Source organism: Elaeis guineensis, chromosome 16 (assembly GCF_000442705.2).
Source record: "Elaeis guineensis isolate ETL-2024a chromosome 16, EG11, whole genome shotgun sequence".
Classification (NCBI taxonomy): Eukaryota; Viridiplantae; Streptophyta; class Magnoliopsida; order Arecales; family Arecaceae; genus Elaeis; species Elaeis guineensis.
Window position 1 is genome coordinate 21,084,393 of NC_026008.2, and position 144,179 is coordinate 21,228,571.

Here is a 144,179-nt window from a genome sequence, read left to right on the forward strand (position 1 = left end):
GAGGCATTGGCTGAGGTGATATAACTCCACAACACTTGCCCTCCACTTCTGAGTCTGAAAAGATTGCTTGAGACGAAAGTAGTCAATGAGAAAAGTTGACAGCTTGTCTGAGGTGGCAAACTCGTGCTATTTGGTTCTTCAAGTGAACCACTCGAATCCTTTTCGATGTCATCATGGGTAGATCGAGTTTCGCATCCATCAAAAGTTCCATCTTCAGATATTTCATCTTCTTTCTATTTCAAGGGCATTTCACTTGAAATTCCAAGCAAAAGTTTGTCTTTTTGAGATTTGCAAGGTCCAATCTAGAGATCAAATTTTTGTGAGGTCTAATTCGAAGATTGAATGTCTTACTTCAATTCTGTATAAAGTCCAATCGAGATTTAAGATCTTTTTTGAGATCTAGTCGGGACTTAAGATTTTTGTGAGGTCCAATCCAGAGATTAGATATCTCAGTTTTGATCTTGATCTTTTCAGAACTTAAGATATTCTTGAGGTCCAATCAGGACTTCAGATTTTTGTGAGGTCCAATCTAGAGATTAGATATCTCACTTTCGATCTTGATCCTTTCAGGACTTAAAATATTCTTGAGGTCCAATCGGGACTTCGAATTTTTTGTGAGGTCTAATCCAAAGATTGGATATCTCACTTTTAATATTGATCCTTTCAAGACTTAAAATATTCTTGAGGTCTAATCAGGATTTTGGATTTTTTGTGAGGTCCAATCTAGAGATTGGATATCTCACTTTTGATCTTAGACCTTTCAGGACTTAAGATATTCTTGAGGTCCAATTGGGACTTTGAATTTTTTGTGAAGTCCAATCCAAAGATTGGATATCTCACTTTTAATCTTGATCTTTTCGGGACTTAAGCTCGATCCAGAGATTAGCTTTTCATCTTGATCTTTTCGAGACTTAAACTCAATCCAGAGATCGACTTTTGAAATTGATCCTTTCAGGACTTAAGTTTGATCTGAAGATCAGCTTTTGATCTTGATCTTTTCGAAACTTAGCTCGATCCGAAGGTCGACGTTTGATCTTGATCCTTTTGAGACTTAATTCGATCCAGAGATTGATTTTTCATCTTGATTCTTTCAGAACTTAAGCTATTTTTGAGGTCCAATTAGAATTTTGGATTTTTGTGAGATCCAATCCAGAGATTGGATATCTCACTTTTAATCTTCAGAATTTAAGCTCGATCCAGAAATTGACTTTTCATCTTGATCCTTTTGGGACTTAAGCTCGATCTGAAAATTAACTTTTCATCTTGATCCTTTTGAGATTAAGCTTGATCCACAGATCGATTTTTGATCTTGATCCTTTTGAGACTTAACTCGATCTGAAGATCGACTTTTGATCTTGATCATTTCGAAACTTAGCTCGATCCAGAGATCGATTTTTCATCTTGGTCCTTTCGAGATTTAAGCTCCATCCAGAGATCGGCTTTTAATCTTGGTCCTTTCGAGACTTAAGCTCGATCTAGAGATCAACTTTTGATCTTGGTTCTTTCGAAACTTAAGCTCGACCCAGAGATTGATTTTTGATTGTGATCCTTTCAGGACTTAGCTTGATCCAAAGATCAACTTTTGATCTTGATCCTTTCTGGACTTAGCTCGATCCAGAGATCAGCTTTTTGTGAGGTCTAATCTGGAGATCGAATATCTCACCTTAAATATTTTGTGATTCAATCAGAACTCTGATCCAATCGAGACTTCAAATTTTGGTGAGGTCCAAGCTTCGATGAGCCTCGAGCTTCATCAATATGGTGTTCATCTTGGTGAATTGGTTGATGGCTATATTGAGATAGAGCACTTAGGGGGGTTACTTCTTTTTGTTGCTGTTTCATATTTTTGATCCTCCTGATGAGATCAATCCCCTTCTGATGAACCCTTTTGATGAGGTCAGCCTCCTAATAAGATCAATTTTTTGATGAGCTCGACTTTCTCATGAGGTTGATTTTCTAATGATCTGGACCTCCTGATGCGGTTAGCTTCCTGATGAGATTAGCTTTCTGATAAGATAAACCTCCTCATGATCTCGACCTCCTGATGAGGTTAGTTTTTTTATGAGCTCGATCTTCTGATAATGTCAGTTTTCTGATGATCTCGATCTCCTGATGAGATCGACTTCTTGATGAGGTCAATTTTTTGATGAGCTCGATCTTCTGATGAGCTCAATTTTTTGTTGAGCTTATTTTTTTGATGAGCTCGACCTCCTCATGATCTCGACCTCCTAATGAGGTTGATTTTTTTATGATTTCAACCTCCTGATAAGGACAACAATTTGATGAGCTCAACTTTCTTATGAGCCCTTCTGATGAGCTCTACTTTTTGATGAGGTCTGCCTTCTGATAAGGTCAATATTTTTGATGATCTCAATCTCCTGTTGAGGTCAGCTTTCTGATGAAATCAAATTTCTAATGAGCTCGACCTCCTGATGAGCTCGACCTTCGGATGAGCTCGGCCTCCTCATGATCTCAACCTCCTGATGAGGTAGGTTTTCTGATGATTTTAACTGATGAGGATAGTTTTTTGATAAGCTCGACTTTCTTATGAACTTTTCTGATGAACTTTGCTTTTTGATGAGGTCGATCTTTTATTCTGCTTAGTTCTTCAGATGAATTACTATATCCCTTCGGATAAATTTTTAATATAGATTACTAATATGTATTTATCGATGACTTCTACCTTGAATCCTATTGAGGGTTTTTAGGTGACCATGGATAGTGTCAAGCTCAGCTTCCTCCACTTCAGATCTTGCCAGGGATGGCTTCAGATCTCGTAAATAATTTTTGGATGACCTTAGATCCTATCGAGATCAATTTTTTTCACCTTGCATCTTATCGAGGCGACCTCAGATCTTGTTGAAGATTTTTTTTATTTTTTTTATTTTTTTTTTAAAAATATGAACACACACACATATATATATACATGTGTGTGTGTATTGGTCTGTCCGACCTCATATAGCCCGATCTAGATTTAACTGTCCTATATAAGACTTAGATAATTATATTTATAATGAACTATTGCGGTCAAGGGGTTAAATGGCTCGAATGATTGGGTTAACTCTACTCTTATGTACATGAGATATTGTCCGTTTTGGCTCATGACCATTTTTGGACTTCAATGAACTTTAGGCTTCAGTGAGCCTTGATCATTTGGAACTTCACGATTTTATCCTTTATAAAAAAAAAGAAAGTTTCAATCTATCTTAGCTATACTTTCTCTTAACTCACAATTGATGTGAGACTAAAGATGTCATCTCTCTTATAACATGAACATTATTTGATCTTGATTGGGTCAATCATGAAGCCAATGTAACTTAATATAATAAGTAAATTTTAAAATATTAAAATGATATGACTTTAAGAATTAAATCGATTAATTAAAAACAAATCAATCTTAATAAATTGAATATAATAGAGGTTTAAGAAATACCTCTGATCGATGTCATCATGGGCGGATTAGGTCTCTTATATATCAAATGAGTTTCATCTTGAGATGTTTCATCTCCTTTCTTTTCAAGGATATATTGTCTTAAAATCCTAAGTCAAAACTTGAGTTTTCTCAAATAGATATCTCGTTAGGACAGACTTTCTTATCTTTATTTGATCAGACTTTATGACTAAAGGCTCATTGTTAGTGCACTGTCTTTTTAGAGAAAAACTTTCATCTATCCCCCGATCTCCACCAAGATTTGACATTACATTGATAATCCTAGTAGTAGGCAGATTGTGATAGATTTGTTGCTGATTGTATTGAGATAGAGTTTCTTGAGGAATTACCTCTAGTTGCAACTCTATGGTACTTTGAAGTGGAGGTGAAACTGCTTCTAACACGCCTTCAGGAGAAGATGGTGAAGGCATAAAATTATTTTGTGCTATCTGATTCATCATTTTTTTATAAAATTTTTGGATAAAATCTCTTTCTCTAGCACCAATCTATTGTTGTGAGGCTCAAAATCTGAGACGAAAAGATTGAATGAAGTCAAGTTGGAGGTCCATCGTAGTTTGGTCTAGAATACTCTCAAGAAAACTTGCAAAATAAGTCAAAAATCAATGGAGATCCTCCAGTTTAAGATCCTCCGATGCTTAAGTCAATTTGAGCCCGAGAACAGGAGATGGAAAAAGCATAATAGAATAGGAGAGTTAAGTAGGACTAGAGAGATTGGACTTTGTAGAAACTGGAGCTTCTTTTAGGAACTGACAAAGTTCCTACTAGCAAAGTCTCACTCTACTTTTGGCTTAGAGCTTACCGCTGGAGGATTCCTAACCCTCTATTTATAGATGGACTGATGAGATCGTTACAAAATTTATTAGACCGTTAGAAAAATTTGTTAAGCAGTTAAAGCCAACTATAAGTGAGCTAGAGTATAGCTGTACGTATATTAACTAAAAATGAAATCATACTTAGCTATATCTGCCAGCTGTGTATGAGATCATGGTCATCTGTGGTTTAGTTATAGAGACCGTAGATGAACTCCATAAGATGATTGCTATAGATAGTTTAGAAATTAGCATCGGCTATTAATCGATGTGTGTCAATATAGATCGACAATTTGTTTTCCTGAAGTCTCTTTGATTATGCCAATTATTTAGATTGATATATAACCAAAGTGTCTAATTGCAGATCGGTATTTGATGGAAGTGAAATCCAGAGATACTATCATATATTCAAAGGTCGGTTAGGTTTATATGAATTGTACCCTTTGATCTGTAGATTGGTAACACGCTGATCTCAACTGATGTTGTTGACTAAAATTGATGTCCCACTAATATAAATTAAGTATGTCGACCTTTTGATGACCTCGACCTTTTGATGACCTCGATCTTCTGATGACTTTGGTTTAGGTTGGCTTTCCGATGACCTCAGCCTTTCGATAACCTCGGCCTAGGTCGGCCTTCCGATGATCTCGGTCTAGGTCAATCTTCCGATGACCTCGGCCTTCCGATGACCTTGGCCTAGGTCAGCTTTTTGATGATGTCCACAGTCAAAGTTCAGATCGATATTCTTGTCGATCCAACAGCTCTTGAGTCCCAAGGATATTGACTGAGGTGGTATAACTCCACAATAGGAAACATATTAGATGTGATTGAATAATAACACTATTAATTCCCACCACCCCATTTGGAAGCATGGCTCAGTACATTGATGGATGTTTCCTATCCCTCTCTCCATCACTTGTTACTACCCCTTTAGGATACATGTGGATTCCATTGTCCTATTTTATAAGTAGGAGATGTTCTCTGGCTAATATCAACCATATCCAAACAATTTGCTTAGCAATTTACATGGGTGCTCTAAGGAGTTGCTAACCATAGATGCTGTACTCTTGCATTCGATTGCAAGTGCGAGCGGCGCATGGTTCGAGCAGTGATTTATTAGGGAAGAAATAAGAGCAAGAAATCTTGATATAGATTCAGTATGATATTTAATCAATCAATTTATTGCCAAGGTGCAAGCTTTGCTTTCATTTTAAAAGAAAAGAAAACACATTAATTTTAAGTTGTTAATAAATTTCAGTAAAAGAAAGGAGGTCTATCTATCCTCACCAAGGAAAAATGAAACTAGTCAACATTCAAAGTTCTCTTACAGTTTATATCTTTTTCGTTTCTAATAAAAAAAGGGAAATAAAGGCAGCTTCAAGCAAATGCAATGGTTTTGGAGGTGAGTGAGTCAGTGATGTAGAGAAGAAAGGGAAGCATTTGAGGAGAAGGTAACAAGATAAATTTTCTTTTGGCTTACTTTCACTTACCATACGGCCTTTTCCATACTTAATCCATGGGTCATAAACCTGTCTTCATGGTTTAGGCTTTTGAGCAATTATTGCTGCTTTTATTCCGATTGATGCTTTTATGCCTCCACTTTGCACAGCAATTGCAAAACCCCGAGTTTCTCGTTATGCGAGAAGATTATTTGCCACTCTATGACCATCTCTTACAGTTGCGAATGAGTAAACTTTATGAACCTGCTCCTCACCACAGCCAAAGCAACACCCTCACAGTGATGGGTGGCACCATAAGAAGTAGGCTAAATGCAAGTAAAAAAGACTAGGAGTTAGCTCGCTGCTAAATTAATGGACAGCTCTTAATAGATCTAGGCATTTAATTGGTCGTACTTTGGGTACAAGGCCATATTTAATCTCTGGAGCACCTTTAAAGACATAAACCCTACGGCTGTTTTGTGTGGGTTAATTAAGTTTAAAAAGTTTATAACCATGAGAAGGAGTGTAGAGTGCTTTTCTTAATGTTTTAGGCCTTGCTCAGATCCCTAATAATCCTGTGTTAAATATTTGCTAAACTAGTAATGTTACCAATTTGGATAATCTTTTAGTTAGCTCGTTTATTAAAATGATTCTTTTATGATTCCTCACACTTAAAATTTCGAAAGCATTTTCGCAAAACTTTATATTATTTATATTTTTATTATTAATTTTTTTTCCTCCAAGAAATCTTGATTTTGTTTAGAAGGTTTCATATTATCTATTCTTATTATTCTGTTCTGTTTATCTCTTCGGTGCTCAAGTCAAGTTTTTTTCATTTGTAGTCATCATACCGACGAGTGAATTGGCATGCTTGAGTTGCCAATCCACTTGGATTGTAGAGTTTTCTTTCAGACATAAATCTTATTTTGTTCAAAATTGAGCTTTCATTTGATCATCAAGTTCAATTGCTAGGATTGACCGGCTGAATACAATGTATATAAAGAGTTTATACCCTTACTACCAAATTCCATCTGGACAATTTTTTTAACAAAGAGAATTAAGTAGTCAACCTTGTTCGAGATTTAGTAATAGAGGTGGCTCATTTTATATCGAAAGAAAGTGTTACTTTGCATCAAAAGATATAACTCTATCTCATTGTAACTCATTTTATGTCACAAATTACAAATAAACCTAGCTCACATATATCTCAGAACTAACAAAGTTAAAAAAAAAAAAAAGAAAAAAAAAAAGAAAGAGGAGGTAGAAAGAAAGGACAATAGATGAAATAATAGTAAAGCAACAATGCAACATAGTCTCAATCTTCGATAAGAAGGAAATCAAAGCTTCACTTCTTTTCTTCTTGAGGCAGAAACGAATGATGATAAAAGGGGTCCTTTCAGATGTTAAAGGCACATCTACTGAAAGCAGCAACCCAAGAGACCTCTTTTCCTCTTTATCATCCTTTTCTTTTTACCTTTGCTGACACTGACCTCAGAGAAAGGTACAACTTTATCCCCCTTCTGCCCTTCCCTTCTTGAAAACCAAACTATCGGAGGGGTTCTCAAATTATAAAAGAATGATTACCCCATGATGGTATTTATTTATATAAGGTCTCAAAATCCTCCCTCCCTCTCTCTCTCTATTTCTTTCGCTTGGGTTCTTTTTTATGGTAGAAAAGACAGAGGGGGTCAGAAGGCCTGACACAGTGAGGTGACGCTTCTTTGACGCCTTGTTTTCACCGTCTCGCCTCCAGCCCTTTGCCTCTTCCCTAGGTTGTGCATGGAGAGCCGTGCCTATTTATTTTTGTTACCTTTTAAGGCCTTTCTCTCTTCTACTAATGGTGGGGCCGGGTCAACCTAGGCTCATTGGTCAGCACTCGGCAGTCAGCCTACGGGATGTGGCTTGGTTTGTCCTTGTCAACCGAGCCACGGTTCCGTGAGTCAATGGATCACTTTGGTGATCAAAATAACACCTTTTGTATGGACTCTCTTGGAACTTGTGAGCTAGTGTTAAATTGAATATATATATATATATATTTAAAAAAATAAATTGATTATATAATTATATATATATAAATAAATTTATATAAAATTGATCGAATTTAGATTCATATCCGATCAGATCAAAATAGAACAATGGGATCCTACATCAATGATCCAAACTATTGGATGTGATCTAGTATTTCAAAAATACTTACACACCAAAATTATATGATTCGAATACTTCTATCCTATGCATCAAATAATCAAAAAATACATCTAATTTAATTTTATTTAAACTATCCAATTTTTGACTACTTGATGCATAGATTAAAAATTTTCAAATCATATGATTTTTTGTGTGCAAGTAGTTTTAAAATATTAAATCACATTTAATAGTTTGGATCATCGATATAAGACTCCTATCATAGAGTTTTGATTTGACCGAATCTAAATCCGAATCTCATCGATCCGATTCTAGTTTGGCTCTCTATATATATTGTGGGTCATCAATATATATATATATATATATATTTAATATGCTAGTTATATTTAATGAAAAAATTAATCATGAGCAATAGAACTTGTCTTTATAAAATTTTTATTTAATTACAACATTTCTCAGTGTATTGCCTTCTATCGGTATGGTTAATTAGATACCACATTGGAGCTTGGGTCATGAAGCTTATAAGAGTTGATCACCGACAAATCCAAGGTGGTATCATTCACATGAAAGAATAATTGATCCTCTTTCACAACCATAATTATAGGATTACGCTTTGCATAGATTTCAAATTAAAGTATGATGTCGGCTTTCTGATCTAAATTATAAATGGAAGTGGTTCGTCATACTTTAAAATCTTGCAAAGCTTGATCTGATAATTGAGATTATGAAATAAGATTAATCATTCTTTCATGTGAAAGATACGATACGAACCCATAGATGTTTAGTGACGTCATCTTGGAAATACTTCAAATCATAATGAATATTTAATAAGTCATGTCTTTTCCTAAAAAAGTGGTATGATGGCAAACAACTTAATTATGGCTAACAAACATTAGACTATAATTATTGCTTTAATGGTGGGTTGAGGCATAACTTTCATTAGAGTTAAGATCAGACCAAGAATTTCTCAACTTGCACATGTGACATCATTTTTAAAAAATAGTTTAGAAGATCCTTGGAAATAAAGTAAGCAAAAATATGTCACCATCAAAATTTGTGCAGTCTGATTGTTAGCGGGTCAACAATGAGAGCAACATATTTTGCACAATTTGATCATTAAAGAGATGAGATTGGTTCCAATAATAGAAGGTGATATTCATGTAGGTGAATCTATGATCCATTTATATATGTTCGGATTTCTGGAAGGGAAGAGAAGCAAATAAACAAAGGAGGTTCAAATCTAGTAAAGTAGGATAATCATCTAAATAAAGGTTTGTTTAATCTCACTTTTATATGTTTTCTTTCTTCTTTTTTTTTTCTATTTCTTAATATTTAAGGAGAGCATGGGAAAAGGTTATGGAAGTATGATTCAAATTAGTTCAATGATCATATCGAGAAGATTCATGTAGAAATATAACATAGAATAATCATCTCTCAAGATAGATATATTCAATCTCATTTTCATATTATCTTTTATTTACCTTCCTTCTCCTGATGTTTAAAGAGAGCCCAAGAAAGAGTCGATTATAGTGTGATTGATATCGAGAAGGTTCATGTTCACATTTAGAAATTGAAGTCGACATCAACATGGTAACATGATGGATCAAGAGGTGTTTACATTAGATGATGCTCAATTGATGTAGCGCACAAAATTTTTATCAAGTTTGGCTTTGAGAATATAGTGGTATGCAACAAGGGTAAAGAGACTCCAATGTTAATGGGTAAATGGACAATTTATATTGCAGATGGCACAATGGTCTAATAATGGGTCAACATAATTTGTTTTGAAACCAAGGCAACCAATTGTAGTACAAGTATAATAGACGTGGAGTCCCTACATCAGGAATAGTGAAGGTTATTGGAAAGTGTCTTTCCAACTTCTAAACTCAAGCTCTTCCACAATGCTTTCCGCCACCTTGTCCCTAACGATCAATCCGATCATACTCAAGAAAAGTGGCTCAAAAGATTAAATCATGCCAAATGTGAACCAATCTGAAATGACTAACCATGAGTTGGTCCATCATGCAAGATTATTGCACTTGGATTATAGAATGAATATTCAATATTAACAATATGATGAGCCACCAACTTGAGTCAATGGACTATGCTCGAGTCCACATGCTAGACCAAAACCATTTGGTATCAAGATTTTTAAAAAAAAAAAAAAAAACTCTTTAACATATCTAAATGTAATTCTCTAATTATATTGTAATCCATGAAACTACAATCAGACCATCCAAGATGAAACAAAAACAGCCTTGGGATGTTCCATGTAACTCATAAAATCTAGACCTGATCGGAACGCATTATCCAGTGAACAAATGCAAAATAGTTTCAAGTGCTTCAATTATTACAGAATTGCAAGAGAATATTCCACCCCCATGTTTGGAATGAAAGATGAAGAGGGGGAGAATATTGAGGACTGGGGGGTGGGGATCACAGGATCATGAGCCATACATCCATCATGTTCGTTCCACGTGTCCCCACTCCTTGTCATGTACTGCCAAACAGTACAGTGGAAACGGACCCATCACCCAATAGAGAGAGCCTCCCGGTCAGCACGGGCAGGGAGAGGATCGTGGAGGTAAATGATTTGGCACTCCATTCTACATGATTGGGCGCTGCCCGTCCTGCCCCGTCCTTTCCCATCACCGGGCAGCTCGGGCCCTCCCTTCCCCACCTTGGATGGTGACCACTCTCCCCCGCCCTGCCCGTCGCTATCTGCCCGTCCTCCCGCACGCGTTGTCTCTTTTATTCTTTCAATGCTTTATTTCTGATAAAGAAAGAAAAAAAAAATGTTTTACGTACTTTTATGGTGGTTTTGAATTTTTAGTGACCGTTGATAAATGCAGTACGTGTTTAGATGATGCATCGAAGATCAGTTATATTTTTTAAACCTCAACAAAATAAAAGACAATGAGTTCTTTTTTTTTTTTCCCCTTAATTTTTAGTAAAATATATGAAAGAAAAGTGATTTATTTTTATATTTTATTTATAGACAATTACTTAAATTTGGGGAACCATGGAGTATGGGCAGTTCACAAGTGAAAAATGACATGATGATTTACGAGTTTTTCATGTCTCAAGACATTGATAAAGTGAAAATTTTATATAGAATACATTGTAAGATGGTGTAATTTATTATTATTTTTTTTTTGGGTAACATCTGGGTGGATTTTCTCTAAATTTCAACATCTGGATGGATTTTCTCTAAATTTTTTCTCCTTTATCTCCTTACAAGATTGTTGATGATTTTAAAAATGAGGGGACCTAAGATCATTTTCTACTTTTTCTCTGATGCTGATTCGCATAGTGGTGGCTAATTTCAGAGAAATTCGGACAATATTATTGATTTAGACATGAATGCGAATTCTGATGCTCATGTTCTTGTAAGATAGTCATCGAGTTGCTTGCTTGCAGAATGAGAAGTGGGGGAATAGAAAATCACCATCCAGGGACCGTTCATGGTATAGGATTTGTTTAGCGGGATAGTGATGCTATGCTTTTGGTTGAGGAATAGGTTTGCAGGGACATCCTGTGATGAGATTGTTTGGTTGGTGGAATAAGTTATATAGATGGTGGAATTTTAATATGAAAATATTATTTCGAAACAAATACACACGTATGCATGGATTGTCTTATGACAATATGTTGTTATTGGGAATGCCACACCCTTTAAATCACTTTACCCTCCCTCATCTTCCTTGTCCACAAAATCAAACCCCACCCCCACACCTTAATTACCCCATGTAGATTCTTTTCTTAGCTCGAAAATAGCCTTTCTCCCATTAATTATTGTGAAATGGCTAGGTATAGAAGCTCAACGTCATCATCTAACGCATAGGTAGAGCCGTCCCCTCTCCTATACATGCACCACTACTAGTACTAGTCTTGATCAAATTAATTTGCGTACATGCTAACGGTGTGATTATCGTTACCTTAGATATATGAATGTGACATATGATGCAAGAAACACCATCTGAACTGGCCACGCAGAGAACCACCACCATAGATTTAGAAGAAAGTAAGTCATAGGAGTGAATCCACATTGAGATTCGTGGTGCGAACCTAGAAAGTTGAACATAGCACAAGAACAAATCATCCAAACGCCCAAGAGAGTTTAAGGATCAAACATAGCAGGAGGATGTAGGCTGCAAGATGGACGATGCGATGAGAAACCAAAGGGACAACCGGATGTAGGTCACTGAATGTGATATGCATATGATCGGCTCCTTCACACATGCAGTCGCTGCGTTGGTGATGAATGTCTGATAAGCTCGGTGACCTACTTGAGTGTTGGGTACGTACTTCTCATAGATTGCATGTGAATAGCTCATAAGCTGCCCCATGACACTTCGGCCCAGGTGTCATATTTACTTGGAACCCAATCGACAGAGACCACACAATATCCTCTATGCACCATAGTCAGTGGGCTCACTCGGACCTTGCCACATATAGATGATGCAACTAACTTTGTAATAATTAAAGACTAGCAATAATGTAGCAAAACAAAACCAAGGTAACGATAATGAGTCCCTTGTTATTTTTGCTCAAAAGGCTGACCCTTTCTTCCGACATCGACGGCAAGGATCTCAACCTCATCAATATCAGCACCATCATCCCCAGGGAGAGGCTGGTTCGAACATCATATCAAAGTACCGGTCATTGCCTTGGTGCCGTTGAATGAAGTTGTATATGCATGACACAATAGGCCATGAAAATATCACCCTAAATTCCTCAACATATATGGTGCAGCCGCCACGAGTATCTAAAACTAGCTCTTCAAGATGGCAAATGACTTCCCGACCAGATTTCAGAGTTGTGCATGCCAATGGTTGAATTTTCCTCTAGATTCCTGCATTGATGGTTCCCCAACTCCATGGTATTCACTAATGTGGTACTGAATGTTGCAATACAGAGCTAGGAATTTGTTTGTATTCACGTAAGTCATGTCTACCAGTTTGTACATTCCTGCATGCATAAGTAAATTAACATGTTCGAAGAGGGATTTGCAATTATAGTATTTGATATAGCCTGGATTCAATGCTCGCTAAAATCATACATGCTCGTTTGGCTAACCAATGGCTGGGTGACATATGGTGCATGAAATTAATAGAGTGGAGTGAACCTCCGAGCAAGTAGAATAGAAGGTTACAACTCAACACAATTTCAGCACACTAAATACAGAGGGATGTAACCACCTAGGGCAGCAGAAAAGTAAAAGAGTATAACAACTTGTTCAAAGATCATGTGACTAGACCGCAACGGACTCTAACCCTCCTCTATATATAAACTAGGCTAGGAGACCCCAAGTAAAAAAAATATCATCTCGCTCTTAGCATATAGCTCGTATTCTCATATTGCTTGTTTCACCAAAGCTCTATTTGACTTGAGCGTCGGAGGACATGTTCTAGCAACCCCTAATTGCTTCTCTATTTGCAAGTTGATCTCGCATTAAGTAGCTCGACTCTAGCTGAGTTGACCAATGCTCATTCACTAGATCAGGAAACTTTGTTAGATCGAATTTTGTATGGCAATAGATTGGTGCTAGAAAAAGAGCTTGAGACTTACTGAAAATCTGAGATCATGAATTCCAAGAGGAATAACAACCAATCCACTATCAACCAAGCTCAACCAAAGTCTAATGGTTCCCAGCACTGCCCCCAAAGATTAAGCCCCTCAACCGACCTTTGGGCTTTTCACTGCTGAGTAGTTCAATTTGCTAATACAACAAGTGCAAGACTTTATCACAATCGCCAACCCATCGACTAGCCAACTGAGCTGCTTGGACACCCTAGTGTGGAATAGCAATCATTGTCCTAAGAACTCCGGACAATACCGAGAGATAGCTACCCTTGCTTCCATTCTAAGATGGACTCTAGTTCGAATGGCTCTTTCCCACTCTAGCTAGAAAGGCTCTTCAAGGAGGCTGACCTAGATCGCAAGATCATAAAGATAAACAATAAGATTGAAATCTTGAGAGAGATAAATGTAGAAGTCGGAGATCTTGCCATGGTGATGTACTTGCAAAAGGTGAAGGAGATTTTCTCGACCTTTGATGGCTTTGGGATCCAGTAGATTCTTAGGTTGGAGAATGCAAAGGAAGACACCCTATTCAAATTGGCTACCACAAAATGCTCCAACCTAAGCAAAATAGTTTACTTCGAGGTACTTGAGAAGCTCAGCATCGGTGAAAATTCAAACCATGCACTTCAAATGGAGTATGAGCTGAGTTGGATGAATCTTATCATCAAATACCTTAAAAAGGGAGAGCTCCCTAATGACAAGAAGGAGGCTCAAAGGCTCCAATACCGAGCAACATGCTATGCACCGATGGATAGCAGATTATATAAAAGGTCATTCACTCTATACTATCTCAGGTACCTCGAACCTACTGAGACTGAATACACCCTTTGAGAAGTCTGCATATACTCTAATCAACTTGGGGAAGAACCATAGCCTACAAAGTGCTAAGGCAGGGCTACTACTGGTCAACATTGCGAAGGATGCAACTCAGTTCATAAGGAGGTGTGATTAGTGCTAGAGACATGCCAACATCTAATACCGACTTATGGTATAGTTGACATCAATCAGTGTGTTAGATGTATGTTCTAGAAGCCAATCAGATCGACACATGTATTTATAATGAGATATAATTTTATATTTAAATTTTTTATTATTAATAAAATTTAATTTTTATTTCATTCATGCTGTGTATGTGTCCATGAATCGTCCAAAAAATTAATAAGATGATGACATATATTTTCAAGAATTGAGAATTAGAGACATGTGTCATTGATGATTAATTTCTAAATACTTTCGATCAATATATCATCACAAGGATAGTGATTGATTTGATAAGATTGGTACATGGATCACTTTTTTTTGAGGATAGAATGAGTTTCGAGTCTACAGTGTGGGGATAGTGAAGCAAAAATATAGGTGGTTGTTAGTGAATAAAAATATCGAGCGTGATCAATAGGAGAAGTCATTTGGATATCTACTTACTCGTCAGTGACTTACTTGATACTGCAGTAGTATGACTAATCCTTTGATCTATGATACTTCAATTATTCACAATGGGATTGCTGTAATTTGACTGTACATATACTTGATTTCTAGCCATATGGGTCTTTGTAGTGCATATTGGCTACTGTAAATTTATTATAGAAGTAGAATGCGCACTTATATGGAATCTATCATCTTTGGTAGATAAGAAAGATGATCCTATGTGATTTATGAGACTGAGTTTAGAAGATCTTGGTGAGAGCAGTGTCAATAGTAGAAAAAGATTTCCAGCATGTTCACATCAGAAACTCAAGTCGATAAATTAGACATATGACAGATGATAGGCTTCGACGAGTCTCAAAACCTCTTTCTAGTCAAGACTCATGATAGAAGGACTATATCACGTGATAACTGCACTTAGAGGTTCATCCATTTTATTTTGCTAGAATGCTACTACATGTTGTTAGGCATCACTGATAGATTGTGGGACTCATGAGAATTATCTTGATGGTCGATAATTCTTATTGGGATGAGTTGAAATTATTCTAATCCATTGAAAATTTTTTTAATGATATTACTAATAGAGATAATAATATATCTCATTATCAGATAGAATAGAACTTGTAGATTCACACACATAAAAGGTTGTGTCTGATCAGATAGTTAGATTTAAGTTGACATGTCAAAGATTGATAAATCAAAGATTTGACAATATCAAAGAGTTGATACAATCAAACCTCAAAAGCAGTATGACTCCTAACAAACTTTGAATTATCAAAAGTTGATCCGTCAAAATTTGATCCGTCAATATAGTTGACATATAAAAGGACTCCTCACCAAGAGTTAGCGCCACCTAATGTTCCACATACTGCATTTTTTTCTCATGTCCTAAAGAGAGAGCGGGCATCCAATAGCTGCTGCTTAGCACTAGTGAGTCTCGAGGCCTGATTCAAGCTCTTCTCTAATATACGCCCCAAAAGGTGTTAAACCGCTAGGCTGCTTGCAAAATATAAAAAAGTAGTCATGCTTCAAGCTGTGCACTGAGGAAGGACCACCTTGAATTAAATGATAGCCCTTCCAAGTAGAAAAATACCACCAACCCCACTCAGAAAGATGCTCTTTTAAAATATAGAGAGCACAAAATAGCTCGCCAATGGGTTGGATACTATGCAGAGCTAATAAGAACAGAAACTTATAATTATCCATCACCAGTCGAGAACCAACTAGAAGGGGATAAGATGAAAATGGTCGAAAAGAAGAACTACAAAAGGGTGTAAAGAAAATCTCAATTGAGCTTTCAAAGTTTTCCCATAAAGTTTGAATTAAGCTGGGAGATAATCCTTGGCCACCTCCTCAAGCCCAGGTAATCTAAAGGAGAAGCCTTTCAAAATATAAAAACTCCTCCAGAATCTATTCAATTCTCCTTAATTCAAGATACACTCAGTGCTCGAAACCAAAGAGAACCTCTGGCTTAGCAGTCTCCAAACTATTGAAAAACTAGCTAAAGAAAGAAAGTGGGCTAGATGACCAGCTTCAAGGCAAGTCACTTTCTGCTGTGCCATGTGTCATGACCATCCAATTGAAGACAAGAAAAAGAAAAGGAAGGTGGAGGAAGAAATAAGAAAAGGGACCGAAGAAATAAGGAGGAGGAATGCCAACCTTAAAGATGCGAAAAATCCTTAGAGTTGAGGAAAATCAAAAAATGAAAGAACTTGAAAGTTGATAAACCTTTTTCATGTAGATGCGACCTAAGCAAAGGACTTGAATATCTCTGAATAGAAGAGAAATAGCTAAACATACCTACTATATAATGCCCTGAATGGCTCATATCCAAAAGTGTGATCAAACTACCCGATTTAATGAGCTGCCATGCATCCACTATATTTGCACAAATAAAACAAAATTAGAAAACTCATTAGTAATAGGTTAGATAATAAAAAATAGTGGAGAGGTCCTTATCCTAGGGCCGAATAGGACTCATGCTAGTGTTGACCAAGGTCTGCTCGGATAGAAACTCCCAAATAGATAGAGTTTTGATACTATACCAGGCTTCCAATATCTACTACTTGGCACAAGTGAGGCTTAGGGTCTGATTCAAGCTCTTCTTTGATATATGCCCTGAAAGGTATTAAATCCCTAGACTGCTTGCAAAACATAAAAAAGAAGTGGTCCTTCTGATTATGCATTGAGGAAGGACCTCCTTGAATTAGATTATAGCACTTTCAAGTGGAAAAATACCATCAAAGCCACTCAAAAAGATGCTCTTTTAAAATATAAAAAGCACAAAAAAGCTCCATAGTGGGTTGGATACCGTGCAGAGTTAACAAGGACAAAAACCTATAATTATCCACCACAAGTGGAGAACCAACTGGAAGGGGATAAGATGGAAATGGTCGAGAAGGAGAACTATAAAAGGGTGCAAAGAAAATCTCAATCAGTTCTTCAAAGTTTCTCCATAAAATTTGAATTGAGTTGGGAGATAATCATCAGCCCCCTCTACGAGCTCGGGTAACCTAAAGGAGAAGTCTTTTGAAATATAAAAGCTCCTCTAGACTCTATTCAAATCTCCTTAATCCAAGATACACTCAGTGCTCAAACCAAAGAATACCTCTAACTTAGCAGCCTCCAAACTACTGGAAGAATGGCCAAAGGAGAGGAAGGTGGGCTAGATGACCAACTCCAAGACAAATCACTTTCTGTTGTGCCATGCATCATGACCCACCCAACTAAAGATCAGGAAAAAGAAAAGAAAGCGAAGGAAGAAAGAAGAAAAGGGACTAAAGAAAGAAGAATGCCAACTTTAAGGATGCAGAAAACTCTTGGAGTTGAGGAAAATCAAAAAATGGAAGAACTTGAAAGCTGAAAAATCTTCTTCATGCAGAAAACGATCTAAGCAGAGGGCCTGAATATCTCCGAATAAAGGAGAAATAGCTAAAGATACCCGCTATATAATATCCTGAATGGCTCAGATCCAAGAGTTTGATCAAACTATCCAACCTGATGAGCTGCCATGCATCAGCCCGCATTAGGCATTCAGAGCTCATGTGGATTCTGTGATAATCCGGCCCAATTGGGCCCAAAACCAGCCTACAAAGCCCACCATAAAAAAAAAAAAAAAAAAACAGAGCAGGGAGGAAGACTCCCGATCGGAGTCTTCCTCTTCCCCGTCTCCGATCAAAAATCGGAGTCCTAGGGCCATTAAAAGACCCTAGGACGAGATCTATAAGAACCCCCTCTTCTCCTCTAAGTGTAGATCCTTCGGCCACCGATGATTGCCGGAGATTTTTCTCCAATTTTCTGTTTGAAGCCGCAACTCCTCGACCTGTGTTCGCCGCAATTTCACGCCGGTAGGGGTCACCGGAGGTTGTGGTAAGGTCCCCTTCCTCTTCCTCTCTTCTCTCCCTTCTTTCTCGTGCCTGTAAGCACGATGGCTGGCGACGGGTGTCGCCAGATTTAATTGAAAAAGAAAACCCCCCTGTTCACGCCGCCTCTTTCCTCTGATTTTCCGATGCCGACGGTCACGCCGACCGCCGGCTCTGGCCTCTCCGAATCCGGGAGAGTCGCCCGTTGCCGCCGGCCACTGCCGGGCATGATATGGCCGTGATCGATCGGTCAAGGCACGGGGACCTCTAGGTCCCCTGTTTCGGCCCAATGAAAGCTCGGGAAGAAGAAGAAAAGAAAAGAAAAGAAAAGAAAAAGGAAAAAGAAAAAGAAAAGAAAAAGGAAAAAGAAAAAGAAAAATAAAGAAAATACAAAATAGAAAAAAAAATAATAAATAAATAATAAGAAAAGAGAAAATTTTCTTCTCTCCCCTCTTTTTCCCTCTTTCTCTCTATTGTCTCTCTCTAAAAAGAAAAAGAAAAAGAAAAAGAAAATATATATATATATAATAAAAAATATATATATATATGAGAGAAAGTTTTTCTCATCTCTCTCTTAAGTTTTTCTCTCTCTAGAATTAGACTTTCTCTCTCTACCTTCTCTCTACATTTTCTCTCTCTAAATTTTCTTCCTATTTTCTCTCTCTAGATCTTTCTCTCTCATTATGAATTTCGTCTCTCTAGGGTCATTCTCTCTCTCTGATTACATCAAAGATCCTAGGATAAACTTGAGATGAAAATATGATGATCTGGGACTGCTCCGAAATTCGTGCAGTAGATCGGATCTCGATCCGATTCTTTTTCGAAATTGATAATATCAATCATGGTTAATCTATATTAAGTCACCTTGATATGATCTCTGATGATCTCAATCATGATTGCCACTTTTAAAGGATACGAAGATTTTCTCTCCACTTTCTCTCTCTACTTTCTTTCTCATGACCGACTTTCTCTCTCTAAAAAAAAAAGATCTATGAATCCTGTATCAAGTCATGCCTTCATCTTTTAGAAGCTTATATTGACTCTAACAAGATGATCTGAAGTTGCTTTGATATCCGTGCTGTATGTCAACCTCATCTGATTATATCAAAGATCTTTCAAATTTATTATTAAAGAACCCTATTGATTGACCTTGACTTTAATTCGATCTGTGCCTCACGATTTCTTAATCAAGTCACTTGAATCTGACTGTCAGATAAAAGATCCTAAATTGCCCTGGTATCTGGATGGTCCGACACATCCGGTCAACAGTCCTCTTTCCTTATGATTTAATCTTATTATTTTTATGGAATAGAATTTGATAATGATTTGATATTTTAAATAGGATTAGCTGATTCTTCTAACGAAGTCTGAAGATCTAAGATGAACGAGGTAAGTAGATCTTATGCTCCTTATTTATTTTAAATGATCATATTTTTATGCAAAGAATTGATATTGATGAAATCATAAATTCTCATAAAATAAGGATCGGCATATGTGATATGAAAAAGCATGTTTTATTACGATCATTGATTTCATGAATATGTCTTATGAAAATAGCATGATTATGAAGTATGAATTTCATTGTTTTTCCATCTATGTATATGTATGCTTTAAGAAAAAGATATAATGATTTCAAAGGCTCTCAGATGGCTATGAACGAATCCCTATGGGAAGGTCGACATCCGGAGCTAGCATCTACACGAAACATGGCCCTGCCAGTGGGTATAAAGTTGGCACATGAATTAAGAACTCTGTCGATTAAGAAACATGGCCTTGTCACGGGTATAATAGTGACCTTAGCACGAATATCTGTGAGCAATGTTTTGAAACATGACATGAATGCATGATGAAAATGATTTACGATTCATGATTGTGAAATATACATGATTTATACATGCATGATGAATTTATAACTTGTTTTGTTATATGCTCTATGAAATGCTTTATTTTGTATTATCTGTTATTTTCTAAATATTACATTATCATGAAAAACTTATGCTTGATCCGATAAGGAAGTGCAAGTTCTACTTACTGGGCTAGTGTAGCTCATATTCTTTTTGTTTTCTTTTTGTTTGAACAGAGAAATAAGGTTAGGATCGGCAAAAGAAATCCAAGCTTGAAGATCGGCATAGCAAGCTGAAAAATTTGACAACAGAAGTTTAATTTATTTTATAATCATGAATTTATAGTTATTTATGAATGTTGAGATTCGGGTTAGTACTTGCTTTTGGATTTAGATGCTCTGAACCCATATTGGTTCGATTATTTGATGAATAATAGAATTGAATCTTTTTATTTGATGGATTTTAGATGATTATGATGAATTGGCTTCGTGTTATCGTGGGCTCCATCCCTCGGTAGCATGGCCGTGTTATGTCCCGGATTTGGGGCGTGACATTTTATGGTATCAGAGCTTAGGTTATAATCATTGGGGATTATGATATAAATGATATAAATGATTAGGATATGATAGAATAATATCAGAGCTTAGGTTTAAGATCATTGAGATTATAAAGTGATATCAAAACTTTATGTATGATCAATAGGATATGACCGAGTGAAGTATAATGGATAACATCAGAGCTTAAGATTATGATCATTAAGGACGTGATAGAATGATATAAAGTTTAGATCATGATCACTAGAAAATATGACTTAAGTGGTATTTGAGCTTAAGATTAGCATTATTCGAGATTGTGACTTTAATGATATTTGAACTTGAGGCTAAGATCATGAGGAACATGATAGATATAAAAGAAATGATTCAATAATTTGATTTCGAATCAATAGGTATTATGATGAAATTTATGCATAAGTGGCATATGAGGTATATAATAGAATTGACGAGTTATATCATAGATTTCAATTAGCAAGGTTGACCTGAGTACGAGAAGTATTGACCCTAAAATGAAGTGGGAGGTATTGATATATTATGTTAGGTATATTTGATGACATTGGAATGCTAAACCTATACGGATAAAGGACATGATAATTTTGCTGATTTCGATGTTATTTTCTTTGCAAAAAAAAAAAAAAGGAGGGGGGGTTGGTTTGGAAGTTGTCTAAATGATTGTAAGGTTAATCGAAAGTTAACTCAAATTAATTTTAGACATATTGGATTCTTGAGAAGCGGTGAAGCTTATGTAATAAGTTCAAACATAGAAGGTGGATGAAAATTTAATTTTGATGTGCTATACCTAAGAGATAGTAATGACAAGAAAATCTTAAATTTTACCCTAAATTGTATATGGAATATGAAAGTTGGATCTATCTTTGATTGATTTAATATACAAAGATATTTTTATTTTTTTATAGATTTAGATAATTTGGTAAGTTGAGATCAGAGTGCGCAGCAAAAGCGTGGTGGTCTGAATTGATTAGAAATATTAGTCCTTTAAATCAAAAGATATTATAAAATACATTAGTTGTAAATAAGGAAAGATTTTACTGATAATAAATGGATGATAGAGAGAAAATCTATCTGATCAAGGAAAGACTTGAAGCAGTACAGGATAGACAGAAGAGTTGGACAGATAGAAAAAGAAGAGAATTAAAATTTCGCTTTGGTGATTATAATTTTCTAAAAGTATCACTTACAAAAAGTGTCATGAGGTTTGGGAGACATAGCAAGCTGAGTCCGCGATTTATTAGACCTTTTAAAATTTTGAGCCGAGTAGGAGATGTTGCTTACGAACTAGCTTTACCACCAGAATTATCTAAAGTGCACAATATCTTTCATATTTCACCACTAAGAAAATTTGTACCTGATCCAAACAGTGTGATAAAGTATGAGCCATTGTAAGTTCATGAAGATCTAACCTATGAAGAATTTTTCTTCTGAATTATTGATCGAAAAGAGCAAGTTCTAAGACGGCACATCATTCCGTATGTAAAGATTCATTAGAGTAATCATGAAGAGAGAGAGGCCACTTGGGAGCTTGAAGATGATATGAAGACGAGATATCCATACTTATTTGAAAATGAAGGTATGTCAAATTTTGAGGATGAAATTTTTTTTTAAGGGGGTAGAATGTGATAATCCGGCCCAATTGGGCCCAAAACCAGCCCATAAAGCCCACCAGAAAAAAAAAAAAAACAGAGCAGGGAGGAAGACTCCCGATCGGAGTCTTCCTCTTCCCAGTCTCTGATCAAAAATCGGAGTCCTAGGGCCATTAAAAGACCCTAGGACAAGCTCTATAAGAACCCCCTCTTCTCCTCTAAGTGTAGATCCTTCGGCCACCGATGATTGCCGGAGATTTTTCTCTGATTTTTCCGTTTGAAGCCGCAACTCCTCGACCTGTGTTCGCCGCAATTTCACGCCGGTGGGGGTCACCGGAGGTTGTGGTAAGGTCCCCTTCCTCTTCCTCTCTTCTCTTCCTTCTTTCTCGTGCCTGTGAGCACGATGGCCGGCGACGGGTGTCGCCGGATTTAATTGGAAAAGAAAATCCCCCTGTTCACGCCGCCTCTTTCCTCTGATTTTCCGACGCCGACGGTCACGCCGACCGCCGGCTCTGGCCCCTCCGAACCAGAGAAAGTCACCCGTTGCTGCCGGCCACCGCCGGGCATGATATGGCCGTGATCGGCCGGTCAAGGCATGGGGACCTCTAGGTCCCCTGTTTCGGCCCAATGAAAGCTCGGGAAGAAGAAGAAAAGAAAAGAAAAGAAAAGAAAAAGGAAAAAGAAAAAGAAAAGAAAAAGGAAAAGAAAAACAAAGAAAATACAAAATAGAAAAAAAAATAATAAATAAATAATAAGAAAAAAGAAAATTTTTTTCTCTCCTCTCTTTTTCCCTCTTTCTCTCTCTTTCTCTCTCTATTGTCTCTCTCTAAAAAGAAAAAGAAAAAGAAAAAGAAAAAATATATATATATAATAAAAAATATATATATATATGAGAGAAAGTTTTTCTCATCTCTCTCTTAAGTTTTTCTCTCTCTAGAATTAGACTTTCTCTCTCTACCTTCTCTTTATATTTTCTCTCTCTAAATTTTCTTCCTATTTTCTCTCTCTAGACCTTTCTCTCTCATTATGGATTTCGTCTCTCTAGGGTCATTCTCTCTCTCTGATTACATCACAGACCCTAGGATAAACTTGAGATGAAAATATGATGATCTGGGACTGCTCCGAAATTCATGCAGTAGATCGGATCCCGATCCGATTCTTTTTCGAAATTGATAATATCAGTCATGGTTAATCTATATTAAGTCATCTTGATATGATCTCTGATGATCTCAATCATGATTGCCACTTTTAAGGGATACGAAGATTCTCTCTCCACTTTCTCTCTCTACTTTCTCTCTCATGACCGACTTTCTCTCTCTAAAAAAAAGATCTATGGATCCTGTATCGAGTCATGCCTTCATCTTTTAGAAGCTTATATTGACTCTAACAAGATGATCTGAAGTTGCTTTGATATCCGTGCTGTATGTCAACCTCATCTGATCGTATCAAAGATCTTTCAAATTTATTATTAAAGAATCCTATTGATTGATCTTGACTTTAATTCGATCTGTGCCTCACGATTTCTTGATCAAGTCACTTGAATCTGACTCTCAGATAAAAGATCCTAAATTGCCCTGGTATCTGGATGGTCCGACACATCCGGTCAACAGTCCTTTTTCCTTATGATTTAATCTTATTATATTTATGGAATAGAATTTGATAATGATTTGATATTTTAAATAGGATTAGCTGATTCTTCTAACGAAGTCTGAAGATCTAAGATGAACGAGGTAAGTAGATCTTATGCTCCTTATTTATTTTAAATGATCATATTTTTATGCAAAGAATTGATATTGATGAAATCATAAATTCTTATAAAATAAGGATCGGCATATGTGATATGAAAAAGCATGTTTTATTATGATCATTGATTTCATGAATATGTCTTATGAAAATAGCATGATTATGAAGTATGAATTTCATTGTTTTTCCATCTATGTATATGTATGCTTTAAGAAAAAGATATAATGATTTCAAAGGCTCTCAGATGGCTATGAACGAATCCCTACGGAAAGGTCGACATCCGGAGCTAGCATCCACACGAAACATGGCCCTGCCAGCGGGTATAAAGTTGGCACATGAATTAAGAACTCTGTCGATTAAGAAACATGACCCTGTCACGGGTATAATAGTGACCTTAGCACGAATATCTGTGAGCAATGTTTTGAAACATGACATGAATGCATGATGAAAATGATTTACGATTCATGATTGTGAAATATATATGATTTATACATGCATGATGAATTTATAACTTATTTTGTTATATGCTCTATGAAATACTTTATTTTGTATTATCTGTTATTTTTTAAATATTACATTATCATGAAAAACTTATGCTTGATCCGATAAGGAAGTGCAAGTTCTACTTACTGGGCTAGTGTAGCTCATATTCTTTTTGTTTTCTTTTTGTTTGAACAGAGAAATAAGGTTAGGATCGGCAAAAGGAATCCAAGCTTAAAGATCGGCATAGCAAGCTGAAAAATTTGACAACAGAAGTTTAATTTATTTTATAATCATGAATTTATAGTTATTTATGAATGTTGAGATTCGGGTTAGTACTTGCTTTTGGATTTAGATGCTCTGAACCCATATTGGTTCGATTATTTGATGAATAATAGAATTGAATCTTTTTATTTGACGGATTTTAGATGATTATGATGAATTGGCTTCGTGTTATCGTGGGCTCCATCCCTCGGTAGCATGGCCGTGTTATGTCCCGGATTTAGGGTGTGACAGATTCACCCTTCACATCATCTTAGGAAAGCGATGTGGCATTGTTGACTTCCTGTCTGATTTAGCGTCGCTTCAGGAAGGTGAATCAATGCTATGAAAACTACACCAAGTATTTAATGCTACTTCTAGAGGCTTCTAAACCGAGCCAGATAGTCTGATGCAAATCCAACCTGTTTATCCTTTGGACAATTCAGCTACTTTCTTCACTCGAGCCAAGCAAAATAGCTTGGGCTTGAAAGTAAAGGATAATTAATATGGCCCAGATTCGATGCCCATTAAAATGATGCCTATTAGCTTGGCCGACCAATGGCTTGTTAGGATTTGATGCCTCAAGATTTAGTCCATATTAAGCCCACAGCGAGGTTCGCGGTGAAATACAGAGTCCAACGAGACCAAGATCACCTGAAACGGAGCTCGGATGGAGGAGATACGAGCTTTTGAAGTTGGCACGAGACCCGAGGCGACGGAGGGCCGCCGGCGACCGGCGGCGGGCGGCTGCGGTGCGGCCGCAGGCAGCGGCGCGCGGGACGCGCGACCCACGCGGGCGGCCCAGGCGGGCGCGCGGCCCAGCCTGGCGCACGGCCCAGGAGCGTGCGGGCCCGCACGCGAGAGCGAGCCGACCCAGGCCAAGCGGCCTGCTGGCCCTTTGCATCGGTCCACCATGGACCGGGAGGTCCACGACTGGGCCTGTGGACTGCGTGGGCATTTCTCATGCGTTTCTCACGGTCCACGGCACTATTCCGTGGATTGGAGCGTGACCTGAGGGCGTGGGTGGCTCCCGGTCTTGATCCGACTGTCCAGGGGTTATCTGGTTTTGTTTAGGACTCCTGATCCTTCTCTAATCAAGTTTTAAGCCCTTTAAATAGGGCTGATCGGTAACAGAGAGGGTGTGTGGTTCGGATTTTTGCACCATACGAAGCCCGTACGGAACCCAAGAGAAGAGAGAGGCGGAAGCGCTGAGAGAGAAGGAGCAGGAGGCTCCTGGGCAGTGGTCGCCAGGCACTTCAGGGGTTCAGGGGGGTCTTCAAGAGAGAGAGAGCTTTTGTGAGGGAAACTTCAAGTGAGAGAGAATTAGGTGTACAAGGGTTGAGGGTGAGGTCTCCTCTTGTAAATTTTTTTTTTCATAGTGAAGTTTACATGCCCCGTGGAGGCAAGTCCTTTTGTGGCTGATCCACGTATTTTGATTGTTTTTCTTTTGTTTTGTTTCTTCTTTCTTTCTGCTGCATCGTGTGGTACTGAAAAGATCTTGGGAGGTGGTGTCCTGGCCAGACATCCACCCAACAAGTGGTATCAGAGCAAGGCGGTACAAGGACGCAGATTGCAGCGGTGGTGAGCAAGACTGAAGATGGAGAAGACAGGAACAATCAAGATGGAGATCAACAAGTTCGATGGTAAGAGCAATTTCTCCTTGTGGCAGGCAAGGGTGAAGGACATGCTCATCCAACAGAGGTTGATCGATGCTCTCTTGTGCGATGAGAAGCCGACCATCATGGAGGTGCGGGATTGGAAACGGCTACAGATGCAGGCGGTGAGTACCATCCGCATGTACCTGACGAATGAGATGGTGATCCATGTGCTGAGCGAGACTTCCCCGACGGTGCTGTGGTCGAAGCTCGAGGAGTTGTACATAGCGAAGTCTCTCACCAACACACTTTTTCTCTGGAGGTAGTTTTACCAACTGCGGATGACTGAGGGACAGAGCGTGCAGGAGCATTTGAGCCACTTCCAGAAGATCCTCACCGACCTCCCCAGCGTTGGCGAGAATGTTGAGGAGAAGACCAGGACGTTGGTTTTGCTGGCATCGCTTCTCCCTTCGTACGAATCCTTGGTGACTGCTCTTCTAGTGGGGAAGAGCACTATCAAGATGGACGAGGTCACCGCGGCGATACTCCAGAATGAAGTTCTCAGGATGGAGAACCCAGCTTCGAGCTCAGGTGGCGGTAGCTCAGCTTTGGTGGCTTCTGGAGGAGCAGGAGGTGGTAGACGGAGCGACAGGAGATCGCAACGAGGGCGGTCTAAGTCCAGGAGGGACTTGAGCAAAATCAGGTGTTACCAGTGTGAGGAGTTGGGGCATCTAGCTAGAGATTATCCTCAACTCAAAAATCGGACGGTGGCTACTGTAGCGACGGCCGGCAGCGATTTAGATGGAGATGTCCTGGAGATATCTGACGAGGTATCTACTTCTTCCCAGCAGTGGATATTAAATTCTGCATGCCCCTATCATGTGTGTTGCAGAGAGGAGCAGTTTGACTCCCTAGAGAACAGTGAGGGCACTGTATATCTGCCGGATGGATCGAGCTGTGCGATCAGAGGCATTGGGACGGTCAGCTGGAGGACACATGACGGTGCAGTGAGGAGATTGGGGGAGGTCCGATACATACCCGATTTCAAGCGAAATCTTATCTCACTTAGCAGACTGGATTCAAGAGGCTACAAGACGGTAGCTGGTGGAGGAATCCTAAGGGTGTTATGCAGCGATAGGATTGTACTGGGGGGGAAGAAGGGGAGCAGAGGACATTATTACCTGACAGGGAGCCCAGTGCGAGGTGGAGCTTCGAGAGCCAGGTGGAGCTCCAGGAGGCGGATCGGGTACGAGACAGGAGACTCGGAAGGACGAGAGGCGATGTCGCAAGGTAAGATTCCTATTGCCACAGGATGATGCCCCGAGCAGGTCTCAGGTCAGGAGGAGCACAGCATACGACGGAGATGGGATCGAGTAGCCTGGCTCGACTCTCATGTTTGCCAATCCATGATCAGCAGGCGATTGCCCCAGGGCATGGGGGCGAGGAGATCCAGAAGCTCTCGAAGTTTGGAGGAGGCCGAATATCGAGTCGAGATGGAGATTGTTAGGATTTGATGCCTCGAGATTCAAGCCACATTAAGCCCACAGCAAGGTTCGCGGTGAAAAATGGAGTCCAACGAGATCAAGATCACCTAAAACGGAGCTCGGATGGAGGAGATACGAGCTTTTGAAGTCGGCACGAGACCCGAGGTGATGGAGGGCCGCCGGCAACCTGCGGCGGGCGGCAGCAGCGTGGCCGCAGGTGGCGGCGCATGGGACGCACGACCCAGGCCCGCACGGGACGCGCGACCCACGCGGGCGGGCAGCCCAGGCAGGCACGCGGCCCAACCGGGCGTGCGGCCCAGGCGCGTGCGGGCCCGCACGCGGGAGCGAGCCGGCCCAGGCCCAGCAGCCTGCTGGCCCTTTGCACCGGTCTACCGTGGATCGGGCGGTCCACGGCTGGGTCTGTGGACCGCGTGGGTGTTTCCCACGCATTTCTCGCGGTCCACGGCACTATTCCGTAGATCGGAGCGCGATCTGAGGGCGTGGGTGGCTCCCAGTCTTGATCCGACTGTCCAGGAGTTATCTGGCTTTGTTTAGGACTCCTAATCCTTCTCTAATCAAGTTTTAAGCCCTTTAAATAGGACTGATCGGTAACAAAGAGGGTGTGTGGTTCAAATTTTTGCACCATATGAAGCCCGTACGGAACCCAAGAGAAGAGAGAGACGGAAGCGCTGAAAGAGAAGGTGCAGGAGGCTCCTAGACAGCGGTCGTCAGGCACTTCAGGGGTTCAGGGGGGTCTTCAAGAGAGAGAGCTTTTGTGAGAAAAACTTCAAGTGAGAGAGAATTGGGTGTACAAGGGTTGAGGGTGAGGTCTCCTCTTGTAAAATTTCTTTTTCATAGTGAAGTTTGCATGCCCCGTGGAGGCAAGCCCTTTTGTGGCTGATCCACGTATTTTGATTGTTTTTCTTTTGTTTTGTTTCTTCTTTCTTCCTACTGCATCGCGTGGTATGAAAAGATCTTGGGAGGTGGTGTCCTGGCCAGACATCCACCCAACATGGCTGGGAGAGACATGGTGCATAGAATTAACAGTTTAGTGAACCTCCAAACAAATAGCATGAGTAGGTATAACTCGACATGATCTCGATACACTAAATAAGAAAAGATCTAACTATCGAGGATAGCAGATAAAGAAAGAGTATAACAACTCGTCCAAAAATCATATGACCAAATTACGATGGACTCTCACCCCCCCTCTTTATATAAACTAGGTTAAGGGACCCAAGTAAAAAATAAAAAAAATTCACTTTGCTCTAAACTCATTGCTCATATTCTCATATCTCCTCTTCTCTGTTTCAACCAAAACTTTGCATGACCCAAGCATAAGAGGGTGCCTGCTGGATACATTCTAGCAACCCTAACTGCTTTTCTCCATTTGCAAAGCAAATCTTGCATTGCGCAGCCCAACTCTAACTGAGCTAATCAATCTCCGTTCATCAGATCGTCTAGCTCCATCAGGTCAGGTTTTAGATGGCAACAATGATAAATCAAGTGTGGGAAATTAGAAAGTGGCTTATCTTTAGGTACCATGAAACCTCAATCCATGAAGGGCCCAACATAAGACTTGCATGTCAGCAACTAATCCCTCCCACCCGATAGTATAAGACCCGCATCTCAGGCACTTCTTCCCCATATCTAAATAAGGTTTTTAGTTGAAATTATCATAAATAAAAATTGGAAGAGTTACAATACTTACAATAAACCAAAACCATAATCTATTATATATAAAAAAATGGAGGCATCGCAACGATGCCTCCGTCCACCACATTACTAATTCGTTAGCATGCCACGTGTTAAAAAAAAAACAAGGAAGCTCCAATGTGCATCCTCTCATGCGATATCCCATGATGCCATCACCTGCGAGTCCTCCGACTTTGCCGCCATCATCTGCGAGCGCAACTGCTTCATCCTTGCCATCCTCCGCCACTCACATTGGGAGAGGCGGGGTTGCTCCAGCCGCAGTCAACACCACGATGCCGCCGCTGTTGGCAATGGGGAGGCAGACGTCAGTCAAAAGAAGGCCGTCTCTGTCATCTTCGCTATCATGCTGGAGAAGATGATCCTAAGGAGGAATCCGACAAGATCTAGATTTGTGAATCTGGCATGTTAGAAAGTGGATAGGTTGCATGTATGTATTTCAAAAATAATTTTGAAACACAGTGAAAATAGATCAAGGTTAAATCCTTTAACCCCATATGCAATAGATCAGATCTATATCTACCCGTGTCCAGATCTATGACATGCATATAATCTGAAAATAAAACTAGATAATTGAGATCAGATCTCAATATCTTGTGCGGGTCAAACTACACCACAACCAATGATTATGGATCTGAATGGCTCCTTTAGCCGCGCATATTTTCGACCTCTATAGGTATCTACATGAGGACTTATTTCGATCAGAGGCAGAGTGATCTCCCTGAGGTGTTAGCTCTCTTGCAAAGATCTCCTTTTTTATGACTAAAGTAGCTTCTTCTATGGATCTCACAGACACTCTAGAGATGGAGAAGAATAGGAGAAAGAGGGAAGAGGAGGAGGCTAGGCATCAAGAGGAATTGATCTCTCTCTTATGGGTGTCCAACTATTGGACCCCTTTTTATAGAGATGTTGGAATTAGGGTTAAGAGGAGGCGCCACACCTTTCTCACGCCATAAAAAATGGGCATCCAATATTTTCCATGCTAATAAGAGGTGTGGCGTGAGAAAGAAATCAGATCTGATTCTTTCTCATGCCCACTTCATTCTTAACGCATGCAAGAAAGATTTGGTGCCACCAAACATTCTAAAAATTTCTTGATTAGTTTCCATCTTATCCTCTATTGAATTTAAATCCAATTTAAATTTGTTAAGAGATAAGAAGGATGAGTTATCACATGTACCACCTACCCTCTTCTTGCACCCACTTTCTTTCACGCTAAATATTTCTCACGCCAAACTCTTTAGCGTGAGATATCTTGGCGTGGTTCCTAGGGCGTGCGCAAGGGAGAGAGTCCCAGGGAATTGGGACTCTAGGGTTTCCAATTTGGTTTAATCCAAATCTGACTTTGTTTGACCCAAGGAGAGGATAGAACCTAATTCAATTAGGAACCCAATCTCCTCATAAATTTCTAATCTAATTAGGAATTAACTGGACCTAAGTCCGGATGAAATCAAAAATTAGTCTTCCTTATATTCAGGATTGATCCAATCAAACCCAATCCAAGTCAAACTGAATCCAATTCAATTAGACTTGATCCAAATCTCATTGCTCAATCAAATTGAATTAATTAGCAATCTAATTGCTAATTAATCATTTTATAATTCACTAACACTTAGCGAATTACTTAATTATAACTTTTACATAAGATTAATCATCAATCATATTAATGATTATATCCTTCAACAATTCATAATAATTGATCAATCATCTGATCGAACAAGAACTTCTTTTGTGTGTGATCTCATAGGTTCCATTATATCTGGTAGTGAGATATATTATGATCTCCATCACAAATATCATCAAAACTTCTTTCGATGGACTGAAATAATTTCAACTCTATTCTTCGAGGATCATCGATCATCAAGACGATGCTCGATGAGTCCCACAATCCATCAGTGATATCTAGCAATATGTTGTAGCAACTCAGCAGAATAAAAGTAATGAACCCTTAGGTGTAATTATCATTTGATTCAGTCTTTCTATCGTGAGTCCTGACTTGATGGAGGTCATGAAGAACTCATCAAATTCCAACATCAGTCATATGTCAGATTGGCTCGATTCGAGTTCATTCGTGAATTCTGTAAAAATAATTTTTCACTATTCACACTTGCTTTGGTCAAAGAATTTCTGAACTCAATCTCATAAATCGCATAGGACTTCTTCTTTTCTATCAAGATCGATAGATTCCATCTAAGTGCATCATACTTCAAATAGCGAATCTGAACTCACCATAACCAACATACATAGGAAGGATCTGAATGGCTAGGAACCAAGTAAACGTGTGGTCAAACTACAATAGCCTCACTGCGAATAGTCAATGCACTATAGGTCAAAAGATCACTCACACTACTGCAGTATCGAAAAAATCACTGACAAGTGAGTAGACATCCAAGTAGTTTCTCGTGTTGATCATACTCAGTACAAATTATTCTCTAACAACTACATACACTCTCATCCCAATATCCCTATACTGCAAACTTGAGACTCATCTACTCAGAAGGGAGGTGATCTATACATCGATCTTAAATAGATTGATCACTATCCTCCGTGACGATCTTTTGATCGAAAGTATTTAAAAATTAACTACTAATAATATATATCTCAAATTCTCAACACCTTGAGAATACACAAAATTATCTTTGTTAATTTCTAGGATAAATTATGGACACAAACATGATTAGAATAAAATTATTTTTTTTAATAATAAATATATTACAAGTATAAAATTATGCCCTACAATTACATAATGTATCAGTCAACAATTGACTTCTAGGGTACACATCTAACAAACTCCCACTTGATCTAAAGTCAATTGGCCATATACCTAAGATCCATCTTCTCAAGATGAGTTTTGATCTTCTGCTGGCTGAGTGATTTGCTCAGTGGGTCTGTCATGTTCTACGCAGAGTCGACTCTCTGCACCTCGATGAACTTTTGCTCGAGGTATTCACATATGATGTAGAATCACCGCTTTATATGCTTGGACTTCTGGTGAGATCTGGATTTCTTAGCGAGGGTTATGGTGCTATTATTATCACAGTACAGTACAATGACATCTGATGACATCACACCCTACTCCGCAACGAACTTTTTGAAACAGAATACTTCCTTAGCAGCTTCAGAGGTGGTGATATACTCAGTTTTTATGATCAAATCCGCAATGACCGACTGCTTGGAACTCTTTCAGCTAATCGATTATAGAAAAATATACCCTGATATAGATATTTTATTATTGACGTCAGACATAAAGTTCGAATTAGTGTATCTTACCACTTTCAGCTTCGATCCACCATCAAAGATCAAGAATAAATCTTTAGTCCTTCTCAAGTACTTAAGGATGTTCTTCACAGCAATCTAGTGTTGTTCTCTAGGATTCACCTGATATCTACTCGTGACACTCACAGCAAGGGTTATATCAGGTTGTGTACATAGCATGGTATACACGAGACTCCCTATTGCTGAAGCATAAGGGATCTTACTCATGCGTTGGATTTTCTCAGGTGTGTCAGGATATATCTTCTTGGAGAGATGAATGCTATATCTAAGGGGCAATAGATCTCTCTTGAAGTTTTTCATGCTGAACCTCTTCAGTACATCTTCTATGTACATTCACTGTGAGAGTACTATCATTCTCTTAGATCTATCTATATAGATCTTTATATCAAGAATGTAGAAAGCTTCTTCTAGATCTTTCATCGCAAATTCTTTTGACAACCATATTTTGACTGATGTCAGTATGAAAATATCATTTCCAATCAGAAAGATGTCATTTACGTACAATATGAAGAATGTGACAGTACTCTTACTGATGTTTTTGTACACACACGGTTCTTCCTCATTTATGATGAAATCAAACATTTTGATTATATCATTAAAGCGAGTGTTCCAACTCTGAGACACTTGCTTGAGTTCATATATAAATTTTTACAGCTTACAGATCTTGTGATCACTATCACTGGATGTAAAACCCATAGGTTGCTTTATATAAATATCTTTCTCAAGATATCTATTTAGGAAGATAGTTTTTACATCTATCTATCAGATTTCAAAATCATGATAAGCCGCAACCGCAAGCAGAGTCCGAATGGATTTCAGCATGGTCATGGATGAAAAAATTTTCTGATAGTCAATCCTTCATATTAACTATAACCTTTTGTAACCAGCCTTACCTTATAGGTCTCTACCTGACCATTCGAACTAATTTTTTTTTTTATAGATCCATTTACACCTAATAAGTATAATACCTTCAGATAGATCTACTAAGGTCCAAACTTGATTAAAATGCATAGAGTCAATTTCTGACTTCATCATTTATTTTTATTTCTCAGAGTCAACATCTAACATCGCCTCATCGTAGGTCTTGAGATCATTCCTAATGTCTCTATCTCCCACAAAGAATGCCTCCTCTAGATCCTCTATAAGAATACCTAAGTACTTTTTAGAAAGATGGGAGATCCTACTTGATCTACGAGATGGAAGAGATACCACATCTACTGGCTCACTATAGGGTTCAGATTTTTGGACTCGATACTCTTTAGAGACTTTCTCTTCGAGCTCAATCTTTTTTCCACTGCCTCTATCTTGGATAAACTTCTTTTTCAAAAAAACAGTATGATGGCTCACAATCACATTATGATCCTCAGGAAGATAGAAATAATATCTCATGAATTTCTTAAGATATCCTATAAAATGAATCCTAAAAGATTTAGCCTTTAACTTATCCACCTGTTGTCGCTTGACATGGGCTGGACATTTCCAAATTTTGAGATAACCAAGAGTTGGATTCCTGCCATGTCATAACTCGTATGGTGTAATAGGAAAGAATTTAGAGAGAATTCTATTTAAAAGATGAATAGCAGAAAGCAATGCATGTCCCCAGAGAAAGATAAGAAGGTCTATGAAGTTCATCATGGATCGAACCATATCCAATAAAGTTCAATTCCTCCTTTCGGATACCCCATTGAGTTGAGGCATCTTTGAAGGTGTCCACTATAAGACTATGCCACTATTTTTTAGATAGGCCTGAAACTCTCCACTAAGATATTTTTCTCATCGATCAGAACAAAAAATCTTTATAAATTTTTCGGTCTGCTTCTCTACTTCATGCCTGAACTCTTTGAACTTTTCAAAAGCCTCAAACTTATGTCACATCAAGTATACAAAATCATACCATGAGAAATCATCGATAAAGGTTATGAAGTAGATGTAGCCACTCCTGACCTGTACATCGAATGAACCACACACATCAGTGTGCACTAGGACTAATATCTCAGTGATCCTTTCTCCGTATCCCATAAAGGGTAGCTTGACCATCTTTTCTTGAAAACAGGACTCACAAACCAGATAAGACTCGAAAGTCAATGGCCCGAAAAGATCATCTTTCTCTAATTTGTTGTCTATCTTCTCCTATATGATCTAGCCTAAGATGTCACAGAAATTTTTGGTTAATCCTATCTCTAAATCTTTTAGACCCTACGGTATTCATAATTTGCTCGTTAATATTAACACTCGCATCCACATGCAAATGATAAAGACCATTAATCAAGAAAGCACATGCAATAACTTTATTTTCAAAATAAATTATACAAATATCTTTATTGAAATAAAAATTATAGTTATCTCGTGCCAGCATAGATATAGAAATCAAATTTTTACTGACTATAGGTACAAAATAACAGTCTTTCAGAATTAAACTAAGTCCTAGTGGTAGTCACAAAGGATAGATTTCGATGGCCACAGCAGCAACTCTTACTTCATTGTCGATCCGGAGAGTGATCTTGCATTCCCTCAGCCCTCTAACTTCTTTCAGATCCTGCATAGAAGTGCATAAGTGAGCCCTTGAACTAGAGTCTAGAATCCAATTAGAAGAAGAAGAAATTGTTAGATTAGTTTCAATTACGAACAAATCAAATATACCTTCAGAAGATGCATCCTTCTTCCTGTTCTTCACACTCGCCAGGTATGCAGGACTGTTCTTCACACTCACTAGGTATGCAAGACACTTTCTCTTATCGCCGGCCTTCTTTGGAATCTCCTTCTTGAGCCTGCTCACAGTCTTTTGCTTCCTCGCAGGCTTCTTCTTCTTCTTTCAAGTAGACTTTCTCTCAGAGAAAGCCTGCTCCATAATCAGAACCGTATCCTTTGAACCTTTCAAAGTGCCATCAGCTATCATCAATATGTTCAGTAATTCGGGTAAGGTGCTATCAATTTTATTCATATGATAGTTCATGATGAACTGCCTAAATAAATCAGAAAGAAATTACAGGATCAGATCCACCTGCAACTCCTTGTCCATCAACATCCCAAGCTTCTGAAGCTTTTTGATGTCCTTGATCATTATCAAACAATGATCATTGATGGACTGTCCATCATGCATCTTCGCTCTGAAAAGCCTATGGGAGACATCAAAGCGAGCCATGTGACTCTGCTCATCTTATAACTCTTGCAGGTGAGTCAGCATGTCTCTGGCAGTCCTCATATCTTCATGCTGATGTTGAAGATTATTGAACATAGATGCAAGAATATAGCATTTTGTCTTATTGTCTTCATCCATCCACTTCTCAAGTGTAGCCCATTGATCAAGGGATGGACGAGCTAGCAGCATAGGTGCATTCTGATCTAAGACATGGGTCAACTTTTCAGAACTGAGAACAATTCTTAAGTTTCGGAGCCAGTCTTTGTAGTTTGTCCCAGTCAACCTATTGGTGTTAAGGATTCGGGCTAATAGGTTGGAACTCGATATGGTTATCTGCAAAGAGAAAAATTTTTAATTAGATATTTATACTTATTAAATATTTATTCTAAGGACTTTAAAAATAAATAAAGTTCTCATTATTTTCTCGAATCTCCTACACTCCTCGGATAGAGAAACGAAAACCTATACACAATCGATTTCTAGTAGATTCTGAAGTCCCATTGATCTATACACACCTCACCTAATAGTTATTGGTGAGCACAGATGAATGAGTGGATAACTCTTTATCCATTGCTTCACTAAGCAAAATACAGCGGATTCGGTTTCTAAGTCTTGTGGCCTCACCTAACAGTTATTTTCATATTTCTTAATTAAGTCAGACCCATCGTTCACCAGCAGACGCAAAGCCGTCATTGGGTCCCTCACCTAATAGTTATTGGGTCCAACCCTATCTTTACCCCGATGCATTGAATGTCAATAGAGTGATTGTACTTTTTCGATGTAACTGAACCACTGTAATTAGTCGAGAACGATCAATATTAGGAAGACACCCATGTCTTTACAACGATGGAAGACCGCTAGACTTAATATTTAGTAAGAAGATTTAGATTCAGATCTCATCTAAGTCAACACATCTGATGTCTGACTGATAAAGTTCATATCAACACAATCTCATGTCTGACTAATCTAATTGGCATTGGTGAACATGAATGACCAAGCAACCTTATTCAATCCTTAATTGATCAAATTAGTCAGATAAGTGAGATCGATAGAAAGGTATGCCAATACTTGCCTTAGATACCATCGAAATGGCTAGGTAAGCATACTCCCAATTAAAAACTAATGGTCGAACTACCAACTTATCTTAGATACCAACTGATCAATTAAAATCGAACAGGCTAGTCTAGTGACTCGAGCTCAACCATTGAGCTAAATTTGATCTTAAGTCAATCAATTCACATCAAAATGTGAATCGATGTGACCAACTACAACTAAACTCGATTTTGAGTCTCTTTGACCTAATCCTAACCAACCATTGATTAGGTTTGATCAACTACTCAAAATCGATAATAGATTCTAACCTGATCTAATCAATTGACTCTAATTGTAGTCTAATCACAAGACCTAGTTTGCTCAACCCATACCCACATGCAATAATATAAAATTTAGATTTTAAAAATATTTTTTAGATTATATTTCACTGCACACATTAATGACTTATGATCTTGAAATATTTTCAGATCTAAACCTAAAGTCATATATCACATATATGCAGTTTCAGATCTAAACTATAAATATATATCATGTGTATATTAATTTTCAGATCTAAAACTAAAAGTACATATATCAAATACATATATAATCAGATATAAAATAATGATTAAAATAGTTTGAAAATATTTTTCAAAAATCAATTTGCATCGAACTAGGATAACCTTTCAATATAGGGTGTTGGTGCAAAAATCCGCCTGCGCCGGAGAAGCTGGAGTTGAGGAAGCCGCGGTCGCCGCCGGGACCTGCAAGGGAAGTCTAAACCGAAGGTGGGGTTGCTCCGGCAAGACCCTCCGACGCTCAAGTCAGTTCTCTGCCTCAACAAGAATGGAGTGCTCGAACGGAGAATTTAGCAGAGTTTTGAGATAAGAAAAATGGGCTTAAAAAATAACGTATCTGAGTCCCCCCTTTTATAGGCGGGGGAGGCAACGGACTGATGGCGACGTGTGTAACTGCCTGGTAGTGGGCCGCCCATGGTCAGGGGAATTGATTGCGAAAGATAATGGAGCAGACACGTGGGTATCACCTCGACTTGCCACGTGGAATCCGTTATGAGGGGTGGAGCAGCGTCCGTCGTCAGGAGAATCGCATGGTATCCGTCGCAGGAGGTGGAGCAGGTTCGTGGCCGTTACTGTGGCCTGCCAGGGGGATAATGGAGCTGTGCGGAGTCCGCCACAGGAAGTGGAGCAGGGCGGCTATGGCTGCTGCGGCTTGTCAGGGAATGATGATACTACGTGGAATCTGCCACAGGAGGTGGAGCAGGGTCGCGGTCGTTTTGAGGGCCTGTCAGGGGGCGTGGATCTGTCGATTGAAGCTCGGCAATGGTCGGAGCCGTCGTGAGCGGAGCCCGGCTCCCGTAGGAGTCCGGGCGGAGCTGTTCTGATGTCGGCGGCGGAGTCCGGCTCCCGTAGGAGTCCGGGCGGAGCTGTGATGATGGCGGCAGAGCCCGGCTCCCGTAGGAGTCCGGGCGGAGCTGCGCTGCAAACAAAGTCAAGGGTGAAGTCCGACTCTGATAGGAGTCTGGATTGAGCTTACCAGCGATTGATATTGAGAGCGGAGCCCGGCTCCCGTAGGAGGCGGAGCTGTGCTGATGTCGGTGGTGGAGCCCGGCTCCCGTAGGAACCATTCTGATGTCGGTGGTGGAGCCCGGCTCCCGTAGGAGTCCGGGCGGAACCATTCTGATGTCGGTGGTGGAGCCCGGCTCCCGTAGGAGTCCGGGCGGAACCATCCTGATGTCGGTTCTGCTGAGGGTTTCAGCCGTGGGTATTTTATACCCAACACCAGTCCCCCTACTTCCGAGTTTGAATTTCAAACGAAGGAAGTACAGAGAGGGAGAGAGACATAGCTGAAACCGTCCCTTCGAATCCTGCGCACTGCCGCCTCCAGATATTTTGGCATTAAATGAGCGCGTGCCGGGGTCTTTTCGAGTTGGGGCGATACGAGGGGGGCGCTTCGAGAATCCCGCAGGTACACTGGCCTAGGTACGGCGTAATTATGGCCCTGCCAACCGCCAGCCGCCTTTAGTCGTCCGCCGCGGGGAGTGGGACACGTGTCGAGCGCAGACTGGCCTGGAGGATTCGAGATCATTATGGCGCCGGATCCCAGGATCTATTTAAACCCGTCCTCCCTCCTTCAGGCGTCCTACTCCATTTTTGATTTTCGCCGGCGTCTGACATCTCCCCGAGAGTCTGCTCTCGCGAACGCCCTTTCGAGCCGTAGGCGCCTTCCGTCTCTCGCCCCCCGGGTCCTCAGAGCAAGATAGGTTAGTGCCCACCTTCTTTTCACCGCCTAGGGATCTTTCGTCTTTTCATTCTCTTCGTGTCTTCCTCCGGGTTGACCTTTGGCGTTTCGTTCCCCTCTCGATTTCCCTTTCTAGGGCCCTTTAGGTTTTCCCCCAAGAAAAAATGTCTTCTGAATCTTCTGTCTCCGTAAGTTCTGGGAGTTCTTCTGCTTCGAACCCCCAGGCCCCCGTTTCTGCGGATAAACCCGCGCTCGGGGCAGGGCCTCGCCCGGTTTTCACGCCGAGCGCCATTTCGTGTTCGTCGACTCCGGACGAACTTCTCCTGATAAGGGCTCGATACGGGGTCCCTGCGGAGTACGACCTGGAGCTTCCTGGCCCCTCTGATAGGGCCAGCGCTCCCCCTCCCGGCCGCTTTTGCCTGTACCAGGAGGCCTTTCGTGCCGGGCTTCGGCTTCCGCTCCCAAACTTCGTCGCCGCCTTCTTTCGCTTTTTAGATATTTCACTTGCTTCTGTTGCCCCGAATTTCTTTAGGTTTTTGATAGGATTTCTCTCTCTCTGCCATATAGCCGAGGTCCAGCCATCCCTCTCCTTATTCAGACATTTCTACACCTTCAAACGTCATCCTTCAGCGAAGGACTGGTGGTACTTCTCCTCCCAGTTCGGCAAGAAGGGGTTGCTGAAGGGCGCCCCTTCTTCGATTCACAACTGGAAGGGGAAATTCCTCTTTGTCTACTGCCCGACCTTAGAACTAGGTCTGTCCCGTTGGGGGGCTCTGAGGGATTCCATCCGCCGGGCTCCCAGCCTGGGAGAGGACGACCTCCAGGCCGCCCAGAAGCTTCTGAGTTACCCCGCTCCTTCCCTTCCTAACCTTCTGAGGGAGCAGCTTCTTTTCAACATCGGCCTGAGCCCCCAGGATCCAGCAAGTATTTATCTTTTCTCGCCTTCTTTTCGTTTATTTTTTCTCCCCTCTTCCTTTTCATTTGTCTTCAAGATCAATTAATAAAGCCGAATTTCTTTTTGTGGATGATTTTTTCCTCCCTCTGCTCCTTCTTTCCGGCCTTCCCTCTTGTAACGAATCGGCCTTTGACGCTTGCCTCTTCCGATGGCAGTGTCTCGCTGAAGCACTCCCCTTGCCCCTGGGGGTCCCGCTGAAGTCCACTATCCGACGGTTGAAAAAGAAGGTCCTCCACTTGACGAGGAAGCTGAAGAAGTCGGAAGGCGAGCTCCGTCAGGCAAAAAAATGCTACTCCGAGGCCGCTGCCGAGGCCGCCCACTTCAGGAGTATTCAAGTGAAGGCGATCATGGACTACAGTCGGAGGAAGGCGAGCTTCACAAAAGAGCTTGAGGAATGTAAGAAGAGCGCCAGTGACCGAACTTGGGCTCAAGAAGCCAGGATCAGCGCCCTTAAGATGGAGCTTTCAGCTGCGCAGAGGAGGATTGGCCAGCTGGAAGGAAACTCATCCCGGACCCTAGTGCGGGCTGACGATGCCCAAAAATGGTCGCAGAGGGTCTCCGACCTCCAGAAGCAGCTTCAAGATGCCGAAATGAGCCACGACGTGCAGCGGGCTAGCTGGCGCCGGCAAGTGGAAGAGCACAAGAGGAGATTTCGGCAGGCGGCGGACGAGGTCGTTCGTCTTCAGAAGCAGCTGGTTACCAGGGCGCAGCTTACGAACGCCCAAGACACCGAAGAGCTTCGAGCCTTGAGAGGCACCGTCGAGGGGATCTCTGTCTCACTTGGGGAGAAGACGGCCGAGCTTCAACAAGTAAAAATTCAACTGGGACTTGAGCGGAAGGCCGTCGCGGACGCAGAGGCGGAGTCCGAAGTTTTGCGAAAGTGGCATCGGGAAGCGGAGGCTGAGAGCCGGCGACTTCGTCAGGCGCTCCAGGATATGCTGCAAAAGAAGGAAGAACTAGAGGAAATGGTGGAGACCCTGAGGCAGTCCTGGTCGGGGGATGGAGGTGATCACCCTATGTTAGAGGGAGCAGGACCTCCTTAGAGTTCTTTAGTAGTCACCCCCCTTTTGTAGCTGCCCCCCTTTTCTTTTCTTGTCGTTTTGTCCCTCTTTTTCTGGCCGTCCTGGCCCTGTAGCACATATATCGAAAATGAGAAAAAGGCATTTTGTGTTACCTTGTCCGCGCGTAGCACTAATATTGTCGTTCGTTGACCCTTTCTCGTTGTTTGGCCTGTTTGGCTTAGAGGTCGCCGTGGGAAAGGGCTCTTCCCTTCCATCCGATCTCGTCATGTGGCCGAGCCTCGCCACCGTTTTTAACCCTTGCTGGCGAAGTGGCGGATGGAGCCCGGCTTTCTTAGGAGCCCGGGCGAAGTCTTTCTTGGGGGCGGAACCCGGCTCCCGTAGGAGTCCGGGTGAAGCTTTACCTGGCGGCGGAGCCCGGTCCGGTAGGAGTCCGGGTGAAGCTTTACCTGACGGCGGAACCCGGCTCCCGTAGGAGTCCGGGTGAAGCTTTACCTTGGCGGCGGAACCCGGCTCCCGTAGGAGTCCGGGTGAAGCTTTATCTTGGCGGCGGAACCCGGCTCCCGTAGGAGTCCGGGTGAAGCTTTACCTTGGCGGCGGAACCCGGCTCCCGTAGGAGTCCGGGTGAAGCTTTACCTTGGCGGCGGAACCCGGCTCCCGTAGGAGTCCGGGTGAAGCTTTACCTTGGCGGCGGAACCCGGCTCCCGTAGGAGTCCGGGTGAAGCTTTATCTTGGCGGCGGAACCCGGCTCCCGTAGGAGTCCGGGTGAAGCTTTACCTTGGCGGCGGAACCCGACTCCCGTAGGAGTCCGGGTGAAGCTTTACCTTGGCGGCGGAACCCGGCTCCCGTAGGAGTCCGGGTGAAGCTTTATCTTGGCGGCGGAACCCGGCTCCCGTAGGAGTCCGGGTCTTCCATTTTGCTTGAGCCGGTGGCGAGGTTCTCGTCATCAGCCTGGCTTGTGGGGGCGTGTTAGGGTGCTGTAAGGCCTCTCCCCCCTTCGGTCTAAAAGAACCGGGCCTTCAACTTTGCTCATGTCAGGACGAGGTTCTCCTCCTGTTCCTGACATGGCTATGGGGGCACATTAGGGCGTTGCAAGGCCTCTCCCCCCATCCGGTCTAAAAGAACCGGGCCTTCGACTTTGCTCAAGTTAGGACGAGGTTTTTCTCCTGTCCCTAACAGGGCTGTGGGGGCACATTAGGGCGTTGTAAGGCCTCTCCCCCCATCCAGTCTAAAAGAACCGGGCCTTTGACTTTGCTCAAGTTAGGGCGAGGTTTTCCTCCTGTCCCTAACAGGGCTGTGGGGGCACATTAGGGCGTTGTAAGGCCTCTCCCCCCATCCGGTCTAAAAGAACCGGGCCTTTGACTTTGCTCATGTCAGGACGAGGTTCTCCTCCTGTTCCTGACACGACCGTTGTTTTTTGAAGAGGTCATATCCAGTCATAATACATCCGCGTTAAGCAGGAGAAGTGCGTTAGCTAGAAAGAAAAGTAGATTCAAAACGAAACAGTAGGCAATACATTTACGGTTCTCCCGCTCCTCCTCGAGGCCCTCCGGCGATGGAGTCGATGGTCCCGATAGGAGGCCGGTCCCCGGGCTGCTCCTCCCTCTTCTGCGGTTCGGGCGGTGGGAGGGCTCTTGGCCGGTCTCCTCTACCCTCAGGCCTGCGGCGGATGAATCTGTCGAGCCGACCTCACTGGATGAGCTCCTCGATCTCGTCCTGGAGCTGGATGCACTCTTCGGTGTCATGGCCGTGGTCGCGGTGGTAGAGGCAGAACTTGTTGGGGTTGCGCTTCCCGGGGTGCGTGCGCATCCTCTCTGGCCTAGGGATCAGCTCCCTGACCTCCATCAGTACCTGAGCCTTCGAGGCGTTGAGGGGGGCGTAGCTGCGGAACTTCCCTGGCGGGGAACCCCGCCGAAACCTGTTGTCCAGGCTTCTCTGCCTGCGTGCCCGGGGTGGAGTATGGGCGCGCTTGTGCCCAGGAGGGGATCGGGAGCGAGGCCGGGCTTCCCTTGGCCTCTTCTCAACTGCGGGCTTGCCAGAATCTCCCACCTGGCGCTCCCTTGCAGTCTCTTCATCCTTCATTTTGAAGGCTTCTTCCGCTCGGGCGTATCCTTCAGCCCGAGCCAGCAGATCAGCGAAATCCCTGGGGTACTTCTTCTCCAGGGAGTACAAGAGATCATTCTTCTGAAGGCCACCTTTCAGGGCGGCCATGGCCACTGACTGGTCCAAGTTTCAGACCTCCAGCGCCGCGATGTTGAAGCGGTTGATGTAGGCCCGTATGGACTCCCCTTCCCTCTGCTTGATGTTGATGAGGGACTCCGAACCTTTCCGGGGACGTCGGCTGCTGACAAAATGGGCCACGAATTGGTGGCTCATTTGGTCGAAGGAGAAGATGGTACCCGGCTTCAGTGCCGAGTACCAGTTTCTTGCTGCTCCCTTCAAAGTAGACGGAAAAGCCCGGCACAAGATGGCGTCGGGGGCACCATGAAGCAGCATCATCGTTCGGAAGGCTTCCAGGTGGTCCACCGGGTCCGAGGTCCCGTCGTAGCTTTCAAACTGGGGGAGCTTGAAATTCGGCGGGATCGATTCCTGCATAATCATTTGGGAGAAGGGAGGGTCAGTGCAGATATTCTCACCGTAAGCGGGAGGCGCATGGCGGAGTTCTTCGATCCGCCGGTTCATCTCCTGGAGCCTCCGGTCCAGGAAATCCTCTCGACTTCGAGTCTCGAGGGGCTGTTGGCAGAACGGGGGCAGGGATCTCCCAGGGGTGGAGTCGTGGTCCGACTGAGGGCTCTCCACCCTCGGATTCGCCTTCTCGGGAAGGACGGGGCGGCTAGCCCAGGTGGCCCGCCCCACCGCCGGGTTCTGGCATTCCGGAGATGCCCCTTCCGGATGCACTGACGCCTGCGGCGGCTGCTGCTGCATCGCCTGTACGGCCTCGACGAGGCCCTTGACCTGCTGCGCCAGCAAGTCAAACTGCTCCGCGCCGACCGCCGTCGCCGGAGGGGGAGGAGGGGCTGGCTGAGACACGGGAGGGGAGGCCGGAGCCTGAGATCTGGCCGCGGAGGCCGTGGACCGTCGGGTGGACGCCCTGCGCGGAGGCATCGGGTGTCGATCTCGCGGGGGAGGATTAGGAGTAAATGACGGAGAGATGGCCGGAGGTGGCTCCGTTGAGCGCTCCTTCAAGAACAAGGGTGCTGCGAAGACACAGGCCCTTCCTCTAGCGCCAATCCTGTTGGTGCAAAAATCCGCCTGCGCCGGAGAAGCTGGAGTTGAGGAAGCCGCGGTCGCCGCCGGGACCTGCAAGGGAAGTCTAAACCGGAGGTGGGGTTGCTCCGGCAAGACCCTCCGACGCTCAAGTCAGTTCTCTGCCTCAACAAGAATGGAGTGCTCGAACGGAGAATTTAGCAGAGTTTTGAGATAAGAAAAATGGGCTTAAAAAATAACGTATCTGAGTCCCCCTTTTATAGGCGGGGGAGGCAACGGACTGATGGCGACGTGTGTAACTGCCTGGTAGTGGGCCGCCCATGGTCAGGGGAATTGATTGCGAAAGATAATGGAGCAGACACGTGGGTATCACCTCGACTTGCCACGTGGAATCCGTTATGAGGGGTGGAGCAGCGTCCGTCGTCAGGAGAATCGCATGGTATCCATCGTAGGAGGTGGAGCAGGTTCGTGGCCGTTACTGTGGCCTGCCAGGGGGATAATGGAGCTGTGCGGAGTCCGCCACAGGAAGTGGAGCAGGGCGGCTATGGCTGCTGCGGCTTGTCAGGGAATGATGATACTGCGTGGAGTCCGCCACAGGAGGTGGAGCAGGGTCGCGACCGTTTTGAGGGCCTGTCAGGGGGCGTGGATCTGTCGATTGAAGCTCGGCAATGGTCGGAGCCGTCGTGAGCGGAGCCCGGCTCCCGTAGGAGTCCGGGCGGAGCTGTTCTGATGTCGGCGGCGGAGTCCGGCTCCCGTAGGAGTCCGGGCGGAGCTGTGATGATGGCGGCAGAGCCCGGCTCCCGTAGGAGTCCGGGCGGAGCTGCGCTGCAAACAAAGTCAAGGGTGAAGTCCGGCTCTGATAGGAGTCCGGATTGAGCTTACCAGCGATTGATATTGAGAGCGGAGCCCGGCTCCCGTAGGAGGCGGAGCTGTGCTGATGTCGGTGGTGGAGCCCGGCTCCCGTAGGAACCATTCTGATGTCGGTGGTGGAGCCCGGCTCCCGTAGGAGTCCGGGCGGAACCATTCTGATGTCGGTGGTGGAGCCCGGCTCCCGTAGGAATTCGGGCGGAACCATTCTGATGTCGGTGGTGGAGCCCGGCTCCCGTAGGAGTCCGGGCGGAACCATCCTGATGTCGGTTCTGCTGAGGGTTTCAGCCGTGGGTATTTTATACCCAACATAGGGGGTTAACCCTATATCAGGACAACCTTATATCAGTTTAATATGAAGTTTTAATCATTCTAATTTCAGATCTAACATAAATAAATACATCTGATTTCATATCTAAAAGATTGATTTTATGTTTTGAAAATAATTTTTAAAAACTATCAATCTCATGCTAGGACAACCTTTACAATATAGAAGGTTAATCCTATATCAAGACAACCTTATTTCAGTACAAAATTGATTTAAATCTACTCAAATTTTTAGATCTAAATTAAAAATCAGATTATATATATCAAAAAAAAAAATTAGTGGCTCTGATACCACTGTTAGAATGTAGGTAGGTTGCATGTATGCATTTCAAAATTGATTTTGAAATACAGCAAAAATAGATCTAGGTTAAACCCTTTAACCCCATATGCAATAGATCATATCTATATCTATCCGTACCCAGATCTATGACATGCATATGATCTAAAAATAAAACTAAATAATTGAGATCAGATCTTAATACCTTGCACGGGTTAAACTATATCGCAGTCGATGATCACGGATCTGAACGATTCTTTTAGCCGCGCATGTGTCTGGCCTCCACAGGTATCCATACGAGGACTCGTTCTGATCAGAGATAGAGTGATCTTCCGGGGTGCTAGCTCTTTTGTAGAGATCTCTTCTTTGATGACTGAAATAACTTTTTCTCCAGATCTCACAGACACTTTAGAGATGGAGAAGAACTGGTGGAAGAGAGAAGCGGAGGAGGCTAGGCATCAAGAGGAATTGATCTCTCTCTCTCTTATGGGCATCCAACTATTGGACCCCTTTTTGTAGAGATATTGGAATTAGGGTTAAGAGGAGGTGCCACACCTTTCTCACGCCATAAAAAATGGGCATCCAATATTTTCCACATTAATAAGAGGTGTGGCATAAGAAAGAAATCAGATCTGATTCTTTCTCATGCCCACTTCATTTTTAACACATGCAAGAAAGATTTGATGCCACCAAACATTCCAAAAATCTCTTGATTAGTTTCCATCTTATCCTCTCTTAAATTTGAATCAAATTCAAATTTGTTAGGAGATAAGAAGGATGAGTCATCACATGTACCACCTATCTTTTTCTTGTGCCCACTTTCTTTCATGCAAAATATTTCTCATGCCAAACTCTTTAGCATGAGATATCTTGGCATGGGTCCTAGGGCGTGTGCAAGGGAGAGAGTCCCAGAGAGTTGGGACTCTAGGGTTTGCAATTTGGTTCAATACAAATCTAATTTGGTTTGACCCAAGAAGAGGATGGAACCTAATCCAAGTAGGAACCCAATCTCCTCAATAAATTTCTAATCTAATTAGAAATTAACTAAATTCGAGTCCTAATGAAATCAAGAATTAGTCTTCCTTGTATTCAGGCTTAATCCAATCAAATCCAATCCAAGTCAAACTGAATCTAATTCAATTAGACTTGGTCCAAACCTTATTGTTTAATCAAATTGAGCCACTTAGTAATTTAATTGCTAATTAATCCTCTTATAATTCACTAACACTTAGCGAATTACTTAATTGCAACTTTTGCATAAGGTTAATCATCAATCATATTGATGATTATATCCTTCAATAATTCACAATCGTTAATCAACCATCTGATCAGACAAGAATCTCTTTTGTGTGTGACTCCATAAGTTCCATTCTGTCTGGTAATGAGATATATTGTGATCTCCATCATAATATCATCGAAACTTCTTTCAATAGATTGGAACAATTATAACTCTGCCCTTTGGGGGTCATCGATCATTAAGATGATACTCGATGAGTCCCACAATCCATCTGTGATACCTAGCAATATGTAGTGACAATCCAGCCGAATGAAAGTAATGAACCCTTAAGTGCAGTTACCGTATGATTCAATCTTTCTATCGTGAGTCCTGACTTAACAGAGGTCATGAAGAACTCGTCAAACCCCAATGTCAGTCATATGCCAGATTGGCTCGACTCGAGTTCATTCGTGAATTCCGTAGAAACTCCTTTTCAGTATTCAAACTTGCTTTGATCAAAGACTTTCTGAACTCAGTCTCGCAAATCGTATAAAATTTCTCTTTTTCTACCAAAATTGATAGATTTCATCTAGGTGCATCCTACTCCAAATAGCGAACCTGAATCTACCATAGACAATATACACAATAAAAACCTGAATGGCTAGGGATCAAGTGAATGTGCAGTCAAACTATAGTAGCCTCACTACGAATAGTCGATGTATCGCAGGTCAAAGAACCACTCACACTACTGCAGCATCAAAAAAATCACTGACAAGTGATTAGACATCCAAGTGGTTTCTCGTGTTGGTCATGCTCAGTGCAAGTTATTCTCTAACAACTATTTGCATTCTCACCTCAGTATCTCTACACTGCAGACTCGAGACTCATCTATCCAGAAAGAAAGTGATTCATGCATCGATCTTAAATGGATTGATCATTGTCCTCCGTGATGATCCTTTGATCGGAAGTATTTAGAAACTAGCCACTAATAATGTATGTCTCAAATTCTCAATATCTTGAGAATATATAAAATCATCTTTGTTAATTTCTAGAACAAATCATGAACACATAAACATGATTGAAATAAAATTATCCTTTATTAATAATAAATATATTACAAGTACAAAGTTATATTCTGAAATTACATAATGTGTCGGCCAACAATTGACTTATAGGACATACATCTAACACGATGCTCGAGGAACTGATGTCGGATGCTTTCGGATTGAAGCCCTATGAATGGGACTACAAGAGCCAACTGAGGAAACTCCAACGACAGAGGGAGAAGTATCTCTTTTCCATGGCGGCTTACTACCCGTACGTAGCAACAGAGGGGGGTATGTGTTGGACATCGGAAAGATGAGCGTGCTCACTACGGGTGCGGCGATGGTGCGGCCAGCGGTGTGCAAGGGGGCAAAGGAAGAAGAAAAAGAAAAATAATAAAAAATATAATATATATATAATAAATAAATAAATACAATGAGGTTATAAACTAGTTGGATTGAAAAAAAATAGTAGCCTCATTGCAGAACCTATATTATCATGGGGTCCACGTAGGAAACATGCCATGCCAAGCACCAACTAACGAAGAAATGACAACACTGGCTGAATGACATACCTAGCAAACCATCAAACCCCAACATGTCATCATCACCTTGAGTGTTAGGAAGCAGGGGTCACCATTTGGCCATCCAATCACATCCTACAGAACAGTAACAAGTCGAAATCAAAGAAAAGGAAACTATTCAATGGTCGTAATCAACTTAGATATAAGTTATAAAATCACATGGCAAAGAGTCAAGATATTTGTAAAGTTTGTAAACCGAGTTCCAGAATGACATCAAACTTGCAAACCACACTGGCCTGTCCTCCCCACAGATATAAACACACGAGGATCCCAACAAAAATTGTTTACTCCCCTTTCCCCCAAATGTCCTTCAAGTTATGTACAATGGACATGGCAGAAATCGGCACATATCTAAGTATCTTCTATCCTGTGAAGAGACTTATACCTCATGTCAACTACTGACATGATAGCAAGCCATTGTCATTAGACAAATTGCTCTTTTACTGCCACTGCTGCTTCTACCTATACCACATGGCGTCCGCCCCATGCTCAGCCTTCTCTGCACACAAGTTTGTGATACATATGAAACTCAAGGGTGTAAGGTGTGTCCCACTCCTCAACCAGATAAATTCAGACTTCCCTATTCCCATGGCCAATGAGAGTTTGTCCTAACATGTACTCCATAGGCAGCAGTCACACAAGGATAGCATCCTTCCTACAACCAGATGATTGCATGTGGAATTCATGTGGCGTGTCAATATTGCAAATATAATATGCTGAAATAATGAGGTGCCACCAAGGTGCTAGAGTGTCATATATATAAAAAAAAAAAAAAAAAGTTTAAATTGTTGAGGCAATCAAAAATTTTGATCACGCAGCATTAACCATCCAGAATGTCCAGGCAGAGTTTAAAGAATGTATGTGTCCATCATATGCAGTTGCATCAATCAAAACAAATTTTAACCTTGAATTTGTAGCAATCAAGTGCTACAGATTTTAACCTTGAGTAACAACAAGTTTTGTTGTTGTATTTAAATCAATCGCAAATTGAACTTATAATTTCTAATTGCCAATATACCGGGATGAAGAATAAAAACATGAAAAATACTTCCCAAACATACAGAAACAGCCGCCTTAAACTATTCCGTTTTCTGTCCACTTGCATCAGTCATGCTGATTCCATCTCCTTGTACCACTATTTGTCCCCTAGTATCTTGGATTCTCTTACATGGCTGTCCTATTGTTCGATGTGATTATTTTGTTGCTTATGGTTTGTTGAGCATGATTGTTTGTGTATATAAGGGAATCCTTGTGGGGAATTGTTAAGATTCCATCTAGTGAGAGATTTGTTATGTAAAAGTTTTTTTTTTTTAATAATAAATTACTTTCAGATTCTATGATTTGTCAAGTTTTTTCAAATGAGGTTTATGAAAAGGAACCAAACATATAGATTTCATAAATCACCTCTTCTAACAAATCCTTTTTAGCAAAGCTTGTTTTGAAGTCAATTTCTGTGCCATACCATCATCTAGGCTATATTCAAAATGCTCAGTTAAAAATCCCCTTTCACTTATCATGTTTTGTGGGCTTACAAGCAATAAATGAGGGATCAAGTAAGAATTGAGTATAATCAAAGGTTGAGAGGTAATAAAACTTAATATATAAGGTAGTTTGGACAAGTACAACCAATAATTGAATAAGGGACTTCTATAGAAACAAAAGGATGCAGCCCAGTGGCAGATCTGATTCCCTATTATTTGAATATATCCGACCACTTGTCTTATTCTTGATTTAACAGAGATAGTGTGTTATGTCCAGTTCCTGACAATTGTGACTTTGGACTGATTTGAAAAATTATTAGCTCTAGTCTGAGGGAAACCAAAGGAAAAAACAGAGAGGACAGGTTCACAACTAAAACACTAAATCTTTACTTCCTTGCAGCTAACTCAAGTGCAAAGAATCAAAGCTACATCTTCTGCTATGATCTTTTGAACAAGGACACGGCAAGACATGGTAGGCAATCACCAAATTTAATCCTGTGAGAAAATTTCATATTTAAGTTCAGATGACATATATGCTTTATTAGTTCACATCAAAAATTTTTATTAAAAGGAACAAGAAAAGAAAAACGGAGAATAGAAATTTTTCCAAAGAAAAAAAAAAAAAAAGAGAAATCTCACTCGTGAAAATGTCCAAAATTTATCTTACAAACTAATAGATCTTTGAAATTTAAGCACCGCTAATCTAGACCTATATGATATTAGGTCTAAAGAGCTCAATGATGCTCTCAAGAATGGAGATCAGAAGGAGAGGGAGGACGAGGAGTACGAAAGATGGGAGGAGAGTGGTGAAGAGAAAGGGTAGATAAAGAAAGAGAAAGAAAATGCTAGAGAAGTCTTTATTCCGCCAAGTGTAGAATGGTTGGTTGAAATAATATTCCACCAGATTCCACTATAGATATCAATTCCACTCGAGTAGGGACGACAGTCGGTGGATTTTTTCATGTATCCAACTTAATAGGACCCCTTTAGCAAAATCTTATAGGATTTAGAACAAGTTTGGGATTTAAGATTAAAAGTCCTTAGAATTTGACATAAGTTTGGAATTTGCTTTTAGAATGCCCACTATGCAAACCCCATTTTATATAATCATTATATTTTTATAAAATTTTATAAAAATATATATATCGTGATGGGACTTGAACTCTAAATCAATCTAACCTCTACCTTTGCTACTAAGTTACAAAACTCATTTATATTTAAATTATTTATCATTTTATTTATACCTATTTTTACTTGATATTATTCCCCCATTTTAAATTTTGTTGTGATTGGGTACCTGACTCCAATAACCCAATTCGAATAGTGATTAATTTGAAGGGTTAGAGTGCCCGACGTATTTATCTTTTTTGATGGGATGGGTTTGGGATTTTTAAACAAAATTTTAATTAGGTTTGAGATTTTGGATAATAGAATTTTAAATGGGTTTGGATATGGCAAGGGCAAATTTTTCTGGCACTCTACCTGCTGCCCAAGGATACAAATAGGTTGGGTTAGACCGGATCATAAGTGATCCAATCTAGTTATTTGATCGGATTTTAATATTGGATCCAAACCTAACCTAATAGAAAATTAGATCAACGATCAAAATTTTTGACCTAGTTGATCATTCGGTTCGAATTAGGTCTATGTATAATCTAACGTCAATTCGAAGGATTTGGATCTAGATCGGATTTAGATCAAATATAGCCAACTACTTTTTAATTATCAGATAACTAGCTACCATAAACCACACAAAATAGATAATAAATAATATTCCTTTTAAAATAAATTAAAATATAAAAATAATTTCAGACCAATATTTATATTAAAATATTGCCCACACAAGTCTTATATCACAGTTGAGAGGTTCCAATGGATACAAGTCCCAATAGGGAGTCATAAAGTAGACGATCTAAAATTGACCCAAAAGTCAAACAGAGCGGATCCGATCGGATATGGTTTGAATTTAGTAAACCTAGATCCATCCCTGAAAATAGGACAGTTCTAATGTTAGAACCCAATCCAGCCCCACAAGTCCTTTAAAATAGGACGGATCTGATCTAAATGGGTTAGATCGAATTAAGTCATGTGTCAACCGGACCCTTTTGCAGCCTTACCATTGCCTTTCCTATACCTTGATGCATTGGTTTATCCATAGGATAAACCCATTCCTCAGGAAGCAAAGGAATTGTGGGAATATCCCCCACTTATTCTGCAACCAAATACCATATTAGGCCGGTGCAGTGAGAGTTTGTGACTGACACAGGGTATGGCTTATGGTGGCGTCTGGGTTGACGAGACCTTGGCTGATCCAAGTAACTATGACAGAAGTGAAGGAATCAATAAACATATTAAAGATCACGCATGGTTTTAATTTATAAAAATGAAAGATTACAACATATCATATTTATCATAATGACATCTTCATTTTAAAATTATACTTACCGTACACAGAGAACACCTGGATCCAGTTCTTTCTACAAGGGCTCAAAATTTATCATAGAAATCTGGACAACCAGAGAGACTTGTTACAGTTTTCAAGGACTAGTTTATGAGAGTTCATCTGGACTAATCCAAAGGCCGTGCAGAAGGTCGTTGGCTGGTTCCAACTGAGTTCAGTTAAAGTGCTTTGAGATTGAGTCAGGATAATAAAAAAGCTTGGATTTCTTAAGATCAAGACCAATCATACGATAGAAAAACTCACTAACTATGCAATTTAATAGTTGGAACTTTGATATCAGAAAGCAGCCTTCCAAGGATTTCTCTCAGTTGACAAGAGTCTGCAAAACAAGGAAAGAAGACAAAGCCTGATACAGCAACAGAATTCATCTTCAATACAGCATAATCTGATATAAATATGTTTTTCATTTCATAATCAGACAATTACATTGTTTTTATTTCATGCTATGATACACCACAATCTGAACTCTCACTATGTCACTGGTCAAGGTACAAATATATTTCCTTGTGTGTTATCAAAATCCAAGAGTGTATACCAATGAGAATGGGGTCCGCTAGTTGGCACTCTCCCCAGAAAATGCTAGGGAGGTAAGTTTCCTGGCTCAATACCAGAAGGCAGCATTCACACACTATTTTTTCCCAGAAAAGGGAAATCCAGCAATATAATACCATACAGGAAATTGACAAAGGAAAGCTCACCAACATATCATATGAGAAGTGCTGATGGGGAGGTAGGTTAGAGCTAGGCCGTGCAGGAAAAGGGTGTAATATGCTCACAACAATGTTTCTTCTCTTTTCGCTCAGAAGAATGCAGTCCACACAACATGGTTACATGGAGGATTGGAATATTTGAAATCTCATCATGACAGTATAGATTGATCTCACACCTAAGATCTCAAATTGGTAGTTTGGAGGCAAGCTGAGCTTTTGGCTGATGCATTACCAAAGTTCCATTGCATGAAAATTTTGATGTGAACAATCACTATGGGTGAGTGCACCAAATTCAAATCTGCACTTTTGCTGCAGATTACTTGGACCGCTTGATTGTGAAAATGCCAAAGAAGTGATTATCCGTGACTGCATTGATCACAGCATGTGCAATATCATCAACACTCAAAGGTGCTGCCAAGAGGAGATCAGAAGCAGGCGGCAAGTTCAGGGGCTTTATAAAATTTTCAGCAGCAAGCAGTAGCCTCTGTAATGATTCACCTATAATATCAAGTGGATTTCAAAGCCATCAACCTGTCTCTTACCATAAATAAAACTTGGTCTAAAACCAACACCTCTTTAATCATGTGGAAATTACAAAAATATTGGGGAGGCCAACATTTATGAAATAGTACCCAGTGGTAACTGCTTGAAGGAGATGCAAAACTTATACCTGAGTTTGCATATTTAACGGAGACCTCTGATTCAGCTTTTCTCTTGCCAGTGAAGTACCCCAAGATGAGTAGAAATATGGGAGACTGTAATCATGTACAGAAATCATCATGGACTTTGGAACTCTACATGGGGGAGAACTTGAAGGATAGTTGAACATGCATCACTTTTGTTGCAGGCAAAATAATTTAAACAGTTCTAATTTGTGTTGAACGTCAAAGCAGAACAAAACAGCATCCTTCTCTCTCTCTTACCAGCAAAATGTGTTACAAGGAACAAACTACTCTTCTCATGTATGCGTCCACACACAAAATCTATATGTTGAGTAATTAAACCTTTTATGTACTAGTCATATCCAAGATGAATTGATGGATATAGGCTTGTCATTTTTTCCTATGCCTATTTTCATATTCTTCCCCTTCATCTATCCATTTTTCCCCTCCTTTCTCTCTATTTTCTCCAACCAACACCCCCCCCGCACCTTCCAGGCAAAAAAAAAGAACTAAAAGAGATGGAAGAAGGGAATGTGAGGGCCTGCAAAGTCTTTGGGAGAAGAAACTAAAAGAGATAGAAGAAGGGAGAATAGCAAGAAAAGACAGTTAACAGGACATGAGAAATCCACCACAAGAAAATTAATGACAATTCTCAAAATAGCCAAAAGCCATGCTTACAACCCTTTACAAGCTATATAAACAGACTTAATAGTTAGAGAAACTTTAATCCAGATCCTACATCTAATTGAAGGATTGAACATATGACTAAAATTTTAAAATCAGAAGAAGGTCTTCACTAATTATAGGCGAGTTTTGATACTACATTTTGACTAGAAAACACTAGAATTTGGCCAAGGACTTTCCAATATCAAGTGTAGATCTCAAATAGACCTAACCAACAACTCCACTATCCTGGGAATATGATACATGCGACAAAAGTTGCACCTTATGGATGTTTGCTGATTCCATGTCAACTACAACAGGATTGAACTCTTTAATTAACAGCCTTTGAAAATATGAGACATTATAATCCCCTCTGATGAGATTAACTTGGCTCGAGTTCCAAGATGCTTTCTTTGGTATTCTTTCCATTCTTCATAGTTTGTGGTAGGCTTAAAATGGGCCACACTGAAATGAATGGCTCAAGACCCAACCTGGGAAAAACCAAGCTCGAGCTAAGGTTTTAGAGTCCCAGGCTAGGCTGGAGTGTGGAACACAAGCCTAAGTAATACTTGAGTCAATCCTAGGGTAAGAAATGAGTAGTGTTAGGCTGAAATTGGATCATATACTAGTATATCCATATCCATATTTGTTTTGTTTAATGAATACAAATGCAAATTCGGATATTCATCAAATTGAATAATTCATATTCATATTTGTTTTAAATGGATACGGATACAAATTGGATACTAGAAATATGGATATAAATGTTAAATGTATGACCTGGAAAGTCAATTGTTGGCTAACATATTATACTTTTCAGGACATATTTTTGTACTTAATTTATTGAAATTAAGAAAATAGGCAATTATTTTCATTCTAGAGTAATGTGTCCTAGAATCGTCCAAGGAGTTAATGGTCAATGACACATATTTTCAAGAGTTGAGAATTTAAAACATGTCATTATAGATTAATTCCTAAATTGCTCCTCGTCGATGATCATCACAGAGAAGATGATTGATCCGATAAGATTGGTGCACAGATCGCTTCTCTTTGGATAGACAGATCTTGAGTCTACAATGTGGGGACACTGGAACGAGAGTGCAGATAGTTGTTAGACAACGATACTGAATGTGATCAAAAACGAGAAGTCACATAGATGTCTACTCACTCGTCAGTGACTATCTCGATGCTGTAGTTGTGTAAGTAGTTCTTTAACCTGCGGTACCTCAACTGCTCAAAATGAAGTTGCTGTAGTTTGACAACATATAAACATGATCCCTAACCATTCGAGATCTTGCGGTATTCGTTGGCTACAGTACATTCGCTGTACAAGTAGGATGTGCACTTGTAGGAGATCTATCGATCTTAATAGTTGAGGAGTAGTCCTATGCGATCTAAGAGGTAAAATCCTCAAATCTGTGACCACAGTAGCGTGATTATGCAAAGAAGTTTTCATGGGATTCACGATTAAACTCAAGCTAATTAAGTCTAGCATATGACAAATGCTTAAAGTTTGACGAGGTTTCATAATCTGCATCCTATCGAGACTCTCGATAGAAGAACTTGATCACACGATAACTATACCTAGGGATTCATCTTTCTGTTCTGCTGGATTGCCACTACATGCTGCTAGGTGTCACTGGTGAATTGTAAAAACTCACTAAAATCATTTTCGAATCAACGATCCTTGTTGGGTTAAGTTAGAATCGTTCCGACCCATCGAAAAAGTTTCAATGATATTGTGATGGAAATCACGGTATGTCTCACTATTAGACATAATAGAACCTGAGGGATCACATACAAAAGGAGTATGACCTGATCAACGGCTTGGATCCTTATCAAATTATCAATTAGGTTGATGGTTTAAATTAAGAAACTGCTAATTTATAAGTGTTACAAATTTAGTAACTGCTAATTGTTAGCAGAGAGATTTAATTGCAAATGTTGTAATACAATTGGACCTAATTAAATTATGAATCAAGTCCTAATTAATTTAAATCAGATTTAATTTAATTGGGCTTGATTTAATTTAAGGCTAATTGGGTTTAATTATCCAAGTAGGACTTGGATATCAATCTTGATTAGATCAGGTTTGATAGTCTTTTCGAATTTGATTCCAATCAGATTCGAATCGAATTCGAATCGAACCCAATTTGAAATCCAATCAAACCAGATGCCTTAAGCCCCTTTTACTGGGCTTCTCTCTCTTATTTGGACATCCAATTGAGTGGGGCATGAGATTTCATGTTGCTTCTCCCCTTGCGCGGACTCTTCCTGATAAAAGCCTATTTGATTTCAAATTTGATTTAGATCAGGACTTATCAGATAAGGGCGTGAGAATTGATTTTGTGCGATAAAAATTAAAGGAAACGGGTAGGGCGTGCGTGGGGTTTCAAGGGTGTCTTTCTTTCTTGCCGCAGGCTATAACCTCCATACCCTATCCTTTCTTTCTTACATCCCCACACCCCATATTCTCCTCATATAAGATCAGGGAGAGAGAGATTAGAGAGAAGAAGAGAAGAAAAAAGTATTTTTCTTCTCTTCTAGGCATCCAATACAGATTCCGACAAATCAGCGCGAAGAGTTTGTGCTGCAACCCTATTCTTCGAGATCTAGAAGAAAAGATTCAAGATCCAAGCTAAAGAGCGAGGCCTGCAAGGCACTAGCACCTCGATGGCCTCGGTGTTTCGATCAGATCGTCTCCACGTGGATACCAGCAGAGGCTGGACATGTGCGTGGCTCCAACAAAAATTTCGAATATCCGCAGGATCCGATCCGATAAGATGGAAAAGCGATTAAGGTAATCTATCTTCCTTCACTGTTTTGATTTTAGATCTATTTATAAAATTTATTTATGCATGTTAATCGATCCTTAGGTGATTTTATGATTAGATCTTAACATGTCTCAGATTAAAATAGTTTTAATCTTCTTTTTCCGCTACAAATGTTCATGAGATAAAATTTTGCATGCCTATCACCTGAAATCCAACAGTGGTATCAGAGCCACGTCGATCTAACATGCATGAAATAAATTTTTGATCTGATTTCTGATTTAGATCTGAAAGTTAGGATTAATTAAAATCAATCTTGGGCTGATATAAGGTTGTCCTGGTATAGGTTAACCCTTTATATTGAAAGGGTTGTCCTAGCACAAGATTGATCGGCTTTGAAAACTATTTTCGAAATGAAAAAATTTATAACTTTAGATCTAAAAATTGATATATGAGATATGTCATGTTTAATGTTAGATATGAAATTAAAAGATTAAGGTTTGCATCAGACTGATATAAGGTTGTCCTGATATAGGTAAATCTCCTATATTGAAAAGGTTATCCTAGTACGATACGAACCGATTTTTGAAAAGCATTTTCAAGGTATTTTAATTTCAATTTTAGATTTGATATGCATGTATGTGATATGTGCTTAGTTTTAAATTTGAAAATTATATTTGTGATATTTATTTTTTATAAATTTTAGATCTAAAACTGGATATATATGATATATAACATTAGGTTTAGATCTAAAATTGTTTCGAGATCATAAGCCATTAATTCATGCACTTAAACCTAATCTAAAAATTATTTTTAAAATCTATATTTTAGGTGGTGCATGAAGGTATGGGTTGAACAATTAGGTCTAGCGATTGGACTATAATTAGAATTTTTTATTAGATCAGGTTAGAACCCTTGTCGATTTTGAGCAGTTGAACGATCCTAATCAATAGTCGATTAGAATTAGATCAAAGGGGCTCAACATCGAGTTTAGTTGTAGTTGGTCGCATCGATTCACATTTGATGTAAGTTGATTAACTCAAGACCTAATTTGGCTCAGTGGGTCGAGTCCAAATAGCTAGGCTGACCAATTCAATTCTAATTGATCAATTGATATCTAAAGCAAGTCTCGACCGGTGATTTTAATTGAGAGCATGCTTATCTGACCATTCCGATGGTATCTAAGGCAAGCATCGGCTGTTCTCTAACCGATCTCACTTATCTGACCAACTTGGTTGATTAAGTTTTGAATAAGATTGCTTAGTCATTCGTATTCACCCATACCGATTAGGTTGGTCAAACATGAGATTGTGCTGACCTAATCTAGATTAATCAGATATGAGATGTGCTGAACTAAATCAAATTAATTAGACATGAGATGTGCTAACATAAACTAGATTAGTCAGACATCAGATGTGCTGATCTAAACCAGACCAGTCATTTACATGAGATATATGTGACTATGTAGAAGAGAACTAAGTCAAACCTTTCCATAAATATTAAGTCCTAGATCTTCCACCGTTGTAGGAGTGTGGGCGTCCTACTGGTGTTGATTGTTCTCAGCTGGTTATAGTAGTTCAGTTGCACCGAAAAGACGCAACCACCCTATTAGCATGAGATATTGCTCGATAATGATGGGGTTAGGCCCAATATTCCGGGCACGGTAAGGGACTTAATGACGGCTTTACCTATGCGTTGAATGGTGGGTCTGACTTAACTAAGGATTGGACCAATATTACAGGCACGTTGAGGCTTTATGACTTAGAGACCAATTGCTGCATCATGCTTGAGAAGCATTGGACAATAGTTGTCCACTCATCGGTATAGCGTAGCCCAATATTCCAAGCACGGTGAGATACGCGCATATCGATGGGACCACAGTACCCACTAGGAACCCTAGTCGCGTAAGGATTTTTGTATCTCCATGGGAGAGTGTGAGAGATCCATGAGAATAGTAGGAGTCTAATTTGTTTCTTAAAATCCCTAGAACAAATAGTAATTAAGTACAAACATTTAATTAGAATCTTCTTCTCTTTTTAGTTCATAACTCAGCTTCAAACCCCTTAGCCCGATTTGTAGGGTTCAACCGATTGACCGGGATAAACTACAAACGACTAACTTAGAAACTTCAGAATAGTTCTGAACTCAGAAAAAGTTAAGGTATGTTCTAGACCAGAACTCCCCTTGTGTTACCAAACCATCCAACCGCTGAAATATTCAGTGCTTGATAAATGGACGCATGATAGCAATTAGGTTAGATGCTATATCTTGGGCTCAAGGCCCAGCATGAGGACATCAAGACTTTAGGGCTATGATAACTCATCCGCAAGAGTTGTATGGTGAGCAGAGCCAAACTGCACTTGGGCAATCCATCCATGATCATTGTTTGTCAATGATTAAGGACCTAAAAGAGCTTGAAAAATTCGAAATGACCATGTATAAGAAGCTGCATGTGTATTTGATGCAGCAGTCCCTTAGCAATTTATTTGGTCAGTTTATTGTAAACTATTATATGAACAAAATTAATAGCATATTACAGAAATTACTAAACATATTGGTGATCACTTAAGGGATCTTGAAAAGTTCAAAGGGCTTGTATTCTTGGTGTAGAATGGCATCCGGTTCCAAGAGAGAGTTTGTTGGAACAAGGGGTCTACGAGAGAATGAGCCAAAAAAAGATCTTCTCAAGGAGAAGGCGTCTGACAAGGAAAAATGTTTTCACTGTAGTACTGACAGCCACTTGGAGAGGAATTGTCCTTCTACCTGCATAGCCTAAAGAAAAAGATGTGACACACCTTATGAAGATATGTCAAATCTGTTTGTTTGCATACTGATGTATTCAAGTAAATAGTGAGTGGCGTAGGATCTGAGAGATCTAGGGATAAGATAAACCATAAGAATAGGTGATACCTCAAATTAGATTATTTTGAAGAAGACAGGATATACAAACTGAAAAAGAAAGTCTCCTAAGCCCAGTGAATTCTGAGTCATACTCAGTGTGGATCTTGTCTTCAAAGAAAAATGACCAAACTATCCTTTGTGGGATATAGGAGTGGACCACTGACATACTTGTCCTGGAACACACTGATGTGTGTGGCTCATTTGATGTGCCGGCCAAGGATGGTAATTTCTACTCTATTAGTATGGGACACAAGTCTGAAACCTTTGAAGAGTTCAAAAAATTTAAACATGAAGTAGAAAAATTCAAAAATTTCTTAAGATTCTTCGATTGGATCGAGGAGGTGAATACCTTAATGAAAATTTTAAAATTATCTCATGCAAATAACAGTCTCACATTGGACTCCTCCAGGTACTAATTGGGAATGAGTATAGGAAGAATTGGACCCTATTAGATATGGTCCGATCCATGATGAGGTTCGCTCACTCACTAACCCTTATTTCTTTAGGGACATACTTTAATCCATTGAATGGGTCTCTCTAAATCCGTTCCTACCACACCATATGAGATGTGGCATGGTAAGAAATTGAATTTTGATCATCTCAAGATTTAAGGTTGTCAGCCCATGTCGAAAGACAACAGACAGACAAATCAAAGGCTAGATCTATAAAGGCTTGCTTTATAAGGTATCCTAAAGAGTTGTTAGGATACTAATTATACTTTCCAGCAGATCACAATGTGATTGTGACCCGTCATACCATGTTCTTGAAAAATAGTTTATCCAAGATGGGAGTAGTGAAAGAAAATTGAGCTCGAAGAGAGAGTCTCTGAAGAGCAACGAGCTGAAGATCTGACTGAACCCATTCAATCTGAGTTAATGTAGGACCTCTTCCACCTTATAGATCGAATAGGATTTTTTATCCTCTTGAAAGATACTTAAGATATTCTGACAAAGGAAATAGAAAAAATTTCCTCATGAAAAATAGAAAATATGGAGATGATCCCAAATCTACAATGAGACAATGTTAGACATCGATTTCAAAAAATGGATGGAAGCAATAAAGTCAAAAGTTGACTTGATGCATTTCAGCCAAGTCTGACCTTAGAAGATCCACCAAAAGATATAGTACCTATTGAATACTTAAGGATCTACAAAAGAAAGATAGATACGGATGGATAGGTAGAGACCTATAAGCGAGGCTTATGGCAAAAAATTATAGTCAACGCGAAAGCATTGACAGAGAATTTTTGCCTATAGCCATGCTAAAATTCATCCGGACACTGCTTGATTTTGCGACATACCATGATTATGAATCTGATAATGGATGTGAAAATTGCCTCCCTGAATAGATATCTTGAGAAAGATATCTATATGGGGTAACCTTTTGGATTTCACTTCCAGTGATGGAGATCACAAGATAAGCAAAGCTTCAATAGACTGAAACAAGCATCTCGGAGTTGGAATATTCCATGTGATCAAATTATTTGATTTCATCAAGAACGAGGAGCTATGTGTTTATAAGAGGGTCAATGAGAGGATGAGATTCTCCCGATTGGAAAAAATGTTTCCATACTGACTTTGGTTAAAATACGGTTGTCTAAAAAATTCTCCATAAAAAACTTGGAAAGCATCCTGTATCTTTGAGATAAAGGTCTGTAGAGACAAATCTGAAAAGATGCTAGGCCTTTCACAGAAAATATACATAAAGAAGATACTAAAGAGCTTCAGTATGAAAACTTCAAAAAGGGGATTATTACCCCTTAGGCAAGGCATATATCTCTCCAAGAAGATGTGCCCAAACACATCTGAGAAGATTTAGCTCATGAGCTGGATCCCTTATGCTTCGACTAAAAAGAGCCTCTGAATGCCATGCTATGTACTTGACTTGAAATAATCTTATTGTGTCACGAGCAAATATCAGTCGAATCCAGGTGTATGACACTGGATCGTTATGAAGAACATCCTTAAATACTTGAAAAGCACTGAGGATTTGTTTTTGATTTTTGGAGGGTTTGAGATGCGGGGTTTAGGATACACAAACCCAAATTTTGCATTTGACACTAATGGTAGAGAGTCTACATCAGGATGTGTGCAATATGAGAATTGGTAGATTAGAAGAGTTCCAAATAACTAATCATTACGGATCCTATGCAAGCTGAGTTAGTCATTGTTTTCAAAAATGCTAGGTAAGATCTTCTGGTCCAAGTAACTTTGTTGTAATTTGATGTCATGAGATGTTATCATAGTGACAATATCGACACCATAGCCCTTAGCTAATGGAGCTTGGGTCTCACCAGAATACCAAGCACATGGAAAGGTGATACGCGACTACCTTAACATGAAAGATGTCAAGATGAAAAGAGTAGACCCCATGAAAAATGTGGTGGACCCACTAACTAAGCCATTTAGCCAGCTGAAGACTGAAATCCATCTTGAGAAGATGGGACTTAGATTTACAGCCAATTGACTTTAGGTCAAGTGGGAGATTGTTAAGATGTATGATCTGGAAAGTCAATTGTTGGCTGACACATTATATTTTTCAGGACATGTTTTTGTACTTAATTTATTGAAATTAAGAAAATAGATAATTATTTTCATTCTAGAGTAATGTGTCCTAGAATCGTCCAAGTTAATGGTTAATGACACATTCTTAAGAATTGAGAATTTAAGATGTGACATTATAGATTAATTCCTAAACTGCTCCCAATCAATGATCATCACAGAGACGATGATTGATCCGATAAGATTGGTGTACGGATCGCTTTTCTTTGGGTAGATAGATCTTGAGTCTACAGTGTGGAGACCATGGAATGCCGTACCGCCCCGTACTGCCTGTATCGTACCGTACCGATCTCGTATCGGTATGCCATATCGAAGTGTACCGACATTACCGTATCGTACCGAACCGCGTACCGACATTAAACAGAATTTCACCGGTATGGGATCCGGTATCGGTACAGCGAACCTTGGTGGGGACACTGAAGCGAAAGTGCAGATAGTTGTTAGAGAACCACGATACTGAGCGTGATCAAGAACGAGAAATCACATGGATGTCTACTCACTCATCGATGACTATCTCAATGCTGTAGTTGTGTGGATAGTTCTTTGATCTGCAGTGCCTCGACTACTCACAGTGGGATTGCTATAGTTTGATAACACATAAACATGGTCCTTAGCCATTCGGAGCCTTGCGGTGTTTGTTGGCTACAGTAGGTTCACTGTAGGAGTAGGATGTGCACTTATAGGGGATCTATCGGTCTTAGTAGTTGAGTAGTCCTATGCGATCTAAGAGGCTGAGTTCTTAAATCTGTGGCCACAGTAGCATGATTATGGAAAGGAGTTTTCATGAGATTCACGATTAGACTCGAGCTAATTAAGTCTAGTATGTGACGAATGCTTAGGGTTTAACAAGATTCCATGACCTACATCCTATCGGAACTCTCGAAGAAGATTTGATCACACAGTAACTACACTTAGGGGTTCATCTTTCTGTTCTGCTGGATTGCTACTACATACTACTAGACGTCAATGGTGGATTGTGAGAACTCACAAGGATAGTTTTCGGATCAACGATCCTCATTGGGTTAAGTTGGAATCGTTTCGATCCATCGAAAGGAGTTTCGATGATAGTGATGGAGATCACGGTATATCTCACTACTAGACAGAATAAAATCTAAGGGATCACATATAAAAGAAGTATGACCTGATCAACGGTTTGGATCATTATCAAATTATCAATTGGATTAATGGTTTGAATTAAGAAACTGCTAATTTATAAGTGTTACAGATTTAGTAACTGCTAATTGTTAGCAGAGGGACTTCATTGCAAATATTGCAATACAATTGGATCCGATTAAATTATGGATCAAGTTCTAATTAATTTTAATCAGATTTAATTTAATTAGGCTTGATTTAATTTAAGACTAATTGGATTTAATTATCCAAGTAGGACTTGGATATCAATCCTGATTAAATCAAGTTTGACAGCCTTTTCGAATCGGATTCGAATCGGGCTCGAATCGGATTCGAATTGAACCCAATTTGAAACCCAATCAAACCATCTGCCTTAGGACCCTTTTACTGGGCTTCTCTTTCTTATTTGGACGTCCAATTGAGTGGGGCATGAGATTTCATGTTGCTTCTCCCTTTGTGTGCGTGATAGGAAAGGGGGCACTAACCACCTCCCTGGGAGTCTCTCTAATCTAGGCCTCTTCCTGATAAGATCCTATTTGATTTCAAATTTGATTTGGATCAGGACTTATCAGATGAGGGCATGGGAATTGATTTTGTGCAACAAAAATTAGAGAGGGGTAAGGCATGCATGGGGTTTCAAGGGTGTCTTTCTTTCTTGCCGCAATCTATAACCTCCATGTCTTATCCTTTCTTTCTTACATCCCCACACCCTATATTCTCCTCAGATAAGATCAAGGAGAGAGATTAGAGAGAGAGGAAGAGAAGAAAACAATATTTTTCTTCTCTTCTAGGCATCCAGTACATATCCCAACAAATCAGTGCGAAGAGTTCATGCTGCAACCCTGTTCTTCAAGATCTAGAAGAAAAGATTCGAGATCCAAGCTGAGCGAGGCCTGCAAGGTGCCTTGATGCTTCGATCAGATCGTCTCCGTATGGATACCAGCAGAGGCCGGGTACGTGCACGGCTCTGACAAAAATCTCGAGCATCCGCAGGATCCGATCCAACAAGAAAATGGAAAAACAATTAAGGTAACCGATCTTCCTTCACTATTTTGATTTCAGATCTATTTATAAAATTTAGTTATGCATGTTAATCAATCCTTAGGTGATTTTATAATTAGATCCTAGCATGTCTTAGATTAAAATAGTTTTAATCTTCTTTTTCCGCTGCGAATGTTCATGAGATGAAATTTTGCATGCCTATCACCTGAAATCCAACAATAAATACAAATATAAGTTGGATAATTGAACTTTATGACCATAGGATCAAAGATGTCACTAAGTGAATGGTGAATTAAATTAATAGCATGTTAATGTGGTTGTATATTTTCCTTAAAAGTTAATGAGTGCTATATAAAATTAAGTAGAGTTACAAATAGACTTAGATGTTTGGAATCGGCTTCAAAAGTTGTCTATGTGTATCCATTTTTCTTTGATAGACATGGATACGGATATAGATATTCGGATGCTAAAATTTCTATCGATATCCTAATAGATTTGGATATAAAAATGGGTCAAAACGGATATTATCCAGTCCACTTTCATCCCTAAGTAGTGCTCATTTTGAGCCCACCTTGGTTTGACTCGGGTCTATTTGGGCTTGGGCTTGATAACTGGTCCAAGCTCAAGCCCAATGTTTAAACTTCGGGCTTGCATTGGGCATTGGCCTGACCCGACTCATTGATAGGCCTAGTTCCAAGATATTTTATTATGGGTTTCCTTCTATGCTTCATAAGAACAAAGGATTCCTTGAACATTGATTCTTGCATGAAAGTCTTCTTCGTAATGCCTTAAATTTTTGAAGTTTCCTAGCAAAATAACTTCCTTTCTATGCAAGGTAATTTTTTTCTTTCATGTTCAAAAAGGAAAAAACGCCGAGCATCATGGACTGCATTCCTATCAAATAACCATGGTCATCCTAAAACAATTAGAGTGACAATCATCAAGATGACATCACACATTATTTGATCTTTGTAACTATTGCCAATAGAAATGTAGATAATATATTGATGTTCAATGGTGATAACATATTGATGTTCAATAGCGATTTTCCATGATCATTCATCCAAGCCATTAACTTGTTTTGGGACTATCATTAAATTGTTTTTTCCACTATAAGTGATTGTCTCATATATATTTCCACCACAGGTACTAAAAATCCAATGGTGCTTTAAATCATTAATAGATTTTTCCTCTGGTCCATTTTTTTTCTTTTAAAATAGCAGACTTAAAATCTTTTGAAAAAGAAGGATTTTCATCTTTAGAAAACATACTTGCATCTATAATAACAAATCCACTCTTAAAGATGAATCAAGAACTTTTGAAGAAAGAACACTAAACTTTAGAAAATGATCTAGATGCCTTTCCATATTTAAAAGTAAAAGAAATAGGAATACAGGACGTAGGGTTGACCTTTGGTTTAGAGGAATTTGTTGAAAAACCAATATGCAACGTCTCATGGCATTCAGCTATAGAAAGGGGAAGTGGAGAAGAAGGAATCAATTCTTTAGAAGAAAGTTGACTCTCTAATATTAACATCACCCGTAAAATATTCCGCCAATGCTCTAAATTTTGCATTCATTGCCATCATTAGATCCTCCACTTCTGAATCCATTATCGTGAGAAATCCTCTCACTCTGATAGCAAAGAGAGAACGTAAGGGCCCACATATTCTCTGGAAGAAGAGATAGAAGGGAGAAGAAAAGTTAGAATAGTGTTTGAAGAGAAGGAAAAACAGCGCAATCCACCCATAAGAAAATCAGTAACTCATAATTCTCAAATACCAGAAAACATTATCCACAACCCCTTCCAAGCTATATAAACAGGGTCTTAATAATATTAACCTTAGACAACTTTTGATCCAAATCCTACATCTAACTAAGGGACTCAAAATATGATGAAAATTATAAACATAGGAAGAAAACAACCATCATTTACAGCTGAACACTACAACCATTTTTTGACCAAGGAAGCACAAAAATTTGGCATTGCCATAAAATATCAATTGCAGATCTCAAAGAAGCCTTTCAAACCACTCCACTCACTAAAATCCGATATTTATGCAAAAAGTTATGCACATGAGGAAGCTTTCTGGTTCCACTGCACAGGCTTTGATATTCTCTTTTGCTCCCTTTTCTTTTAAAACCTAAGATACAAGGCAGCTGCTCAGTCTGCCAAGGCAATAATGAGTCAGCATCTATCAAGGAGCACTTTTTTGTCTAAAACATTGATCAGTAGTAGAGAGCTTGACTGTAATGTGCCAGATGCAGCAACTATGCTACCAGAACTTGAATTTGAATTGTAAGAATAGATACCACAAAATTAATGCAATCCAAGATTTTCGATATTCACATTGCTTTTTGTTCATTGACTGCCTGGATAATCATGGAAATCCATTTGAATCAATAATACTTATATGACGAAGTTGCTTGCATCAGCAATGCATGCTTCCATCCAATTATATCTCCAGCCTTGCCTTAATTACAAACCTTCTCCCATTTTAATGGATGAAATCATGATTTATTGAATCCTAAGAATTCACAACCAGGTCTTAGTTGATAATTATTTTATATGAATGTGGTGCAAAATTTGTTGCTTGAGGTAACTATGGGAGAGAGATCTACCACCAAGAGACCAATTAACCAGTAAGGCATCCAACCAAGGTTCGCCATCTCGGTACCGGGCCCTGTACCAATGCCAACCTGTTATTGTGTCGGTATGAGGCCGATTTGGAGTACCGAGTGTCCATATGCTTCTGTACTATATATTGGTACCGAACTGATACGGTGCAATATGCCCTGTACCGCTGGATTCGGTACAATACAACAAACCTTGCATCCAACATTGTGGTAACAACATTTAAGTTTATCCAAGACAATGCCTTTAAAGATCCCCTAGACATGAAAGGAGCCTAAGAGAGGGGGAAGAGGGCAAAGTGTAATATAGACTGCATTCATCTTTTAGGCACAAATATTAACTAAAAAAAAAAGGAACACAATGTAAAGGTGCATCATCGGCCACACTTAGAGATGGTTTATCATACAATTCGTAATCATATTACATGGCTAGTTATCAGAAATAAGAATTTTATATCACCATGAAACATTCTAACCTCACTAGAAAAACAAAAAGCAGAAACTATTATCAAACATCCTACAAAGGAACCAAAATATAGCAATGAGTCATATTCAACTTTTTTATTAAAATGTATTTCCATGACACTTAAACCTTCCTTTTAATGGCAATGATCACCTAATAGTGAATATACAGCATTCTTCAATGAAGAGAAAAAAATGGGTATTTAAGATACTCTTTCATTAGAGATTATCTAACATTTAGTTAAATTTCAAAGACAATATACGATGAAGGAAGCACAAAAACTCCACATGTAATTTTGTAATTTACCTCTTTCATGATGGGAACAAAAGGAAGCATTACTTTGTATTTCAATATAAATTACATGGTAATACATTTTTTTCTGGAACTGCAGCTCCATCTATTATGCCCAAAGAGAATTAGAAAAGAAAATCAGTTAAATTCCACACCCATAGAGAGCTGCATAATCAATGTCATTGTCAATCTATTGCATGATTGTCTTTGCAGTCAAGTTGTCCAAGGGAAATTCAGCTTATTCCAATGGTCAAATCGAAGGTTATGAACAGCAAGGTTTTAAATCCTGTGGGATAGGTTTTAAGTCCTTCCATGGATAATCATAGATAAAGAGATGCCAATACAAGTTCTGAGAAGAAAAATAAAAGAATATAGATATGGAAATATATGATTGAAAATAGGCATGGAATGCCGTACCGGGCCAAACCACCCAGTACAGGACATGTCGAACCGCCCAGTACGGGGCATACCAAACCAGATCGACGGCCAGCCGATCCAGTTCGGGCCTATTTTTCGAAAAATCCACTGAACCGCATCGAAACGGACGGTTCGGCACGGTTTGGAGCCATACCATCCAAATTCGAGTGGTATGGCTCGGTTCGACATGGTTCGACGTCGAATCGAACCGTATCGACAGCACATAGGGGGTGGGGGGGTGTGGGTGTTGTGGTAGGACCTAGGCTGTCAATTATTAGCAGCCGGGCTTCCTTTTCTTAGTGAAAGCCGAGAGGCTCTCTCAAAACTCCCGAGAGATGCGTTCTCAAGCTTTCGATGACATGAAGGATCGAAAGCTTCTGAAAAAATTTTTTAAAAAAAAAGAAAAAATTCTGTCAAATTGCAGCACTTCTTCAAGGAGACAACGATTTTCGATCGGAAGTAAGATAATGTATTATTCTTTTAGTAAATATTTTATTTTTATATTTTTGTGGCTAAAAAAAGAATAAAAATGAAGAAATAAGAAAATAAGAGAAAATCATGCCAAAATTTTGTGATTTTGGTATGATTTGATCATATGTGATAGATCTTTGGAAGATCTACACGATGACATTAAAATCGTTGATTTTTATTAATTATATATTTTTTAAATATATATATATATATTCGTAAAAAATTATTAAAAACTAAATTCAAAAAATTGTAAAATCAGAATCGTGTTTAGAATGATTCAAGCTACTTGAATCTAACCTCGAATTTTTTCTGAAATTTTTGAAATTAAAAAATATTTTTTAAATTATTTAAATAATAAAAAATATGTAATCAAATAAAAAATATGTAAAATTAGTACTATATTTTAGCTAATTCAGAAATAGTATTTGAAGCATATAACATATTTTTTTTTGAATTTATAAATTTTAAAATTATTATTGAAAAATTAAAAATTTATATATAATATTTTTTTAATAATTATTAAACTACCATGTTTTGTTATACTTACAGAAATGAGTAAGAAGAAAGATTCAAAGCGTGACATTGATTGGAATCATGACGAGATGTTTTTGACTCGGCATTATTGGAAATGCAAATGGTGCAACACAGAGTTTAAGGAAGGAGGGATGACTAGGTTGAAGCAGCACCTGACTGATGGTTATCCTGATGTGTTCATGTATCAGAAATGCCCACAGGAGGTCCGACAACTAATGAAGAAGTACTTCGCTGATTCGAAAGCAGTGAAGGAAAAGACAAAGCAGAAGATGATGGAGGTGGACCGTCGAGCTGCAGAGCCACCTTCCTATCACTTTAGAGAGTCAAAAGAGACTTCCGCTCTAGATGATGAGAAAACACAGATTGAAGCTGCCATTCAGATGAGCTTGGATAATCAGTACTGATATAAGGAGATGGCCAGGTATAGAGAACGATTTAGACCATCATGCTACGAATCGGAATTTGGATCAACGACCGATGGGGGAGAATCTGAATTCAGGAAGACTATCTCAATCAGAGAGCCCGATGGTAGAGGGAGCAGACAGTATTTCATCTTTGTTGGAAACTTTTGACAGTAGGAGGAGGTTCTCCAGAGATATTCCAGCAGGAGCCACCATCCATGATCTGAATCCACATGCTTTTCCCAACATAGATTCAAAACAGCAGAGGATTGACACTATAGTGAAAAAGGATAAGAAGAATATGTGGCGAGCTATTGGATCATGATTTCATTTCAACCATATTCCAACAAATGCAGCAGGCAATCCTTACTATCGATCTGCCATTTCAGCTATAGAGACTATCGATCATGGTGTAGATCTCTTAGGATCTAAAAACATTTATGGTCAGCTTCTTGACAGTAACAAAGAGAATCTGTAGAGATCGATTGCTTCTTACAATAATAAATGGCCCATATACAGACTGACAGTGATGTGTGATGGTTGGACCGATCCTACTAGATAGAGCATCATCAATTTTTTGACATACTATGATGAAAAAATATTTTTTCACAAATCAATTGATGCTTCAGATAAGATGTATGACATCGTAATATCTTTGATCTGATAGAGGTGATTGATTCAGTGGGTGAGCAATATGTCGTACAAGTCATCATAGATAATGGGCCACAATATAAAGCTGCCGGAGAGTTGCTGATGGAGCAGCGACCTTAAATATATTGGACCCCATATGCTGCATATTGCATTGATCTTATGTTGACGGATACTAGAAAGATTCGTAGAGTGCAGTAGGTAGTGGAGATTGCCCAGACTATTACTAGATTCATCTACAATTACATAAGTCCTTTCAATGATGCGGACGTATACTGGGAGGAGATCTTGAGATCAGATGTCACACGGTTTGCTACCAACTACATTGCACTTGATAGTCTTCTTCAGAAGAAAGCAGCGTTACGTCAGATATTTGTCAGTGCCGAGTGGCAAAAGAGCAGATATGCGAGGGCCCACACCGATGAAAGTCATGTGGAGAACTTGATGACGAGTCAATCATTCTGGCAGCGGACTGAGAAGATAGTGAAGGCTATTAATCATTATACGAGGTGCTTCACACCGTGGATAGTGAAAGATACCCCCCAGATGAGCTTCTTATATTACATGATGGAGAAGGCAAAGAAACAGATCAGTGAGAATGATCCAAAGCATGCTCAGGAATTTATTAATATCACTGAGCACCGTTGAGACTATCAGATGTGTAGAGATTTGCATCTAGCCTATAAGTATGGATTTAAGAATACTTTAAAATATTTTTTTTCTTATACTTGTAAAAGTGTACTTAATCAATTATGAAATTTATCTGCAGCTTATTATTTGAATCCGAGATTCCAGTATACCATTTCTAAGATAGATATGGATAACGAGCTCTTTGCTGCTCTCCGTGATGTGATATATAAGATGGTATCCGATCCAGAAATCACATCCTTGTGTCTGCAAGAGGTATGCTAGTTTAAAACAGATGTGATTATTCAACTGAATTCGATCTGTAATCAACGATATATTTATAAATTTAATAAATATATTTTTTACAGACGAAATAGTTTAGAAAGGGATAAGACAGCTTTGAAGTCCCATCAGCCGTCGTAAGCAAAAAGAAGATGAATCTAAATAAATTACATATCAATGAGCAGCATAGATTGACATCATATGCCTAATAATATCATGAAATTTGATATATAATTTTACTTTTACAGCTAAATAATGGATTCATTTTGAAAAGTCCGCAGAACATTTGAGAGGTATGACTGTCCGTATTTTTTCTCAGATGGTCTCTGCTAGTGGCTATGAGCGTAATTGATCGACTTTCGCCCTTATCCACAGCAAACAGAAAAATCGTCTGACACAAAGCACCTCAACGATCTTGTATATGTTCACTGTAATCTAAGGTTGAGGCTAAAATGCATTCAGAAGGAAGTACAACTAAAATACACTGATCCGACATTAGATGATTATGCTGATGAGGACAACGATCCGATCATCAGATGGCTAGCAGATTAATAGTAGGAGCCAAAGCTTGATGAGCCGAGGTCTCCTCCACGACCAGTCAGTATGGTAGCTAGGGAGATCAGGATGGATTCAGGACAATGGGCAAAAAAAATATTCCACATAAGGTTCCAACTGATCAGACATAGCCTGAGGGGATACAAAGGACTCATTCATCACATGACTCAATGTTCGATACATCCTCGCAGAGGTTTGAGCGAAAAATATTTAGACGAAGTCGGTCAGCAACAAAACATCCATCCTTCCAATCACAAGAAACTCAATCACAGAGGGGCACAGGGGGAGGAAAAAGAAAGACAGTTACACGTGTACCATTCTCGAGAACACAGAAGCTATCTGGCTCAGATTCGGAAACTAAAGAGAGTGATGATGGTACTAGACTACTAGTAGTAGTCATGGATCTGATGATCAAAAAAAAACTGAAGGACAGGAGACCACTGCTTATGAGACAGCTGCAGGATGATATTCGATTCACCGGTGAGTCCCAGTTTACACATGCCACACAAGATAGGTACACATGCCACACAAGATAGGGACCACGGTGGACGAGTCGATAAAGATCGTGGGGAGCCGATTTCATATAGACGATGGGCACTTAGAGGTCGTCAAGCACATGATGTAGCTGTAGACGATCTTACACGTGGAGTAGGATCCATGGATGTATCTGGATCATCCTTACATTATGGATCCTATAACCCGCAGCCACCTTATGATCCATATGGATATGGTGCATTCGAAGCAACATCTTCCAGTGGTTACTATCCTATGCAGTTTGGAACATCTTATGGATCAGATTTTGCTACCGACATATTTAGATGGGCTCCTCCACAGCCCTACCATCATCTCGAGGATACATCTCAGAGCTAGAATTTAAGAGATCTGAGATGTCTTATAATCCAAAGAGGATATCTTATGGGATGAATATTCAGGAGTACAATACTTCTTGGATAAACTAATGTTCCTTCAGACTATGCCAATGATCCAGATATCTGCGAGTATCACAGACACTCGACGAAAAATTAGATACAGAGCAAATCTCGAGGTTAGTATATCATTCTTTATGCTTTGTACTTTAAAAATTTAGATACATTTTAATGCACATTTATATATTTTTTTTTAATTTTAGGATGATAGAGTTGTAATATAATGTAAATAAATACATATTTAAAATTTTGAATCAAGATTCTCTGTACCGCTATCGAACTCAAAAATTGAACCCAAATATGTTAATAACATGCAATATAATGTAATTTTGAAGTTATAATTATGAATTAATAACTTAAAAATTTAAAAAAAATAAAACAAAATAAAAAAATTATATCGGTATCGAACCGGTACGCTGGAGCGTATCGTGTGTCGGCATGGAACGGTACCGATACTGTACCGACCCGATGCCGGTATGAGTACCGATACCGATATAGCGTTCTTTGAAAATAGGTATTCTAAAGTTTTTGGTCACCTCACTCTTATATAGGCTCTCAATCTCTCTCGATGAGAGCATGCATGATGATGAAGGTCAAATAGGAGTTAGCTCACCTGGTCGGACTTGAATACTAAGTCAACTACCCCATAAAATATATACTTGTTGTATCCTACACTGAAACAATAAGGGAACATGCTAGTGACATGTAGATCATTTGATCTACATCAAAGACAGTTATTCTCAGTGTTTTAAAATTCAGTTTTGGGTCTGCTTTTGATCCCCCAGGTAGACTTACAGTTTTGGAGGCTTCTATGCTTTCCACAATTTCACTCCACATCCTAATTTTTGGTCAGAAAAGCCAAAAAAAGAATCCAATAAAAAATCAATGCAAATTATTTCATATCATTTTATTGTGTTATGAGCTATTTATAGTCATACTTTATGTGCCTTTGGTAGTTTTAGGCTCAAAAGAAAATTTTATAATTGTTGCGGTCAAGGGCTCGTGGCTCCAGTGTCGATCTCCGCTCCCATATATGTGAGGTATTATCTGCTTCGGCCTCTGGCCATTATTTCATGGGGCCTCATGATTTTGTCCTTCAAAAGATGTCCCACATGGGAGAGAAGATCCCATCCCATACAAGCCAGAGTCCCCCTTGGCTCACAATCAATATGGGACTAATGATGCCCTCCCTTCATAATATAGCCCCCCAGTCAAAGGAGATTCTAGGCAAAGTTGCGGGAGATGCACCACAATCTGTCGGAGGCACATCGACCCTTCCTCTAGCGCCAATATTGCAATCAAGAGCTCGTGGCTCCAATGGATCGATCTTCACTCCCGCATACGTGAGGTATTGTCCACTTTGATCTCTGACTGCTATGGCATGGGTAGAGCTGTCAACGGGTCGGGTCCAGACCCGAGATCCGTGGGTATTTACCCATGGATCCGGGTCTGGTATTAGTACTGGACCCGTTTATCCGGACCCAAACCCGGATCCGATTAACCATTACATAAACAGATAGGGTCTGGATATTTAATATCCAGACCCGATAGACCAGAGACCCGATATATATATATAAATATAATATTATATATATAATTATTTTGAACCGTTAGATCAGAGATCCAACAGTTTAGGATTTTTAAAACTTTTGAAACCCTAGGTAAACCCCTTACCAGTTAACCCCGTCGGCTACCCGTCCCTCTCAATCTCTCTCCCTCTCTCTCTATCTCTCGATCTCCCATCCCGATGGTGCCTCCGCTCCGGCCTCTCCCTCCCCTCCCCTCCTCCGGCCTCTCCCTCCCCTCCTCTGCTCCTCTCGCGCTCCTCCAGCCTCTCTATCTCCGGACGCGCTGCTTCTCCATCTCCACCGCACCGGTGGCCGGACCCGGACCCACGCCGACCGACGGGGGTAAGGGGTTAGTGTTTTAAGATCTCAATCTCTTTCCCTCTCTCTGTCTTTTAGTCTCCCTCTCTTCCTCTCTCTCTGTCTCCCCCTCCGACGCCGCCAACCATCCCTCCTCTCCTCTTCACCTCTCCCGCTCTGTCGCTCCGATCCCACGGCACCAACGGCCGACCCTGCTTTCCAACTGCGGCGCCGACTTCATCTCCATCGCCGTTGCTCGCCGGACCCGACATCAAGACAGCCGACCTACTGTTTTCTAGGTAAGCACACATGTAAATATCATTCACTGATCTACTGTTTTCTAGGTAAATATCATGTGGATTAAGCACACCTGTAAATATCATTCACTGATCTACTGTTCATTGCTGTGAATGTATTGGTATTTGGTAATATTCTGTGGATCAATTTGTAGTTATCTTTTTTTATGTGATTTATTTTAAATTTCAAAAAATGTCAAGTGCTGAAAATTTTAATGTTGAAGTTCAACAAAATGTAAGCACACCTGTAGAGCAAATTGAGGATGAGAACACTGTATCTACACACAACAATATTGCTGGTCATAAAAAGAAGTTGATATCAACAGTATGGAATGATTTCACCAAGGTTAAACATCAAAATGGTAATGACATTGCTAGATGTAATTGGTGCAAGAAGGAACTTTGTGGTGATAGTAGTAAAGAAACTAGTCACTTGAGGAAACATCTTACCTCATGTATTTTTAGAAAAAAGAATGATGGAAGAGCCATGCAACAATCAATTACTACAGTTAAAGGCTTTAGTAATAAGGCAGTTTACAAGTTTGACCAAGAAAAAAGTAGAAGAGATTTGGCAAAAATGATTATTAAGCACAACTACTCTTTTAACATGGTTCAACATGAGTTTTTTGAACAATTTTGTGCTGGATTGAATCCAAATTTTAAGCTTATAAGCCGTAATACAATCAGGAGTGATATATTGAATATTTACAAGGAGGAAAAGGCAAAGTTATATGATTACTTTGATGCACTTTCTTGTAAGATTGCCTTTACTACTAATATATGGACTTCAGATCATTCAAATATTGCTTATGCATGCTTGACTGCACATTATATATCTGATGTTTGGAAATGGAAGAATAAAATTATTGCATTCAAAAAGATTCCATATCTACATGATGGTGAGACATTGTTTCGTTTTATTTCTAATTTGTTATTAGAGTGGAATTTGGATGAAAAAATCTCTTCAATGGTTGTTGATAATGCAAGTGCAAATGATGTAATGGTCAGACAATTAAAAAGGTGGCTCTGTGAAAAATCATTGCTTTGTTTGTTTGGTGCATTGTTTCATGTGCGATGTAGTGCACATATCCTTAATTTGATTGTTCAAGATGGATTAGCAAAGATTGGAGAGTTTTTGCAAAAAATTCGAGATACTGTGAGTTTGTTGAATAGGTCACCTGCTTTGTATCAAAAATTTGAAAAAGCATTATCTCAGTTGAAGTGACAGATGCAAAAATGGTAGGAAAAGATGTACCTAACAGGTGGAATTCAACCTATTTGATGCTTGATGCTGCCATTCCTTTGAAAGAGGCATAATATCGTTTGTCTCAATTGGAAAGAAGTTATAAATGTAATCCTTCAAAAGATGAATGGAAAGTGGCATGCATTGTGAGAGATTGTTTAAAATTATTCTATGATGCTTGTAATTATTTTTCTGGCTCAAAGTTTCCCACTTCTAATCTATTTTTTCAAGATATTTGTAAAATTCAGCTTAAGATGAGAGAGTGGGAGAATAGCGAGCATGAATATCTTACATTAATGGCGGGACCTATGAGAGAAGAGTTTGCAAAATATTGGGAAGAATGTTCTTTGCCATTAGCAATTGCAACTGTTCTTGATCCAAGATTCAAAATTGATATTGTGGAGTATTATTATGATCAACTGTATGGTTCTAATTCTTTTGATTATATTGATAGAGTTCGTACAGTTATGTTTGATTTATATAATGAATATGAGGGTGATGAATTGCTGGCTGGGAATTCAAATTATTGTTTGTCAAGTGGTTCAACAAATGAAAATACAAGTGCAAGCCATGGGATTGTATCTTTGGATGATGAGCATGACTTTGATGAGTGGTATTGTCGAGCTCGTTCTTCCACTATTCGAGATTCTAATAAATCTGAATTGGAAAAATATTTGGAAGCTGTATTTCCAAGAAAAGATAATTTTGACATTTTGAATTAGTGGAAGATGAATAGTGCTCGGTACCCTGCTTTAGCAAAGATGGCACGGGATATTTAGCTATTCCAGCTACTACTGTTGCTTCTAAATTAGTATTCAGTGTTGGAGGTAGGGTGATTGATGAGAGGCGATCATGCTTAGCTCCAGAAATTGTTGAAGCTTTGTTGACTACCAGTGATTGGCTTGAATCCACAAAGAATGATAAATTTTAATTGTTATTTTATTTAATTTTTTATTTTTTATTTTTATAATCTTTACTAAATATGATATTTTTTTTAGATGTTGTTGGAACATCCATTGAGCTTTGATATGGCTGAATTTCATGGTGGAGGATTAACAAGTAAGCTTTTTGATTATGTTATTTTATTAACAAGAAAATTTATTTGTTAGTTTTTTTTATGTTCAATAAGTAATGTTTTATATTTCTTTTGATTAGGCCTTCATTATTATCCCATGGCATGGTGGAAGTTGATTTGGAATTGCGACTTGTGAGGAATGTTGGAACAAATTGGGATGGAACAATGTGATGTTATTAAAATTTAGACAATGTATCGAGTACTTTATAATTGTATGTTGTTATTAAAATTGTAAGTTGTTATTATAATTGTATGTTGTTATATTTTTGGATATTGTAGTTGGATTTTTACTTGTTAAATTTGAGCAAATTTTATATTTTTATTTGCATGATCATATGATTGTATAATTTTTAAGTATTTTTTAGATCATTGTATAATTTTTAAGTATTTTTTATGAAACTTTGAATATGAGTTTCGGATCCCGAAACCGGATCCGGATATCCGAGATCCATTAGGGTCCAGGTCCGGTACTTCAAGGCTAGACCCGTCAGGTATTCGGGTCCGGATCCGGTACCAGTAACTAAAATTGAGTCCGGATCTGGATATCTAGGTTCCGACCCGAACCCGACCCGTTGACAGGTCTAGGCATGGGGCCTCATGGTTTTGCCCTTCAAAAGGTGCCTCATAGGAGAGAGAAAGTTCCATCCCATATAAACCAGAGTCCCTCTTGACTCAACTAATGTGGGACTAATGATGTCCTCCCTCCTACACCACAACAATAATGATTCACCATTTCCTCTCAAAACCTTTTTTTCCTCTTGAAGTTTTAATATTATCCATGTTTAGCTAGAATAATATTTAAATATTAAGTCCTCAAAATCTTAAACAAGACATATCCACTCAATTAAAATAGCGACACTACACCATCTACCTAGGATCCTTAATCATCATATAAATTAGTCCTTTTTTATGAGTAATCACATCCAATGAATAAACAAATATATACTGCTAGAAACAAAAAAGCAAAAAACATGTATTCTGAATTAGCAAACTCCTTGCCTCCCCCCTCCCGACCTCCTTTTTGCTATGCACTTCTTAATTTCATTGAGATGTTTCAATTTTGACATCACACAAATGTGTTGATAGTATATGCCTGAATGGACAAATATGTAATCGAATTAACATATGAATGAATATTAGTGAATATTATAAAAGAGTAAACAATATTACTTAACAAAACAAAAGTTTCATCTAGGACAAACTAAAACTCACACAAAACTGATCAAATTGATGAAAATAGAAAACTTTGATCAATCTCATGTTAGTCTTGACAAAAACTTGAAATCTCAGCCATTCTTGTGATGATAATTTTAAATTGGCCATATAGATAGTATTTCCAGCATAGTCTAAAATGAAGAGTTATTGGGCCCCTTGGCTAGTTCATGATCCTAGAAGCAGAGCTTCTAAAGGAGAGAGAAAGATGCTCCTCACAAAAAAAAAAAAGAAAAACAGTAAATATGATTTTGCCCCCTCTAAGATTTTGGTCATCCAGTTGACGGTGATCCCTTTTAAAATCTAACACCCCATCCCTAAAGTTTTCCTAATTAATGCTATCTATTCAAACCAATATGTTGCAACCTAGATGGGTCAACCAGGTCAACCAACACAAACCGCCACCTAAGATTTCTAATAATTTGGGTCACCCACGAGGTCAAACTATTGAATTGCTCGGCCTCGGCAGGTCAAACCGGTTTACAACAATTCATGTCATTTGCATAAAGATATTATAATAATAATACAATATAATATGATGATGATGATGATAATAATAATAATAATAATAATAAACCTAAAAGATGAGGGAAGAGTAATAGTTCTAGGTCACGATCTCTCCACTTTGTATCCTTAATCAATTATCTCTCTCCACCCATGCTATTCTCCTTCCTCGTTATTTGCTTATTGTCCTAATGTCTCCTAATCCTCCCTCTCCATTCCTTGTAATTGCCAACGGTGATTCTCACCATTGCTGCCTAGCAAACCAAGCTACCGACTACTGAGTTTGTACTACACAAGTAGACAAATGAGGAAAGCAGGGCTTGAGCTTCCTCTCGAACTTTGGTCTCATATGCTACCTCCTCTTCTATAGGATGGTCCAAAGTTCCTCTCCAATAGAGAAGATAATGATGCTAAGGCTCGAGCTTCCTATCAGAGCTTGGAGTCTCACATACTTCCTCCACATTTTTTTTTGTTTTATGATGGTCCTAAGTTGCTTTCCTTTTGTTTCCTCTTCTTCTTCATAATTTGATATACTCGTATTACAACAAAAAATTTCAGATCTTTGAATGATTTTTTTTATTTAATCATTTACAAAAGATTTTAGATTTCACTTTAGTAATCATTTACTTATTTCTTCCCATATCATCTTAAAAGAAGTATCACTTTGTTAACCATCCCTTCTTCCCTCATTTATTATATCAATTTACATTTCTCGATAGATGTTCTTTGCTTTCTATCTTTTATTAACAAAATCCTCTTTTAATCAAATTAAATCCTTTTGTTTGATTCATGCATTCAATGAATTCTTTTGTTCCTTAACTTCCTTTCTTTCTATATCGCCATTGGATGTTTGTATATTCTTTTATCATCTGGACCTAGGTTTACCCTATCGACCCATATCAATCCATACCAACCATATCATACAGTACGAGTAAGGTAACGGTAGCAATAGCACACCTAGGTTTATTTTGCATATAAGTCGACCAGTTCATACCAGTTAGAACCAAGCAGAACCATCCTATATTGCTCAATATCACTCGAAATCGGGGTGCATATCGCACCATCCCAAGGACTTCCTGGTTTTGGGTAGTACCATGATAAGAAGTGAGAAAAAGAAGCTCAGAAGCCATCTCAATATGGGGTGCATTCCATATCGTACTGGCCATATAGTACCGAACAGGTAACATACTGGTATGATATCCAGTATCGAGATTATAGAAATGAGACTTACATCTTGTTTTCAAGAACAAAAAAAATAACTTCAAGTAATGAATATTGAACAGTGAATATTGATGAATTAATAGAAATTATACTCCTAATTCAAGACAAGATTTTCATGATTTTATACCTTAGTTATATTACATACTGCATAAATACTTTTTCTTTTTTAAAATATTTTAGGTTTTTTCCTACATGTGATATTTATTATTTTTTATTATCATATTATGGGTCAATGGATCAATCCATGGTCGACCTGTGTTTAGACAGTTAACCTACAAACTAGCAAATAAAGCAGTTATTCAGGTTAATAGGTTTCTACCGCTAATTCTAACACGGAAAGAGAATTAACAAACTCATTAACTAATCCAATTCCCAACTTAAATTGAATATCTCTATTATCCCCCCCCCTCGAAAAAGGAAAAAAAGACTCCCTATCCAAACCATGATCACTCAAACCCCACATTCTCTCTCTCCCCCACTTTCTCCACCTGGTATTAAGATTGGGCATGTGCATGTCCAAATTTCTTCTACCGACCTATTTAGATGATTGGGCCCAAAATCCTATGGGATTTGTGGGTTGGGCTAGAATAACCAACAAAATTAGGTTGGACTAGACCTATATTCATAAATAATCAGAATACCTTTGGAATAGGCTTGCTCGAATCCCATAGGGAGAAAAAAACCTATTTCATAGGATTTTGGGCCCAATCATCCAAACATATCCTAAGAGTTTTTTTTTTTGACCTTCTTTCAACAAACAAAGCCCTCCATAGAACGAAGAAAAGGAAAGCACATAAATTAAAATCATAGCCACTTCCACATTCAGGAACTATTCAGCGAGATTAGGAAGTTCAAAATTCCGAAAACATATGGAAAATCGAAGAAACTTCGGAGAGAAGTTTGGAATATTTAAAAATAGGAAAAGAATATAAACATATGCACCATCTAAAGATTTTTAATGAATCACCAATACAGATATATAATTATTAGAAAAAGAAAAGAATTCTAATGCCAATTAAATCCAGGAATAAGAATCTAAGTGAACCTGAATTTTTAACATTAAATTCACAATTTAATATCACGTATGCAGAAATTGAGGATTTCATGATCTTTGCTGAAAAAGAGAATTTTGAGGATTGCTTGCATTGGCTGCAGCATAGGTGATTGCTTGCATGCTCTTAAGCTGATAAGGTGACGATGCCTTGGTAAAGAGGTATAAGGGAGTGGAAGTTGGGCATTGGGATTAAAGAATTTGACAATAGTTGAGGTCACTCATTGTTATATGTAATTAAGTACCTCTCTCTCTCTCTCTCTCTCTCTCTCTCTCTCTCTCTCTCTCAGTGGATTAAGTGACCAACTCTCAAGTCTATCTTTTTCTTATATGTAACTAGTCCAACATGGCAACTCCCAAGCCTAAACCACTCTCCTATCACTCCCACACTTGGGTCTCATGCTGCATCCATGCCAAATAAGACAATGGATCAATGAGTTTGTGAGTAACAATTTCCTTTTTACTTCTTCCTTTCTTAAAGCTTAACCATGAATAATTTCCTTTCTTTCCTTTCCTTCTGAAATCTCAAATCTTAAGTATCACTAACACAGACTGAATGTGTTCCAATATTTTTTGCTACCATAATCTTTAGTCGAGTTTGTTGGAATATTATTATATTTGGAAAGATATAATTTGGAAAGTATGATAATTCCTCCATGGGAAATATATCAATTTCTCCATCAACTCTGCTGTCCTTGATTTTATATCATTTGAATTTTTTTTTTTATCTATTTCCCACAATCATGGGATTGTATCTTTTCTTTATTTGTTTCCCACAATCATGAGATTTTGTGTGGATCTTGATGTATTATATATATTTGTAAACGATGCAATAGATGAACAAGCTTCATCTTTTTCCCATTTGACATGATATCGAGCCAAAGGAGAAGGAAAAACCCTAGCCGCCATCTTTTATCCTGCAGCAGTCCTCACCGCCATCCAGTCTCTGTCCGATTGGCCCCTTTGTCTTCTCTGTCTGCTGCAACAGTCCTCATCGCTACTCTTTTCTATTCAACACTACTGTTTGTTCAGATCAGCAGCCACAAATTTCTGATCTTTTCAGTCCGTTGCTATCTTCCTAGTCGCAAGTAGCAGATTAAAAGGTCGCCAGTTCTTTTGTCGCGTGTCCAGCAGATCAACAGAGGCTTGTCGCCACCGCTGCCCTGGTATCCAGCTATAGCAGCCGCCGGCCAGTCTCAGTCCCGTCGGCCCTTCCAATCTATCTAGATCTTATTTTCTCTGCAAAAATCTATTCTGAACGGCAACAGCCGTTGTTCTTGTCCAGATTTTCCTGCTGCCTTTGATTGGATCTCTCTTTAATCCAAAATCATTATCCAATAGCTTCTACTTCGGACGTTACAGTCACATCCACCACACCCACCTTTAAGGTGAATACACCTGTCCCCACCGGATCTACTATGATCACTGCTAACAAGTTGAATGATAAAAATTATTCGTCATGGGTTGCATCTATGGAGTTATGGTGCAAAGATCAAGGCATTTCTGACCATCTTACATCCTCTATTGATCATATCCCTGTTGCTGGTCAAGACCAATGGAAAAGAGTCGATGCTCAGATTCTTAGTTTGATTTGGCAGATCATTGACTCTGACCTACTTTCTATCTTTAGACCGATCCGTACATGTTATGGTACCTGAATCCACGCTCGAAAATTATACTCAAGCAATTTTACACACTTGTACGATGTGATTGGTGCTCTTTTTCATCTCCGACAAAGAGATTTTAATATGCAGTCTTATCTGCGGCGCCATTAGTCACTTGCCACTAAGTTACATGAGTTATTACCATTTTCTCCGAATATTCGGGTCCAACGGATTCAGTGGGATCGTCTGATTACTGTCTTATGTCTCCATGGGATTCATTCGGAGTTAGAGGGTGTTCACATCCAGATCCTTAGTTCAGATCCTATATCCTTTCCTGCAGATGTTTATTCATATTTACTCTAGGCATCCACAGGGGTAAACCATCTTGATGCAGTTTTATCCTCCGACCACTCCGCTTTGTCCACTCAATCCTTAGGAGACTCAGGTTTTAGAGGTGGACAAGGTGGTTGTCGAGGCCATCGTGGTAGAGGTGGTCGTGGTGGTGGTTGTCCCTGGTGCACCCACGGTAATCGTCACAGGCACATCCGAGACATCTGTTATACTCTTCATGGATTTCCACAGCAGACTGCACATAATGTGCAGACTCAATCAATAGAGGACAACTCGGTAGTATCTGTCCCAACTTCTGATAGTGTTATGATCTCTAGAGAGGAGTATACATGGTTTCTTCAGTTCTAGGCATCACAGCAAGCTTTCTCATCCATCACTGCTCTAGCACAATATGGTACTCCGACGTCTGTCTTAGTCACTCATCAGGTAACCTTGTTTCTTAGATTTTTGATTCTGGTGCCTCTGATTAGATATTTGGGTACATAGTTTTGCCCATATCATTAAGTCACAAATCTTACCACATGTTATTTTGGCTAATGGGTCCACTACTCCAGTTAGGAGTAAAATTATTTTCCTTCGTCCTAATTTGCCCTTATCTTTTGTTTTAAATATTCTTAATTTTTTTATTAATTTAATATCCATTAGCCAATTAACTAAACAATTGCATTGCTCAGTTACCTTTTCTTCTGATTTTGGGGTGGTGCAGGACTTGAAAATAGAAAGGACGATTAATTTCGATTTTGAGTCCCGTGGTTTGTATCGGCTATCTGGACCACCAGTGTGTGCAGTTGCTGCTACGCCTCTTCAAGTTCACAGTCGGTTGGGTCATCCTCATCTCCATAATCTCCAAAAGATGGTGGCTAGTGTGTCTGATATCCGTGAGTTAAATTGTGAGTCGTGTCAGTTAGGAAAGCAGAGTCATAGTCTCTTTCCTAGTCGGTCAAATAAACGTGCTTCAGCACCCTTTATTCTTGTTCATTCTAATATTTGGGGATCCAGTAAAAATATTTTTTCTATAAAATTTAACTATTTTGTCACTTTTATTGACGATTATTCTCGCATGATTTGGATGTATTTATTACGTAATCATTTTGAATTATTTTCAATTTTTACTGTATTTTATACTGAAATTAAAAATTAATTTCATACATCCATTAAAATTCTTCAAAGTAATCATGCTCGTGAGTACTTATCTACTATTTTCAAAACTTTATGACTACTCATGAGATTCTTCATCAGACATCTTATGTTTATACGTCTCAACAAAATGGGATAGCAGAGTGCAAGAATCGTCATCTTGTTGACACAGCACAGACACTTCTCATACATATACATGTGCTTGTTTATTTTTTTGGGATGTTGCTGTCCTTGCCGCATGTTATATCATAAATGATATGCCCTCATCCATGTTGCATGATTAAATTTTCTTTTTGATTTTATTTTCTAGGGACTCCCTATATATCTTACCTCCTAGAGTCTTTAGGTGCACCTGTTTTGTCCATCAATCTGATCCTAGTCATGATAAGTTGTCCCTGAGATCCTTAAAATGTATCTTTCTTGGATATTCTCGATCCCAAAAGGAATATAGGTGCTACTCTCCTGTTCTTCATTGTGTCTTTCTATTGTTTGACGTCACGTTCTTTGAGTCCATTCCTTATTTTTCTCCTGAGTATGAGTCTATTGTCTCTCATGAGGAGTCTATATCTATTGGGCTGCCTGTATCTCTTCCCTCTGATGACACATCCTCGTCATCTGTACCCATTCCTCCTCTATCTCCATCTAGATTTAATTGACCAAATTTTCAGACATATCAACATCGTGCACCACCTGGGATCCCTTCTACAGAGCTCATGAATTCAACACTGGCATCAGTCGCTTCTCTGTCAAATAGTCCTATTACACTAGCTCTTTCGGACCTAGATGTTCCTATTCTCTGTGCAAAGGTAATCGAACAAAATATCCCATTGATCATTTTGTTAGTTATCTATCTTTATCTCCCAGATATTCTACTTTTATTTCCTCGCTTACTTCAGTCTCCATTCCTCGTACTGTTACAGAGGCACTTGCTCATTCCAGCTGGAAGCAGGCGATGGATGATGAAATGTCTATGCTGCGTGCTTTGGATACTTGGAACCTTGTTCCACTTCGTCCAAATAAGTCCATTGTCGATTGTCCCTGGGTTTTACTACTAAGTGCTCTCCTGATAGACAGGTTGACCGATTGAAGGCTCAGCTGGTTGCAAAAGGTTTTACTTAGGTGTTTGGCCAAGATTATCTTGATACGTTCTCACCTGCAACTAAACTCACATCTGTTTGTCTTCTCCTGAGTTTTGCTACTATCTTTCACTGGCCTTTTTGTTAACTGGATATTAAAAATGCATTTCTACATAGTGATCTTCACAAGAAGGTTTATATAGAGCAACCTCCTGAGTATGTTGCTCAGGAAGAGTATGTATGTCGGTTGAAGAAGTCATTATATGGCCTGAAGCAGTCTTCTCGGGCCTGGTTTGGGAAGTTCAGCTCTGTTATTCTCTAGTTCAGCCTTCTCAGAAGTACTTCTGATCATTCGATTTTCTATAGGCATTCGGAGTTAGGCAAGCGCATTCTTTTGATTGTTTATGTAGATGACATTGTTATTACTGGTAATGATAGTGATGGCATTACTGCTCTGAAGGGTTATTTACATCAGCAATTTCAGACCAATAATCTGGAAGAGTTACGATACTTTCTTGGTATTGAGATTGCTCGGTCTTGTCAAGATATAGTTGTGAATCAGAGGAAGTATGTCCTTGACATATTGGAGAAGGCAGGTATGTTAGGGTCTCATCCTATTGATACTCCCATGGACCTTAATGTACGACTTGTTCCTGATCAAAGGGAGCCTTTGTCAGATACTAGAAGATATCGGAGATTAGTCGAAAAACTGAATTATCTTACAATCACCAGGCCAGATATATCTTTTGCTATTAGTGTTGCCAACCAGTTTCTCGACTCTCCTATTGTTTGTCATTGGGAGGCTGTTGTTCACATTCTTAGATATCTAAAGAGTGCACCAAGCAAAGGGTTATTTTATCAAGATCGTGATCATAGCTAGATAGTTGGCTATACAGATACAAATTGGGCAGGATCTCCCTCAGACGATCTACCTCTGGGTATTATGACTTTCTTGATGGTAATCTTATCTCATGGAAGAGCAAGAAGCAGGGAGTTGTTGCTCGTTCCAGTGTTGAGGTGGAATATCGTGCTATGGCTTTAACCACATGTGAGCTAGTATGGTTAAAGTCTCTCTTAGAGGAGCTTGGGGTTATTCAATCTAAGCCTATGAAGTTGTTCTGTGATAACCAGACTGCTCTTCATATTGCCTCGAACCCTATGTTTCATGAGCGTATGAAGCACATTGAGATAAATTATCATTTTGTTCAAAAAAAGCTACAGTCCGATATTATTTCTACAACTTTTGTTAGCTCTAATGATCAGCTAGCTGATATATTTACTAAGTCATTGAGGGGTCCGAGGATTGATTATATTTGTAACAAGTTGGGGCTCCATAATATTTACGCTCTAGCTTAAGCGGGAGTGTTGGAATATTATTTATTTGAAAAGATATATTTGAAAAGCATGACAATTCCTCCATAGAAAATATATTAATTTCTCCATCAACTCCACTATCCTTGATTTTGTATCATTAGAATTTTTTTCTTTATTTGTTTCCCACAATCATAGGATTGTATCTTTTCTTTATTTGTTTCTCACAATCATGAGATTTTGTGTGGATCTTGGTGTATTATATATATTTGTAAACAATGCAATAGATTAACAAGCTTCATCTTTTTCCTATTTGACAAAGTCAATGGTATGTTTACTCCTGATTGAATACTGATTACATTTTCAATTATAAGGTCATGCTTATGATGAGTTTCAAGTGCATATTCTCAAAGGATTTTTTACTATCTATTAACATCAAAAATGCATACAAAAATGTATGTATAAATTAGCTTCATATGAAATTATGAATTATTCACAAACACTGCATGACAAGATGAGTAAAACTTTTTTTTTTGGTACAAAAATGGGGTGAGGGGGGGCGACCGACATAGCAACCCCCTCTGGGCGTGACCATGAGGGACCCCACCCAGCTAAGTGAATGTTAAATTCGAGAAGCAATAAGCATAATCCCCTCCCTACCACGCCCGAGGGGAGACCTCGAGTCGGATGAGTACGTCACCCCTAGCACCCCTCAGGGGCCAGAAGGACTAGAAACCGTTTTCACACCCCACGCCAAAGCCGCAAGCATCGATCCCCCGCAGAGTCATTTCACGCTTGCATTTAATCGACCGCACATGATCCTCGAACCTTGGTTGCGCGGTTGGAACACGCAGCCTGTTCCAACTGCGCCACCCCCTGAGGGGCAAGATGACTAAAACTTTCAGCATAGACTATAGAAAGAATGACTAAACTTAAACCTTTCCTTGCTCTAAGTTCCATCTCTTGATATCAATTCTTTGAACTTTTTTAATGCTAAGCTGTGTAAAATACTTGCCTTCCTGACTTTGCATGGAGCTTTTCTAAGATCAAGTAAGTTATAAATGATCATAGTACATCAGATGTTTTGTATATTCCAACTAAAATGTTGGTTCTTGTAAATTTAGGTCCAACTATGATTAAATCATCAATTATTGACATACCTTTTAACAAAGAGATTGATGAAGTGCCAAAACTAATACAACTTCATACATCATCATCATCTGAACCTAATGTTTCTATCGCTCATCTAGTCAAGTCTCCAAGAGCTGAATCTACCAGAGTTAAGATTGCTTCTATAGACTATGATAGTTCAACAAGAAACATTAACACTTCAAAATATTCAAAAGCTGAATCAATGAGTTTCAAAAATTCATCCCTTAGAACATGATCCAATATTACACCATCCAATAATGAATTATCCTCTTGATCAAAAAGAAAATACAGCATGCTTACATCAAAGCCAAGCTATAACAGCATATGCTATTAGAATACCCACTTTGTGGGTCAGCCAAGTCTCCCCATGACTTTCTAATCATTGTGGCTTAAGTTATATTAAACATGGTAGGAGCAGCCTTTTGGAAATAAATTAAAGATGATCAATGAAGAAAATAAGAATAAAAACTTGAATATCATGCAGAAATAATAGTATATATGAAAGCAAAGTGGCTGGCCTAGATTGAGGTGCATATTCATGCCTGTAAAGTCACTACCGTCTCCCTACATGCGGATACTATTAATATTGGTGCCTCAAAATACAACGATCCTTTGGCTCTTAGCGGTCTGCTCTATGTGCAAGGTCATAGAGAGGAATATAACTGATCATTTTCATCTTTAGTGTGCACAGGAAAAGAAGAAATGAAGTGGAGGAAGGAGAGAAATATTTCTATGGGAAAGAAAAATGCAGCAAACAATACAGATCGTGAGGAAAGCTTGTGTCTTCCGTGTCAGTCTCAATCACAGAACTCTTATATAGACCGACATATTGTGATGTTAGGCCTAAATAGTGTAAGAAAAATATTTTCTAGCCAACCCCACATCTAGCAACATGCCAAAAATATCTCAATGGCCCTTAAACATTAAAAAAAAAAAATCAAAAACCCATTATATGGAGAAAAGAATTAAAAAGGGAAAATTTGGAAGCTTAAGGAATTTGAGAAAAATAAATATACTTAGAAATTTTGAATAAAAACAAAAATTCGAATAATCCCCTTCAAGGTTCAAAACTTTCAAAGTAAATAAAATAACTACCAAGACAACTTGTATTATGCAATAGGCAGAACCGCAGAAGTGCTTTCTAGATAACCTTTACTTAGTGTTGAGAGTTTCCATCCTAAAGAAGTAAAGAACTATAGTGAACTAAGTCTAGAACTAGGTCCTTGAAACATACTTTAACTAGCCACATACACAAAATAGACATATGATCAAGTTCACATTAGTACTATTTATGGCCAGGCATTGGTATCCTGAAATTTTCATTAGAGCCACCAAGGAACAGCTCAACTCCCATAATTGTGGACTCATGACAACTCTCACATAGAGTGAGTCCTCCAAGTGTCCGTGACTAGTATCTTGCACATTCCTACCTATAGCTCATGAAAAGTCATTCTCTTCCTAGACTATCACATAATATGCATTATGATTGTAGGCATAGAGTACAGACACTCTCCAAAGAAGTAATACTCTAAAAAGTCATGAAATCGGCTTGTTTCTACCCATTGGACCCTCTTCATGGGACCCATAATCAAGGTTTTCTGTCCCAAAGAGATGAGGAACATCCCGGTGGGATGGGGAGCATCCCGACCATCCCATTCTATTCCTGTAAGAAAATAGGATCTGGATGAGTTCGGGATTCTGAAATCCATCCATGCAAGGAGAGACCAAGAAAAAGGAGAATAGAAAAGGGAAAAAGATGAAGAAAAGAAAAAGGTGAAAGGAAAGAAAAAGAAAGAAAAGGAGAAGAAAAAGAAAGAAAAAAGAAAGGAAAGAAAAGATGGTAGAAGAAAAGGAAAATAAGGAAAAGAAGGAAAGAAAGGAAAGAAGGGGAGAAAGGCATAAGATCATGGTTTGCCGAATTGCCCCGAACCGGACGGTTCGGAATGTGCCAAACCATATTGGCGGTTAACCAGTGCAGTTTGGACGTTCGATTTAGAACACCGATGAAAAAGGAGCGAGGAAGAAGGAAAGGAAGAGAGAAAGGAGGGAAGAAAAGGAAAGAAAAAAGCCAGCGATAGTCCGCTGAGACCATTAAGGGTTAGCGAAGTCTCCAGGGCTTCGCAGTCCTCCGCAAGATGCGAAAAGAGAGAGAGCTAGAGAGAGAGGGGAAGGAAGAGAAGAGTGAGGGAAAGGTGGTGAGGCTGGTGGAGGGCCAATCGCCCTTGTTTCATACCTATAACGACTGCAGGGCAGATTTGGATCATTCGATGGCCACCCGATGGCGTCTCCGCCACTCTCCCCTCACTTATCTTCTATCCCTTCCCCTCTCTCTATCTTCCTTTGCTCTCATTTCCTCTTGTAGAGGACTGTAGAGCTCGGAAGGCCTTGGCATCCCTCCAAAGACCTCCGTGGCCCTTCAATGGCCACCGCCGACATCTCCTACAGCCTCCCTATCCTTTCCTACCTCTCCCCCATCTTCTCTCTCTTCTATTCCCTGGTTCATCCCTTATTTTCATGTCAGTTTGGACCCGAGACGAGAGCATACCGACTCGTACCATCAGTCAGCTGGCACAGGATCCGATTCTGATCGACGATCCTTGCATAAGATATTTACTGAGATGCATAATTGGATGACGGGATGAGATGGAACAACAAGCATCCTATTCTGTGGAGAGATTAGGATACTTCATCTCGTAGGATTTAAAACCTTACTCGTAATCAAAAAGGATGGGTTTCCATTGTAGGTGACTCCCTTATGGGCTTTAATCGTATCCAAGTATAGCAATCGGTCAGGTTAGATCATATACGAGTCGGGTCAAATGTGGATCAGATCAGAAAAATCCCAAACTTGAACCTGACTTGTTTATTAATCAAGTTAGGATTTGAAACCTGAACTTGCCATGTTCAATAAACCTATATCCCAACCCGACCTGCTTAACATATTCAATAAACAAGTAACCTGCTTAACCTATTAAACTACTAACCTGTATAACCTGTTAACTTGTACAACCCATATACCTGTTAACCTGTTTGATAAATGGATAACCTGCTTGACTCAATCCGAGCCAATTATTAAATTGGTGAAACAAGTCAAGGAAATGGAACTTGAAGTTGACCCAATTATTTAACAGTTTAAATAGGTCGACCTACTTACAACTCAAACCTATTTATCCCAAACCCAAACCTACTTATTGCAAGTCAACATAGGTTGGGTTTATGGATCAGGTCACATTTTGCCAACCCTAGTCCTGCTCCCTTGATGATTCTAGAACTGCTCTTCCATAAAGACCCTTGATCAACTAATTAGCAATTTTTTTCTCAAATTATATACATCCAAGAGAAATTATATGTTTATCGTAAAGGTCCTTTACAAATTTGTATCTATTTAGAACATGTCTATTCATTTTTTTATTTGCATATTCTTGATCTGCTAAATCTATTAAAAGCATTGCAATCACGATAAATAGATATCCCAAGAACAAGCTTACCAACCAAAAGGATATAGGACAGCAACTCTCAACTCAATCAGCTTCTTATAGGTTGCATCTAAAGCTATAGGCTCATCTTCCATGCTCCAAGACACCACAATTTGTTGAAATCATCCCTAGGAGATGGCAGGTCCACCTGGGACAAGCACATTCCCAATGGTAGACTAATTATCTAAGCTATCTATGATCCATATTGCTTCACTATAGCCCACTGGTATTCTAGGATACCCTATAAAACACAGATTAATCTATAGTTCCCTTCGAGTATTGACTCTACTATGATAACTGATTAGAGGTGTATCTACTCGATCCACCTATAGCATAGGCTACATTTAGCCTTGTCCTATTAGCTATATGCAAGAGGGATCCAATAATTTGAGCATTTCAACTGTGACACAGATTCTCCAAAGTTTTGCTTCGAGATGTGCACTAGGGTCATGGGTACGGAAACAAGTTTACAATCCAACTAGTTGAATTTCTTTAACATCTTTTCAATAGCAATAGATTGACTCAGAGCTATCACCTATTAAAAGTTCTAATCAACCTCATTCCTAGGATAACATCTATGTGTCCTAGGTCCTTCATCTCAAAATTGTTTGATAGGGAAGATTTTAGATGCTCCACAACACTTGAGTTTTTTCCAAAAGTCAAAATGTCATCAATACACAAACATAAGAGAATACACACATGATCTACTACCTGACCAAATACACTCTTATCATAGTAATTAAGTATAAAGCCACAAGACAGGACAACTCTATCAAACTTTCCATGTTATTGTTTAGAGGGCCTATTTAAGTCCATATGACCAATTTGCATATCTCCTTTTCTTGCAGCTTAACAATGAAACCTTCAAATTGTTCCACGTAAATGTCATTATTTAGATCATCATTTGAGAACAGTCTTGACATCCCTTTGCAGAATATTGATGCTAAAGCTAGCAAGATTCTAACAATAATAATTCTTGAGCCAGGAAAATAGACATCAAAATAACCTTCGTTGTCTTCTAGGTAAAGCGTTTAGCTATTACTCTAGGCTTATACCTTTCTGCACTATTATCTAGTCTTAATTTCTTCTTCTGGAACCCACTCGCATCCTACATTTATTTCCTGGAGGTAAGACAGTAAGAACCCAAGTGTTTTTTCCTAAATAACAGACTGAAATTCAAAGTTAATAGCTTATTTGCAGAAAGGTGCATTTATAGAAAGACATAGCTACTTCACAAATTGTAGGTTCACCTTCTATCAATAAGTTATAGAACTCCCATTGAAGTTCTTATGAACTCTCTCTTACTCCTATTCGAGTTCGGCTTCTCAAGATCTAGCAAAGCTATTAGAAGGTACAGAAGACATAAAGGGCTGATACTTATCTTGGCTACGAATTCTAGGTAAAGCAAAAGATATCCTTGACATATGTAGAATCTTTAGCTTCAATTATTGTATTATTTGCAAAGTCACTTAGCACTGATTTTATCAGTAAGAATCAATTAGCATTGCTATTCCAGACAAATGTTTCTTCCTTTTAGGTCCAGGTGGTGCTATCATAGCCAAGCAACCTCAAACCTTCATGTATTCTAACCTAGGTGTTCTATTCATCCAAAATTCAAAATGAGTCTTCTTGCTATCTTTGAAAGGTACCTGGTTAACAATATAACAGGTGGACAAGAGTGCCTTCACCCACAAGCTTTTAAGTATAGCTGAATTGATTAACATAGATTTCACCATGTCCATTAAGTTGTGGTTCTTCCTAAGGTTTTAAATCCCGTGGAATGGAGCTGCCCCGATTTTCTCATGGAACAGAACACACCGCCATTCCAACACTTAGGATGGGGAATGTCCCAAGACATCCCAATAGGATGCTAGGACGATGGTGGGATGGTCCCATCCCGATATATGGGATGGTACCTCTATCCCGCAAGACATCCCATCGGGACCTAAATCTTTGGTTCTTCCTTTCAGCTACTCCATTGAATTCAGGTATATAGGGAGCTGTCACTTATGGACGATCCAATCCTCTTGATAGGTCAGGGTCAATTGATTAGATTTTACCCCTCAGTCAGATTTAAGTATTTTAGTTTTCCCATCCAATCGATTCTCTACTTTTGCTTTATAAGTTTTGGGCTTGCTCAACATTTTAACTTTCAAGGTTAAAAGATAGGTATATTATTATCAATGCCTAGAAAAATCATTTATAAAGGTCATAAAGTATCTATTACCAACTCTTGTAGGGATTCGATTCGAATCACAAATATAAATGTGTTGCCCAAAATGACAACCCAAGGGGTGAATTGGGTTTACAGACTTCTAGAAATACGAAACAATAGTTATGCAAATCTCACATTAAAAAAAAAAAGAAAAAACACGTATGCCAATGTGAACTAAACTTGAATAAATCTAAATTAAACAACTAGGCTATTTGATTTTACCACAAATGCTATGTAAGTGCTGGTAATATGAAAATATTTTTCAAGCAAAATGTAGCAGATGTGACTTGGCAAAGCTTCAAGCCTTCAACAAATAAAGTAAATGAGAGATGGAGAGATAAAAAGAGAGAGAACACATAGGAGAGAGACACAAGGTTTATAGCGTTTCACACCAATTCACTCCTACATCCACTCCCTAAAGCAATCCTCTCAAGGATTCCACTATAACCTATTTCACAATATTACAGCACAGTTGTTTTCCTCGATCACAAGGAAACCCAACTGATTTTCCCTAGCAATCAATCAATACCAAGCTGATTTGCTAGTATAGCCTGGCCAACCCGAGTTCCGAACCACAGGAACTCCTTATTGACTCTCAGGTTCAATGAAACCTAGTCAATTTTCTCAGAGAATTGAAAAATTGACTACGACCTAGCTATTTCATGGGTACAGCCAAACCTTACAATGGGTAGCTGATTTTCATGGTGTCAACCATGCCAAAAACCCCACACAAGATCCCCTAATCTCGTGCACAAAAGAAATAAAGAGAATACAAAATAAAAGGAACCTCTATAAAGGTTGGAGTTGTAGATCAAATTTGATTGCTCTAAGAGGTGAGAACTTGAAGTGACAGATTTCAGCTCTTTCCTGCTTGCCCTTTTTGCTCACTTTTTGATTTCATGGTAGATCTCAAAGGATGGGCATTGAACCTCTTGTATCCTTGGATTTAATTGATTTTGAAGCCTTTATATCATGGAGAGTTATTGGAGAATGAGTTTTGGCCATTAGAATCTATTGGACAGTTGTTGGGATGCATTAAATATAGTTTGCTCATGCTGGAAACTAGCCATTATTCTGCTACCAGAATAGAGGGTTGACTCCTAGTCCTCGGGGGTTGACTCTTGCACTGTTGGGGTCAACTCCTGAAAAGGCTTGAAAATCCAGTCTTCTGTTTCTTTGGGGTCGACTCCTAAAGTCCTAGTTTCAACTTCTGCCTCCTGAGGTTGACTTTTGAAATGGCTGAATTTTGAATTCTTCTATTTTTGACCTATGGCACTTCAGAGGTCAACTCTTGACACGTAAGATCAACTCCTGAAATACTAAAATCAACCATTGAAATGCTATAATCGACTCCTCTGCACCTAGGGTCAACCCCCAAACCGCTGGAATCAGCTCGTCCCACACTAAAGTCAGCTCCCCATGCACTAAACTCAACAGACCAACTTGAAAATGACTCCAATGCTTCTCTAACCTTTCAAACTCGAATTCCTTGCAAAACTTAACTTTCCTATTTCCAAGGCAAGTCAAACCATGAGTAATTACACTCAAATGTTTTGTAATCATCAAAATCAATCCATGGGGTTAACACTATGAATTGAATATAAGAGCTTAGTACCTTTCCATAGAATTAAATGTTTCCCTTAGTTGTTTAGCTTGTACACATACTTCACATTTATGCTTAGGATCAATGTTTGACTCAAGAATCAAATTAAGATTCATGATCCATTTTATATTTCCGAACTTAACATGACCAAATAACAATGGAAATTGGAGAAATTCTATTACTTTCAAGAATAGATTGTGCAATTTTGAAAAGGCCTTCCTCCTATGAACTAATTACCCATAATAACAATCTTATAGCATCCCATTACAACTTTATAAGTTATAACCTTGTTGAACTAGAGTAGAACCACTAAAACTGATTCTTCTAACATTAGGAACATCTGGACTGTCATGATCTTGCAAACATCATTCTTAAATTCAAAGGTACCATTCTGATCGCTCTTGCAGCAAAGTCATTCTCGAGAGTCACTTCCTCTACTTGTATCTTAATAAGTTGAAAACTTGGATAAGTCAAAACAAACATGCATGTGAGCACCATAATCCATGTCAAAGTTAACTAGAGGGCTAGAGGTAGAGCTTAAGAAAGGGTCAGATGAGCTCTCTCCAACCATGAGCACATTCACTTAAGCCTTTAAAGCACTTGGACCATTTCAGTTAGGCTTGAGCTCTCCAGTCTTCAGGTGTAAAGCAGTCCCAAGCAATGTGGTTATTCCTCTCGCAAATAAAGCTGATTTTCCTTCTCGCCTCATTCTTAGGTTTCCTTTGATTAAGATGGTTGGCATTTCTATGTTTCTGGTTTTGGTTGAAGTTCTTCTTAAAGTTCTTCCTCTTATTTATTATTCTGAATTTCCATGTATTTTTTTCTTAAATTCCTAAAGATGCAAAACATTCCTTTTTATTTTATCCTTATCTCTAACTATTGGATTATCAATTTTAACATCGGAGAAATGTTGAGATGTTTTTAGCACACTGCAAGAGGTGGGGCTGATTGAAGGAAATTTTTCTCCACACTATTGAGGCCTAATATTGTTACATATGGGTCTATAAAAGAGTCATGTGAGGACACCAACATAAGAAGAAAAAGGTTCCCTACCATCTCTATCATCTCCTACATTCTTCTCTTTCACATTGAAATGTTTCCCTATATTTTCTTCTTTTCCTAGACAACATAACGATGATGAGGATCAGTTCTCTTACTATAGGCATGCATGTAGAGGAGGTGATTGAAAACTGAAGCATCATATTATCTTGGAAACACCAACACCAATTTTAGCTGCACATAGGTAGGCATCAGCAGCTTTAGAGCAACAAATACACATCTTGATCCCAAGCCAACCACTTTGCATATACATAACATTGTTTTACTTAAATACATAATATTGTTTCCGCATGATATTCTAGATTTAATGTTTATTTCCTGCATTGATCATCTTCAGTTTATTTCCAATGTATTCACGATCCAAGAACGCAGCCTTTTGCCTGCCACGTTATCTTTTTAGTAAGAAGCCAATTGGTTGTCCTAGATCATATGCTTCAATGTTGAAGGATTTCAAAACAAGGGTAATGATCGGATAAATTATGCATTATTAGGTCATATATGAAAAAACCTACTGATCTAGATCAAGATTCGCCATCTCGATACCAAACCCCTTAGTGGTATCATGCTGGTACAATGTCAGCATGCCAGGTAGGGGGTTGGTTTGGTGTACTAAGAATCGTATAGTATGCCCCATACCAAGTCTCGATTCAATGCTGGTATGGTATGGTACCCTTGATACAAGACAATATGCACCGGTACGGTGAACCATACCAACATATTAAGAAGGTGGTTCACAAGAAAAGTTTCTACCCAAATTGCAAAGAACGGACTGCAGCTTAATACACCAATTGACACGACCTAGTGGTTGAATATTCCAGCTTGTGCATTCTTAGGTCACTAAAAGAGGACAGATTTAAAGAAATGTAGTAATTTATAGAGATGATAAAACTTTTAGCATTTGTAACAAGATCGATAAAATCATTCTAGATAATACTCATAGAAATGCAAAATATACGTGTCCAAGAATACAAAAGGAGATTTTGCATATCTTCTTGAGAAATAAGCAAAATGCAATTTGTGAGAACATTGGTGATGCAAAATTACTCTCATCATCAATAAAGCTCAAGATGAGTCCAAAATAAAGCAGATGGCTCTTGTTTCTGGATGTGTTTATAAACGTGACTGGGTATGGGAGCAATTTTTCAACTCATTAATGTTTTAGATATTATGTCATTAACCATGAAGAATGATATATCAGTTGTTCCTATCAGCCACAATATTGGCATTGAGAATCTTCAAGATCAAGTATATAACAGTGCCAACAACATGAGAGGTAAAAGGAACAGATCACAAGCTTGTTTTATACATCACCAGCAAACTGGATCTCATAATAATTGCACCATCTAAAAAAAATCATTCATCGCCATTTTTTTCCTAACTGATTTTCATAGTCAATATTGTTAGTGCATCTTGCAAATGGCATGACAGTTACTGTTAAAATCCAACCCAAAAGCATAACCTAGTAGGTGGATGGGCCCATAACTATATCGGTACCACTAAAGTGTTTAACCTACCCAATGTGGGACTATTCCCTAACACCCCCTCCCACATGTAGAACCCAATGGATGGAACTAGAAGAGAGGGAGCATATGGATTAGGTAGTGGGAGCATGGAGGCATTGGAGGGCAAAAGGGATTTTGGCTCCGATACCACATTAAAATCCAACCCAAATGCTTCAGCTAATAGGTAGATGGGCTCATGAGTATGTAAGTGCCACTAAAGTCCTTAACCTGTCCAATGCACGGCTGTTCCTCAACAGTTACAAGCTGTTGAGATCAGACATATGCTAATAACTAATGAAATTGAGATGGTAATCAAAAGTACTAAACCAATTGGTATCTTGTAGCAAGCTGTAGAAACATGCTAGGACTCACATCTTGAATTAAGGTCAAGCCATAGTTTATTAAACAAGTTCAATGCAACTTGGTGCAGATTTGAAAAATATCATCAATGATACATCAAAATATGTGCAATGGCAAGATGCTGATGCTAGTTATGATTTGACGGCATCACTCCGGTTTGTCTTCATACTGCATCTCATGAGAGAAATCATGAGCATCATTGATAATCTTTTCCGGACCCTTCAACATTGTTCTCAGGATATTCTCAATACCATGAACTTAGTCTCTATAGCACAAAACTTATTCCAGATTAAAGACAATTGTCAAGCTATTTGTTTGAAACCATAATACCTTTTTGTAAAAAGCATGCTATAGATATTCCTAACATGAAAGCTCGCTACACTAATTATCAAGTTCAAATGCTAAATTAGCCTAATGAAATCATCATAAAGCATCATCATCAGGTGGGTGTATTTGTTGTTAGATTTGATTCATAGTTGCAAAAATTAAAAAACAGATTTCATGAGAACACAATGGAACTCTTAATATTCAACTTGGCTTATATTTAAAAAATGGTTATAAAATGTCAGATATTAATGATATTTATAATGGATTGGTTGAAAGGTTTTATCCTAAAGACTACATCCAACATGAGAAAAATCAACGATTACACTACAACTAAAATTGTAAAAATGAAGACAAGAGAATCAACGATCTAAATTATTATAGATCATCTACTTAGACTCATAATGACCCTTCCAGTTTCAGCAACTACAGAGCAACCATTCACGGCCATAAATATCATGAAAACAAGACTTCAAAACAAAATGAAAGACAAGTTTCTTACAAATTATTTGATTATTTATACTGAAAAAGAAAATATTGAAAAGTTTAGCGCAGATTCAAATATAGATTATTTTCATTGTACTAAATAACATTGAGCACGACTTAAATGTTTTGACACTGTGCAATCCATAAGAATTTGGTTATCCTTTTAGAATAAGTTTTAAATCTTTAATAATTTTTAATTATTGTCCCCCTAAATTGAAAAATCCTGGTTCTACCCTGCATGGTCCTCAAGATTGCCACATCATTGAGTGCATTGTTTCAAAAAATGTGCGCATCCTTTTCTTCACTACAAATCCATGTTCACAAACTTCAATCTCTACAGATCTGGCATCCACTTGCCAGCATTTCAGTGTCCTTGAGCCACAATCTTAGTGAAGGTGTTGATGATACGCCCATCAGGATAGTTATGGATATTGATTACTACAAATCTATTTCCTTTTGTGGACATTCTTCTATTGCTTCCAGCTACCATTGTTTAGCTTTACCTTCCAGAGAATTCTTGCCATGTTCTCCTCCAATGATTTCAACCAACCTATTCTGTTGCTTAATTAAATATTAATCCAATCTTACTAAAGAAATGTATCGGCCAATCTCTCTCCATGCCTGTGTGCTTATTTCAATGAATGTGGGCATGTGAAGTGTGAACATAGTTATCTTTTTTCCAAAACAATGAAATCCTTGGTCAAATATTACTTGATCATAAACTCATTCCTGCTAACCATAGGAGCATATGATCATTATTTAATAAAAAAGAAAAAACTAACGACAGAATGTAAAATGTGCATCATAGAGATTTGTATGAACACTATAAGCATCGGATAATGCAATTTCAAGCCAGAACTTAGAAAAAAAGCATACCTGCCATCCATGTGACCTGGTCAACCCAAGAATCTGAGTAAGAAGACCTCCCTAACCTGTGACCTGTAATAATCACTTAAAACTTTAGCATACAAAAAGTATCCAACACTGAAGAAGATGGGGGAGGGGAAGGGTGGCGAGAGAGAACCATATTCTCAAAGCACAACTTAAATGGTCACTTCAAATATAAGATACCTCAATAGAAAACTTAATAAAAAACATAAAAAGGAAAAGCATCATGATAAGAAAACTGTATCCACCTGCTTAGGCTGACAACCTCAATGCCCTTGGAGATTGCAACTTTGCAAATAGCTGAACCAACAAAACCACTGCCTCCTCAGACTGCCATCTATGAAAAGAATCATATGATTTAATAGTAGTATGGATGTAGATTTACTTGCAATGAAGCACAAATGAGATCATATACATGCATATACAGAAGAAATAAAACATGGTTAAAATACATACCTTTTCAGTTTTTACATCAGCCGCTACATCTATAGGAACAGAAGAGGAATCTTCCATGATATTTGATGCAACATAACTACATCTTACACTGATCCTATACAAGTGGTAATGGATGAGAAAAGTCACCACGTGCATATCTAATCGACAACCATCATTAAGTTCAAAAATGCTTATAGTGAGACCAAAATCCTAATTAAGCATACTTTCTTCATTTATGAGATAGTTCCAACAATTAAAGATATTCATTCCCTACTTAAAAATTAATTCATCAGCAGATAAACCATAACATGGTAACAACTAAAGGGTCTTACAAAAGTCTTTAGAAAACCAGCAAATGTGCAGGTTTAGGTACATCAAGAGATATCTAGAACAATAAATGTCCAACAATCATCTAAACTACTCATTTAGTTCAATGACAGAAGTAACAACAAATCAAATTACTAGGCCTGTATCACATGATGAATTCAACTTAATCATGAAGGAACTGGAATAAGTCTCCAGCAAGTATTTCACAATTACATTGCAGGGACCATGCAAAAGTCATGGTAGTCTATGTTGAAATTAAGTTTATGACATAGTTACTTCTGCAAAAACTATAAGAGAGCATTATTCTTTAAATTCGAACTTTGAGCAGCTGCTTCATCTACCACATAGGAAATATAATTCTGCAATCACTTTACACAAAATCTCATTCTGCTGTTGAAATTTCTTGCTCAGAACATCTAGATAGTCGTTAAATATTGTAACAAAATGATGTGGCACTATATTTCAATACAAGCTGATCAACAGATCACCTATATGATAATCCCACAATCTTGGGGAACATTACCTTCTGGTGATTAGTTGACTCTGCTGGACCATTCTTCAACCAAACTTAACTAGACACTTCTTGATATTTTAATTTCTCCATAAACAGGAAGTTACTTTTCTCGAGGAGATTTAAACATAAATTAAAGAAAAAACTTCTCTTTCCAATTGCACCATTTCTATCCATTCTCATTTGTAAGCATGCTTTGCATCCCTTTTTTTCAACGCAGCTAACCTCATATAGTGCCATGGCCATGTAAACTATTCTCTTTTGATTAGCATGCATGAACAAATTATAGCATGCATTGTTTAAATGCCTTAATGGTAAAGCCATGTTAAAATCAATCTCAAACTCCTGTACCCATCCAGTTCTCTCTCTCAGTGAGATCACAACCATTTAAGAATCAGGTAGTATTTTTATATGAGAATAATACATTTTTCTGTTAATTGGATTATAACCCTCGAAAAGACCATCAGTTCTTCCTCATGTGGAATCATAAACAACCAACCATTTTTTGAAAAATTACAATGATCCACTAAAGGTATCAATACTAGGATCCTGTTTGGATAAATAACAAACCTATATGTGGTAGAAACACAGACAGCTTAAGTTTCCTTTTTTTTTTTTTTTTTTTTTTGAGGATCGAACACCAAGTCCAAGGCCGTGAGAGCTTGATCTGATACTTAATTAGTAGTGAATGGTCACAAAGGGTTAGGTTTATATACACCTTTGCCCATGGTCACAAAGGGTAGATGTCAGACTGCTAAAGGCAAACGAAAGAATACTGGTTTATATACACCTTTGCCCATATCTCATGCCCCATGGCAAGATTTGAGCATGGACTTTGTTTTAGGACTTCCTAAGACTATTCGAGGTCATGATTCAATTCTAGTGGTAGTCGATAGGTTTTCTAAGATGACACACTTTATACCATATAGGAAGACTTCTGATGCCACTCACATGGCAAAGATTTTTGTGGATCAGGTCGTAAAATTGCATGGATTACCAAAGACTATTGTGAGTGATAGACATGTGCGATTGGTACGTTACTTTTAGAAAACAATGTGAAAACTAATGAACACTAAATTGCAATTTTCTTCACCATATCACCCACAAACAGATGGCCAAACCGAGGTTGTCAATCGAAGCCTAGGTGACTTATTGCATTGTCTAGTAGGTGATCATACTAGAAATTGGGATAGTATTTTATCTATGGCCGAATTTGCTTACAACAACTCGATTAATCGCACCACAAGGATGAGTCCATTTGAGATTGTCACTGGTTACAACCCTAGGACACCCATTGACCTAATTCCATTACCGATAGACTATAGATCAAGCCGGCATGCCGAAGCATTTGTTCAGCATATAAAAGACTTGCATGATAAGATAAGACGAGCAATTGTTTTAAAAACTGAAGTTTATACAAATAAAGCAAATGAACGTCAGCGTGAAGAAAATTTTAAAGAAGGAGATATGGTTATGGAAGGATTCGACCAGAACGATTTCGCACAAGTACCATAAAAAAGCTACATGCGAGAAATTTGGGTCCATTCAAGATCTTGAAGCAACTAAATCCAAATGCTTATGTCTTAGATTTGCCCACTGATGTTGGTTTTAGCTCAACAGTCAATATTGAAGATCTTAGCCATTATCATAAATCTCTTTCCATCAACAGCCCCATTTCCACAAGTATATCTCGACCACCACTTCCACTTCCACCCATACCTAATATTCTGAGAAAGAAAGAAGAAATTGAACAGGTTCTCGACGATCGAGTTGTTATTACACAATCAAGTGATTCGCGTAGCTTTCTAGTGAAGTGGGCATTCCGACCTGAAGAAGAAATGACATGGATACCCGAGCACGAGCTTAGAGACATTGCCCCGGATCTCTATGAAGATTACATCAGCCATACTCTGTCGGAGTTAGATTTTTTCAAGCCGGGAGGAGATGATGCAGACAGAGCCCAACTTGCATCCATGTCCGGATTTCGGATCTATCAAAGAAAGCGGCACAAGTCAACACCCGAATCCACTATCTGGATTTGAAGATTTTTTAGATTTATTCTGAATTTTCTGTTTAGGAAGATTTTTTATCATCTTCCTTTTCTATTTAAAAGATTTTATCATCTTTCTTGTTCTGTTTAGGAAGATTTTATTATATCATCTTCTTTTTAGAAAAAAAATTTATTCTATCATCTTTCTTTTTCTTGCCTGGGAAGATTTGGTCAAACTTTCATTTAGGAGGATCTTGTTTGATCATCTTCCTTTTTTTGTAGATAAGTCTCTAAGTTGGGAATATTTTTCTTTTATTCTCAAAGGTGTTGGTTTATAAATAGCCCACAAAGCTTTGACTATGGAAGACAGAATGATTATTGAATAAAATTCAAGTTTTGTTAAAGAGTTGTAGTGAAAGTTTTGTTTCTTTCCCGGAGTGTTGCCGATTCTGGCGAGATCCAGAGTTTAGTTCTGTGTTCTCCTCTATTTTCTGTAAGTTGTGATTACCTATTAGTGAGATCTGATTGAGATTTGAGAAAGTTTGAAGATTTTACAAAGTAGGAAAAAGATGGAGGTTGAAGACGAAGATTTTCTTTTCCTTCTCCTTGCACGTGCTACCTGAGACATCCGACCAGCCACCTGTACTAGCAATCTGGGCCAACTTCAGTCCAAAGTCAAGTATTAGCATCCCTTTGCTTCAAAAAAAAAGGTTATAGTGCTAATTTTTCTGTCCAAATCCAGATCTACACGTATCATCTATTAGTAATAAAAGCTAGGTTCATAGTAGGACTGAAACCAAATCGAATACGAATCGGATACTAGCATATCCATATCCATATTTATTTTTTCTGGCAAATACAAATACGGATACGGATATTATTTAAATGCAAAAATTCACATCCATATTTGTTTTAAACAAATATAGATACAATTTGGATATTGAAAATATGGATATACTTATGGATATAACTTAGATAATCAAACTTTATGATTACAGAATCAAAGATATTACTAAATAGATGATAAATCAAATTAATAATATATTTCTATAATTATATTTTTTTTAAAAAATTAATAAATATTATATAAAATTATATATAATTACACATCGATTCGGATATTCGGATACGGATCGGATAATTATCTATCCATATCCATTTTTCTTTGACGGATATGAATACGGATATGGATGTTAGTCAGATCCTTAAATTTATATCCATATCCGAATTATTCAGATACGAAAACGGATCCAAACGGATAATATCCATGCTACTTTCACCCTTAGTTCATAGGATAGTTTGATTTCTATTTTTTTCTCAAAAAATTTATCATATTACTTCTTTCCTAAAAAAACAAAAATTAATTCAGTCCTTTCCCTTCTTGCATGATACTTGATTGCAATTATTGAGCAGAAATTGACTATGTGGACATCTACAAGCTTAGCTAGGAGATCGTTGTGGACAAACTGTGAATTGATCTGAGTTAATCGTAATAGCTTAATTGCACGATTGTTGAACATCATATGATATAATTTCTTACCAAATTTAATCTCTTTACTTTATTATTTTCTTTGCCGAATGTTCTTCCTTTATTAAAATTAATTTCAAAAAAAAAATGCCTGTTTAATCTTATTTTGCAATTAATTTTGCATGCCACATTTAAGGTACAGCAACTTGTAGGATAAGTTTGATATCTTATGTGCTGCATTGGTGCATATCATATAGGACTTTGAACTATCCTGCATCAGTTCCTCTCCCCCTTTTCTCATAAAACCCCTCCACCCACCTGATACTCTCCCTCTCCTTGGATTATTCTCTCCTTCTCTCAACTGATCCATGTAAAGACCTGCAATTAGAGATTAGCGAAAAAAAAAATGAAAACGGTGGACTATTGTTGGATTCTCTTCAAAATTTGGGCTAGGCTCTATATCACGCCCCCGACCCGAGATTGTGAATCGAGGGTCATGGCAACCGCCGCATACTCATAGAAAACTCTTTCCATAAGCATGCAAGACATCTTATCATGCTATCTTAAAATAACAGCGGAATAATTAGTCAATAATTCAAATATAACGATCTAAATTTTTTTCTTTAATGTCTCAATAAATTCAACAATGATTCATAGGCCTTACATCAAATTCAATAAGCTTTCAACCGAAAATAAAAGTATAGAGATTCAGCTTCTGATCACTCTTCCATTCATATCTTGTATCATCTTAATTCCTCAACATCTGTAAAAACAGTAAAATAAGAGGTAATGAGCTAGACAGCCCAGTAAGCAATGATCACTTCTCAACAGATTTCATCAGGCATATAAGTAAATAATCATTTATAGAAAATAATCATATAGAGTTCATTAATTCAAAATCAATTTCCAATTATGCAATATAATTCATGCCAAATTCATTTATTTTTCGAAAATTCAAATTTCTTTCGAGATTTCAATTTCTTTTGTTCTTCAATTCTTTTCGTCAACCATGAGCTATGACCATATTTTTCCTGTGGCAGAGTCATAACACCGCGTATCTTCTTGCGGTGAGCTGCGAATCATCTGGCAGCAAAGTTTTTCGGAACCGCTGGTCTCTCTGACGGTTTGTCGCTGGTCTCTCTGGCGACATGAACCCTCAGAACAAATCAATTGCCAACATATATGCCCCCATTGGCAGGGTCCTTTACATAGTCAGGTTGTCAATTCATAATGTTTCTTATATCATAATTCTTCATAAATCATATTTCATATTCTAATTTCGATAATAAAACATATAATCATGTAGTATCGAAATCAATCAATATAATGCATCATGGAATCAATATGTTCAATTATGCTTCATCATAACATTTCAAATAAGATATTTTCATAACAAAATACCATTCATCCAATTCATGCATCATTTCACAAATCATGTCAGAAAAATACATTATAATTTGCCGATAAATCTAGAAAAAAGTGAAACATTACTTACCTCGAACGCATTACAATAAATCCACATAATTCTATAAATTTTCTTCCAAAATTCTGTTCGTAGAGATATCGTGATATCCCATGATCAAACATCCACAATCCTATACAGAATCAATTTCAATAATTAGAAAGAATACGAATACCATATTTCAACGGTTTAGATTGGGTCCGATCATCTAATTTCATCTAATCAAAATCTAATTAGGACCTAAACGATCCAAAGTTTGACTATCAAATCAAATCGGATTCGAAGTGATAGGACAGAGGTTTCTTCATCGATTTCATAAAATCAAGTAGAGAGACAATTAGAGGAGAGAGAATTCATGAGGTACAATTCGAATTGATCAAGTGACACAATCCAACATTACGATTGGTCCAATATCTCGATTGGTGAAATCAACATGATCAAATCAAGTCATGGCTAGATCGAAATCATGGATGATCAAATCTAAAGATTCATGGTCTGATCAAAGTGGGTGCCAGTATGCTGTCTGACAATCATGGATTAGGATTCTTTATTAGAATCAGATCAGGACTATTAAAAGAAATTTCTTCATTCACTAACCTTTTTAGAGAGAGAATCAATCAAGAGAATATTTTAGAGAGAGATAATTCTAGAGAGAGAAAACTCATCTTGAATTCTTCAGACAATATGATTCAACAAATCTGATCGATCAGATCAGATCAAATAATGCTGAAATTATCATATGATAATTCAATAAAATCATAAGAAATAAAATCTAAAAATACCTGATCTGATCAAAGTGGATGTCGCTGTACCGTCCGACGATCACAAATCAAAAATCCATCACGATGATCATTTAAATTCATCATCATTCTTCTCAAAATTCTAGAAATCTTAGGAGAGAGAAATAACTTAGAGAGAGAAAGTCCAATTCTAGAGAGAGAAAATACTAGTTCAAGCTGAAAGGAGAGAGGGAAGAGAGAGAAACTCTCTTTCTCATATTTTATTATTTATATCATTATTTACTAATTAATTTATTTTATTTTTTCTTCTTTTCTTTCTCTCTTTCTTTCTCTTTTTTTTTCTTTTTCTTCACGAAAGAGAGAGGAGAGAAAATCCTATTTATTATTATTATATTATTATTTTATTTTTCTTCTTCTTCTTTATTCTTTTTCTTTTCTTTTTCTTTCCTTTTTCTTTTCTTTTCTTTTTCTTTTCTTTTCCTTCTTCTTCTTCTTTTCTTCTTCCCGAGCTTCCTTTGGGCCAAAACAGGGGATCTCTCAATCCCTTGTTGGCTGCCGGCCGGCGGTGCAACCGGCGTTGGGCGGCCGTCGGCAGGAGGGAGAGACTCAACGATACTAGGAGGGCCAAACCGATGGTCGGCGGTGACCACCGGCGCCGGAAATCAAAGAAAAACGGCAAAAATATAGAGGTTCTTCCGCAACAAAATCCGGTGACTCCGGTCGCCGGCGAGCATGCACATCAGCACGGGAAGGAAAGGGGAGAAGAGAGGAAGGGGAGGAGGCTTACCTCCGACGCCGGCGAAGCTTTTCCGGCGAGCAATTGGACGGACACAGGGACGGATCTTCCGCGGTGGTTTTCCGACGATTGTCGCCGACTGAGCTTATGATCTTTGGTGGAAGGGAGAGAGGAGGAATCTCCTCCTTAAATAGAGCCGGAGGGAGCTCGTTTCCGACTCCGATTGGGAGCCGGCGAGAGGAGGAAGAAGACTCCCTTCGGGAATCTTCTCCCCTATTTTCCTTTCTTTTTTTTTTTCGTTTGGGCTTTGGTGGGCTGGGATTTTTATTCGGGCCGGGCCATCACACTCTATATTTCTCTCTATTACTCCCTGTGTTTCACAACTCCTTAAAAGAGATATTTATAAGCCAAGGAGCTCTCATACAGATCGGGATCTCCTTGGCACGTTTAGTTCATGAAAAACAGAACAAAACAGAAAAACGTTGCAGAAACCATCCTGGGCAAACTATGCTTCCCTGCATGTAACAACTTTTCCGTGTGGGATCCACGTGAAATCTTTTACCGCATCCCGTGCATGAAAAGATTTCTGCGTGAAATCTTTAACGGCATCCTATGCTTAAAAGAACTTTTCCGCATATAATTCACGTGAAATGATCCCATGCGGACTCTTTACACATCCTTGATCATGGCTCCCTCTCTTTAAAGGAGCCAGCTCCTGATGGGTCTAGAACTAAAAATGGGGAAACGCGGCTTAGCCGACTTTCCAGTTGAACCATTTGGCCGTGCTCGGATGTTGGCCCTTCCGTCCGACTTGGAAAGCTTCTCACTATCCCCAACGCATCTTAATGATCTTCTTCTCCAGAATTGTATCCTCCTCGAGCGTCATCCTTCGGTCGATGACCAAATCGTCTATGGATGGTAGGATCTCTTCCAGCTCGTCATCTAGCATCGACGGCTCGAAAGGCTTCGAGTTGCTGATGTTCACGATCAAGTAGATCTCCATATAGGCCGGCAACTCCAATTGGAAAGTATTGTCGCCGATCTTCCGGAGAATCTTGAAGGGGCTATATCGGATTGGCTTTAGCTTCCTCCCAACACCCTTTTGCCACTCTTTCCCAAGGTGCAACCATACTAGATCGCCATCTCAAAAATTAGCCTCCACTCGATGTCAATCATGCCACTCCTTATACTTCTACTGGGCTCTCTGCAACTGCTGCTCCATCTACCTATGCACTTGCTAGATCCCTTCTAAGAAGCGTTGGGCTCTTGCAATGGCCCCTTCCTCCTTGGATGTTTGCAGTGTAATGTTCACCATAAACTCCAAGTCAAAAGGACCTTGTGGCAAATAGCCCAAACACACCTCGAAAGGGGACTTCAACATAAAACTGTGCAACACCCTGTTGAACGCGAATTGCAGATAAGGCAAGCTCTCGTCCCAAGTCTTGGGATGTCGAGCATGGTAGCCCCGCAGCAGATGTATCATGGTACGGTTGATGACCTCCGTCTGACTGTCAGTTTGAGAATGATATAGTGCGCTCCTCTGCAAATGCGTATCCATCATAAATCACAAGGACCTCCAAAAAGTGGTCAGAAAGCGGCTGTCACGATTGGACACAATTGAGCTAGGTAGCCCAAAATGAGTCCACACATTCCGAAAATATAGCCATTCTGCTTCCTCTCCAGTGATCATCTTCTTGCATGGTATCAGCACCACCATCTTTAAGAAGCAATTGACCATCAAGAACAGGTAGTCATGCCCCCGCCGTATCCTCAGGAGACCTCCCAAGAAATCCATTAAGACACTCTCCTAATGTCAACTCGAAACCGGCAAGGGTTTGTATAGCCCCAACTTCCGATTGTTTAGCTTGGAGCAACTGCACAATATGCAGCCCCTCATGAATTGGGCCACGTCTTACTGCATCTCGGGCCAGTAGACATAGCGATGAAGATTCATCACCATCTTGTTCACCTCGAAGTGACCTGCCACCTTCGAGATGTGCGCCTCTCTCATCCACTTCACCCGATCTGCTGCTTTTGGTATGCCCAACTGTGCGCCCTTATAGACGAGCCCGCCTCACAAGGCAAACTTTGTGGGAATTCTCGCTTCAATGTCCTCCAGAACACCCCAAAAATCAGGGTCCATCTTGTACATGTCAGCATAGTCCTAGTGCAAGCCCGGCCGGACCTGCATAAGAACAGATAAATACAAGGCCACAACAGGAGGTCGCGATATCATATCTGCCAGTTTGTTTTGTGTGCCCTTCTTGTACTTGATGATGATGTTATATTGCCTCTTCTCTTTCTCCCTCTCTCTCGATTCTACTCTTGGGAGCTTTATCTCCCCTCACCACTCTCTCTGTATGCTCCACTACCGATGATGACTTCACAATGATGATGGCTCCACACTAACAATGCCACTTAGGATTAGGATTCCGCAATGACAAAGTACACTCATCTCTCTCTCCTTGCTTCCTCTCTCTCTCTCTCTCTCTCTCTCGCGATGCTCCATCACTGCTGATGACTCCGCAATGACAATACCGACAAGGGTTAGGGTTCTGCGACAACGAGATACACCTCTCTCTAAGCCCCCATCCCCCTCTCTTCCTCTCTTTCTCCCTCCCTCCTCTCCTTCTCACTCTATCCGTCTACCACCTGTTGGTTCCAGTACACCTTGGCTCGGTATGGAACGCATCAGTACGTACTAAACCGGTTGTTGGCTGGTACATCCCCCGGTGGTGGGCCGGTGAACCATGTATACACCACCCATATAAAAGCAGTAGTTTCATGGTTCTTAAAATTGTTCATGAAGAATTCCAGCATTAATTCATCTATCCATCCAGGAAAAAAAAAAAGGAAGCGATTAGGACTATCTGTGTACTAAAACATACAAGCAAGAAAGATTCGGTGTTCTTGAATTCTCATAGACGAAGGAGATTCGAGCCAGATAATTCATGCGTTTTTTGGAGAAAATTAATCCCAAAACAAAAGAATTTCACTACATTATCAGGGAAGAACAAGATGGAGGAGGAGGAATTCAAACAACAACTGACCTCGTTACCTTTGAGGGCGCAGACGGGGAACGAACGAGGGAGAGCGCCAGAGATGGGACAAGGAAACGAGAACGCGGGGTACCGATAAGGGGAGGAGCGGAGAACCGGAGCACGGAGGACGCCCACATTTGACGAGTAGAGGAGGGGGGAGGAGAGCGCGCTCCCAGAGCCCATTCGACAATGGGATTTTTACCAAAATAACGTTAATTTTAAAATATTTTATCAAATCTAAACTAAGCAAAATCATCTTATTATAGAATAATTTTTTTACAGCGATTCAGCGCATTCAACATTAAATTAAGCGGATACGTTGGATAATAAAATTATCTTATATTAAGATAACTATATGGATCATCCTATCATAAAATAATTTTAAAATTATTTTACTATAGAGCGACTATACGAGCCACCCTACTATAAAGCAATTTCGTCAGAGCTTTAAATACTTTAAAACCCGAGACCCCCCTACACGAGACCTCTCTCCATCATCTTTTTCCTTTCGTGCGCAGTCGCCCTACCATAGAGCAATTTTCTCAGAGCCCAAACCCCTCAAAACCCAAGACCTTTCTCCCTCTCCCGAGCCTATCTCTCTCTCCCTCTCCATCTCCCTCTCCCTCTCCATCTCGTGCATCCTCTCCCTCTCTCTCTTATGTGTCCCTCGTGGGCAACCGGCTTTCTCTCTCCCTCTCTGTCTCCCTCTTGTGTGTGAGGCCGAGTAGGTCGGCTTTCCCTCTCCCTCTCGTGCGTGCGGCCGATCAACAACTCTCCCTCTCCCTCTCTCTCTCCCCCTCTCCCTCTCATGCGTGCGGGTAGCCTCTCCCTCTCTCTCTCTTTATCCCTCTCGTGCATGCGGGCAGTCGACTCTCCATCTCCGATCATCTACATTAGAGTATTGGGAGGTAAGGTATTTATTTTGTTTTTTCTTTTTTTGCTTGTTATTCTTGTTTTTTCGTCTTTTTGTGGTAGATATATGGGGAAAGAGAGCATCTTAAAGAGATTGGAGGGGTTTATTAGGTTTCGTTTGATGTGGTTCCTTGAGGTTTTGAGAGCTTAATCTTAGGATTTGTTTTATAGTTTTTGGGTTGGATCCATGGTCTGCATTTCAATCTTAAGACTTTTCCTATAGTAAGATGGTTGGATCCCTCATTTGCTTTGATATTGTAGAGATCTATTGTCCGGATCGTGTGATGTAATAGTTTGGCATACATCAGGATATTCCCCCACCATGCGACACTCGTGATAATCTCCACAATTTGGATCGATGAGGGCAGCATTGCCACGATTGGGGTAGAGAGCATCAGGAGCATATTGATGCATGAGAGCAGCAGGAGGATTTAATTATGGATGGCCCACTAATGCTCCCCATGATGGATTATTATGATCCATATCTGGTGTGGTACAAGAGCATCACTAGATGATTCATCTCACCATTGATAAGTGAGTGGCCCGAGATGAGGTTTCGTCCTTCGAGCAGCGTGATGGACATTGTGGTAAGTACATTTTGCTTTTGCCCCACTTTGTTATGTTGTTATGAATAATATTTATTTTTTTTTTACACTGATATTTTAGAAAATCACGTCGCTATATCATCGGATAAGGAGCAGCTTTCATTCGATCACTGTTAGGTGCAAGAATCAAGCACTTGCTGATGTTATGGATGGTTTGTCGACACTATACGAGTTGTCTCTAAGGATAAACGATTTTATACTATAACATTGACAGATGATTTGAATACCTTGTCATATGCCCAGCACACCTCATATCCTGACTTTTCATACTTCGACGTCTCCATAGATGATGCATTTATATCACAGAGGATGAGTGAGCTGGAAGATGCATTGTACTGACTCGATGAGCAGCACATTGATCATACGCATGGAAGGACTAGAGGCAGAAATAGACTGAGGGTTTCCCAAGATAAATGTCAGGCATAGGTTGATAGGCCGAGCACGCCAGCACCTCCCTCCTCACTGGTCGATATCGTGCCTGAGCTATCACAACAGCGACCAGAGATAACACGCATTTATGAGAGGTGGATGCGGAGAAGGTCCGAGTATCTTGATATATACACCTCTCGATAGTTATATACTTGTACATTTTTTTTGCTAACAAACTTTGTAATAATCAACTATTTTGAATGCACATATTACAAATTTTTTTAAATCTAAATGCACATGTTAGAATTTTGCTATCATTATGTTATCATCCAACGACTAATTTAATCTTTTGATGATACATATATACCTTATGCAAATGTAAATCCACATACATACATGTGAATGATAATCCATGACATAGTGCATGGTAACCCCATTAACTATATAACTTCATCAAATGGAACAAGGCAAAGAACACCCTATTAAGCATTTGCATTCTTGTAGCAATATAGTCTGGTTTTAATATTGGAAATGCATTATTTAGAATCATGCTGAGTTGTTAGCTATCAAGCATGCTGAGATGGCTGAGATGTGTTTGAATTGCACACATCATGACGAGTATTTTGAGCTACTTTGTCACAGGCAGCAGTGGCATACCTTTTGAATAACATAACCATCATATACAACAGCAATAGTTGTGGATGCACCCCCACTGCATTAGAAAACTATTTCTTAGAGCTAGTCTTGTATTTAAGCAATAAATAAAATTCCAATAGCAAAGACAGGCATCCACAAAACAACCACATCGGCTCAAAAATATTATTCGAAACATAAGTAGCATATCAACAATATGTACAAGTTGCCAATAATAAAAAATCAAAAATGATAACCATAAAGTATAATTTAAATGTTTTTCATGACCATGTATTATTAAGAAATAGAAGATATGATAGTTCGACAGCAAAAATAAAAAAGAAAAAAAAAAGGCTTTCTATATTGGCTTGTAGCACAACATGGGTCAAGTGGGTATTTCACAGTCGCCCTATGATAGGGCGACTTATAGAGTCGTCCTATGGTAGAGCCACTTTTAGAGGTACCCTATGATAAAATGACTCATAGTCTTGTCGTGTGATAGGGTGACTTATTGTTTTGCCAATCTGTACCCTTAGTTGGCATGAATAGTGATGAGTCAGCATATAAAGTCACCTTATGATAGAGCGACTTTATTTTGGACAGTATTTTGGTAAATACTTTTGAAAGGGCATTATTTTAATAATTTTTTTTTAAATGGACATTATTTCGATAAAAAAATTTTCAATAATGCCCGTAGCTCTATTTTGTTTGATTTGCTTTTCTTCACAACAAATGTGTATGTGCAACGGCTCCCAAGTCCTAAGTGGATGCATGACATACATGGCGCTTGAAGGGATGGACGGTCAGGGAAGGCGCTTGCGATTAGGGGTTGGGTCAACCCAATCGAGTTTCAAACCGAGCCTAAGTCTAGGGCTTGGGCCTGGACTTTCCAAGGTCGGCTTGTGTGGAGGCATGGCCCAACCCAATCTATTTCCGACCCCAAGTCTAACAGTCCCAAACATTAGTTTCTCTTTAGGGGAAATTCTTTGTGCACCATCAGTGGTGTAGAAAATCTGACGTGGAGTGTACCGTCTTATTCAATTGGTCTATCTAGCCACTATTTTTCAATATGTATTTAATGGCTGCAGTTTTATTTTTTTATTTAAAATTTTGAATGACGAAAATGTTCCTTCTCTTTGAAAAAAATTATAACATCATGTAACATATTATAACATCCTACATCAAATTATGACTTCCTGCATGTAGGATGTCATAATATATCTCATAAAATTATAACATCCTGGTATGTTATGATATTCTATATGCAGGATGTCATAATATGACTCAGAAAATTATGACATCCTGGCATATTATTACATCCTGCATCAAATTATGACTTTTTACACATATGATATCATAATATAGCTCAGGATGTCATAAAATAGGAGGGACATTTTTGTCCAATCATTTTTCAATGCATTTTAATAACTGCAGTTCTATTTTTTCATTTGAAAATTTTAAATGATAAAAATGCTCCTATTCTTTGAAAAAAATTATGACATCCTGTGGTATATTATGATATTCTACATCAAATTATGATATCTTGTGCATCAAATTATGACTTTCTGCATGCAGGATATGGACATAAAATATCATAATTTTTTTAAAAAATAGAAACATTTTCATCATTCAAAATTTCAAATAAAAAAAATAAAACTACAGGTATTAAATGCGCGTTGAAAAGTGATGGCTACATGGACCAATGAGATAAGGCGGTGCGCTCCACATCGGATTTTCTACACTACCCATGGTGCACAAAGAATTTCTCTTCTCTTTAGCGTGAAACATATGGGCCCAAATTTGGGTTTTTATGATCCTAGAAAATAATCCAACTCAAGTTGGACTCAAGTGTAGTGCAACTCTATATTAGCTTGAGTTAGCCAAGCCTGGCTAGAGCTTGAGCTTTCATCTCTAGGCAACATCAAGTCCAGACTTGAGTTTGCCAATAGACACCTCTGATTGCATCTCATTTACACCTTTTAGGTGATTTTTGAGAATTTCGTATCATTCACCCTTTTCCTTCTTTTGGTATTCATATTATTGTCTTGGAATAGCTAAGATAGTGTTAGTAGCTTTGTGGAGTTGCTTATAAAAAAATTATAAGAAATTTTGATAACATTGCCCTATTTACCAATAAAATGTCAAGTTTGTCATCTTTTTCATGGTAATAAATACAACCAAATCCCTAGTTTTTATAAGAAAAGCCCAAGATTACCTTGTGTATATGGAATTCTATTTGCCATTTTTGTTATATTGTTAAATTAGGGCTCGAATCAAGTCGGGCTACTCAAGCCACACTCCTATTCAAGTAGCCTGATTTTCTTTTTTTTTTTTGGACTCCAAGTTAAGCTTAAGCTTGAAATTTCTTTCCAAATTCCAACAAAAATTTGAGCCCATGCTCGACTAGAGCCCAATTTGCCCAAAATTGGATAAACCTATCTAGCCTAAAAGGCTAGACTTGACTTAAGTTAGCCCAACTGACCCAACATTCTTAGGCCCAAGCTATGATACTCCTAGCAGAAGATCCTAATAATAATTTGGGGCCATGATCAAATTGGATGTGAGCCAATGGTAGGCCAAGCAACAGCCTAAAAATTTTTCATTTTCTATTTTTAGGCCCAAGTCCAATTCAAACAATCTCGAACTTGACTATAATGATATCAGGTTTGGCTAGGTGGATCGGATGGGCCTCTAGCTAGCCTAAGCCTATTTTCGGGCCTATATCCAAACCTTTCTTTCCATAATTATTTTATTGCGACCCTCTCACTTCCCACCTTCCTAATATCGACTCATAACAACCGATTACAACCACACTAACTGAGAGAGGCAGCAATACTGTTAAGATTCTATCCAAAAATCTAGATATTTAGATGGATGGGCTCAAGAGTATATAAGCACTACAGGAGTTTTAACCTATTCGATGTGGGACTATTATTCCTCAATACCTTCATTAATAGCACCTAGATTAGTAAGCGGGAGTATGGAAATTTTGATGGACAAAAAGAACCAACAGGCACTAATATTATGTTATATAAGATCATATCTAAAACACTAGCATTTAGATGGATAGGCCCAAGAGCATATAAGCATCATAATAGTTCTTGAACCTATTTAGTATGGGACTATTATTTCTCAATAAATATTATCAAAATATGAATTCACTACGTTCATTTTCATACATTGCCTAGCCATCAAATTTTAAAGCTAATAATTTTCATTCACATAGAAGACATGAAATGCTATCCATATAATATTTTTATAAGAGAGCCTAAGATTATTTATCTGGCATGTTAAAATGCCTATGAAACTTATTATTTGATACATTAGTTAACAATCATTAAAAGGAAGCAAAAATAGCATAGAGGTGTCAAAGATAAAGAGGCTTGTGAAGAGGTATTTTGCTAGTGGTGATTGAAAAATCTATATGTATTAGCTCATGAGAGAAAAGGTGGGAAAGAAGTTATTAATGGGGAAATATGAGAGCCCAAAGGAGTAATGTAGAAGGCACGCTATCCTATAAAGTGATGGGAGAGACGGTGATGGTTGCAGATAGCCGGAAGCTATAAAAAAAAATTTGTGAGACCATCGACATCATGACTAGAAGTGTTACCATCAACAAACATAAAACCAAAGCACTCAGATTAGCTGGAACTATATAACATTTTAGAAGTTTCTTTGTTGATTGTTATTATGGTAAGACAATGACTCATAAGTTTTAGCTGGATTATAAAATGAAAATAGATACTAAATTTTCTAGTTGGTCCTAGGGAAGAGGTGGATGCTAGCATGCTACTAGTCAAATGGGAAAAGAAAGTGATGGAAGGATAGCCTGCTAAATAAAATATATTTTAGATGGATTGAAGTCATGTAAAGAGGATGATCTGTTGAGCACATATTCTCTACAGTATGTGATTTTTACTACATAATACTGTACATCACTTGATGCTTACTATCAGAAGATGAATAGTTATCAAATAAGATGGCCTTATATGCCATCCATAGTAAGTCACTATTGATAGTCATCTATCTCTTAATGACAGCTATCAAGCAGTGTATAACACTTTACAATATAAACTATGTGGCATAGAGAATTTTAATCTAATTAGTTTAGCATAAAAATAGAACTCACTCGTCCATGATGGCAAAGATATGGAGCTCATCATATTTATATTTATAACTAAAATAGGGATTAATATGGCATTCCATCATAATGAAGGGATTATAATGTCAAAACCCTAATCTACAAATAATAAGAAGAAGGGAGACAGAAAACAACACCTTAATCGAGTTTTTTAGTTTATGTATCACATGCTTACTTGATGTTAACTTTTTTTTTTGGCATAATTCACCTTGGTGAGAGCATAATTGACTCAAGAGAAGAAGAACAAAAGAGATGTCAAGTTTCTACTATTTATGAACCAATAAACAATAATGTTGTATTTTAGAAAATGGTACAAAATATTATGTGGATGATATTTTATACCTTAACAACAATGTATTGTTATAATATAAACTAATTAAAAAGTTAAGTATTTATTTAAAACTATATCTTAAGTCAATGTAATGCTTGACACATGTTTTTGACTTGATTACCTCCACTAACAGAATCTAGATTAGTAAGTAGGAGTGTGGAGATTTTGGTAGGCAAGAAAAAAATGATGGGCTCTACTACTATGTTGTATAAGATCATATCTAAAATCCTAGCATTTAGATGGATAGGCCCAAGAATATATAAGCATCATAAGAGTCCTCAAACCTATTCAGTGTGGCACTATCATTTCTCAATAAATATTACCAAGATATGAATTCACTATGTACATTTCCATATGCTACCTAGCCATCAGATTTCTAAAGCTAACAATTTTCATTCACATAGAAGAAATACAATGCTATCCATAAAACATTTGTATAAAAGAGCCTCAGATTATTTATCCAGCATATTAAAATGCTCTTGAAACCTATGATTTGATACATTAGTTGACAATGTATAGCCAGTAGAAGAGAGCAAAAATAGCATAGAGGTGTCAAATAGAAAGGTACTTGTGAAGGAGTATTTTGCTAGCGGTGATTGAGAAGTCTATATATATTGGTTTATGAGAGATAGGGTAGAAAAAAGTTATTGATGGAGAAACATGGGAGCCTAAAAGAGTAATGTAAAATGCATGCTATCTTATAAGGTGATGATATTGTATGTTACAAGAGGCTATAAAGAAGCATTCATGAAGCCATCCATATCATGGCAAGAGGTGTTGCCACTAATAAACATAGAACCAAAGCACTCAAATTGGTTGGAACCCCATACCATTTTAGAGGTTTGTATATTGATTGTTGTTATGGCAAAACAATGACTCTAAGTTTTGGCTAGATTATAGATCAAAAATAGATACCAAATATTCTTAGTCCTATAGAAAAAGTAGGTGCTAGTATGCTGCCAATCAAATGGAAAAAAAAAGTAATATGGAAGGCTAGCCTGCCAGATAAAATATATTTAGAGGCACTAAAGCCATGTAATAAGAGGATGATCTATTGAGCACATATTCTCTATGTTTGACCATAGAGTGCTATATATCACTTGATGCCTACCATCAGAAGATGAATAGTTATCAAATAAAATGATTTCATGTACCATCCATAGATAGCCATCCATCTCTTAATGGTAGCCATCGAGTAGTGTACAACACTCGACAATACAAACAATGTACTGTAGAGGATTCTAGTATAATCTATTTAGCATAAAAATAGGACTCATTCATCAATTATGGCAAAGATATGGAGCCCATCATATTTATATTTATAACTAAAAAAGGGACTATTATGGTGTTCCATCATAATGGAGGGATTATAATGTCAAAATCCCAATTTGCAAATACTAGGGAGAAGGGAGAGGGAAAACAACATTTTAATCAAATTTTTTAGTTCGTGTATCATATATTTACTCAAGGTTAACTTATCTCTTTTCTAGCATAATTTACCTTGATGAGAGGGTAATTGATTCAAGAGTAGGCAAACAAAAAAAATATCAAATATCTACTATTTATAAACCAATAACGGATATGCTTTCAGCACATTATTTTAATGATAATATTGTAACTTTAATTATTGCAATCAAAAATTTTTATTTGTTCCTATAATATCATAACAAATCAATCTTTAAAGAGAATATTTTTGTGGATATAGCCTTAACAACAATGTATTGTTATAATATAAACTAACTAAAAAAGAAGTATTCATTTTTTACCATCATTTATATAATACTTTTTATTTTTTTGCTTTTTTGTACTTGGATGTTATTAGACTAATACAAGATAACTAAATTTAAAACTATGTGATTGCTATTCACACCAAAAATGAGAGGAATGAAATGGTAGTTTATTTTGTTGATCTAAAGGTCTAAGAGTGTATAGAATAACATCCTTCAATTTTTCAATCTAAATCAACTACCATGCCAAAGTTAATATTATCCTAGGTCAATATAATGATAGATGCATTTTCTTGACTTGCTTACATCAACAAAACTTATCTTTTTAGAAAAATTACTAAAATATCTTCTGAACTTAGGACTAGTGTCACTTGGTAGTTAGTACCTTCTCAGGTTTATAAAATTTTAAAATGGTTGTCAAAGTTAGTTAAAAGGTTCAATATGGTCTTAGGTCTCATCGAGTATCCAATGCCATTAAGATGCCATCATAAAAGATAATTTTATCCTCATTGGAATAGCTAATTTATCAAAAAATAACATCTTTATTCCTTTTCTCATTTCTTCTCACTCTCACCACATCTTACTCTTCCAATATCTCCTCCTCCTCTTTAAACCCTACTGCCATCCTTATCCCTTCTTTCCATCTTTTCCCTTCTTTCCATCTTTCCATCCTCATCCAACACCTTTTTACCTCACTGCCATCCTCATCCCTCCTTTCCATCTAACATGGTCTCGAGCTCTACCATATCCCTACCACCTCCTCCTCTGCCTTCTCTTTAAATCTCACAGCAATCCTCATCTCTCCTCTCAATCAAACCTGATCCTAAGACCTATTGTCATGTCTCAAATCCGGGACATAATACGGCCATGCTATCAAAGGATATAGTCCGTGATAATACGATTAGGAAACCCTATCCTAATCGAACATGGTGGATATTACACCTATCCACTCACTACCTCCTCTCGAAATCTAGCTATTATCCTCATCTCTCCTCTTTATTTCTTCTCTCAATCTAAACAACTCCTTATCAATGTACTTCAACCATAAGAGTCTTACATAATTATCATATGATGTGATTCTGCGTGCCCACATAAACGAAGATGGACAATAGGAATGCATTAAACCACATAATTAACTTAAAGGATTACATTGAAACTTTTAAACTCAAAGCATACTAAGTGAAACTAACCTTAAATTTAAAGAGAGTCTAAGTAATTTCTTCTATCATTTTTATGTGTGTATTTGTTGATTACCAAAATCAAAGCTTATATTTCTTTATCTAAATAAAGCTAACAATTAATAGAATTAGGCATATACTAGTCAAGATTCTTTATTTGCGTATTACATGCTTTGACATGGTCAATTAATCTCTTTCTTATAGAAATGAACTAACTTATTTTGGTAATAAGGTGATTGACTAGTAAAGAAGTTATACATAAGATATTAAAGTTATTACTAAGATTACTTTTTGAATCAACAAATAAGGGATAATGTTATTTTTAAGATAAGGGCAAAAATTTTTTCTTAGTTACCATTTAGGCCTTTGGCATATTATTACAATATTGTAGTTGTAATGAATATAGATTGAAGTCATTATTCACTATTATAATATCATAAAAAATTATTATCTAATAAAGAAGTTTAAAAATATTTCTTGGTATATAGTTTGAACATTATGATAACAATAATTTTGTGTTGATCAAATATAACATACAAAACATGTAGACTTGTAACTATATTATTAAAAGGAGAATAGACATATATACGGATGTAAACAATAGTAGCCAACCAATAAGAGATCGTGCGGAACAGAACGAACAAAAGAAGGCCACATATACAATAGGCTTGGATAAACCAAAAATGCTGAATATAGTAAGTGAGGAGTCATAATAAGTGGTAAAGGAATATAAAGTAGGATTGTAGGTAGTATAATAGGACATCCTAGTGGAACATAGAAGTCCAAAAATGTCCACCAAGAGCCCAGCATAGTTTTGATAAAGTAATAATCCATGTCTAGAGATGACCTGCAAGATGCAATAAGAAAATATCAAAAGTAGTGTGCATGGATCTATTACCCAACATCCTATTTCCTCGTAGCCAAAGTAATTACAAGTAGAAGACCAGTAATTGTAGCAAAACAGCCAGCTAGGTGAAGTGAGACAGCAGTGAAATATTTTTGTACACCAAGACAAGCAGCATGATGAATATAGAATAAGCAGCAGAAAATATAAAAAACTATAATCTTGATACATAAGAAGGTGATAATAATATGAGAAGTGCATCATACTAAACCATAAATACGGTCATCCTGTAAATGAGCTTGATGAGATAACAGAAGAGCTATTTAGAATTACCAGCTACTCAATGTGCTGCAACTTTGAAATATTTCTATTAGTGTGGCAATATAACTCCATAACAAATATGCCCTGAATGAAGATCGAAGAATAGTATAGATAGAATAATGTTCGGCTTGTAGTAAGCACATAAAACCCAGAGAACACTATGTCCATTGATTTATAAGTAGAAGTTGTAGTAAACTCTGCATGGTAATATAATAAAGTAGCAACCCATATAATAGTAAAGATAGATAGGATGATAGAGCATATTAAGTAGAAAATGCACTGAAAAATATATATCCAGAGCCATGGAAATAGATCTTACACAAAACATTATGCAAACATACTTTAAGACCTCTAATAGAATACCATGAGCAAGCCAATCAATTACCATGGTAAGTCATCTTGCACCCAAATATCGGATGCTTTGCGCTCAAGTACCATAGACGTCCCCCCCAGCCATGCTGCTATTAATTCTACAAAAGAAACAAATGATGACATTAAAAGCTCACCACCTATCTGTGTCCCTTTAGCATCATGATTCCTTATCTCTTCTTGCAAGCTTTTAATCACCGTATATGGAGGTACGAGAATAGAAAATTACCAAGGCTACAAATGAGCAAGTTGACGAGGTTACTAGATTCATCTTGTGATAACATTGGCACAACACTCTCTTTCACAATTTGTATTGCTAGAAAATTAAATGTAGGCTAGCTCATGGTTAGGTCAAGCAATGATTTTGGTGTGATCTCCACATATATAGTCAAGATATATTCTTTATTTTGATTGGCTCTATAGTAATGATGTCTTCTATCTTAAGGATTATTTATTAAAAGTAATTAAAAATGTCATAGTACAAGTTTGATACTTATATTATAACATTAGCTATACAAATTTGATCTAAAGAGTAAGTCTTCATTATACAACTTTATATTTTTAAACCACAAGTTTTCTACTCGAACTCATGGTTTCAATTCTATATTTTTCAATTTTCATAGTTAGGTTAGCTCATTTCTAGGTCAACTTTGAAGCAAGTATACATCTTTGTTATGGACAAATGATGGATCCATTAGCCTAGATAAATAAATATATATTCTAATATCGAATATCAGTTCTCTTTATTTCAATGCCTTGCTTTAATGTGTCCTTCTTTTGTCATTGAAAAATTTAGGACGAGTAATGCATACTTGGAGGGATTGAACTAATTCCTAGATTTTGCATTCGTTAATACATCTCTTGAGACATCACATAAAGAAAGATACTATGCCCATGCAAAAACTATAGTAACAACTTATGGAAGACTCGAGAAGATGTATATGACCATCTAGTATACGATGGATTTATTAAAGGATATATTAATTGGATATTCCATGGGGAAGCCATACTTTCTTTTATATCTGCTCATGCCTCCTATGATTGGAATGAATCAAATCAATCTGATGATATATATGGGATGCTATAATATATATTTCTAATGCTAATCTAGATAGTGTGGTAGAAAATCCAACTAACTAGCATATAGAGAAGCCTAATGTTGAAGTCAAAAAAATTTTATAAATTGGTTGAAAAGGCTAACCAAGAATTATATCCAAGTTACAAGGAATTTAAAAAGTTGGGTTTTGTAGTTCAATTACATCGTATAAATTGTATGAATGGTTGGAGTAAAAAATTATTTATCTTGTTACTCTAATTACCAAAAAAACACTCCTAGATGGTGAAATATTGTCACATACCTATTATGAAGTGAAAAAAGTAATTGAGAACCTTGGATAGGGTTATAATAAAATTCATACATGCCCTAATGGTTGTATGCTTTACTAAAAAGAATTTGAGAATGCATCCTCATGTGCCATTTGTGGGGCTTCTAGATGGAGAGCATCTAACAAGCCTTTAGATGATGATGCAACAATAAAATAAAGATAAATTCTACAAAGATTCTATGCCCCTTTTTGTTAAAACCTAAGCTTCAGAGACTATTCATGTCATCAAATATAGCCTTAGCTAAAATACATAACTTATTTTCTCAATTTCATCTTCATAATCATAAATATATAATTTAAATTTTTAAATATACTAGTTGTTAAAATTTTATTTTATCATTTTAGAACTATAGTGCTAAAAATAAATCTAATCAAGAAAAGTAAGAGATTAGTCATACAGGAGGTACAAGAAGTTTTGCAGCCATTAACAAGGAGCAGGTAAATATCCAATCTCCTCCTCCATGGATAAAAGTATGTTGCTCCATATTAATATATTTACCAATAAATGTCTACCTAATTATTGAGAATACCATGCATGATTGCAGGCTTCAAAGTCACTTGATGGTAGGCCACTTACACAAGCAGAGTTTTTCATTTTTATCCATCAACATAAAGATAAGATTTCTATGAATAAAGCAGCAGCACAAATAATTATTTGTCTAATAATTTAGCCTTTCATTTCTTTCTTTTAAATTAATTTTTAAATTATTATCTATAATAATCAATTTTTTTATTTTTATTTCAAGATAAGCTATGTAAGGCTACTGTCCAAAATCCTAAGTTAGTAGGAAAAGATGCCACCCTTGATAATCTATATGTAACAGTCACGGGATAAGAGAAAAGTGGGCATAATCTAATGGTAGGATTTGGTCCCTCAGTCGAGAACTTCTGGGACAAAAACAAAGACTGTGCCAAGGCCATAACGAAGGTGGCTGAAACCATTAAGGAGGTTCATTCCTTGAAGCAAGAGCTACAAGTATATTGACAACAGAAGCAAGAACTATAAAAAAAGTGTATAGATATACAGCACAAGTACATGGATATAGAGTATAAATACTTGGAGGTACAATCTTAGCTTTCTTCTCTCATACAGATTGTATAAGAACTATGCAATCAGACAACTATAGAGCATAGAGTTGATAACTTATGTATGTCTCTTGGTTGCTATTGCAAGTGCAACAAAGATTAAAATTTAATCTGATTTAACTATAATATAGAATAAGGTGAGATCAGGTGTCAAATCCTCAGGGATCAAAATATTAAGTTGCGTTCAATTAAAAAAATATGGTGAAGGAATAAAAATTTTAGAATTTTTAAGATAAATAAAAGAAACAAGTTTGACAGAAATAAAGTTGAGAAGAATCAGATTGAAGAAAGATCCTCAGTGTTTTCGAATCCATCCTTTAATCACAGATTTATATTTTACTTAAAAGCAATCGAAATCACTACAAACTGTAAGCTATAGTGATAATAAAAAGATTAATCTATGATCTTGTTCTCTACATAGCTTATCTCGTTGAGCACAATCGTATCTCTAGATCACGACTCATCTCTACATAGTCAGAAGCTATTCAAGATCAAATATCATAAAATAAAAAAAACTACTACTTGAATACATAAATAAAATTATAGAAAATATTCATGTTTGTAAAATAGTCAATATTATTCAAAAAGAAAGAAGTCTTACAATATTCAAGTAGTTGATTGCATCAGAAAAGAAAATACACAATGAGATCAAGAAATAAAATATACATTTGGATTTAAATACTTCATTTACTCTCCCAAGGATGTAAGTTTTAGCTGCTTATGGATTGGATCTCGTTCGCCATCAAAAGCTCCATCTTCTTTGATTATTGGAAAAGAACTTGATGAAGAAGAAGATGTAGAACCTCCTTATGCTGCCAATAATTCTCTCCCAAAACTCCAACACCTAGGAACCTCCCTCTTTTCCTCTCTACAAAATTTTTATATATTTTTTTCTACAATCTCTCTCTAATGTCTTCCTTCTCTCAAGTACCCCCACATCCCTTTTTATAGCCTTCAAGACTTCTTAGAGTCCTAGCCGCCTAAGTTTTGGTTTCTCTCATGCCTCTTATGCCTCTAAATATTTTTTTTATTTTGGTTGTGGCATCCTAAACCCTAGCCACCACAAAACTCTCCACGTCTCTATCTTTTTTTTTTTAAACCCTGAAATCTCCCTTCTGTCACTTCCTAGGTTGCATAAACCACTCGCACTGCATCTACGTGACCGCGCTGGTGCTCGTGTCCATGCCTATTCGCTCGTGAAGACTGCAACCGTGCACGCCAAGTATGCCCAAACAAGCCCTGTGAGCCATGTGCGTATACCACATTCCTGTCCCCATACACCGCGATGTGAACCGAGCGGCTTCTCCCTATGCACAGCGTGTGGACCATGCTATATTTCCCATACACCATGCATGGACCATGCGGTTTGTTCCTGTAAGCCACGAGCATGGGCTGTGACATTACTTCGTGTGCCATGTGTAGACCACGTGGTTTATTTATCTGGGCCGTGTGACTCTGTGGGCTTCTTTATTCTAGCTTTGGGTCATGCGCTTGCTTTCTTCTGAGTCATGTGCTCATTTCTGTGGCTGAAAACTTGGGCTTGGTTTTGGACTTAATCATTGCAAATGTTGAGGACCTTTGTTAGTTGGTGTATGATTAAGTCTTCATAATTAATAATTCTTGAAAAAGAGTATGAGAAGTATCAAATACTAAATAATAGAGATTAAATAGCACAAATTCTAAAATTTCTTATATCATATTAATGTATTGATCACATCCCGTAACTTGAACTTTACTCATCCTCGAGTAAGAAAAAAATCAGTGTTATGTACCTTCTTACTTAGAGAAGAGTGTTCTTGTTGGGTATAAAATATCCCTCCGACCGAAGTTTGTAAAAGACCGACCCTTCTAGGGCTTCTCCGGCTTCCGACTTTGTGTGGCGTCTCTCTGAACCCCCCCGACCGTCTGACCTTTCAGACTTCTCCGACGATGAGCTTCTCCACCCATCTACCATGCCGCTCCAAAGGCTCTCTAGGCCTCACTGTTAGCCGACCTTCTATGATGACCAACTATTCTCCGAACTCCTTTCGGACTCCGTCGATATCCGAGCTTCTTCGACAATGAGGTTTCTACAGAGATCGGACTCCATCCGAGTTTCTACGACGGTCGACCACCTTCAAAATTCTGATCGGACTCCTGTGAGAGCCGAACTCTTACAGCGAGCGGTTTACCCCGAACTCCTACAGCGGACGGTCGACTCCGAACTCCTACAACGGGCGGTCTCTCCGAACTCCTACAGCGAGCGGTCTACTCCGAACTCCTACAACGGACGGTCTACCCCGAACTCCTACAGCGAGCGGTCTACTCCGAACTCCTACAATGGGCGGTCCACCCCAAACTCCTACAGCAGGCGGTCTACTCTGGATCTCTACTGTAAGCAAATTCTATTCGAGCCCCTACTATAAACACGCCTCTTCCAAACTTTCATTATAGGTAGACTTCAGCCGAGCTTCTTCGTAGTCGGATCCCAGACGAGCTTCTACAGCGGGACGGGACCCACCGGTCAGATCGCTACTCCTAGCTCCCACGATAACTAACCTTCGATGGAGCTTCTACAACAAGCGGTCTCCTTTCAGCCCTCTGCAAGAATCAGACCTTGACCGAACTTCCATAGCAAATGGATATCGGATGAGCTTCTGTGACGGACAGACTCCGACAGCTGGATTCTTACAACGATCGATCGTCTCCGACGTCTGCCGAACCTCCCCAGCGCCATCCGAAGTCCATCACCGGTCGACCTCCCGCCAGATCCTTCATGAAACCGAACTTCTCCGATGGATCATCTTCAGACGAACTTCCACATCAGACGAATCCCAGACGGACTCCTCTTGCAATCGGACTCCTGCCGGGCTTCACCAACGGAAAGTCTCCATTCGAGCTTCTACAGCAGATAACTCCCATCTGTGGTATCAGTGCCTAAGGTATCCGACAGTAGTAGGCTCGTCAGTAGCTTCGAGGCATTCGAGCTTCTCCCAGATCGACGGGATAGAGAGCCATTCCGCTCCGTCAGATATCCCAGCCGAACTTCAGCCGACAGATTCGAACTATTTGGCAAGTCACGATAATGGCCACTACCCTGCTCCACTCTCTGCAGCAGATTCCACGTGGCTCCACTACTCTCTGGCAAGTCGCGACAATGGACACCACTCTACTCTCCGTAGCAAACTCCACGTGGCTCTGAACGACCCTTGACGCCACTACTCTCCGTAACAAACTCCAGACGGCTCTGAACGGCCCACTACCAGACAATTACAGACGTCGCTGTCAAGTAGTTACGCTCTCCATCTATAAAAAGGGATCCCCATATACGTTCTTCTCTAAGCTCAAAAAATTCTATCTCAAAACTCTGCTAAAATTCCAACTTGAGCACTCCATTTCTGTTGAAGCAGAGTACTGACTTGAACGTCGGAGGGTCTTGTCGGAGCACCCCCAACTCCGGTTTAGACTTTCCTTGCAGGTCCCGACAGCGGCCGTGGTCATCTCGACTCCAGCAACTCCAGCTTCGGGCGAATTTTGCACCAACAGTTCTGTTAGGCAATTTTAAAGGTAAATGATATTTAGCCAGAAAATTAGTGAAGTATGTTATGAGGTATTAATAATATCCAGTAAAGTGGTTAAATAGAGAATATAAAATTTTTTAGAGCCTTTTTCTTGACTGACTCCCTACTTTTATCTTTTAATCATCTAACTCCAAGTATATTGATGTATTGTCTTCATGCACATTTGTTCCTTCTCTCTTTTTTTTTGCTTTTTTATTTTTTTTTGTAAGTACAGTCAGTGCAATGTCTTAACCTCTTAAGCTTTTTGTTTGATTTTTGTAACAAATTTTAGGTCTATGACTCCCAAACTAGTTGGCTCTAGGACATTAAGTGTAGAACATCCCTTAGACTTATTAACTCGAATCAAATAGGCTATCGGTTAAAATTAGCTGTACCATAAGGTTTCTTCATATTTTTTAGTTTTTGATGCGAACATCAATGCTTATTTAGGCAAATAGGTCCGATTACTTAGACACAAATACTTAAAACCTACTATTGTTCAATAGAATTTATTTTTTTTAATTATTTAATGAAGAAACTTTTGCATACATCAACATATTACATTTGTACACACAAGAAATAGATTCTTCTTTGATATTAATGGGAGGGTTAGTAATGCTCAAAAATTTATTTTCATTCTAGACTTAACCATCTATTGATTTTTTTAATATTTGATCCTTTGATATTTCAAAAATTTTCTAGACTGTGCATCAATTGTTTCTTAAAATGCATGATTAACCTCAAGTCTAAAGCATAATCAGGTACATAATCACCAATATAATCATGAAAATTTTAGGTCTATGACTCCCAAACCAGTTGGCTCTAGGACATTAAGTGTAGAACATCCTTTAGACTTATTAACTTGAATCAAATAGGCTATCGGTTAAAATTAGCTGTACAATAAGGTTTCTTCATATTTTTTAGTTTTTGATGCGAACATCAATGCTTATTTAGGCAAATAGGTCCGATTACTTAGACACAAATACTTAAAACCTGCTATTGTTCAATAGAATTTATTTTTTTTAATTATTTAATGAAGAAACTTTTGCATACATCAACATATTACATTTGTACACACAAGAAATAGATTCTTCTTTGATATTAATGGGAGGGTTAGTAATGCTCAAAAATTTATTTTCATTCTAGACTTAACCATCTATTGATTTTTTTAATATTTGATCCTTTAATATTTCAAAAATCTTCTAGACTGTGCATCAATTATTTCTTAAAATGCATGATTAACCTCAAGTCTAAAGCATAATCAGGTACATAATCACCAATATAATCATGAACATATTCGAAGATTTAGCAATTTATCTCTTCCTCCAACTGAAACGATATTATTCTCAATGGAATAAGAAAAACAAAATGAAAGATAAAAAGGAAGAACAAGCAGAGATGTCACCTAGGACAAATGTGCTCTTGACTCAATAAGTGTTGTCAGAAGTCCATCTTAACACCCAAGCAATTATATCTTGATCAATTTATATTTTAAGGTTAACTTAAAATAAAAAAAATAAATTAAAATAAAAAAATTGGATTGTCTCTCAAAAAGTATTAAATTTAAAATCTTCAGCTAGACTTTATGCCTTTCAAAATATCTTGTACATCGGATCCACCAAATTGATGGAGTCAATTAGTCCTTCATTGCTAATTCCATCCACATATGGCTTCAAAAGTTGACCATTGACTTTAAAAGTGTTGCCATTTTGGGGATCCTGAATTTCAATCACTCCATGAGGAAATACCTGCATGACAATAAATAGTCCATCCCAATGAGAGTGAAGTTTATCGAGAAAGAGGCATAACTTTGAGTTAAACAACCACACTTTTTGATTAGGCTAGAATAATTTTCTTGAAATATACTTGTCATGGAATGCTTTGGTTTGAGCCTTATAAATATGGAAACTCTCATAAGCATCATTGCATAACTCTTCTAATTCATTCAATTAAAGCCTCCTATTAGAACCCGCATTCATCATGTCAAAATTGAATTTCTTTATAGCCCAAAATATGCGATGTTCTAATTCAACTGGTAAATGACATGCTTTCCCAAAAACTAATCGATAAGGAGACATGCCAATAAGGGTCTTGAATGCAATATGATAGGTCTATAATACATTATCTAATCTAAGAGATCAGTCTTTTCTGTCAGGCCTAACCATTTTTTTTAGAATATTTTTTATTTTTCTATTGGACACTTCTACTTGACCACTGGTCTGGGGGTGGTAAGGAGTGACTACTTTGTACGTGATACATTATTTCTTCATTAATGTTTCAAAATGCCGGTTCGTAAAGTGAGTACCCCCATCGCTAATGATAACTCTTGAAAAGCTAAAACAACTGAAAATATTACTTCGAACGAACTTAATCACAACCTTATGATCATTGGTCCTTGTGGCAATAGCCTCCACCCATTTTGATACACAATCTACAGCTATCAGAATGTACTCAAACCCAAATAAGGATAGAAAAGATCCCATGAAGTCAATCACCCTCTCAGATATGATGTGTCCGAGCATAATCCCTTCTTGAACCATGAAATGGCTCTTTTTTCAACTCAAAATTAGATTTGTCTCTATGCAATATTTTAACATTTTGGCAAGGTTTTGGAGACAGTCCTCGAAGAAAGTATCAAAAATAGAAAAATCATCCATAAAAATCTTAAAAAATTGATCTACCATATCAAAGAAGATCAATAACATGCACCGTTGAAATGTAGCAGGTGCATTACAGAGTTCAAAATGCATGCATCGAAAAGTAAAAGTGCCATAGAAGCAAGGGAAGGTGATTTTCTCTTGATTATCCAAAAATATAGGTACTTGATTATATCTTAGATAACCATCTAGGAAGCAAAACAAGCGATGACCCATTAACCGTTCTAGGATTTGATCAATGAATGACAATAGAAAATAATCTTTCCTAGTAATGTTATTGAGTCTCCTGTAATCTATGCACACTCGCTAACTTGATGTTATGCGAGTAGGGAGCAGTTTACCTTTTTTTATTTTTCACAACAGTAATACCTGATTTCTTAGGTACTACTTGAGTGGGATCGATCCATTTACTATCTGATACTGGATAGATGATTTCTGCATCTAACTACTTCACTACTTCTTTCTTAACCATCTCTCTCATGTTAGGGCTCAATCTTCTCTGCATGTCCCTATATGGTTTGGCATCTATCTCACAATTGATATAATGTATGCAGATAGAAGGGTCGATGCCTTTTAGATCAGCAATAGTCCATTCAATAGCATTTTTATATTCCTTTAGAACACCTATAAGTTGAGCTTCCTGATCATGGGTCAAATTTGATGCAATGATCACCAGAAGGATGTCATTGGGTCCTAAAAATACATACTTGAGTGTGACAGAAAATAGCTTCAGTTCTAGACTAGGTGGTGACTCTAACCAGGGAACTATCGGAGTGCTTGATATCTCGAGTAATGGCTCATATTTTACAATCCATGGTTGGATAGTTTTAAAGGAGGATGTATCTAATAAAGCATTCACTTCATTGACATACCCATTTATATCAAAGTCATCCACTTCGAAATGAGTGAGACAAATGTGTAAGGGATCCTGATAAAGAATTGAGGGGGTAGCTTCTTCCATTATATCCTCAACTATATCTACTTCAAAACAACTATCAGTTTGTGATCCTTGAGAACCATTAAACATGTTCAATCTCAACTTCTTTTTTCCAAAAGAAACATCTATGACTCCTATCCTACAATTGATACAAGCATTGACTGCAGCTAGGAAGGGCCGGCCTAAAATGATGAGAATCTATCTAGGGTTGCTACAAAGTTTCATGTCTAAGATAATAAAATCAACTAGAAAATAAAACTCATCTACCTTGACTAAAATATTTTCCATCATCCTATGTGGTACTTTAATAGATCTATCAATTAGTTACAAAGTAATAGAGGTGGGTTTCAACTCGCCAAATCCAAAAAGTTCGTACATTAAGCTATGAAGAAGATTAACACTTGCTCCCAAATCTAGAAGTGCTTTTTCAATGTAAAGATCCCCTATAACACAGAAAATGATAGGGGCATCTGGGTCCTTAAGTTTAGGAGGGATGTGTGCTGAAAAATTGAACTAACTTGTTCATGTTAGATGTATGTCCTAGAAATCAGATTGACCGATACTTGTAAAATTTTTTCAGAACATATTTTATAATATTGATTTATAAATTAATAAAATTAGATTTATTTTCATCTATATTTATGTTAAATTATGTCTATGTATCATCCATTGAGTTAGTGGTACAATGACACATTCTCAAGAGTTGAAAATTTGAGATATGTGTTATTAATAATTAATTCATAAATTACTCCTAATCGTAGAATCATCACGGAGATGGTGCTTAATCTAGAAAGATTAGTGCATGATTGCTTCCTTAGGGTAGATGGCTCTTGAATCTACGGTGTGGACACATCGGAGTGAGAGTGCAAGTGCTTGTTAAGAATAAAGATACTGAGTGTGATCAATCACGAGTAGTCACTAGAAAATCTACCTTCTCATCAGTGACTAATTCGATGCTGTAGTAGTATGAGTAGTTCTTAGATCTACGGTGCCTCGACTGTTCACAGTGAGGATACTGTAGTTTAACTACATCATAACTCGATCTTCTTGTCATACTGAGTCTTGAGGTACATGTTGGCTATAGTAGACTCATTGTAGGAAGAGGGTGCATACCAAGATAGGATCTATCGATCTCGATAGATGAAGAGTAATCTTATGTAGATCATGAAACTGAGTCCTAAGCCTATGGCCATGGCAGTGTAAATGATGGAAAGGTATTTTCATAAGATTTCATAATGGACTCGAGTCGATTGAATCTAACATATGATAAGAATAAGGTTTGACGAGTTATCCTTAGCCTTTGTCTTATCAGGATTCATGATAGAAGAATCGAATCATATAGCAACGTATCTAGAGGTTCAACTATTCGATTTTGATGGGTTGCTCTATATATTGCTAGATGTCATTGATAGATAATGGGATCAATTAGAATTATTTTGATAATCAATAATTTTAAATTAGATGAATTGAAAGGAGTATCAATCCATCGAAAAGAGTTTCGATGATAATGATGATGGAGATCACAATATATCCTACTATCAAACAGAATTAAACCTAGAAGGTCACACAAACAAGGGTTTTGGTTTAGAATTGTACAATTGGGCTCGCATAGTCTGATTAGGTTAGGATTAATTAAATCCTAATTTTAGATTTAAAGAAATCATGCTAGTATATGATTAAATTCATTTTCTCCTTGCTTTCGATTTCCTATTGGATAGGGCTTGACCAAATCAAAGCAAGCTCTTTAGGATAACAAGAGTTGGAGTCCCTAAGGCCTTCCCATGTAAGAATTAAGGGATTTTTGTTCGTGAGATATCGGGAGAGAAAGGGTGGGATTCCCTTTTGGATAAGATCCAGAGGGCATGCACCCCAGTGGATAAGGGAGAAAAGATAGGAGCTTAGCCCCATTTGAACTTGAGTTCAAATTTGAAGAGTTCAAATTTGAAATGGTGGAGGGAAAGAGATATGGGGATTGCGTCCATTTAAATTTGAAAGAGTCTTATCTTTTATGGATGTGATAAGGGCTTGCATCCTATTTGAATTTGAATGGCATGCCCCAAGTGTTTTTCTCATGGATTTTTCTACAAAGAAATGAGAGAAGAGAGAGGGCACCCCATGAGAGTCCTTCTGCTTTAAGTCATTAGACTCTTAGGTTTCTAAAGCCTATATAAAGGTCCCCTGACATAAGGTTTTATGCATTGAAAAATTCAAAGCTTCTCCCCTCCTCTCCATGCCTCCTCCTTCTCCTCTCCATTCTCTTCTCCTCTCCCATGCCCAAAGGAGTTGGGCTGGTCCATTTGGTGTACTCAAAGAGTCGGGTGCTAGTCGATCTACATGAAAGAAGAAGAAGGCTACGATCAAGGGTTGATTGAGATCCTACCGAAGATCAGATCGGAGGCAAATTCAGAAGCTTGCTGATCCATCTTAGTAAAGATGAATTGAAGCTAAAGAAAATATCCTAATTCGAGCCTGAGTGGATATCCGTAGGGGTCGGACACATGTATGGCTCAATGCAGAACCTCAACTCTACGGTCATCAAATAGCGGTGTATCACTACCCACGCAAAGATGATGATGCGATCATCATGGTTAAAATAATCAATTTAAAATAGTTTTAAATTATCTTGATCTTAGATACATGATCGATCTAGCATAGATTGAGATACGATCTCGATCGGATCGCATGCTAGATTAAAAAATTTTTGAATTCTACTGCACCTTAATTTAATCGATCGAGCATGTGATCTTTCCTTCAGCTGGTATCAAAGCCAGATTGTAAGTATCATGCATCTAAAATCAAGATCAGATTTAAATTAGATTTGATTTGAAGTCGTGTTTAGATCTGAAATTAAATTAGATTAGATCTAATTTGAAGCATGCATCTGAAATTTGATTAGGTCTGAATTTTAGCCTTTCAATTAGATCAGTATGATTAGATTAAGATCTAAAAATCAGATTTAATAGATCTAAAATTTTTAGTTAAAGTTTCAGATCGTTGAATATTATGAGATTAATGCGTTAACCATAATTTTTCAAATCTGAATTTTTGTGATGCATGAGAATAATGTGTTTATGAGATGTATGTTATGAGATGATCATAGTTAGATCTATATTGTATAAGATGTATATGATTAGATTTGAAATACATGAGATATATAGTCCATGATCATGAGATGTATAATTTGAATTTTACGTGATACATGAGATGTATGTTACGAGAAAATCATAGTTAGATCTATGTTGCATGAGATGTATATGATTAGATCTGAAATACATAAGATGTATAGTCCATGATCATGATTAAATCTCTTTTATGTTAGATGTTATATTTAATGGCTATAGACTAGATCTATCATATATGCCATAGAGTTTAAGGTTAATCTAGGATCATCCAGACATAAGGATGCTCTAGCATAACTGATGTTACGCTGTATGGTTATTCTAGGATGAGACTAGATTAGATCATTAATCAAAATTAAAGTCATCTTACACATAAAAGAATTTAATCACACATAAAATCAGATTAGTGATTATTAGATAATTGGATTGTGTTTCATGGATATATGTAGTGGTTGCACCGAATCACTACAACCTTTGATGTAGGGTGTATCAAGAACTCAAATTAAAAATGGTTGTGATTGCAATTCGTAGTGAAAAATCGAAATGAACTCAATCTCAAATTGGTGGATCAATTAGGTGTCTAAGGCAAGAATTTAGATGGTGGTTACTTAATTATGACCATTGCAATTGGCAGCAGGGAGCCTCCCACCCATCTTATCTTACCTGACCATTTTGGGGATCAATTCAATTTTGTTTCTTAAGGTTGAGTCCACTGTGTTTGCATTGCACCATGAGTCCAGTCTTGCTCAGACCATATCAGGATCTCTTTAGTAGATCCAATTTAATTGTAGATTTACATATAGGATGTAATAAATAATTAAATCTAAGAGATCTAAATTAAAATCTCTTTATAAAATTTCACCATTGTAGATGTGCGAGCCCTTTCAGGTGTTGACTGTTTTCAGTTGGTTACAGTGGTTCAATTGCATCAAAGAAGATGCAACCATTCTATAGCATGAGATGCTTCAGGATAAAGATGGAATTAGGCCCAATAACTATTAGATGAGGGACTTAATGATGGCTTTACATTTGCTGGTGAGTGGTGGCTCTGACTTAACTAAGAAATAAGGTCAATAATTGTTAGGTGAGGCTTTAGGACTTAGAGACCAAAGTTGGCTGCAACTTGTTTCAAGAAATATTGAACAAGTGTTATCCTCTTATCGACTGACACATCATCAGTAACTGTTAGGTGAGATGGTGTACCAATCGGTGGACCGCAGCACCTACTAAAAACTCAAAATCATGAAGATTTTCATTTCTCCATCTGAAGAGTATGGATTATTCAAAAAAATAGTGAAAGTTTATGTTTATTTTTAAAATAATTCTCTTAAAATAAACTGATTAAGTCAATTACAAAATATAACTAGAAATCTTCTTCTCTCTGTAGGAAATGTCTCCTTCAAACTTCCTTGCCCGCATCCTAGAGACCAACAAACTGATCGGACTGAATTTTAAGGATTGGCTCCAGAACCTTAAGATTGTCTTGAGTTCTGAGAAGATAGCCTATGTACTCGACCAGACCTCATCCCTTTACCAGCCCGTCTGACCACTGATCAGAGAGTGTCTCATGATAAGTGGTTAGACAATGATAATAAGGTTAGGTACTATGTGTTGGCTTCAATATCTAACGAATTGTAGTGCTAACATGAAGACATGAAGACTATCAGATAGATTCTGACTCACTCTACAAGAGTTGTATGATGAGCAGAGCCACGCAGCTCACTATGAAGTATCCAAATGACTCTTTAAAATAAAAATGCATGATGGACAGTCGGTCCATGAGCATTGTTTGACAATGATCAAGGACCTAGAAGAGCTTGAGAAGCTTAGGATGTCAATGGACAAGGAGTTACAGATTGACCTCATTCTACAATCTCTTATTAATTCATATGTGTAGTTTATCATAAACTACCATATGAACAAGATCTAGTAGACCAATGTCAAATTACTGAACATATTGGTAACGATCGATGAAACCTTAAAGAGTTCAAGAGGTTCTGTTCTCACTATGGAGTGAACTTCTTTCAAGAAAAAAATCTACTAGGAAGAAAAAAAAATTTGTGAAGAAGTAGAAAGTAGAGAACAAGCCGAAGAAAAAAGTTTCGAAGAAAAAGACCATCGAGAAAGGAAAGTATTTCCACTGTAATAAGAATAGCCATTAGAAGCAAAACTGCCCTACCTACCTGACGAGCCTGAAGAACAAGAAGGAAGCGCATCTTTTGAAGATATGTTCATTATAGAAACTAATCTAGCAGTTTCTTCTATATCCAGTTGGGTAATAGACTCTGGATCTAGTACTCAACTATTCACTTATATGCAAGATCTTGAAGATAGTAGGAGACTGAGGAAAGACGAGATAACCCTATGAGTCAGGAACGGAGCAAAGATTGCTGCTGTGGCTGTGGAGATGTACCCTCTACAACTACCTTTAGAGATTAGTTTAGTACTTAGGGATTGTTACTATATATCTACTGTGAGCAGGAATCTAATTTTTACGAGGACCACTATAATATTTATTTTAGAAATAAAAAGATTGAAAGTGGTTTTCTTATTAACAGTCTCTTTCAGCTACATGTAGATGTATCTGTAAACTATATCGAGCATGATGATGTGAATGCCATAGGAACTAAATGATCTAGAGATAAAATTAACCAAAAGTACTGTGGCACCTAAGGCTAGATCATATAGGAGAAGACAGAATTAACAGATTGGAGAAAACTGAACTTTTGGGTCTATTGACTTTCGAATCATATTCGGTCTATGAGTCATGCCTTCAAAAAATAAAGATCAAACTTCCCTTTGTAGGACATGGAAAAAGAACTATAGAGATACTTGCTCTGGTACACACTGATGTATGTGGCCCATTTGATGTGCCAGTCAGAAGAGATTATCTCTACTTCATAATCTTTATCGATGATTATTCACGGTACGGGTATATGTATCTCATGAGATACAAGTCTAAAACCTTTAAAAAGTTCAAAGGATTCAGAAATGAAGTAGAGAAGCAAACTGAAAAATTTCTTAAGATTCATCAATTAAATCGAGGAGGTGATACCTTAGTGGAGAATTTTTAAATTATCTCAAGGAGTATGGCATTGCCTCACAATAGACTCCACTTAGAATGCCCCAACTCAATGGAGTTTCAAAATGGAGAAATCAAACTCTATTAGATATGATTTGATCCATGATGAGTTTCACAGATCTTTCTATTTTTCTTTGAGATCATAGTCTATAACCACAATTTATTTACTAAATAAAGTTCCATCTAAAATCATTTCTATGACACTGTATAATATATGGCATGGTAAGAAATCAAATCTAAGTTACCTCAAGATTTGGGGTTGTCTGGCCCATGTCAAATGATATCAGATAGACAAGTTAGAAACTAGGTCCCTAAAAGCTTGTTTTATAGAATATTCTAAGGAGTCTTTAGGATATTATTTCTATATCCTAGAGGACTACAATGTGATTGTGAGTCGAAATGCTATCTTTCTTGAAAAATAGTTTATTTAAAATGCAGGCATAGGAGACAGATTTGTTAGATATATATCCTAGAAGTCAATCTTGACTGACGCATATCATAATTTTAGGACATAATTTTGTACTTAACAAGCATTCTTAATTTCATTCATATTATATGTGTCCATGAATCATCCAAGAAATTAACAAAATGATGGCACATATTCTCAAAAAATTAAAAATTTGAAGTATGTGTCATTGATGGTTAATTCTTAAATTACTTCTGATCATAGGATCATCATGGAGATGGTGATTAATTCGGATAGATCGATGTACGAATCGTTTCCTTCGAACAGATGAGTCTCGAGTCTGCAGTATAAGAACACTGGAGCGAGAGTGTAGGTGGTTGTTAGAGAATAACTAGTATTGAGCGTGACCAATATGAGAAGTTATATGGATATTTGTTCACTCGTTAGTGACTTTCTCGATGCTGCGATAGTATGACTGATTTTTTGACCTGCGGTGCTATGGCTGCTCACAGTGAGGTTGCTGGAGTTTGACTACACAAAAATATTACCTCAATGAGTCCTTATAGTGGATGTTGATGATAGTTGATCCACTATAAGAGCAATGTATATATCTAGATAAGATCTATTAATCTTAACAGAAAGGAGTAGTTCTATGTGATTTATGAGATTGAGTTCGAAAGTTCTTGACCAAGGCAGTATGATTGATGGAAAAGAGTTTCCATGGATATTCATAATATGAACTTGAGTCGAATAAATCTAACATATGACTGATGATGGAGTTTGATGAGTTTTTTATGACCTCCATCTAGTCGGGAGTCATGATAGAAGGACTGTATCACATAGTAACTGTACCTAAAAGTTTATCATTTTTATTCTGTTGGATTGCCACTACATACTGCTAGGTGTCATTGATAGATTGTTGGACCTATGAGCATCATCTTGATGATTAATGATCCTTGATGGATAGAGTTGGAATGGTTTCAATCCATTGAAAGAAGTTTCGATGATATTGTGATAGAGACCACAATATACCTCACTACTAGATAGAATAGAATCTATGGGATCACACACAAAAGAAACTTTTGACTGATCAGATAGTTAATTTGCAATTATGAATCGTAATAAGATTTAATTATCAATATGATTGATAATTAATTCAATACAAAAGTTATAATTATAAAACTTACTAAGTGTTAGTAAGTTGTAGGAGGATTTAATTTACAATAGGATTGCAATAGGGCTCAATATGATTGAACTATGGGGTTCAAATCAGATTTAATTGAATTTAATTCAATTTAATTTGATTTGAATTTGATTAGATCAAGTTCTATTGGGTAACATGCTTGATTGGATCAAGCCCTATTGATTATGAAATTACCTTATATCCAAAAAATCAATCCCTAAGTTTGGTGGGGTTTAGCCTAACTAGTTTTCTAATTGGATTAGGCCTAATTGGACTAGAACCTATTTAGTTATAACTAATTCTTAAGTTCGTTAGGATTTGGGTCAAGAATTAGTTAGAAATTTGATCATCAAACTATATTTCCTAGTTTGACTAGGAATCCTCTTGAAACCCCAAAAACTCATCACGCCACATCACACCATGCCACCCCTTCTCCCTTTGTTTTTAGCGTGTAATACATCACGCCCCAAAGAATCAGTTGCCACCCCTAGTTTCTATGAGATAACTCCACGGTAATCCCAAATCCATGTGCCAAAGAAAGTCGCCCCTTATGTTCTCTTACACACCTAAGAAATAGGAGTTTGACTCCTAAACAAATCCCAACTCCATGCCTATTTAAAGGCTCTTTTCAACATGATTTTGTAGAGGTTTTTCATGATAGAAAATTAGAGCTTGGGTGTGGGCTTTTGGCTAGTTTTGAATGTGAGAAACTTGCTGGTTCTCATGGGAAAAATTAGAAGAAAAAGAGAGAAATTGTTCCTCTTTCTTAGCATGAAAAAAGATGAGGAAGAAAGTCTTCCTCATGGGCTGAAGAAAGAAAGAAGGTCTTCCTTCTTATGTGCTAATTTTTGGAGAGGAAAGGTTCTTTTTGAAGGCGTGAAAAGGAATGAAAGAAAGGTTCTCTCTCATACGTAAAAGAAAAGAGAAGAAATGATTCTTCTCTAGATCTCTAACATAGAGATCATGTGTGTAGTTTTATGAAGAAAAGGAGAGGATCTTCTTGATCTTCATCTTCATGTTTATCCTCCTGATCTTCTTCTTCTCTAAGAGTGTCTTGAGAGAAAAGAAGAGTTCTCTTCAACCATCAAGATATGATCTCTATAAGGGAGCTAGCATCCTAGTAAGATCAAAGACTTTTGATAAGATCAAGACTTTGTATGGATACTCGTAGAAGTCGGATACTTGTGTGGCTTCAAAGAAACCTAGAAGACATCCAAGGTCATCGCTTCACAAGTGAAGATCGACTCACGGTGAAGTTCCAAATTAGAAGATGAAAAAGTGAAACAGGTACACGATCTAATTGCGTGTTTATTTTTTAGATTAAAAATCAGATCATGTTATTTATCTACTTATGAATTAGATCCTAAGGTATCTTTGTATGATAAATGCATGTTATTAATTAAAAGAGTTTTAATCTTATTTTCGTTGCATTTTGATTTTAAAAAATTTTGAAATCTACATGAACAAGCACCTTAAAAATTTCAACAAGATTGGGCTTGAAGAAAAAGTCTCTGAAGAGCAATGAGCTTCGGAACCTATTCAATTAGAGTCAATTCGCGCTTCTCCTCCTCCACCTCATAAGTTTAGTAGGATTTTTTATCCTCCTAAGAGATACTTAGGTATTATCACAGAGCATGTTGAGGAAATATTCTTCATTGAGAATGGGGTACATGGTGATCCCCTAAAACTTATGACGAGGTGTATTAGATATCGACTTTGAAAAATAGTTAGAGGCAATGAGGTTAGAAATTGATTCGATGAACTCAAACCAAATCTAGACCTTAGTAGATCCACCAGTAGATATTGTATCTATTAGATGTAAGTAGATCTATAAGAGAAAGATTGGTTTGGATGGAAAGGTAAAGACCTTTAAGGCTAGGCTAGTAACTAAAGGGTATAGTCAACGTGAAGGTATTGACCATCAGAAGATCTTTTCGTCAGTTGCTATACTTAAATCCATCCGAACATTGCTTGTCGTTGCAGCATATCTTGACTATGAGATATGGTAAATGGATGTAAAAATGGCTTTTCTTAATGGATATCTTGAGAAATATATCTATATAGAACAGCCGTTGGACTTCACTTTCAGTGATGAAAATTATAAGGTTTGCAAGCTGCAAAGATCTATTTATGGACTCAAACAAGCATCTCAGAGTTGGAATGCACATTTTAATGATGTAATCAAATCATTTGGTTTCATCAAAAATGAAGAAGAACCATGCGTCTTTAAAAAGATCAGTGGGAGTGCTGTCACTTTTTTTGTATTGTATGTGGATGGCATTCTCTTAATTAGAAATGACATTCCCATGTTAACATCGATCAAGTTGTGATTGTCCAAAAAATTTTTCATGAAAGACTTAGGGGAAGTATCTTTTATTTTGGAGATTAAGGTCTATAGAGATAGATGTAGAAGGATGTTAGGATTGTCATAGAAATATACATAGAGGAGGTGATGAAGAGGTTTAGCATGAAAAACTCTAAGAAAAAACTTGTACCCTTCAGACATGGAATCCATCTCTCCAAGAAGATGTCCTCCAACACATCGGAAGAGATACATGCATGAGCAAGATTCGTTATGCTTCGGCCATAGGGAGCCTCATGTATATCATGTTTTGTGTATGACCTGATATCACCCATGCTGTGAGTGTCATGAGTAGATGTCAATCGAATCTAGGAGAAGAACACTGGATTTCTATGAAATATATCCTTAAGTACTTGGGAATGACTAAAGATATATTTTTAGTCTTTGAAAATGAAAAATTAAGGGTGCAGGGATACATTGATTCAGACTTTATATCTGATATTCATGATCGAAAGTCGACATCAGACAGTATTTTCTTATGCAATGGTAGTGCTGTAAACTAGAAAAGTGCGAAGCAGTCTGTTATAGCAGACTCCGCTATGGAAGCAGAATACATCGCCATATCAAAAGCTGCTAAGGAGGTGTTCTAGTTCAAGAAGTTCATTACGGAGCTAGGTGTGATGCCATCAGATGCTATCCCACTCTTTTGTGATAACAATAGTGCCATAGTCCTTTCTAAGGAGTCGAGATCTTATTAGAAATCTAAATACATCGAGCAATGATTCTACCTCATCCATGATTATCTCGAGAAGGAATACATCGAAGTGAAGAGAGTCGACACCACGAACAATATGATTGATCCACTGATGAAACAATTGAGCCAACAAAAGACTGAAGCCCACCTTGAGAAGATGAGACTTAGATTTGTAGTCAATTGACTTTAGATCAAGTAAAAAATTATTAGATGTATGCCCTAGAAGCCAGAAACTTATAAAACTTTCTCAGGACATATTTTGTAATATTAATTTTTAACTTAATAAAATTAGATTCATTTCTATACATATTTATGTTAAATTGTGTCTACATATTATCCATTGAGTTAATGGGTATAATGATACATATTTTCAAAAATTAAAAATTTGAGACATATATCATTAATAATTAATTCATAAATTACTTCTGATTGTAGGATCATCACGGGGACGATGCTTGATTCAGAAAGATTGATGCATGATTGCTTTCTTAAGGTAGATGGGTCATGAATCTATGGTGTGGAGACATCAGAGTGAGAGTATAAGTGCTTGTCAGGAACAAGGATACTGAACATGACCAATTACGAGTAGTCACAAGAAAATCTATCTTCTTATCAGTGACTAACTCAATGCTACAGTAGTGTGAGTAGTTCTTAGACCTGTGGTGCCTCGACTATTCACAGTGAGGGTGTTATAGTTTGACTACATCATAACTCGATCTCCTAGCCATACGGAGCTTTGAGGTACATATTGGCCGTAGTAGACTCATTGTAGAAATAGGGTACGTACCAAGATGGGATCTATTGATCTCAATAGATGAGTAGTCCTATGTAGATCATGAAACTAAATCCTAAGCCCATGGCTATGTCTGTGTAAATGATGAAAAAGTATTTCCATAAGGTTTCACAACAACTCGAGTCAATTGAATCCAACATATCACAAGAATGAGATCTGATGAGTTATCCTTAATCTCTGTCTTATCAGGACTCACGATAGAAGAATCGAATCATACGGCAATCGCCCCTAGAGGCTCAACTATTCGATTCTAATGGATTGCCACTATATACTGCTAGATGTCACTGATGCATTATGAGATCGATTAAAATCATCTCAATGATCAATAATTCTAAATTTGATGAATTGAAAGAAGTTTCAATCTATCGAAAAGAGTTTCGATAATATTAATGATGGAGATCATAATATACCTACTACCAAACATAATTGAATCTATGGGGTCACACAAACAAGGATTTTGGTATAGGATTGCATAATTGGGCTCGCATAGTCTAATTGGGTTAG

At 38.2% G+C, this 144,179-nt stretch overlaps 1 protein-coding gene across 6 annotated transcripts; it reads right to left on the minus strand.

Moving 5' to 3' along the window:
• Positions 1 to 48,247: 48,247 nt before the first annotated feature.
• LOC105059259 (uncharacterized protein At1g32220, chloroplastic-like) lies at positions 48,248 to 111,172 on the minus strand. Of its 6 annotated transcripts, none has more exons than XM_073250348.1 (9): positions 111,012 to 111,172; positions 100,749 to 100,842; positions 100,541 to 100,629; positions 100,281 to 100,343; positions 66,444 to 66,705; positions 54,013 to 54,097; positions 52,617 to 53,840; positions 48,682 to 48,765; positions 48,248 to 48,435 (listed from the first exon to the last, which is right to left on the minus strand). In XM_073250348.1, the coding sequence occupies exons 5-7, from the start codon at positions 66,606 to 66,608 to the stop codon at positions 53,659 to 53,661; spliced, it is 432 nt and encodes a 143-aa protein (XP_073106449.1). In that variant the 5' UTR covers positions 66,609 to 66,705; positions 100,281 to 100,343; positions 100,541 to 100,629; positions 100,749 to 100,842; positions 111,012 to 111,172; the 3' UTR covers positions 48,248 to 48,435; positions 48,682 to 48,765; positions 52,617 to 53,658. The 6 variants fall into 5 exon arrangements, 5 of the variants coding, with proteins under 5 accessions (XP_073106449.1, XP_073106451.1, XP_073106450.1 ...); XR_012137603.1 differs by having other exon boundaries at positions 52,617 to 53,826; XM_073250349.1 differs by lacking the exon at positions 66,444 to 66,705 and having other exon boundaries at positions 52,617 to 53,826.
• Positions 111,173 to 144,179: the final 33,007 nt, after the last annotated feature.

Bases quoted from the DNA above. Each gene is read 5' to 3' on its own strand.
- LOC105059259 (XM_073250348.1), bottom strand. From the start codon at position 66,608: ATGCAAAATTTAGAGCATTGGCGGAATATTTTACGGGTGATGTTAATA. The intron at 54,098-66,443 runs GTCAACCCTACG...ACATGATTACAG, and splicing joins CAAATTCCTCTAAACCAAAG to TCTCCCATATTTCTACTCAT. The intron at 53,841-54,012 runs GTATAAGTTTTG...TTGATATTATAG, and splicing joins CGTTAAATATGCAAACTCAG to GTGAATCATTACAGAGGCTA.